This window comes from Hyperoodon ampullatus (assembly GCF_949752795.1).
Source record: "Hyperoodon ampullatus genome assembly, chromosome: 7".
In the NCBI taxonomy this organism is placed as follows: Eukaryota; Metazoa; Chordata; class Mammalia; order Artiodactyla; family Ziphiidae; genus Hyperoodon; species Hyperoodon ampullatus.
The window spans coordinates 38,794,141-38,938,319 of NC_136920.1; the positions used below are offsets into that span (position 1 = coordinate 38,794,141).

The following is a 144,179-nucleotide window of genomic DNA, read 5'->3' on the forward strand; positions in this document are numbered from 1 at the left end:
ACACATGAAAGAATGCTCAACATCATTAATCGTTAGAGAAATGCAAATCAAAACTACAATGAGATATCATCTCACACCAGTCAGAATGGCCATCATCAAGAAATCTAGAAACAATAAATGCTGGAGAGGGTGTGGAGAAAAGGGAACACTCTTGCACTGCTGGTGGGAATGTGAATTGGTACAGCCGCTATGGAGAACAGTATGGAGGTTCCTTAAAAAACTAAAAATAGAACTACCATATGACCCAGCAATCCCACTACTAGGCATATACCCTGAGAAAACCATAATTCAAAAAGAGACATGTACCAAAATGTTCATTGCAGCTCTATTCACAATAGCCCGGAGATGGAAACAACCTAAGTGTCCATCATCGGATGAATGGATAAAGAAGATGTGGCACATATATACAATGGAATATTACTCAGCCATAAAAAGAAACGAAACTGAGCTATTTGTAATGAGGTGGATAGACCTAGAGTCTGTCATACAGAGTGAAGTAAGTCAGAAAGAGAAAGACAAATACCGTATGCTAACACATATATATGGAATTTAAGAAAAAAAAATGTCATGAAGAACCTAGGGGTAAAACAGGAATAGAGACACAGACCTACTGGGGGTGGGCTTGGGGATATGGGGGGGGTGGGCTGTGACGGGGTGGGGGAGAGGCATGGACGTGTATACACTGCCGGGCGTGGCGTGGATGGATGGTGGGGGGTGGCCGCGTGGCGCGGGGGGATCGGCTCCGTGCTTTGTGGCCGCCTGGAGGGGTGGGATGGGGAGGGTGGGAGGGAGGGAGACACAGGAGGGAGGGGATGTGGGAACAGATGTATATGTATGACTGATTCACTTTGTTGTAAAGCAGAGACTAATAAAAAAAAATTAAAAAAAAATTTTAATGGTGGATTAACATCGATAACGGTGTATTTAACACTGATCAATGTTTGAAGTGTCAAAGAGCAAAAGAAAACAATCCTCTTAAATATGTATAAATATTTAAATATAGAAAACCCCCATCAATAGTTGAAGCAAAGTACATTTAATGGTTGCATTGAAAAGGAGAAGTGGGCGATTCACACCAGGGGGAGATTTAAAAATGAGACTTTTCAAACACTGCCTATGGGACAGCCTCATACTTTCATAACTTAAACCTCATCTTACTTAGATATACAGAAGTATGTAAAAAAATCACACCCACAAGTAAAAAATTGGTAATTTGTTTACAAAGTGCAATATCTCAGTACAGCAAATTCATCTCAAACAAAGAAACAGAGTATGTGTGGCTTCTTGGCCTTTAAAACTCCCCTGGTTTCCATTTAGATGGTTTAACATTTAGTTGTGATACGTAACACAAGAAGCCTGTGTAATGAAACTTGGGCCCCTTAATACCTGCTATTAATTAATTCCAACGTAAGAGTATGAGACCTGGAAAGTAAACTGTCAACATCTGATTGATGAGGTACGGATTATGTGAATAACATTTATGACCTGGTACCAGTCAGTAAACCCAACACAAACTCTTGTTCTGTAATGAATCCTGTATGGTTTGCAGGTCCTTCAATAACTGAAGATTTTTCCTGCTTTTTTCTCCAGGTCTCGGTTTGGCAAAGCCCTTCTTATTTGTGGTCCCTGTGGTTGCAGAAGAACGGCCGCTGCTGTTTCCTTCCTCATCAGGAGTCTTTTTGGTGGTTCTTAATTCCCTCTTCTGCTTCCCCAACTTCTGTTTCTCCAGCTATACCAAAAAGCCAAGGCACGGAAAAAAGGAGAAATTAATGAAAACATATTTTTCTGAAAACTGGTATTTCTAACTCTCATACTAACTAAAACGCATATAATATATTCTGTATTTATATTTTTAAAGGCTTCAAAAATCTATTGTACTAGTCATTTAACAGTGTTTAAAATATATAGTGACATAAACACCTGTAAACAAGAGTCAACACATCAATTCTGGTGCTGTATCAGAAGTTAAGAGTTGCCAAAGTACAGCACAGGGTGAGTGAGAAGCAAGGGAGTTCGGGGGAAGGTCTCAAGGAGGCGGCAAAAAAATCTGACATGGGAAATGGAAGACAGGATTCTAATACACTGAGAGAGGCATCCTAGAAACTAGTCTGCACAGACAAAGAAGCACGTTGCAGCTGGATGAAGGGATGTAATGGTAATGTATTAATACTATGAAAAGGATTTTTAATTTTATTATTTCACCTTTTAGAATAATTTATTTCAAATAGGGAGCTTTATTTTTACTTTAGCTGCTGGCTGAAATAAATCGCTGCTGGCACACTGGTGTTCCATTAGAATAAAGTTAAATCTAATGTACAGGAAACAAATTAGATCATTACTCCTATAGGAATCATTTGCTTGCATTTATTCTTTTATTTTTAGTATGTGAACTTTGGGAAAAAATGCTTAAAAAGCTAGGTTTTGGAGTTGCAAAGACCCTAGTCTGCCATCATACCTCTGCCATTTACCAGTGAGCCAGTATCCTTGGGCAAGTTAAATAATTTCATTTTAGGGTATGCCCACCTCCCAGGACCTTGGCTCCAGTTTCCTCATTTGTAAAATGCAATATATACTCACTTCATAAGCCTTCCATGAAAATTAAATAAGATGACATAGAGCACTCAGCATTGTGCCTATTACACAGCAACCAATTAATAAATGTCTGCCAACCTGTTCTGCTACCAGTCTTCTCCGTTTCAGTCAGCTGTACCACCGTCCTCTCCCTCCACATGATATCCAGCAGCAAGCAGCCCTGATAATTCTATTTCCAAGACTCACCTCAAATCTGTCTACTTCTCCCCAACTGCAGTCACCGGTAACCTCTGATCAAGCTTAAATGGCGTAGTTGGTCTCACAGCCTCTCTCCTGTCTCTACCCCCTCCCGGCAGTCACAGTCATCTCTTAAATACACCAATCATTACATTTCTCTCTGGATGGAAACCCTGGAATGTGACTTCCCATTGCACTTAGTAGGTACTTAAATACATGGTTGTTTTATTAATATAATTAGTAACATAAATGTAACTAAAGATCTTTTTCACATATTTACATCTGATTTATTCCTTTAGAAATTAAGAATTTCTAGGTGTTTTTAAAAAGACCTGGGTAAACTTTGAATCATTTAAACTCATCAGAGGTAAAGCTTGTTCATATAAGAATATTAAATATATTCAGTACTTGTAAGATGTATTTTAGATTATAAAATCTACTCAGAGACTTCAAGACAGTGTCTTCTTTCTTAGCCTGCTTAACACCAATTCTTAATAACTAATGCAATGAATTAATAAGTGTCTACAGTGAAAAATACTTCCTGTAGCTTTCTATCTATGATACACTTACAAGGGCATCAATTAACATATTTGAAGAAAAGGGGTTGTTTTGTTCTGTTTTACTCTTGTTTTTTAATCATTAGAAATGAGTTAAGGAAAACAGAGTTACTTGGGCTTGATATTTTCGAACTTGAGTTATTTGATTGGCCTTTGCCTCCATCCTGCCCACTAATGCCTCCAGTTCGCACTCTAGGTTGTCTTTCAGTTCAGTGGTTCGTGATTCTTGGATAAGTTTCACAAGCTGCTGGTGATCACTGTATAAAAAACAGAAGGAGAGCTTGGTTAAGTTTTCTGTGTTAGCTGGTTAAGTCCACTACATCTCACTCACCATGGGACCACTGCTCTGTGCATTAAAAAATGACTCAATTTTGGGACTTCCCTGGTGGTCCAGTGGTTAAGACTTCGCCTTCCAGTGTAGGGGTGCAGGTTCGATCCCTGGTCGGGGAGCTAAGATCCCAAATGCCTCAAGGCCAAAAAACCAAAACATAAAAAAAACAGAAGCAATTCTGTAACAAATTCAATAAAGACTTTAAAAATGGTCCACAAAAAAACCCCAAAAACAAACCTAAAAAAAAAAAAAGACTCAATTTTTTAAAACAGAGCAAAATTTTCCATATTATTAGTGATAGTGTAAAAGTTTAAAAAAGGTACTGGATGCAAATGCAAGAAAAGTTCTTAATTTCAAAGAGCTAATTATTTATATCTCTACCTCCCCCACAAGAGCAGTACATATGTGGAAAAGGAAAGTCTAGAGAAGGATCTTGTTCTTCAAACACTCACTTCCTAACTTATCAGTTACGTTTAGCCAAAGTTAATGTAGATCAAGCTCCCAAACAAGGAAATAAAACTTAAATGTAAACCTTGGTCGCCAAAACATTTAATAATTATAGAAAAAGGAGAAATTTCACCCAGAACAGTTGTATTGGTTAAAGTCCTAGTAACTTGTTCAGTGGTTGGTGCAAGGACTGTGTTCAACAAATATTTCTTAAAATATTGAAACATGAAAGACAGAATTAATAAAGTCACCAAGAAGTTAAATGAGGTTTTAGAACTAAATATAACTAAAAAACGAAAAAACTGAAACTCACAAGCTCATTTGCCCAAATTCATGTTGTAAAGTCTCTAAGACTTCTGCCAGCTCTTCATTAATGCTGCTAGAGGGGGGAGGCGTTGCTGACTTCTTGCTTTTCCCACTTCGTGAAGACACTTGCTTTGCCAAAGGAACACTGCTCACTACTCGATCATTGCACAAGACTTTACTGTGTTGCTTCAGTAGATGTAAGACATGCTGAACATTGGCTACCACAGCATGGCTAGGGCTGGTGGACTGAAGAAAAATGAAGAGAAGTAACTGAAGCCACATCCTCTAGAAAAATGTTTTCTCTTTCCCCCCTAAGCCTGGGTAAAAAGACCCTCTCCGCCTCCACAGAAAAGCCTGTGATACAAGCCTCCTGGTGTACAGTGCATCTCCAGTCTCTCCACCCTAGTGTTATCCACTTGGCTTACACACCCATCTCTATTAGCAATGGATGAACATCCCAACTGTCCCCTGCTCCCAGTCTCTTCAGTCTCTAACTCCATAGTTCTATCAGTTATCCTCCGAAAATATTATTCTGATCACGTTCTTCTACTTGACACCCTTTAATGTTAAGCTTGCTGACTCTAATGTCCAAACTCCTCAGCACAGAAATCAAGGCCCTATAACACTAAGCTGCAACTTCTACACCTTGGCCTCATGTCCCACTATCTCCTACCTGCTCTCCACTATTTGAATGAACTGTATTTGCACATGCCATTTCTTTTGTGTGCCAATTTTTATACCATTTTGAAAAACCCAGTTCAAATACATGATTTGTAGGCTTTCTTAAAACATCCAGGTAATTAGTTGGTCCATTCTCAGATCACCTGTGGCATTTATCTCGATCACAGGATTTATCACAATATATTGTAACTGTGTTTGCATGTCTTTTCCACCTATTAAGTAGTGTAAGCACTTCCAGGTGATAGGGACTATTACCGTATTCATTTCTCTGTCCTCTAGTAGGAAGCATTAAGTTCATGCTTGTCACATAAGCAACGGGAAAAACCTGGTAGCCCTCTCAAAATTTTTGTTTTTATTTTGAACACTGAACAAGTCTCAATGTGCAATTTCAATTTATAAACAGATGGTTGGGCCAACTTGGCTCCATAAGCAAGTTTAAAATGCAGATTCCTAGGTAGCATGCCAAACTCAATCAGTGTGTGGTCAAGGCTTAGAAATGTACATTTAAAAGTCTGCCAGTTGATTCTAAACAGCCAGGTTTGCAAACCACTCAGCTAAGCTAAACATGCTCTTTTTATCCTAGTTTTTGTTGTTAGGTAGCAAATTGAATTTAGTAATATATATACAAAGATGTATATACCACATCCAAGTGGGGTTTATTCCAGGAATGCAAGGCTAGTTCAATGTTTGAAAATGAATCTATGTAATCCAGCATATAAAAAAGGTAAAGAAGAAAAATCACATAACCATATCATTTGATGAAGAAAAGTATTTGAAAAAATCCAACACCCATTAAGGGTATAAACTTTCAGCAAAGCAGGAACAGACAGAAATTTCCTCAAGTTGACAAAGAGCACAAACAAAGAACCTACAGCTAATATCATACTTATCGGTGAAAGACTGAATCCTTTCCCCTGAAGATCAGCAAAAAGGCAAGGATATCCACTCTCATCACTCTTACTTACAACATGATACAGGAAATCCTAGCCAGTGTAGTAAGGCAAGAAAGGAAATAAAAGGCACACAAAGTAAAAAGGAAGAAATAAACTATCCTTATTTACAAATGACATGATTCTTCACATAGAAAAGCTTACGTAAATCCAAGAAATAATTCCTAGGACTAATAAGTGAATTCAGCAAGGTCACAGAATGTAAGATTAACATAAAAACTCAAATGTACTAACAATGATCATGTAGAAGCTGAAATTAAAACAACACAATTTACAATTGCTCAAAAAAAAGTTGTATATAAATCTGATAAAACAGGAATGGGACTAATATGATGAAAATCCTGATGAAAGAAATCAAAGATCTAAATAAGTAAGAGATGTACCATTCTCATGGGCTGAAAGACTCAAGAAGGATGTCAATCCTCCCAAATTAATACAGTTCCTATCAAAATTCCAGCAAGACCTTTTCTTTGGTAGAGATGTTTTTTCTAAAATTCACATGGAAAGGCAAAGGAACTAGAAGAGCTAAAAGAATCTTGAAGTTCTTTTTCCTGTTATTTTTCTATTAAGGAAATTTTATGTCTCGAATCTCGTAATCAGAAAAATTGTAACGTTTATTTTGTCTTTTAAATTTCATTTTTTCTAGTAATTCACCTTTATTTCACTTTACAAACGTACTGGTTTATGACAATGTATAAATAAAAATAAAAACTGGTCCTCCACAACAGATAAGTTTGGGAAACGCTCAGATGACAGCATTCTTAGCTGTTTGAATATTTCACAAAAAGTACAAATTACAACTTCAAAAGAAGACCTCAGGTTGAAAAGCCCTATCTTTGAACCTGTCCTGTTCAAGTATTAATGACTTCAGTGAGAATTACCAGAGATAGGCAAATTAAATTTGGGGATAACACATACATAATGGAAGAATGAACTAGATTCTAATCTAATGTGGGATAGGTGAATCAATTCCTATAGTACTGCATTTGATTAAAAATTCTGTATAAAAAAATCAACTCCACAAGTATAGGACCTAGAGAGGCTGATGCTAAGACTAAGTAGAAGACCTATTACTGCAGATGACTCTAGAATTAATGAGTGAAAGGGATGCTGTGGCTTCCCCATAACATTAATGTGATGCTAGCCTGAGTTAACAGACTATCCAGAACATGACCAAGACTCTCTATCCTGTGCTAGTCACACCACGTTTAGAGGACTATATTCGATTCAGGAAGGGAGTGAGGAGGTGGTTAAGAAACTCATAAAGCATATCTTATGATGAATAGCTGAAGAAAAAGAATTATTTATAACCTAGAATAAGGAGATGAGAATAAAGATACAGCTATCTGGGACTTCCCTGGTGGTCCAGTGGTAAAGAATCCGCCTTCCAATGCAAGGAACACGGGTTCAATCCCTGGTCTGGGAACAAAGATCCCACATGCTGTGGGGCAACTAAGCCTGTGCGTCACAACTACTGAGCCCAGGCGCCTCAACTAGAGAACCCACGGGCCGCAAACTACAGAGCCCACATGCTCTGGAGCCTGCGTGCTGCAACTAGAGAAGAGAAAACCGGCACACCACAACTAGAGAGAAGCCCGCACACTGCAATGAAGAGTCTTTGCGCCGCAACAAAAGATCCTGCATGCCTCAACAAAGATACCACATGCTGCAACTCAGACACGACACAGCCAAAAAATAGTTAATTAAAACAAAAAGAACCCTTAATCTATTATCAATATAAGATTTAAAAAAGATACAGCTATCTTCTAAAGTTTTAAAATTTTCCTATAGTTAAGGGTTCATTTGGTCTATGTGGATCCCCTGAGAGCAGAAAAAAAAATACCAATGAGTAGAATTTATAGTGACAGATTTCATCTCACTTAGGAACTTTCAAATAAAGCTGTCTAGAACTGTGAAGGGCTGTTTGAGGGTATAATGAGGTCTCATCAGTAGATGTATTTGGACAGAGTACATGACCATTATTCTGGATGTTTACATAACGAAAACATTGGACAGGGAACTGTACTAAGTGGATCCCAAATCTAAATGAACATTAGATTGAGACTCGGGAACAACTGACTATACTTTCTAGGTCCCACACCCAGAAAATTCTGATTTAGTAGAACTGTGGTGGGGCTTTGTAATCTGCTTTTTCAGATGCATAGTCAATGATTCTGATGCAGCTGGTCATCCTTTGAGAAACTTCCCAGCCCAACTCAAAGATTCTATGGCAAAGTAGAAGAACCTTGGTTAGGAACAAAGGTTCAGAGATGAACCTTTTGACCTTGGTAGGTCAAAAGATGGTCTGCAATCTAAGAAGAGGTTAAATTTAGGGTAAAGGACAGCCAACGACAAAACTTTTTAAAAGTGATCTGGCCGCACACATCTACAAAGGGCAAGTGGAAAAGCTAGGAAATAGTTCATTCCCTAAGCTTTCACTGAGGATTTACTATGGGGTTAAAATAAACAAATAAATACCTAAAATTAAAATTTACTCCTCAAGCTTCTCAAATTCACAGTCTAGTTGGATACTCAAGGCATCTATACATGAAACAACCAGCAACACAAACATTAATGAAAAAGTGGTATAAACTAACACAATGTTAAGCACTTCTTAGAAATCACCCAGTACTTGCTGATATTTGGTAAAATTATCATCTCCACATTTTTAAGCACTAAAGGAACTTAAGATTCAAGTCTATGTATGACTGCTTCTTGGAGAATAAATCCTATAAGTAATAAGCATGTGAGGACACAGAGGATGTGACTTCTTTTCATTTAAATATCTATATCTAAATACAAATCAACAGGGCTGATACTAAAAATCCAGTGCTACAAATATACTATTTCCTATCTGCAACCACACCTTCTGCAAACCAGAGTCTCTGCTTTTGCTCATAACTTCCCTTCTGCATAGACTCTACCTGCTTTAAAGTGTCCCCCCGGTCTCCTCCCTGCTCCCCCAGTCCCATAAAACTTTCCTTCATCTCATTCTCAAATCACTATGATCCAATTGGTAAAAAAGCAGAAAAAAATTTCCGCCGTTTATAGGTATACAGGCAGATAAGTGGATTTAATTCAAAGATCTAAGTTGTACAAAAAAAGCCACAGTTCGACCAACTCACCTTTCCAGCTACAAATGGCATATCACCCAAGCATAATCTATAATGTGGTTGTGCAGCAAAACAGTTCCTAGAACCTTTCTGCATGGAAAAGAAAAAAGAAGAGCAATTTTACTCACATGATGATAAAAGCTGGCTATATAGGACTAACCTGAAACTTCAGCTTACTGCTGGGCTACTGCTTGTTTTATCTCTATTGGCATTATGGTCTGGAGCTCCTAATAATACTTGTCAACACATATCCTAGCCTAGGAAAGGCTAGGAAAGAAAAAATAGTTCCTGACAAAACATCAGTTACAGTCTCAGTAGAGAAACTGTGTGTGTGTGTGCGCGGGCACGCGTGCATATGTATATACACAAACTTTTAAGTGCAAAAGATAATGTGATACTGAAATATAACTAACATTTGTGCAGTGCTATGTAGTTCTAACACTTTCATATATATTACCTCACTGTCAGGGTGAAAATTTAGAAGTAGATATTACTTATCCCCATTTTCCCAATGAAGAAACTGAGAATGAAAGAGATTCACTCATCCAAGGTTGAAGTACCACATGGTTTATCAGTGTTTTCACATAAACTACGCCAAGTAATAACCAGCATTATGACTTAATGGTTCTTTTTTCATACCTTTTCTGGTGGTTTTGACTTCTTTTTAATTCTTTTTGCATTGGGAACACATGAAGTTGCCTTATCTTCAAAGATAAGTCTATTTGTTTCTAGAGCAGTTTGCAACTAGGAAAAATATGAGAGCCTAAAGTTAATACTGTAGAAATAAAAGCTATGATTCAAATGTGAGATCTGCCACGTAAAGGCCTGTTAAAAAAACCTACAGTAGTATCGTATAGTATAGAATGAAAAACCCATCATAGCTGTGTAGCTATATCTGGAATCAATCCGTCAACATTTATCCAATATTTTAAATCAATACCACTCTCTCAATTTACTTAAAGTGCTGTCCTATAATTTGTCCTTTCACTTAGCCTGGAAACTTTTAGCTCCTTATTTGAGGTTGGTCCTTAAATTATGTCTAATGAGTTAAAGGCAGTATTTCCAACTCCAAACCAATGTTTCAACATTTTCTTCTTTTCACGCATGGCATATACAACAGCGCTGGACACAAAGCAGCTGGAGAACAAAGTACAATTTCTTCCTCTTTTAAAAACTCATACACTTAACAATGTAAGAAGAAGGAACTGGAAATCTATGTCCAAAAGAACTGGGAGGTATATCAGAGAATGTTATCAAGCCCTTTTCTCTAGAAGCTTAGTAACTACATTAATTTAATATGATAGAAATTCCACAATTACTAAGGATTTCAAACAAGGACTGCTGTTTTCAACTTTCCTTAAAAAATATAATTACAGGGCTCCCCTGGTGGCGCAGTGGTTGAGAGTCCACCTGCCAATGCAGGGGACACGGGTTCGTGCCCCGGTATGGGAAGATCCCACATGCCGCGGAGCGGCTGGGCCTGTGAGCCATGGCCGCTGAGCCTGGGCGTCCGGAGCCTGTGCTCCGCAACGGGAGAGGCCACGGCAATGAGAGGCCCGCGTACTGCCAAAATATATATATATATATATATATATATATATATATATATATATATATATATATATATATAATTACATACATATTCACAGGTGTGTCTGTGTGTGTGTCTGTGTGTGTATTTGTCTAAAATACTGGTTTTCAAACCTATGTATCAAAATTGTCTGGAGTTTATGAGAAAATTCAGATTGTCAGGTGCCTCTCCAGACATCATGATTTTAAACATTCCAGGCTGGGGAAATTTATATTTTAAAAGTTTTTTTTTTTATTAGTTCTGCTTTATAACAAAGTGAATCAGTCATACATATACATCTGTTCCCCCATCCCTTCCCTCTTGCGTCTCCCTCCCTCCCACCCTCCCTATCCCACCCCTCCAGGCGGCCACAAAGCACCAAGCTGATCTCCCTGTGCTATGTGGCTGCTTCCCACTATCTACCTTACGTTTGGTACTGTATATATGCCCAAGCCTCTCTTTCGCTTTGTCACAGCTTACCCTTCCCCCTCCCAATATCCTCAAGTCCATTCTCAAGTAGGTCTGTGTCTTTATTCCTGTTTTACCCCTAGGTTCTTCATGACATTTTTTTTTCTTAAATTCCATATATATGTGTTAGCATACGGTATTTGTCTTTCTCTTTCTGACTTACTTCACTCTGTATGACAGACTCTAGGTCTATCCACCTCATTACAAATAGCTCAGTTTCGTTTCTTTTTATGGCTGAGTAATATTCCATTGTATATATGTGCCACATCTTCTTTATCCATTCATCTGATGATGGACACTTAGGTTGTTTCCATCTCTGGGCTATTGTGAATAGAGCTGCAATGAACATTTTGGTACATGTCTCTTTTTGAATTATGGTTTTCTGAGGGTATATGCCTAGTAGTGGGATTGCTGGGTCATATGGTAGTTCTATTTTTAGTTTTTTAAGGAACCTCCATACTGTTCTCCATAGCGGCTGTACCAATTCACATTCCCACCAGCAGTGCAAGTGTTCCCTTTTCTCCACACCCTCTCCAGCATTTATTGTTTCTAGATTTCTTGATGATGGCCATTCTGACTGGTGTGAGATGATATCTCATTGTAGTTTTGATTTGCATTTCTCTAACGATTAATGATGTTGAGCATTCTTTCATGTGTTTGTTGGCAGTCTGTATATCTTCTTTGGAGAAATGCCTATTTAAGTCTTCTGCCCATTTTTGGATTGGCTTGTTTGTTTTTTTGCTATTGAGCTGCATGAGCTGCTTATAAATTTTGGAGATTAATCCTTTGTCAGTTGCTTCATTTGCAAATATTTTCTCCCATTCTGAGGGTTGTCTTTTGGTCTTGTTTATCGTTTCCTTTGCTGTGCAAAAGCTTTGAAGTTTCATTAGGTCCCATTTGTTTATCTTTGTTTTTATTTCCATTTCTCTAGGAGGTGGGTCCAAAAGGATCTTGCTGTGATTTATGTCATAGAGTGTTCTGCCTATGTTTTCCTCTAAGAGTTTGACAGTTTCTGGCCTTACATTTAGGTCTTTAATCCATTTTGAGCTTATTTTTGTGTATGGTGTTAGGGAATGATCTAATCTCATACTTTTACATGTCCCTGTCCAGTTTTCCCAGCACCACTTATTGAAGAGGCTGTCCTTTCTCCACTGTACATTCCTGCCTCCTTTATCAAAGACAAGTTGACCATATGTGCGTGGGTTTATCTCTGGGCTTTCTATCCTGTTCCATTGATCTATCTTTCTGTTTTTGTGCCAGTACCACACTGTCTTGATTACTGTAGCTTTGTAGTATAGTCTGAAGTCAGGGAGCCTGATTCCTCCAGCTCCGTTTTTCGTTCTCAAGATTGCTTTGGCTATTCGGGGTCTTTTGTTTTTCCAAACAAATTTTGAAACTTTCTGTTCTAGTTCTGTGAAAAATGCCAGTGGTAGTTTGATAGGGATTGCATTGAATCTGTAGATTGCTTTGGGTAGTAGAGTCATTTTCACAATATTGATTCTTCCAATCCAGGAGCATGGTATATCTCTCCATCTATTTGTATCATCTTTAATTTCTTTCAGCAGTGTCTTATAATTTTCTGCATACAGGTCTTTTGTCTCCTTAGGTAGGTTTATTCCTAGATATTTTATTCTTTTTGTTGCAATGGTAAATGGGAGTGTTTTCTTGATTTCATTTTCAGATTTTTCATCCTTAGTGTACAGGAATGCCAGAGATTTCTGTGCATTAATTTTGTATCCTGCTACTTTACCAAATTCATTGATTAGCTCTAGTAGTTTTCTGGTAGCATCTTTAGGATTCTCTATGTATAGTATCATGTCATCTGCAAACAGTGACAGCTTTACTTCTTCTTTTCCAATTTGGATTCCTTTTATTTCCTTTTCTTCTCTGATTGCTGTGGCTAAAACTTCCAAAACTAAGTTGAATAAGAGTGGTGAGAGTGGGCAGCCTTGTCTTGTTCCTGATCTTAGTGGAAATGCTTTCAGTTTTTCGCCATTGAGGACGATGTTGGCTGTGGGTTTGTCATATATGGCCTTTATTATGTTGAGGAAAGTTCCCTCTATGCCTACTTTCTGCAGGGTTTTTATCATAAATGGGTGTTGAATTTTGTCAAAAGCTTTCTCTGCATCTATTGAGATGATCATATGGTTTTCTTCTTCAATTTGTTAATATGGTGTATCACATTGATTGATTTGCGTATATTGAAGAATCCTTGCATTCCTGGAATAAACCCCACTTGATCATGGTGTATGATCCTTTTAATGTGCTGTTGGATTCTGTTTGCTAGTATTTTGTTGAGGATTTTTGCATCTATGTTCATCAGTGATATTGGCCTGTAGTTTTCTTTCTTTGTGACATTCTTGCCTGGTTTTGGTATCAAGGTGATGGTGGCCTCGTAGAATGAGTTTGGGAGTGTTCCTCCCTCTGCTATATTTTGGAAGAGTTTGAGGATAGGTGTTAGCTCTTCTCTAAATGTTTGATAGAATTGGCCTGTGAAGCCATCTGGTCCTATTCTTCAGGAAATTATGATGGAGCTCAAACACTCAGAACCAATGGATTAGTTAAAAGAAATCCTGAGATCATTACTAATGCTTCCCACAATGACTGCATTCTTTGGGGATAGAATTTATTCAGTGACAAAGGAACACAGGGATTCCTCTCTCAGGAGTGTCTACATTCCCACACACCTAACGATACTTTATACATAGTAAATTGAATGGACATAATTCCATGAACATGAAATTACTACTCTGGAAGACCTATGAAGCCAATGAGTTAGAAAAGTATACAAAAGAAAAAAAAAGTGAACTATTTTAACTTCCTAAGTTCTTCCCAGTAGCTGTCATATATTTGTGTGGCAGAGTTTTTAACATTTTTAAGTGCTTTCATTATATTTTCTCTTGTTCGATGTCTCCAACATTAAGAAGATGTAAAATAAAGACCAGTATCAGTGGTAAAATTCCAAGCTCTGAACGGTTACATATCTCGCCCAGGACTACACAAATTATGGTTAGACTTGGAACCACGTATCAACCCCGGCCCTTATTCTACCACAACAGTGTTCACTATCAGAACTCAAAACCTTTACTGATATATTATCAGTAATAACTGATTTGGTCCCAACTTTTTGCCTGCTAAATACAAAACAAAACTACCACAAAATAATTTTTTAAATTCATAAAATAATGAACTTGTTAATTCTGTATTTCATGTATAATAGAACTCACCACCACAATGTATATAAAGCATAACTTTAAAGTTTGCATGTTATGAGTCAGGAAACAGAGGCACAGTAAAGTGGCCTACCTACCCTAAAAAGTGGAATGGGGAGAGAAATCAAGTAATTTCAAAATTTGTTGGTGGTCAAAAATAAAGCCACAATGACTATATAACTCAGAAAGCACAGAGAGGTAAAAAATACATGCAAATTGATCAGAAGGTAAATATTTGAGAAAGAAAATATATCGGGTTCAATAGAAAGAGAATATGGTAAGTCAATGAATTCTGGGAAGCACTGGAAAAACAGACAAGATAACAAAGATGAGATAATAAATGTTTATAGTCCTGCGAGCACATTTATGAAGTGAGCCCAGGACACCGTTGGCATCTGGCCACAACCTGAACTGCAGAGCCTCCTCTCCTAATTGTTTTGGAATCAGGACCTGCTTCTTGTGTTAATATTATGAGAAAAGATACATGTAAATGTTTGGAAGGGGAGGGGCAATAAACGAGAGGTATTTGAATTAATAAGCTCACATGGGGAGAGTCTTCAGTTATAAACAGAAGTATTTTATTTAGCCTGTACGATTTGGTGGATATAGAAATGTTGCTATATCTTCTAGAAATGCAGTTCTAGTTGGTATATATAAACTCAATGATTCTGTAAATTCACACTGCCTCACCTATTCCACCTGGTGGCCCCTGCATGGGATAAAAATTCAAGGCTAGGAATGAGCAGAGCTCATTTTCCTTATATGGTGGCTTTTGTAAATTAGTATGGGTTACCACCTGTTGGGCAGTCCACTACCTAAGCTACTGTCCTGGTGTCTCGAGGCCACCAAAAAAGGGAAGCACCTACAAGCAGGATACTGAATGAGGCTTTCAAACATTTCCAATAGTGACTAATGTGGAAAGTTTTAGATGATTATGTATTATATTATGTATACAGTCACTGATATTTTTTAGTCTATTGATTTAAAAAAAAATAAAGCTGATCAAAAGCCCACAATTTAAAAAACCCTAAAGAATTGCTCAGGTTTTACTTTCTGTCTGTAAAAATATGTTTATAGTTTTCCGTATTAAGCTAAGTCTGCAAATTTATATACTGGACCAATCCAAATTATAAATAATCAAAGCAGTGCACATCTACATCTATTTATATATAAAGAGTAGCATGAAATGTGGAGCCTACCTGCTCACATTTCAACTTACCTGGGCTGCCTTAGCTTGCATACGTTTCCTTTCCTGTTCTTCTAGATGGAGTTTTGCTTCTAACTTTCGCACTTTTTTCTAGTGATAAAAATATTAAAAGTGATAATAGTGAAAAGAGTTTCAGTGTCTATTTGTAAAATTTTTATCCATGACTCTCCTTTGCAATTCCACAGAATTATGGGTAAAATTCACAGCCAAAGAACACAGCCTCTGTACGAAGCCACACAGGCTACATCAGCGGTCCCCAACCTTTTAGGCACCAGGGACCGGTTTCTCATGGAAGACAATTTTTCTATGGATGAGGTGGGGGGGGAATGGTTCAGGCAGTAATGTGAGCGATGCAGAGCGGCAGATGAAGCTTTGCTCGCTCACCCACCACTCACCTGCTGTGTGGCCCAGTTCCTAACCAGCTGGGGACCCCTGGGCTACATGGAAGCTGAATTTGAAACTTTATAGTCTCAGTGGTATTAAATACTTCCCAAATGAATCAACTGAGACTAAAATGAGGACTTCCCTGGCGGCGCAGTGGTTGGGAATATACCTGCCAAGGCAGGGGACACGGGTTTGATCCCCGGTCTGGGAAGATCCCACATGCTGCAGAGGAACTAGGCCCATGCGTCACAACTGCTGAGCCTGAGCTCTAGAGCCTGCGAGCCACAATTACTGAGCCCACATGCCACAACTACTGAAGCCCGTGTGCTCTAGGGCCCATGTGCTGCAACTACTGAGTCTGTGTGCTGCAGCTATTGAAGCCCGCGTGCCTAGCGCACATGCTCTGCAATAAGAGAAGACAATGCAATGAGAAGCCCACGCACCACAACGAAGAGTAGCCCCCACTCACCACAACTAGAGAAAGCCCGCGCACAGCAACAAAGACCCCATGCAGCCAAAAATAAATAAAAAATTTAAAAAAACAAACAAAAAACTAAAATTAGTTCAGAGAACAAAAACCAAGTGATACAAGCCTTAAGGATACTCAAAAACACTTCATCTTTCAACATTTTCAAAAAGAACTCCTTCCTTATGTACACTAAGATGGTAAAATGTGAACTTTCTCTCCAAATTTACATTTCTTCCTTTAAAAAAATTCCTATGTTTCTTTGCTACAAGGTCACTTTTTTTCCTATAAAATATCCAGTATATTATAAAATAACCAATTTTACATAAGAACCAATATTATGCATTGATGAGTAAAAAAGATTTTCACTGACTTCTGCAAGGGCCTGCATTGTGATAAGCTTGTTATACTCCTGTTCAAGAAGATCCAATTTTTCAAGTTGGTTTTGAACATGCGTTTGATCATGTTGTCGTTCTCTTTCTAGGGAAACCTGGGAAACAATATTAAATACAGCATAATAATTTGACAAAAAACTGAAAAACTAACACTGAGGGTACTATGTTGTATGCTACTTGTCTGGCTTTTCTTTTTTTTTATTATTCAAAGTTCTTATATTTTTAGTGCACTATTTTATACTTACATATATGTTATTATACTACTGGACTATAGAACACAATCACAGGGCTTCCCTGGTGGCGCGGTGGTTGAGAGTCCGCCTGCTGATGCAGGGAACATGGGTTTGTGCCCCGGTCCAGGAAGATCCCACATGCTGCAGAGCAGCTAGGCCCATGAGCCATGGCCGCTAAGCCTGTGCGTCCAGAGCCTGTGCTCCGCAACGGGAGAGGCCACAACAATGAGAGGCCTGTGTACCGCAAAAAAACAAACAAACAAAAAAAACCCCACAATCACAGTAGTCTCTGATTTTTGTGGTCTCCACTTGCCTAGTACAGTGGCTATAAATACTTGTTGGACAAGTGAAAATAATACTTTTAGAAAGGTGTTCCTATGAATAGTTTTTCATTCATGATGCTTCTATCCTAAGTATCTGATCTACAGGTCTTAATCAAAAGTAATCTAGGGCTTCCCTGGTGGCGCAGTGGTTGAGAGTCAGCCTGCCGATGCAGGGGACGCGGGTTCGTGCCCTGGTCCGGGAAGATCCCACATGCCGCGGAGCGGCTGGGCCCGTGAGCCATGGCCACTAAGCCTGCGCGTCCGGAGCCTGTGCTCTGCAATGGGAGAGGCCACAATAGTAAGAGGCCTGCGTAACGCAAAAAAAACCACCCAAAAACAAACAAACAAAAAAAGAAAAGTAATCTAAATTCCCTGAAAAAATTAAAAGGAATCTGAGATTCCTTCACCATATAAAACCTTGAAACATAACCAGGCAAAAACCCCACTAACCTAAAATGATTCTAACCAGCTTTACTTGAGAAAAGGTAGGCTATGACCTAGACAATTGTAAAACTGACTTTTACAAATCAGTCCTTTGAAAAATCAAAAAAATACTAAGTTTCTTCAGACTCACAGACTTAGAAAACAAACTTATGGTCACCAAAGGGGAAGGGTCGGGGGGGACGGATTAATTGGGAGTTTGGGATTGACATGTACACACTTCTATATTTAAAATTGATCACCAACAAGGACCTATGTATAGCATATGAAACTCTGCTGAATATTCTACAATAACCTAAATGGGAAAATAATTTGAAAAAGAATAGACACATGTATATGTATAACTGAATCACTCTGCTGTACACCTGAAACTAACACAACATTGTCAATCAACCACATTCCAATATAAAATAAAAATTAAAAAGTACAAACTTCCAGTTACAAGTAAAATAAGTACTAGGGATGTTGTCTGGCTTTTCATACAACTACTTAGGTACTACAGAGGAATTCCAGGAAAACAATATTAAGATGAAACCAGAGGAAAATTAACAAATACAAGAAATCTTGTTCTTACTATATACTATTATAACATTTGGTTCTCTAACTAAGACTTGTTAATACGCTGTGAATGAAGGTATTTACTAGACATATAGGCTACACACAAATAGTTGTAATTAGTCTGGTTCTCTTACATAGTTAATCTCTTAATTAAGGCAATAATCATGGTTTTGGTATGTAACATTTACACTTCCTCTGAATTCTATGCAAAACATCCATCATTTTTTTTTTTTCCAGGCTTAGGGTCAAGGATTTGAAAAGACTGCCACCTATCAGATTTAAGGACTGACAGCCACAGGATAAACCATTAAACTAGGATAAGAAGTGGAAGTCTGCTGAACTGAGGTCTACTGGTAAAAAGCAAAACATTAAGCACGTGAACTTGTAAACAGTGTACCTTCATATACAAGTCTATAGCAATAAGTATCACACTAACAGAAATTTGAATATGACAAAGTAATACAAACCAATAAATTTCTCAGGAATTTGTGTGAACTACTAATTTCCTCCTACCCACCTTAGTGGATAGTTACTGCCCTTGAAATAATACATTAAGTTAAATATTGGCACAAATCACACTTCACTTCCAGTATTGGAACCACTCTATTAAAATGGGCTAATCAAACTTTACTGATGAAAACAGGGCTTAATTCAAAGACATATATATATATATATATATATATATATATATATATCTAACAGCTATATCAATATTAGTCAAGACATCTCACTGTTGTCTTATAGATGCTTTCTAACCCGAGAACAGAAATATGCCAATGAAGAGAACTGCGTATTACTGTACATAATGTTTTGCCATTTCCAATCATGTGGCAGATTTAACTCACCATCCCTTTCCCAACCCCATCCATCACACAAAAGTGTCAGAGAAAACATAGAAATAATAATAATTGCATAGCAAGTTTGAAGAAAGGGAAGTCTTCAGATGCAAAAAAGATAAATCAAAAGCAAGTAATACTGAAGCCAAATATTACATGAGGCAAGCCTATAGCCTTGGTGTATAAGATACACAAGGAACGTGACATAAATCTCAGGCAACGTACCATCTGCACGATGCAAGAGCCCAAAGCCAACAAACTATCATAAATGCAGACCAGAACCAGGGAAACCCATCAAGCCCCAGCAAAGGCAAATCCACAACCATTTCATAAGGCTGCCTACACAACTTAGAAGTATGGAATTCCCAAGATAAACAACTCCAAAGAATAAGAGTTCATCATAAATATATATATATAGGTATACAGTTCTCATAAGAAAAAGAATGATTTTAAAAAGACTGGGAATTTTTATAGTGTTCAAAGAAATAAAATGAAGGAATAAAAAGCAAAGTAATGGTACATTAAAATAACAACAAAAATAGGTGGACTGAAGAGGACCCAACTGGAAACAAAAAAAATATGGTCACAAATAAATTCAATGGCATAGTAAAGAGACCTATAATACAAATGAAAATTTCTGAAACATCCTCTTAAATATTGCTGTGCAATCAAATATTTCTTTGATATCTCCAACTATGACCGAAAGCTGACTGAGGTGGAAAGCATTTAATTTCTTTCACACTGCAGAGTACCCAGCAAAATATTAAGCATATAAACATTCAACTTTTGCATAATAAAGTTAAGATGCCCAGAAACTGTGGTATTCATGATGAATTCAAATTCTATATTCATAATAGGAAAAGGAGGTATGTTTTAAAAAAATATATTCGAGACTGATGTTGCAGATGTCCTCTCGTAAATGCATAGGTTACTTAAATTAAAATACCTCTGGTGTAACAGAGCAAAATATTTTTGTTAAAATAACAACTGTAAAAAAGTTTTGCAAAGTATAAAGAACCTTGAAATGTGCTACCTGAGTTGAGTCTTTAAACAAAATTCAAGAGGCAGAGAGGTACAAATATGCTTATTTATACTTTTGATAATGTACAAAGGAGTTAACATGACTTGAAAACACAATTAAATGTATAGTATTTTTCCAATTTAAGTAAAACTCTACCAAATACAGCAATAACAATGAAGACCAATCAAATCTTCAGACACCAGTTATAACTGATCCCAAGTAATTTCAGTCCTGTGCTGTTGTACTGTTCCAAAGCAGAAGCTGTCAAAGCTGTGTGTAGAGGATATGGCAGTGTGTGTGAGGGTCATCCAAAAAGGAAACTCCTCTTTTTAGCTTTGCTGAAAAAACAAACCACATTTTTCTCAAAGCTTCCACTAGCAGTTTTTCAAAATGAACTACTGGTACTATTACCTTTTAAGATGGACAGAGAATTGATTATTTCTAACAGCACCATTAGTCCTCACTGAGAAAAAAGGTCTTTATATCAACTTAATTTTCTCTATAACTTTTCTTGAGTGACTCTATGAAGTAACATACCTGTTTCCCTAATACAGATGTCCTCTCCATTTCTGCATGCTTTATCATGTTACGCATGTATTCCAATTGTTTTCCTAAAAGATTACATTTATTTTCTGCAGCTAACAGCTGAGATGTCAGCTCTAAAAAGAATACATAAGAAAAGCAGAAATTAGCTCACTCGCAGAAGTTTTAGTTTTAAGAAGCTGCTTAACATGAATCTACAGTATATATAATAAACATTTTCCAGTAGCTCTAGAAGCCTTTTCAGATGACCTAAGTCATTCTCTTTCTGCATGTTAGTCTAATCTGCCTTGAATTCAGACAGTAAATATAATACAGGACATCAGCACTTGTTCCACAAAATGCTCCCAAATATAAATGTAATTTTGTAGTGCTCGAAGACACCAAGCACTAGAAAACACTAATGTGGAATTTCTTTTAGAGTGATTTTATAATACTTATTTTCATAGTGTTTCATTTCTTTCATAATTAAACAAACCTCGATTGTGCTTTGATTCCTCATTCTTTGAATTCTCCCTTTCTTGTATCTGTTCATCCAGTACTTTCTTATATTCAACTCTTTCTTTAGACAAGGTTTCTTCTGCCTGAATCCTTTCAAGTTCTAAACGTCGAATTTTATCTTGAAGATTCTTCAGAGCAGAAAATATAGCTGCCAAATACAAACATGGATACTATAATACTTATGGAAAAAGTTCACTGAAAAATAATAAACTCATCTAAATAAAAAATAAAATTGATGGAGGATCACTCTTTGGGAATTATCATCACATGGTAATTGTTTAAAAAACTCCATTTAAAGACATCTTTTGAGTCTCTGAAATGTGCTAGGTACTCAAGTAAAAAAGCATAATGCCATGGTAAAAACATTTCAAAGATTTTATAAAATGGTAAAAATATTTAGCTAATCATACAAAATCCATAAACTGTCCCAAGGCACATTATTAACTATAAATATTTTCTGGTTTACTAATAGGATCACATGCAGAATCCAATTATAGAGCTAAAAATAGTCAAGTACATAAAGAACTATTTCTTTTTGATCTCCAAAAAAACCCTAAGCACTCTGCCCCTCAAAAAGCTTTTGATTATAAAATAATACATATTCACTGTAGAAAGCACATGAAAATACAACAAAGAGAAGAACTGATAATCCTAAGAGATAATGACTATCAATTTTGGTCATTTCTTTAAATCTTTTCCTATATGTATAACATAAATTGAGGTCAAAACTGATCTAAGTGTTTTCACTTAGCATTATGGAACTGTGAGCATTCCCTCATATAATCAGATAGACTTAAAAGATTATTTTCTTGTGACCAATTAGTAGTTGAAAAACTAAGTTACTGGATCAAAGAATATTTTATTCATATTTTATTTATTTATTTATCTATTTATTTATATTTTAAACATATTTATTTATTTGGCCATAGCCGGTCTTAGCTGTGGCACACGGGATCTTCGTTGCGGCATGCAGGATCTTTACTTGTGGCATGTGGGCTCTTAGTTGTGGCATGCGGGATCTAGTTCCCTGACCAGGGATTGAACCTGGGCCCCCTGCATTGAGAGAGCAGAGTCTTAACCACTGGACCACCAGGGAAGTCCCAGAATATTCATATTTTAAAGACTCTTGAGCAAAGTACCTTCAAAAAGGGTTTTATCAATTTATACTTTCATCAGAAGTACATGTCTTTGCCAATACAGACCATCACTAATTACAATATCTCTACCATTCTGATTAAGAAACCCATGCTACTCTGGTTAGTTTATTTTGCGTTTCTATTAAAAGTTTAAGTATTTTGTTATATATTGTTGGCCATCTTTTATGAATTTCTATGCCCATTTTTCATTAGTCTCCCCGTTCCATTTTATTGTCTTTAATTCTAGTTTTGATACAAAGATGTTTTGATTTTTCATAGCTATATCTAACAATCTTTCCCATCAAGTTCTTTGTTAAGAGGTTCTTCTGTAACCTCAAGATTAGATAAACTTTGTATTTTCCTTTATTAGTTTCATACACTTTTACATTTAATTCTTTAAGTCAAATAAAAGTCAATACAAACATTTTTGTATTGAAGGAAGAACTTTAAATGGCAACTTTATCATATACCAAGTTCACACATATATCTATACATACAGATATAATTATTACTTACACATACCCAAGACAGTTTCAGGACTTTCTTTTACTCTGGTTTCATTAATATTATGCCAGTATTTTCATTACTAAAACTTTATAATATAAACTTCAATTCTGCCAGTCTCCCACAGTATATAAATCTTTAAAACATTTCAAAATTATTCTTACCAATTAAATATTCAGAATCATTTCGCCTAAACAATGATTTAAATAAAATTTCATGTAAACTATACGTAAAGTAGGAAGAACTACCATCTTTTAAAAATCGAGCTTTCTCACTCAAAACAAGGCACGCATTCCCATGTATTAACACAATTCATTAATTCACCTAGTTTTTCAGTGCCTAGGATGTGACAGGCCCCAAATAGGAGAATGATACATTTTATAATATAGCCAGCTTATTCTTGCTGGTATGCGATGAGACTACAATCTAATTAGAAAGAACACAGATATGAAACACGATTACACACACTCAGAAACCTGAAAAATCAACTGAGAAGACTACGAGAATAGGAAAAGAGCCCAAACATAAGACTAGTATTTAAAGGAACAATAATTCTTTGATATACCTGGAATAATCAGATAAAAAATGTAATAGAAAAAGAGAAAATACATGCCATTTGAGTTTTTTGCCTGTTTTGAACCACTGAGTATTTACTGAACTTTGTAATAGCAAACATTTCTTGCATTCCTTCATTAAACTGTACCTAACAGTAAATGATTTTGCTAGTATTTTATCTTTGCATTTACAGTTATTACTGTAATTGGCTGGAACACTCTATTGTAGTTTGATACATCAGCCACTATGATATTGCAGGGATATGCTGGATTAACAAAAAGACCCAAAAAGTATATGCTTTCCTTCACTGCTTTCTGAAATGGCTAATATATCATGGAGATTATTTAAACATTTCTCAATACTTATTCCCTAAAACTACTCGGGGCTAGAACCTTACCGAGACTTTGACAGTTTTAAACATTTTTTTTCTAGTCAACCCCCTCCCCCTCATATCTATGTTTAAAAATATTTTATTAAGACACGCAAATTTATTAATAGAGAACTGAACTTAATAGTCCTATAGTCATCTATCATATTCTCCTTATTTCTAACTTTGTGAATAATTGATTTATGTTCTTTCCTTAAAATCTTAGCATTTCTTTAGAATCTTTCTCAGAAGTTCCTTGGAATCTTCAGCGTTTGTATTTCAAAAAAAAACAAAACAAAAGCCAAACATTACTTCTTTCTCCCACTTTTCTTAGCTCTACTGGTTCTTTAACAAACTTGAATTAATGCTTAGGTTTTTTTTTCCAGTTTCACTGACAAATACTTGACATACATCAATGTATAAGTTTAAGGTGTCCAGCATGATGGGTTGATTTATATGTATTGTGAAATTAAAACAGTAGGTTTAGTTAACTTCTATATCTCATATTCATACAATAAAAAGAAAAAGAAATTTCTCCTTGTGATGAGAACTCTTAGGATCTACTATCTTGACAACTTTGCTATATATCATACAGCAGTGTTAACTACAATTATTTTCATTCTTTTCTTGCTCGATAATGAAAGTATTTAAGATTATATGAATTTCCTTCCAAGTACTGCAATCCGTAAGTTTAAGTATGTAATGTTTAACTGTTTTCTTTTGCAAAAAATCTGAATAAATGCACATTAAGCAGGATTTAGGGGAAAAAAACAGAAATGAAAAGGAAAACCAAGATACCCACAATCCTATCATCTCAGTATAATAATTATAAACATTTTGTTGAAATCCTTTTGGATTTTTCTATGCTTTTATAAGTTAGTGAAATTATCCCTTTGCTAGTTGATATCACATTATTCAAATATGAGTATTTCTCCATGTCAATCTATAGATACCTTTCTAGAATTCCATCCTTATACATACTTGTCCAGGAACTTTCCGTTCCACTAACGTCTAGTTCTGAACCGGCTCAAACCACACTTCCTATATTTATAGCTCTATAATCTGTTATTAGTTGACATGGTGAGGCCATTCTTTATATGAGTGAAGCCTTCTATTAAAAGAAAAAATGCAGCTCTCACACATCATTCTTTAAGTGCTATTCACAATATTAAGAGTTTCCACTGAGGAACATTGCATAGCTCCATTTATTCAAGTCTTCAAGTATTCTCCTCACAGGGCACACAGAACAGGCCTAGGCTGATTTACCTCAGGTGACTTTTCTACCATGGCCTCTTTCCCAGGCCAGGGGGCTGAGCGATTCCAGTTCCTTTTCTCCGATTTGCAAAGGAAGCATTATTCCAGAAGCCACTTCACCTGGGCCTAAAGCTTCTGTCTCCAGTTGCTACCTAGATTTAAAATCCCAACTTCTCCCCTACTGTACCCCAATACCTAAGGCCTATATCTAATACCAAGACTCCTCATTGTGTCCCTGAGGCTTTTGGCCTTAAATTCATTTTATTTCTGGCACCTAGGTATTTCCCTTTCTTAATTTAAAGCTGGGTTTTATTTGTAATTTATTATCATATGAAACTGCTATTTGTCTATGACAATTATTCTGACAGTAATATTGCCATCATCCTTTTTATTTGTTATGTTCCTAACATGTCTTTACCAGCTTTTTACTTTTAATCTGTGTCATTTTGTTTGGCTTAAAAAGCATATACTGACTCTTGAGTTTTTCTTTTCTTTCTTTTTAACATAATCAATGTCATCACATCTGATAAATGTCACCTTTTTTTCCACTGTATGATTTCTCATTTTGTTTCCTTGATTTTTCTTTATTATTATATTTTACTGTATGAAGTATAGCATACATCTCGGGAACTGTTTGTCTGGCTTATACATGTCTTTTCCTGGTAATTTCCTCTTACCTCAACATGGCTATAAATACAACTGATGTGTTCCTTTAGTACCCTCTCACAAATATGGCCACAGCTGACTGACTGACCCACAGGGATACCCAACTGAAGCCCAGACAATGGCTTTCTTCTTGGGATTTTTGGACTCTGGCCCCAAAAGCTGAAGCCAGAATTAGTTCAACTTAAAACTCAAGCTTTTAGTAGCCATGTTTTCTGATATGTGGAAAAGCTGTTCTGTGGCTAGAGAGAATGAAGCTAGCTAGAATAATTTAAAAAATAGATGGGGAGAAAGTGTTGGTCATGTTTGAGTCCCTGGCTTCTAATGTTCTTTTTTTTTTTTTTTGCGGTACACGGGCCTCTCACTGTTGTGGCCTCTCCCGTTGCGGAGCACAGGCTCCGGACGCGCAGGCTCAGCGGCCGTGGCTCACGGGCCCAGCCGCTCCGCAGCATGTGGGATCTTCCCGGACCGGGGCACGAACCCGTGTGTCCTGCATCGGCAGGCGGACTCTCAACCACTGCGCCACCAGGAAAGCCCCTCTAATGGTCTTGAAGTCCACCCGTATATCTGCCTTTTTGTTCTTGGTTGTTCAATCCTCCCTTGCATGTTTGTAAACCAAAAAGATTCTTTGCCAAAGCTAGTTCAGACTGGGAATGTCCATCACTTATAGCCAAGTTTTTATTAACTGCTCTTTGTTTTATAAGTTTTTATTAAATAAATCCAGTACCATAAAGATACAAAATGACTTTATTCTACCAAATGGCTAATATATATTTAAAAATATATAAACACGTAAGTACATATGCACAGATATCCCTGAATACATTTTCTATGTCAAAAATGAGATTTTGTATGAAAGGAAGTTCATGTACATTCTATCTTCACTTTAAGAGTTACATTTGGCATAGTTTTTCAGCTTTATATTTAGCTTTCATACAAACATTCCTGCTTTATTGAGTTAAAAAACATTCTAGGTGATGAAATGATGGATCTTAAGTTTTTTGTTTTTCCTTAGAAAAGTGAGTGAGCTCTTGCTTTTTTCTCCCTTCTACTGCCCTCACATCTATGAGGTCATGCACCACTGCATTTATGTTCAAATAACCACATTACCTAGAAATTCCCTTGAGTGAAAAATATTCTATGTAGAAATGAACAATGATTTTTTTTTTTTTTTTTTTTTTTGCGGTACGCGGGCCTCTCACTGTTGTGGTCTCTCCCGTTGCGGAGCACAGGCTCCGGACGCGCAGGCCCAGCGGTCATGGGCCCAGCCGCTCCGCGGCACGTGGGATCCTCCCGAACTGGGGCACAAACCCGCGTCCCCTGCATTGGCAGGCAGACCCTCAACCACTGCGCCACCAGGGAAGCCCCAACAATGAGAGATTTTTAACTTCATATATTGGGAAGGTATACAGTGGGAAATATATTTCTAGAACAAGAAGCAAATTTAAACACTGAATGATGGGAAAAAAGTGACATACTAAAATAATACTGTACATATGTTTTATTTTCACAAACAGACCTTCCACAGCAAACACTAGATTAAAAATTTTTATCCTCCTTACCCACAGTATCCCTGAACATACATTTCAAAATTAAATACATTTTGGTTATAGTTGAGTAGGAGAGTGCAAATTGCCTCTGGAAAACTTAGCGTCAAAGATAGATACCGAGTTTTCCTTAAGCTTTAATCATCTCTGAAATGTGAACTACGTAGAGGGAAGAGACAACCTATTATTCATAACTCAAATGCCAATGCTAAATACTATGTGTGGCACATAGTTGGTATGTAGATGTTTCAATAAACATATCTAGGAAAGTCTCCATGATGATTAATTTAAAGTATCAATTAGAAGACATGGCAGCAATCTCTTTCTAACTCTTTACCTAATAAAATTAAACCTCATCTTAGTAATTTATAATTCATTCTTTCCCTAAGACAATCAGTGATTCCCCACCTTCACTGCGTTTTCTGTACTACTTGGTGAGCTTTAAAAAATCCTAATGCCCAGAACATACCCCATACAAAAACAAAACAACAAAAAAAAAACCCCCAAACAAACAAGCAAAAACCACCACAGAATATTTGGAATGAAAGGCAGGAGTCCAAGAAGATCCTCAGGTGATTCTAATGTGAAAAGTGTGAAAACTTTCTAGTAACATCTAGAGCACGAAAAGAATGAAAGACTTTCTCCTCTTCTCTTCTCAATCCAGCTTGTCATTCATTCAGAATTTGGGGTACATTAAGCCTAGCAGACCTCAGTATCATCTCATTAACAACAAAGTGGGGTCTATCTGTTATCTGGAATATTACTATCACTAATTTATCAGCACAAATTTGCTGCAGATTAAGGGGGGGGACATGGGGGTACCCAAATCACTAGTACACATCTTCAATTTCCCTAGTATTTTTCTGTCTTCCTAGTTCTCTACCCTTCTGACTATTCCCACTAATTTTAGCTTACTATTTAAACGGCGCTATTTTCCAAAACCCTTTCCCCCTCTCTTTCCAGAGAAACCCCTCCACACACATATAGCTTCATTTACTACCGTATCCCTGTTCATGCCTGAGTTCATTAGTGCAGAGTTCTCTTTTACACTTCACTTTTATTTTCATTTGCTTACTATTTCATCTCCACCTACCTAACTCATAGGCATCTCAAATTTGATATAGCGAAAATTATATTCATTATCTTTCCTTGAAATGTTCTAGCTTTCCTGTAATTTGTCCTAATCACACTACCATTCTCCACAATAGAAATCTTGGACTTCTTCACTGCCACCAAAATATGCATAAATCTCTCCGTAATCTGTCTCCTGTTCTCTATCCCAACTGGCATTGCTTCAGTTTAGACTAATTTCTGACCTAAATTTCAGTTCAACATTTATAGAGCATATATGATGTGTAAGGCACTCTGCAAGATGAAGAAGAGAACATAAAAATAATTAAGACAGTCCTTGCTTTCAAGGAGCTATTGTCTAGTTTCTGGAAAGAGAAGCTACTATCTATTCTTCCCACACCTGGTGAAAAATATTTACATAAACAAAACATGACTCTGTATGTACTCAGAGTCTTTACTATGTTGGTTCTCAAAGCATGGGGCATGGCCCCATGGGGAGGTGGGGCTCATCACCAGGGTCTGTGAGATCAACACTATTTTTATTACACTACTAAGATTTTATTTACTCTTTTCACTGTGTTGACATTTGTAAAGATGATGCAAGAGCAGTGTTGAGTAGAACTACTAATTTTAGCACAAATCAAAGCACTGGCACTAAGCAGTAAATTTTGGCATTGTATTCGTCACAGCCACACACTCCCAGTAAGAAAAAACAAAGCCACTTGTTTGTTGTCCTCGATGAAGCAGTAAAAATCATTAAATCTCAAGCCTTGAGTACACATCTACTAAATACTGTGTGACAAAATGGGAAGGACACATCTGTAAAGTACGTAACAAAGTACAATGGTCTTGATGCACAAATGTTTGACTTGTGAACTGAACAAAAACCATTTCCTTCAAAGGAACACCCTTTTTATTTGAAAGAACTTTTGTTAGACTACGACTATTCAGACTTAAGGTATTTAGTCATTTTCCTAATGAGCTTGTTCTGAATTTCTCAAATGACATGGGCCTTCAAAGAGCTGACAGTAATTGCTGCCAATGATAAAATTCAAGTGAAAGTTAAAATTCTAAAAAAAAAAAAGTTATCTGTTCTGTGAGCTTTATAGTTTCCCAATATAAAGATTTTCTTCTATTAAGATCAAGTGATATTAACAAATGTAATCTTTTTGATATTGTATAAAGAAATGTCAAATTTTACAAGTGTGTATAAGTCAATACAATTAACAAGTCATGCATGGGTAAAAGAGCCATTCAAAGTTCAAAGCAAACCAATGAATTTCAGTGGAATAGCACTCAAAAAAAAAAAAAAAAAAAGGTTTACAGGCTTGAACCTTGACTAACTTCTGGGAATTGGCTTTGGGAATGTTCTCTATGTTACTAACCGATAAGGTTGTTTTTTATGACTAGGGCACTGAATCCTGCTACAGAAGTCTGCCTAGATTGTGTAAACAATATGTTTTATGGTGAATATCTTGACTGGCTAAGCAGGCACAAAGTGTCTGTGTGACCAATTCCAAATAAAAGCCCTTGTCTCTGAGCCTAGTTATGCAGTTTATTGCTGGAGGAAGAAGTTATGTGATCACAAGAAAAAACTTTGGAAGCCTGAATCTGGATTTCTCCAGATTCCACTGTAATAAACCACAGGTGTAATTACCACTGCTTCTGAATCTTAAATCCTTCTAGTTAATATGCAACCATGTAGGTGGTCCTGAGGTCCCAAAGTATGAAAAACTCAGTAATGTTTCCATAATCCACACTGCAGCTACATTTTAAGAAACTGTATTTGCCAAGTTGTGATGTAGTGTCAAAGAAGAATAGCCATAAATTGTTGGAAAGGCTATTAAAATTTACTCGTTTTCCAACTGCATATCTGTGTGAGGCCAGATTTTCTTTCCCACATACTTCAATCAGAACAATTTATCAACACAAGTGAAATGCAAAAGTAGATATGAGAGTTAAGCTGTCTTCTATTAAGCCAGAAATAAGAGATTTACACAGTGTAAAATAAAACAATGCCACTCTTTATAGTATGTTTTTTAAATTTGGAAAAATATTCTTCATTGAAATACTTATGTACAAATGTAATGGGTTTCCTGGACCAAAAAAAATTGAGAACCAATGCTCTAGAAGAACAGACGGGCAGTAAATTGTTATCAATACCTAACACAATAGCTATAACTTGACTATAACACTGGTCCCAATAACACTGAGTGTTCCAACACAAATTTGTAATAGATACGTCAAGATGTTTTTTCTCTCAGCTCTTAGGGGGATCAAGAGTAGCTTGGGACAGTAAAAGACCTCAGATTAGCTGCCACCAACCCCACCAGTTTATCTCAATGTGCTGTATATACATTACCATTTTATTGTCCATATGTGAAAGGTTGGAAAGCACTGGCCTAGTAGAACAATCTTGTAGCTACTTACCTTGCTTCAAACATCCAAGCCATTCTTCACATTACTATCATTTGAAATGTACTGAACAAGTGACATGAGCTATGGGTTATACTGAAAATCTTTGGAATGATGTTACCATTTTTTTAAAGGACCCTCTAAAAACATTAGTACATTTTTTGATGTCAGTAATAATTTCGAATTTCTTGTTCATTTCTTTTCTAATTAAAGTTCAAAATTAATATGAGAATTACAAGAAGCACAGTTTATCTCTTTCCATGGCATTAGTCAAATTATATTTTCAAAGTGATTTTCAGATAGTGAAGTGAAATGGTAATTTATCAATGAAAATGTTAAACCATAACTAAACTAAAAAATAACAAGTTTTCCCCCTAAAGTATTAGTGAGAAAGAAACATTTACTAAGTATAAAAGAAAAAGTTTATCACAGCAAGTATCTATTCAAAATAAGCTTTCATTCATTCAGTAAATATTTGAGGGTTCACTGAACAAATCAGGGAAAAAGTGGGAAGAGCAAATGGTTTTGATACTGCATATGTTAAAGTAATCATCTTTGAGATGTTTCTTCATCAGTTAATTTTGAATATACCTATCTTTTTTTTTTTTTTTTTTTTTTTTTTTTTTTTTTTTTTTGCGGTACGCGGGCCTCTCACTGTTGTGGCCTCTCCCGTTGCGGAGCACAGGCTCCGGACGCACAGGCTCAGCGGCCATGGCTCACGGGCCCAGCCGCTCCGCGGCATATGGGATCCTCCCGGATCGGGGCACGAACCCGTATCCCCTGCATCGGCAGGCGGACTCTCAACCACTGCGCCACCAGGGAGGCCCTGAATATACCTATCTTATACAGTTTTCCTGAGAGGATGAAATGAAATATATTTGCTATGTCTGAAACGTTACTGCATTTCATTCCTTTCATTTTTTTTAAAGTTGTGTTTAATCAGTAGTGTGGTAATTATATTTACTAATGATTTTCTAGATAAAAGAAGTGTTATATTTTAGCCACATATGGGTTAAACAGCTGTTTGTAAATTAGTTTAGGAACCCTTTTGTTTCAATTGGGAAATGCACTGCAAATATCTTAAAAATCAATCTCAGAATAACACTGGTTTGTAAACTGTGTACTGGTTGTATAATAAAATACTAGGTAGGTAACAATATCTAAGTATAATACTCAATTTACTAACTAGAAACATCTTATTCATAAGATACTGTATCTCAAAGATGATGATAAAGAAAATACTAATTAGTTTAACGGTTAAAACAATTGATAAAGTGCTACTCATCAGAATACAGCAGCTAAAGACTGGCAATTTAGAAAAATAACAAAAGTTGTGTAACTTTCAAACAACACAGGTTAAAAAAGCAAAACGCAAATAACTGAAGCCCACAGTGGAGCAAAAATCAGTTAAATTTTAGTAATAATTTCTTTTAAAAAAATAAGCACACACAAAAACATGCAAGAGTTCTAGCAGGAACATAAGGTCTAAGAATTAGATACTAATCTTATCACGATATTTCATCTAGTTTTGATCTTTACGTTGATCTTTTCGTCGATTTAAAGAAACTTTTTTTTTAAAGTTCAGAGAAAAGCAAATTACTAAAGAATCCATGAATAAGAAAAATTAAATGGGGCAGACTTATTCACAGAGCAAAGGTTAGCAAGTGTTTAACCTAGTGTGTTAGCGATAAAGCTAAATTCTGCCTGTGAGTAATTAGTGGCTTTCAGGAAAATGAGAGAGAAAGGGCAGAAAAAAGGAGAGGAAGAAAAAAGTAAATGAGAAAAAATAATGTGGAAGACAGTAAATAAGCTTCTTTTATTCCTTCAGAACACGGTGTTATGAACTGCGTAGCAATGCCCCATCATTATGATCCATTATACTTTTACAGCGTTTCTGGTATCAATCCAATGATACCTACTTTCAGTATAGGATGGATAGACACAGAAACCACCAGCCCTCGCCCCAGACAAAAAAGTAAAGGCTATGAGGTATGACCAAAGGACCAAGAGAGTTCAGGAGAGACATCTGAAGACAGCAGAGAGAGGTATGTGTTGAGGAAGCTGGTAGAGAAGAAGACTTCTATGAAGAAATAATATACAATCCAGGCTTTAGAGAAAAGAGTATAATTTTCACCATGGCTGGTGTGGTAGGCAAAACAGACACTCAAAGATGTCTATGTCCTAATCCTAGAATCCCTGAATACCAGTTATATGGTAAAAAGCATTTTGGAAGATGTAATTAAAGCTATGGACCTTACAGATAGGGAAATTATATCTGATTATTTGACTGGGCTCAATCTAACTAAAATACATGAACCCTTACAAGCTGACAATTTTCTCTGGCTGTAATTAGAAAGAAGGAGTGGGAGAAGTCAGAGAAACTTGACTTCCTTTTTTGTTCATGACCCACCATTCCTGTAGGGGACCATAAGAAAAGCACGAGAATGCAGACAGATTCTAGGAGCAAAGACTGGCGCTGACTGAAGGTCGGCAAGACAATGGAACCTCAGTTCTACAACCACAAGGAACTGAATTTGGCCAAGAATCTGAATGAGCTAGCAACAGGTTCTTCCCTAGACTCTCCAGTAAGGAACACAATCCAGTCAACACTGTGATTTCAGGAGCCTAAATAGAGTACCCTGCTAGTCCTACAGAAACTCTCAGATAATACATTTTGGTTATTTAAGATTAAGTTTGTAGTAATTTGTTAAGGCAGCAAGAAAACTAATACAGATGGCAAGTTTCAGGAACAACTATATTTCAAAGCAGCCAAAGCAAAGGATGTGTGGGTAAGGAAGAATGGAAGAGTGGCTAGGGATGAAGCTGGTAAAGCAGGTAGAGTCTAAGTTATAAAAAAATCTAAGACTTCATTATTTAAGCCATGGAGAGGTGCTGAAACTTTTCTTTACAGTGGGAGAGTAACAGCAAATGGCAGCAATGTTGTTAACTGGGGATGAGAGGGAGACCAAGGGCAGGGAAATTGGTTAAAAGTGTATTACAATTATCTATGCAATAAATGATGAGAGCCTGAACCAAACCAATGAGAATGAAGAGACTGAGAAAACCTGTAAGTTTTGGGGATATTTCAGAAGCAAAACACAAGTCTTGGTTCCTGAGTGATGCTAGAAATGACAGAGCAGTCCTAGATGACCCAAAGTAACATAGTCTTGATGATCAGGTGGATGATGATGTCTAATAATCAAGGAACAAAAGAAAGGCATTATATTTTGAGGAGGTTAAAAACAGGAAGGGGGAAGTATACTCTCCTCCTCTGATTTTACAATAAATGGAAGACACAATTAAGAGTTTTTAAGCAGTGATTAAACACACAAAAGAAACCTCCATTTTGTTAGGCTCTATTACCTCTGCTGTTGCTTTCTGGATAGGCAAATGTAGGCTTGTTTGGGGAATGTCGCAGATCACAATTAAGGAAAGGCTTATCAGGTGGATATATTACATATGGAGATGAGGAATCATGAACCATACTTCCATTAGACTTTGATGGTTCTGCTAAGATGTTCTGAAAAATAAAAATACAGAAATTACCTTTCAAAATTTTAAACCACAAATAGTACGTGTATATATACATATGTTCCACTGATGGAGGCAAAAACTAAAGTCCATTGATCAAACACAACAGAATTCAATCATTACTTGAAAATAATAAAACTTTTAAAGCATTTCATATGTCTAAATGTAGCCATATGCCAAATACTATAAAAAGGAAATAATGTTCACACAACTTGAATACAAATGCTGCAGAGATACTTAAATATGGTACTCACAATGAATATTGTGAGTATAGTTTAATTAATTAGTTTATTATAAAATAAATTAATTAGTTTAATTTATTAATATAGTTTATTTTAAAAATATGTACTGTAAGATATATATTCAGAAAAGTAAATATTATCTTTTTACAGTATCAGAAACCGCTAGAAAATGACTAAATTAATCCTTCCCCAATCAACTACACAATTCCTGAGTATCTATCAAATGTCCAAAACTCTGGGGTATATAGAAAGAAAATAAGGCATATTCCTTGTCTCAAAAATTTTACATTTAGTTAGGGGGAAAAAAGGGAGAAGCCATTAGAAAACATTAAAGCTTATCAAACACATAAATATAAAACTTTATTTCCACACATACACCATTCTGCATTTGTCATACTGTTCAACTTGGGACATTACATTCCACATGATAATTTTCAGTGCAGGGGATGCTAACTGTTTTGTTTTTTGTAGGTGACTTCCTTTTGGTAGAAAGACCTAGAGTGGGAAAAGGTCAGGTGGAAGATATGACTGCTAGCTGCTCAAAACTCTCAGACATCCATTTTTCTTATTCAAATAGCCACAGTAAACTAGGTTCTCAACTCTTAACTTTGGGGAACTCTAACTATAAAGTACCAGAATAACCTGTGTCCAGAAAAGTAAAAAGGAACAATGAATATTTGCAATACAGTAAACCGCCTCCTGGAATAAAAGGCCATCAAAAACCATATTGTATCTAAATCTTATTAAAAATTGAAGGCCATATTTCCATGTTAAAAACCATGCAATTTTCCAGTTGATTTAAGAAAGCAAATACAAAACATACACTATGGCTGTGAAAACTAAAAGAGAGGGCAAAGAGCTTGGAAATGGTGGGAGGTAAGTCTCAAAAGCAGTACTTAAATCCATGCTACTCTACTGTGAAACGTGTGTTCACATGCAACAAGGACTAATAGTTGGCATTTTTTCAACTTTTGGGCAAACTGACATCAAGTTTTGGAGGTGGCTAGAAAATAGGGTGTTTTTCAATTCTTAAAATATATAATACTGCCAAAGCTCTTGCAAAACACCATGCATAATCAATCACATAGCTTAACTTTAAATACTGTTCTTCACAGAGTACCTCATGTCTCCATACAACCTACTAGAATCCTATCATTTAACAACTACCATTCAAAGAACAATGGTTAGGGAGCATTTAACAACAATGGTTAGGGAGCATTTAACATGTCTATGAACATAAGCCATGAGCAAATTCACCTATGATTTTCGAAATGAATTGTATTAGTATTACCAAACATTGCACAGATATTAACAGAAGGATTATGCATAAATAATTTACCAAAACCCAAAAGGAAACAAAAACAAAACACCCAATCAAGAAATAAGAACAAACCATCTTTGCTAAATTCATTGCCTGCTAGCTCTTGTAAAATGAACAGTTCAATATTTGTCTTTCAACAAAATTTGTTACATATACATCATCAAAGTACTGCTTGGGTCAGTTGACAAATTAAGAAAAGTCTTAATATAAAAATGCAAATTATAATGACACTTTTTTTTTGAATAGTAATTCTAAATATATTCCATTTTCTAAGTCAGTCACCTAATTTTGAATGTCAGGGTTTAAGCAATGAAAGTCATTGTTAACTATGAATGTTTTGGATCAATGTCCTCATTTGCTGCCAGAAGTCTGAAGCAAAGAATAGGAAGAATACATAAATCAACCCAAAGCAAAAGGAAGGAAAAAAATGGCTTTATAAAAATCATTTACAAGAACTATTTTGAAATAAAATTAAACCAAGAAATAAGAAACTGATAACTCAATTACGTACACATAGTGTCTATTAAAAATTGTAGAAGATAAAATGTGGTAACTACATACAATATTATTCAGCCTTAACTTAAAAAGGAGGGAAATCCCATCACGTGCTACATAATGGATGAACTTTGAGGATATTATGCTTAGTGAAATAAGCCTGCCACAAAAAGACAAATATTTTATGATTCTACTTACATGAGGTAAAGTAGTTAAATTCATAGAAACAAAGTAGAAATATGGTGGTTACCAGGGGCTGGGGAGAGGTTGCAAAGGGGAGTTGTTTAATAGATACAGTTTCTGTTTTGCAAGATGAAAAAGTTCTGGAGATCTGTTTCACAACAATGTGAATATGTTTAATACTACTGAACTGTACATTTAAAAATGGTTAAGATGATAAAGTACTAGGTAAACAACTAAAGATAATAAGAAAATAGTGAGTTGTCACACCAACCTGACCTCCAGTAGAATCAGGGCAATCACATTCTATGTGATTAACTGAAAAATTTACTAGCTTTCAAAAGAGAACCCACAAACCTACTTGCATCTGTTCTCACACACATAACACAGGGAATGACCTTTGTATAACCACTTACCTGCTCAAAGTCTTGGTTGTCCTTTCTAAAGGACATGGTATCCCTCCAGATGCCATCTATTTCTCCCTCCCTACTAGACCTTGCACACTGCCATTTGGAAGGAAAGGAAGGGAGGGAAGGAAAGAAAGGGAGAGAAAGAGGGAGGGAGGAAGGGAGAAAGGAGAGAAAGGAAGGAGGAAAGGAAGGGAAGGAAGAGACAGCAGGGAACAGAGAAAGTGGAGGGAGGGGAGGAAGGAAGGAAAGACAGACTTCTGAACTTTAGGACTCCTCTCCAGCTCCTGTCTCATTTCTCAGCTTTTATAACAAAGTCCCTCAAAATACTTGTTTGAAACTACTGCTACTTCTTAATCACCTTCCCTTTTAATCCCCTCCAGACTTCAATCCTCACCAATTCAGAGAAACAGCTCTTTAAGTTCACCAGTGACTTTTTACAGTGCTGAACTCAGTGACCTCCCAGAAGCATGTGATACAGCAGATCACTTCATCCCAATACTTCCTTCAGTGGATGGAACACCACAATCGGATTTTCCTTCTAACACCCAGGCGTCTCCCTCAGAATCTCCTGGGCTCTCTCTCCTTCCTCTTTCTAAATGCTGGAGGTTCCCTAAAGCTTAGTCCTTCCTCCTCTTGTCTTCATCTACATGGATACCTTTGACGATCTCATCATCTCTCAGGGCTTTCAAAAAGCCACTATCTGCTGATAACTTTCAAGTTTAAATATGTTATATATAGCTCTCCCTCTTGAAACTCTATATTCAAATCAACCTTCTTACTCGCTGTCTCCACTTGGATGTCAATATGAGGACCCCAAACTTAACATGTCTATAACCAAATTCTTGAGTCTATTTCCCAAACCAACTCCTCAAAGCATACCACAATAATTGGCACCACCACCTACCCAGCTGCTCAGGCCGAAACCCTTGCACGAGTCATTTCTCATACACATCTCACATCCAATCTTTCAGTATATCTGGCTGGGTCTCTCTGTCTTTACCATATATACAGAAAGTCTTCAACTTCTCATCAATTCCACTACTAATTCCCTGCTTGACACCACTGTGATCTTTTTGTCTGGACTACCATAATAGCCTCCTAACCACTTTTGTCGAGGTCCCCCTAGTCTGTTCTCCAAATAGTAGGCATTATGATTCTTTAAGAAAATAACTCAAGTAATGCCCCTAATCAGAACCTTCCAATGGCTTTCCATCCCAGAATAAAATCCAAAATTCTTACCAAGACCCCACATTAACTGACCCCAGGCTAACCCTGACCTCATCCCTTACCAGTCTCTCTCCGCACCACCTATCCCATCCCACCCCACCCCCATATTTTCCAGCCATACTGACCAACTTTTGGATTTCTAAAATGCACAGTACACTGTTTTCATCTGCTACATTTACTTTGCCTGGAAAGCTCCCTTCCTCCCACTACTCAGTTATCTACTCAAAAGTTTGTCAGTGAGGTTTTCCCTGACTAAGCTATCTAAAGTAGCACCTTTTGTCACTCTATCTCCTTACCCTTTTAAGAAACACTATTTCTACCTGATATATTTATCATCTCTATGCCCTGTAGAAAAATAAAAAATACATTTAGTTTTTGTCCCTGAAAGAGATTTAAAAACTCTCAAAATTTTTAAGTGATAGGAGTGTCTTTGTTATGGTAATAGTGGGGGCCGTGGATAGCTTTAGGATGAGGGCAGATAGCCAGAAAAACCTACCAGGCGATTAGAGGGTTAGAAATTTCAGTCCCACCCCCTGCCCTCAAGAGAAGGAAGAGGGGCTAGAGATTGAGTTCACTCACCATTGGCTAATGATTTAGTCAATCCTACCCACATAATGAAACCTCCCTAAAAAACTCTTTGTTCAATGAGGTCCCAGGAGTGTCCAGATTGGTCATGGAAGTCCCTTTACATCTTACCCTGTGTGTTTCTTCCATCTGGTGGTTCTGGAGTTGTATTCTTTATAAGAAAAAGTTTTAAAAAAGTTTTAATTGTAAGTGTAGTGTTTTCCTGAGTTCTGTGAGTCACTGTAGCAAATTACTGAACGTGACAGGGGGAAGAGTCAGAACTCCTTAATCTACAGTTGGCTGTGCAGAAGTACAGGTTCCTTGGGGACATCTGGGACTTGCAGGTGGCAACTGAAATGGGGGCAGTCTTGTGGGACCTAGTGTCTTAACCTATGGTGTTTGCACTATCTCCAGGTAGTGTCAGAACTGAATTGTAGGACACCCAGTTGGGATAGAAAAATTGCATGTTGGAAAAATATAGTCACCCCATTAAGGGTTTAAGTTCCAAAAAGACACTCAATAAATATGTTTAATAAACCTGTTGAACGAATCAATTATATAAATATTTTACAAAACAGGAAAACTGCATAATGCTTATAAAACTGAAAAGCTTTTGTCTTCTAAGTTACTATAATCTCTTAGAAGACAAAAGCTTTTGGTTTCTTTTGTACCAAATAATAGCACAAATGTCATAGGGAGGCTGTGTAGAAAGAGTTAACATAGCAGACTCGAGGTCTGCCTGCAAGGTTAGTTCTTGGCTGGTATTTCGGAACTTGAATTTTGGGAAGGTTCCAAATATTGTCACCATTAGAGTCAGGGGTCCCCAAGACCAGCCCTGGGTTCAATGATTTGCTTGAAGAACTGACAAAACTCAATACAGAGTTATACTTACGGCTATGATTTCTTACAACAAAAGGATACAAAGCAAAATCAGAAAAGGGAGAAGCTACAAGAGATCAGGCACAAGCTTTGAAAATTCCTCTCCAGGTAGAGTCATACAGGATGTGCTTAATTCCTCGAGCAACTAATAGAGACAGCTGTGTCAAGTGGCACCTACTAAGGAAGCTCTTTAGACTCAGTGGCCAAGGTTTTTATTTGAGGCTGGTTATATTCCTGACTCCCAGAAGGAAAACAGGTGTTCAACATTGTGTGCATAAACAGTTTAAGCACAATAAGCCACTCTTTCCTGATTTAGGTTAAAGTTCTAGATCTGTGTAGGAAACTGTTTACCACTCAAGTTCACAGATGCCAATGAAGAGCTAACCTTGCAAACAGCCCTTTCTAAAAATAACAAGTCATCTGGAATTATGGAAGATTTCAAGAGAATTATTTTCTGTCTTCAATGCCATATGCATCCAATCATGGTACCTGAGAACTATGGAAGGGCAAAGGATCCTTTAAGCATACTGTTTATGCTATCTTCTCTCATATTAATACTAAAAACAACCCATAAACCTCAAACTCACCTTGCACTTTACAACCTACACTTTCATTATCTGGGTTGATCTTCACAACATTCCTGACAAGTAAGCAAGTAAGAAAATATCTCCACTTTACAGTTCAGGAAAATATACTTGGATTTATTTTCAGAACAATGAACATGGTATCTTAGATTTGTTAGCACACTGTTTTCTCTAAGCACACTCATATTCTCCTTTAATTATCACAAGAACCCTATGAAGCAAGCACAGCCAATATTACTGTCCCCATTTTGTAGGTGAAAAAAGAGGCTAAGAAAACATAAACTATTTGCTTCAGGTTTCACAGCTACTAAGGAGCCCAAGTCCAGCTCCTAATCCAGTCCTCTTTCCAAATATTTTTCCGACTAAAATGATGATTCTAGGAAAAACTTTCAGGGTTAAAGCCAAAATGTTTAACCTGACCACTTTCTTTCCTGGTAGCTTTAGCTGTTAGGTCAAACATCCTACTTAGGAACACTTATAACTCAAATATTCATTATTTATTTATTTATTTATATTTTAAAAAGACGACTGATTGATTGAGACATGCTAGCTCTATGTTGTGGTGCCTGGGCTTCTCTCTACCTGTGGCGTGCGGGTTTTCTCTTTTTGTCTCTCTAGTTTGGTGCACGGGCTCCAGGGTGTGTGGACTCCGCAGTTTGCGGCACGCAGGCTCTCTCCTTGAGGCACGTGAGCTCAGTAGTTGTGGCGCGTGGCTTCAGCTGCCCCACAGCATGTGGGATCTTAGTTCCCTGACCAGGGATCAAACCCGTGTCCCCTGCATTGGAAGGCAGATTCTTTACCACTGGACTACCAGGGAAGTCCCCTCAAATATTTATTAAACATCTCTGTGTATGACATTGTGTTAAGTGTGAAGGATGATAAAAAACGTTCTATTACTTGCCTTCTTTTCAAATGTAATGTGCAACACAGCTGGAAGAAATAAAAATCAGGTACATAAAAATTTAAATACCATTTAGCAGACCATATACAAATACATAGAAAAGATAAAGCAGTATGACCAAGGCGGGGTTATTCCAGGAATCTAAAACTGTGTGAACATTAGAACATCTTTTGATGCAATCCATCCCATTAAAGTGAAAATCCATATGAGCAACAAATGCAAGAGTAGTCGATAAAATTTAATATCTAGCCATTATTAAATAACTTTTTTCTTATGGTAATTAGAAAATTTACCAAAAAAATGGCAACATATTTAATGGTGCAAAATTCAAAACATCCCTTTTAAATTCAGGAACAAGGCAAAGATTATCTACAAGACAACTTCTAGTCAATGTTGTGCTGTTATTTCCTAGCCTGCATATTAAGATAATGAAAAGAAATAACAGATGTTAAAACTGTACAGGAAGAATCCAAACTTCACTGATTATGACTGTCTCAACAGAAAATACCAAGAACCCTCAATTATTAGAACTGGAGTTTAGGAAAGTTGCTGAGTAAAATTAATATGCAATAATCAATAATAATTCTATATACTAGTTAGAAAATGCAACTTATGAAAACAAATAAAAAATAAAGTAACTAGAAATGAATTTAATAAATATACAAGACCTGAAACTATAAAACTTCACTGAAAAATGTTCAAATAAATGTTACTCCACAAAACTGGAATAACATGTTCAGATAGACAGCTCAATATCCTAAAGACATCAGTTATTCCCAAAATGAACTAGAAATTCAATTCAATTTCAATCAAAATTCCAATACCAGACTCTAGAATTTCTACTGAAGAACAGCAGAGGACCAAGAATAGCTACCATTTCTTCTGAGGAACAAGGAAGATAGTTGGCCTCTCAGACAAAAAAAAAAAAAAAAAAGGAAATCATTAAGACAATGAGTATAGAAAAATACAACAGTGGAACAAAGAGCCCAGTAACACGTCCATACACATATGGAAATTAATATACTGACAGCTGGAATTGTAAACCACTGGGGAAAGGATGAGTTTAAACAAGTAATGCTGAAATGCGTATCATAAATAAAACATCCCTACCTCATAAGCACACAAATTAATTTCAAGCAAATAAAAGACAATAGGCCCCAACTTTAAAATCTGTAGAGAAAAATATAGAAGAATATCATTAAGGCCTTGGCTATAATGAAGAATTTAGCCAAAAAGCAATAATCATTAAAGAAAGAATAAATTTTACATTAAAATAAAGAACTCTTGCTAATCAAAACATATCATAAAAAGACGAGCCAAAGAGCATTAGAAGACTCCTAATAGTTGATTAACATCCAGAATACATAAAGAATGACTATAAATCAGTAAAAAAAAAAAAAAAAAAAACAATTGAAAACAGGCAAAAGGTACTAAGAGGCATTTCACAGAACCAGAACAAAACCCACAAAAGACTAGTAAAATTATGAAAAAAAAAAGTGTATCTTCATCAGTGATCAGAGAACACAAATAAGAATAAGAACAGGACACCACTTCACACTCATCTCTCAGCAAAAAAAAAAAAAAAAAAAAAATTGACACAACACCACCGGTTAAAGAGGATATAGATTAAAGGGGACTGTTGATGGGAATGTAAACTGGTACAATCACTTTGGGAAACAATTCAGCATTACCAAATAAAGCCAAAGATGCACACACTCTATGACCCAGCATTTCACTGAACTATTTCCTCTCTCTCCTAAAAAAAAAAAAAAAAAAAAGTCAGTCCTAAGTTTCTAAACATACACTACAACCCATTACTGTGTTGTAACCCACAGCCCAAACCTGCGTTTCAAAAATCGCTGCTCCTCAAACTTTTTGGTCTCAGGACGCCCTTACACTCTTAAAAATTACTGAAGACCCCAAAAAGCTTCTGCTTATGTGGGTTATAGCAATTGATATTTATCACATGAAAAATTAAAACAGAGAAAATTTAAAGATATTTACTAATTTAAAAATATTAAACCCATGATGTTATCATAAATATAATTTTTGAATGAAAAATAACTATATCATCCAAAAAATTTAGTGAAAAGAGCGGCACTGTTTTACATTTTTTGAAAATCTCTTTAACTCTTGGCTTAAAGAAGCCTGCTGGATTTTATTTGCTTCTGCATTCTCTCTGTTTTGGTTGATGTACATGAAGAATCTGGTCTCCCACAAAGTGGCTGGATAAGGAAGGACACTGTAGACCCCCAAAGGTCTTCAGACCACTCTCTGAGAACTGCCACGCTAGAGAAAAATTTGCACATGTGAAACATATAGAGATGATCACAACAGGACTGTTTACAATAGCTGGCAAACAAATGAACAAACCCTAAAAACCCCAAAGCCCATCAAGATACTATACTATACAGAAATATAAAAGAGGCTCTGCTATTTACTAGTTGTATAACCTTGACTTAACCTCTTTGTCCCTCATTTTGCTAATTCAAAAATGGAAATACTAATGCCAACCTCATAAGATTATTATGAGGATTAAATGAGTTAATACATAAAAAGTATTTAAAATGCCTGCCGGATAGTACTGTACTATTATTATATATTATTATAATCTCAAAATGTGTGTGTGTGTGTGTAAGAGAGTAAAAGAGAAGCAGAAAGATGCACTAAGGGGCATAAAGGTATTCATTTTATTATTCTCAAAAATAAATCCTTTATATATTTAATGTTATGAAATCTAAGATACACTCATAAATCACTTTTAAGAGAAATACAGAGCAGGTTTGTCAATGGGCCTGGCAAAAAAGCCAGGGAGACCAATTAGGAGATTAGCTTATTAATTAAATCCAAAGTGACCTAAGAGTGTTGATCATGGTTACCGGGGGAAAATTTAAAACAAAAACAGGAAAGATATTCTGTTTCAACACTAGGCTGCCTGTACTTTCATTATCATTATGCCTGATCATACTTATTTTCCTGAGGCTCTCCACTAGTGGGTTAATACACAGCAATCTTTCAATAAATGTTAGCTGCTAGTTGTTACTCTTCTTGCTGTTGTTGCAGAGAAAGAATGCTTACAAGAACAATTCAAAAGTATCACCTACTTCCATGTTGTTCACATTTGAGATTTACATTGCACCTGCTTCCCAAAGACTGTTATTTGTGAATCTACCTGATAAAAATCCCTGCCTCCTAAAAGCATTTCCATTTACTATACCTATGCTGGGTTTATCAATGTTAAATACAATAGAAATAGTTAATGTTCACAACCCTGAAATCTCATTATGAGTATCCTTCTGAGTTCATGTTGTAGTTTTAAAAGGTCTTCTTTCGTTGCCTTATTTTATGATCAGCTATCTGTTAAGCTGGAGTGCTTTTAAAATTCTGTTGGAAATGCCAGCCTTATTTCTGACAGGACAGTTAAAGTATCTAAGCAGGGCCATTTCTCATACACTGATAAGTTAAATTTAGTCATTTTTGTTTTGAGACATAGTGACTTCCAAATTAGACATTTTAATTTAGCAGATAAAGTTAAGAAAGTTATATTTTGATTTGTAAAGGGTCCTAGGTATTCTTAGTGTGCTCTGAGTATTTCGAATCCACTTAAAGCTGAGCTTAGCATATAAAAATATATATATGCTTACCTATTAAACACTCTATAGGATTTCTGTCCAGGGTATCTTAAAGACTAAGGGTTGACCACACCCCAGTAACCACTCTCAGCTAGGTAGCCTTGGCAGAGTTCAGCTCAAATCAACATTTATGGGAGTTTTCCTTGCTCAGTCTCCAAGTGCTGTTTTGAGAGTGGTGAAAAGCCCTCCTTTCCCAATTATGTTTAATTATTTTTTCTCCCGATTAAATTTAATTAATCACAACTCCTATATTATCTCATCCATCTACTTAATGACATTTCTTAATAGTCTAATAGATCGTTTTTATCTTCCCTTTCACTGATCTAATTCCTGGATAACTCCAATTGTTTCCTTCCTTCCTTCCTCTTAATCTTCCCTGACCTCTCTACAAATTTGCTACCCCCACTGTGCTGAAACCCTGAAGATCACTTCTGGCCTCATTAACACAAATTTTAACAACAGTCACCAAAACCTGAAACTGAGGAAGGTGTGTTTTCACCAAGGTGACACTGCTTTTACTGTCCCCCTAACCTTTTCCCCGTTAACTTCTTTGACAACCTTACCCTGATATTCTCCTCTCACTATCTCTCTTTTTTCATATTTTAACCTATTTTTACAATTCATCTAACCGAACTCTACCTCCACACTACCTCTGCTCAATTCAAATTTTTTACAAGTTTTCTGAAAACACCTCGTCTTGGCACATATTCCAAAATGCCTGTGGTGCGTTTTTCTCCTTCCTTTTCTGTTCCTGGGACAAGCATTTCCGATTCCTTCACCACCCAGCTAGCTCCACCTTCTCTACCCAAGCACTGCTAATCACTCTTGCCTAGGTTATTCTAGCAGGGTGGCATTTATCAAACTGTACTGTGTAATAATCTAATTACGTGTAGTTTCTCTTCAGTGCTTTGCTCCTTCAGAGCAGGGGTTCTCCCCTATTCATCCGTGTAATCCTAGAGCCTAAAAGTACGCCAGACACTCAGCATTTGCTAGATGAAGAGCTAATGGCTCCAACTTGAGCTGCTTCACATTCACATTTACTGCCCATCTATTCCCAATGCGGCAGGTCCCGCTCCAATTCCACAAAATACCAGTGACTGAATAGGCTGGTGGCTCTTGTAGAGGCCAATACAATATTTAAGATTGGCTCCCCTTGTCGCCTTTCTAAAAGGACATTTACTACACATTGAGGTCACCGTAATATACAGGGAGGTGGGAAGCACGCGCGCTCGAGGTAGGATGAGCACAGGTCGAAGTTACTGGGAGGATAGGAGAGGGAGGCACTGCAGGCAAAGGAATCAGCAGAAGCACTCGAGACTGCGTACAATTCAACAGCTGCCCATTAAGCCGACTAGAGCGCCCACCTGGTCTCGGAGAGTTTCCAAGAGGGGCCGTTACACCCATGAGACCCAGGAGCCCTGTTCTCGCAGGCCAAGGTGTAGTAGTCATCCCTGCGAGTCCAGGCAACGTTCGGCAACCTGGGCGGCTAGGCCGAAAGATGAAAGAGGCAGGGGGGGGGGGGAGTAACGGGCCCAGCCTGTCTCAATGGAAGGGTGCAACCTTGACATAGGAGCAGTGGGAGCCGAGGTAGCAAGGGGCGATCTAGGCGCCCCCCGCCGCTCCCCAAGATGGAGTGAGACTCTGGGCCGAGAGCGCTCTGAAGAGTGAGAAAAAGCAAAGGGGCGCCAGGACCGACCCGGGGCCTATTCGAACGTCAACCGCTTCTTACCGATAACTGAGAAGCCGAAGTCTCAGACGACGCTGCCGCCATCTTCCTGCCGACCTCTGCAGCCTCGGGAGGGTCCGGGTTCGCGTGCTGTTCTTCAAGATTCGAGAGCCGCCCGCCAGGGGCGACCCTAAGCCGAACCCCTGATGGCAGGGGGTGGTGTGTTCGTCCCGGGTCTGGAAACCCCTACCACACACCCCCACAGGGCCGCCCACACTTGGAGTGCACACCAAAAGCGCAACACGTCCTAACGGACGTCCTGGCTAGCCAATCAAAAAAACCAGACGACTTCCGGTGGTAGCAAAATCCGCCTCTTCCCTCATCACAAGGTAGAGGGCCGCGGGGACTGGGCTGGCTGGCTACCGGGCGGCTCCTGAAGGGGTTCTGCACAGGTGCGGGCATTCTCGAAGGGGAAGCATGGGCGAGGGGTTGTGTTGTCTCCATTGGCGGTTGAATGGGATGACTAATAAAAGAGAATGCGAAGCTCAAAATACTCCATGACTTCCCTTGCGTAAATCGCCGGAGAGAGCGTATGTTTGACTCGGGGACGCCCCTCCACGTGAGGTACTTATCTTTCAGCCAATAACAAATAGAAGGAGAGGGAGCGTAAAGATTTGGTCCAATAGAAGTCACGGGAGAAAAAACAGTAGGGGCAGAGAGTAAACCTCCGCAAACAACTGCCCAATTGGATTCGGAAGCTCCCACCCAAACCTGGGACCGGTTGCTAGGAAAAGCTGCGACCGGGACGTTTGGGCGGGGTGAGTTTAAAGCGGCTTTCGCGCTCTGAGAGCGTCGGGCCTTTATTGGCCAGCGACTTCCTCGCTTTGTGGGAGCTCCCAGCGTAGCGGGGCTTAGGGGTTGGGCGGAGCGACCGATGACGGAGTAGCCGCCCCAGCCAATCAGGGGTGGGGAAGGGAGGCCGAGGAGGAAGCGGATCCGTCGCCGCGCAACTAAACCGCAGCGAACTATCCGCTTCGTCTCCCTCCGCCGCTCTCGGGGCCTAAGCGGGAGCTGCTGGGACGGCGTCACTGGGTGGGCTGGGGCGGAAGTGGAGGCGGAGGGAGACGGCTGCGTCTGCAGTACCTTAGGCTCTCGCGTCAAGGCTCTGGTGGGCGCGGGGGAGGGGGAGGAGGAGGAGCCCGCGGCCCGGGCGGCGGCGGCGGTGGTGGCGGCGGCGACGGTGGTGGTGCCCGAGTTCCCGGTAGGGCCCCGCCTCGGAGCGGGCGGCGGTGGAGGAGGAGACTGAGGAGCAGGATGGCGGCCTCGGCCCTGTACGCCTGCACCAAGTGCACCCAGCGCTATCCCTTCGAGGAGCTCTCCCAGGGCCAGCAGCTTTGCAAGGTCCGTGGGCGCTGGGTGGTGGGCGGGCGGGGTTTCCTCGGCCATAGCCCGAGGGAGCTGGGTGCCCGCTGCACTGCAGCCCCTCTCTCTTCGCCGGCGCCTTGGGGGTTTGGAGCCCTCGCCTCCTCACTCAGAGACCCCGTTATCCGAGGACCTGGGCATCAGCTGGGAAAGCCCCTGAGAGGAAGACGGAACCCTGCCCTCTTCCAGGCGACCCAGGATGGGGCCGGGCCCCAGCAACGTTGAGGGGTCTCAGGGGTGGGGCTGCGTGAGGCAGCCACCTGTCTATGCCGCAGAGACCCCGGGATGGAGATGTTTTCATCTCGGTTTTCTGTCTAGTCTGTCCTCTCCTTCCACCGGGAGGCAGAGGACGGTGTTTGCACTTTCTTGCTAGGAACCTGAAGCCGCAAAGCTGGTGGCATCCTTCTTCCCTGTCCAGGAAAGCGAAGCGTCTGGCTTGGGAACAGAATGCTCTATGATTTGGAGCTCCTCCCATCCCATTAAAGCCGGGATGCTGTCTGTGAGCAACGGTGCAAAATAATAAGTAGTTTCACATTTAACCAATCCTTGGAATCGGCCCTGACAGCTTTTTAAAATTTATCTGTTGCGTACCCCCGCCCCCATCTAATAAAGACAAAGACACCTAAGCCTTCTCTAAGGAATTACGCTGTAATTGGCTACTTATTTGATAAATCACTCAATTTTCTACGTTGGGGGACAGATTTTATTGATGTTTTAGGCATTTGACTAGGTTGGGTAATAATTTTCCACCAGAAACGTGAAATTTTGGGGGCCTTGAGATAGATAATGACTAACATATTGTCTTATTACAGGAATGTCGGATTGCGCATCCCATTGTAAAATGTACTTACTGCAGATCAGAATTTCAACAAGAGAGGTTTGTATATTGAACAGTTTTTGATTGTTAAAGACGAAGTATTGTCTTTAAGGAATACTTGTAATCCCATATTTATGTTACAGTTTTTTTTAAATAAAATGGTTTAGTTTCTAAGCTTTAAGTTGTAAGCCCTTTCTGCATGGTAGGAGAGAGAATGCTGACCAAAAATTAATGGGTATTTTACAGCTAGACTTTATACCTGAGGAGATAAAAAATAAATTATTGCATGGAAAATGTACAACCTTGCTAACGAAAAGTGCAAATATAAACTGTTACTGTTAAACTATTAAAAAATGGCAGAACGTTAGTGCTGACATGGACCTGAGGAAAGGTCTATAGTGTTACCAGCTACCTTCCAAGGGTGAGATCTAGTAACTTGTTACCAGTGGAAGAACAGCACATATTTCTTAATGGAGTGATTCCTGTTAGAGCCTCAGTGCATGCACAAGAGCTTAAGAGAACAAATAATTTCTTCACAAGTAGGTGTGAGCATCATAATAGTGGAGAGCACCCAGTGGAAGGTTAGATAGGCACTGGTGCTGTGCATAAATAGTGGCAAGTGTGAGGATTTTGGAACTAGATAGAAAACAATAGGATTTTTTGATTTGTTTCCGTTTAAAGTACACAATAAAAATGTATGAAAACATTTATCTTAATTAAGGGGAGCATATTTGCATAATATACAGCCCTAAAAAGATCCTTACACTTGCATTTTTAAAAAATTCTTACTCTGTGTTAGAGTAAGTTTTAAGTACTACTAAAGCACATGGTACACTTCTACTAATAGAACGCTTTGACTGCTTGCTTTAGTTCAGCATCGTGCTGCATAAGTTTCATCATCTATATACAATTTCCTTTTCAGCAAAACTAACACGATTTGTAAGAAGTGTGCTCAAAATGTGAAGCAATTTGGCACCGTAAGTATATCTTATATTTTCATCTCATTTTATTGCTGCTGGTCAATTAATGTTTTCACAAAGATGGACCTTTTAAAAAATATGTATTGCTATGTTCTTAAATATTTCAAGTACCAAAATATTTCAGGAAAGAAACTTTCTATAGAGAGTCTTATGGGAAGATAAAATTTTAAAACAGTCATATTATGTGCATGTTTATATATATTGAATTTCAGTGGGGAAGTTATGATTTTATTCTTTAAAGAGTCAAATATAGCAAACAAACTCCTGGTTGTAGAGAACCTACTTATAAGCTTTGCATAACTGTACTTTACCTCTTCCTCAGAACCTCTGACAATTTTTGTATAGTGGCACAGTTCAGGCATTTAGTCACAAAAGTCAAGAAGTTATCCTAGTATAAGTTCTTTTCTTATATGTATATTACAGTTATTATTGGTATATTACAGTCATGATTAGTCAAATTTCTGGCCTTAAGGGATTCTAAAATCTTCAGTTGTCTTTTGAATATCAAAGAGAATCAAGGTATGTTTGTTATAGTTATGTGGAATATGCTTGTGCCAGTTTTTTTTAGTTGAAAACTCACCTACTTCTTGCATCAGCTGTACCTACATATGATAAAAATTTGTTAAATGTATTTTGAATAAATGATATAGTAATTAAGCTAACAGGATATTAAGTTAGTAGAAGTTCACTCCCCCAAATACTGGATACATGAAACTTTTCTGTCAGTGTGTACCTTTGTTTTCATTTATTGAAACGTCTTTACATGTAGCTTTTGTATTATATAATATACTATGCAGGTCATAAGTACATTTCTCACGATCTTATTTAACTATTTAACGAAAAGTTTAATGAGTCTAGAAATAAATGTTAGCAAATGAATAGAAACATAATAAATGTCTTTGACTATGATAGGGCAACATACTTCACAGAAAACTTTTTGCCTATTAGTTTCCTTAATTAATTCCTAAAATATGTCCTGTTCACTGGGTATATTTTATGCAGCAAAATTTTAGTATTTTAAAATGTCTCAATTAAAGAAAATATATATCTGTTTTTCAGCCTAAGCCTTGTCAATACTGTAACATAATTGCAGCATTTATTGGTACCAAGTGTCAGCGTTGCACAAATTCAGAAAAAAAATATGGACCACCTCAGACTTGTGAACAGTGCAAACAACAATGTGCTTTTGATCGGAAGGAGGAAGGAAGAAGAAAGGTATGTTTAATGTATTTTATGACATCTTCTGGAAATTAAACACAAACAAGTTGGAAGTTATTATACTTAATATATTACTGAAGCTTGATGTATTCTTTGGGTCCCTGAAAGCAGGTGGTTAGATGAAAGTGCAGGAACAGTGCATTTTCTCCTTGCTGGCATGATATGTAGATTCATGTTGATCAGTTGAGATTACTATACTTTAAAAAACATTCTATAGTGATAGCTATTCTGTACTATTTGGTTATCCAGTATTTTGTGTGGGAGAATTACTAACTGCTTTTAAATCTTTTCAGCTACTTACCTTTTTGCTGGTTACTTGAAGTTGCTGGTGTGAAAATATACCTGATGGCAGTTTAACACATGATTCAAAGTTAGTCATGTGCCTTTTGACTTGGGGCTCATATTTTATACCATTGTTTGTTTTTCTCTACCTACAGTGACTTAAAAGGTATCTATATGTGTGTGACATTTCTCTGCTGAGCATTCACACAGGCCTCCTGATGACTATCAGTTTCAGTTGATTTGGAGGATGACTGTCTCTTTGAGGGGCTCTGCCATGTTCCTCCACAGCAATATATGTACCCTAGTTGTAAGACATGTTCCTCCAGCACTTCTCATTTGAACAAATAGAGGATAGGAACTTAGTTTTAGTCTTAATTTTGGAAAGAAGTCTCTTTTCCTCCCTGTTGACACACAGACACTGGCCTCCCATTGTCTGTGAGAGTTGTGTTCTATAAAGTTGCTGCAAACACTGAGTTAGTGAATAGAACTGTTGCTCCTACGGACAGTACAGGATAGGTCCCTGCCTCTGGTCACAACGTGGTAATCAGTAGATCGGTACCTAATCTTGTTTTGTTTTGTGTATGTTTCTGTTTAAAGACACCTTAATATATATTGTTGATTGATTAAATCGAACTCATAGCAAACAGCACTATAACTAGGCCTGAATGAATCTTATCTAACGGGTATTTTCCACATAAAGTACATCACAGCCGCCTTATGCTTAGGAACACTGTACATCACTTTAGCACTACCTTTGGGGACCATTTTAACAGTGAAATCACCAATAAAAAGCACAAATGTGAAAAACGTGATAGTAGGTAGATTGTGAAAAGGATACTTGTTTACAATATGAGAGCTGAAGAAAGGCAGTAAAGCGTCACCTTGTTAACCTCATCTGGGAACATTTGCGGTCTAGCTACACAAATTTTTTTGCTGTTCTGTGCATGTGGGTGAATGATCACAGAAGTGCTACAAATTGATTTAGGGGTGACAGATAAATTTTTGCTAATAGGTGGTGAATTTGCCAATACAAAATCTGCAAATGAGAGTCGATTCTATGTCATTCAGTCTCATTTTTTCTATAAATTAACAGTTTTGCTTTCATGGGAAATACTTTGTCATTTTAGTAGTTACACAGTAATTTAAGAATTTATGATAGTGCTTAGATAAGGTTTCTTTGAAGTATATCATCACGTTATGCTTATTTTCTAGTAATAAGAAAATAAGTTTTCCTCTCCAAATTTAAAAATGCCTCAAAACTAATGGAAGTCCATATATCATCCTTTCTAATTTTATGATCCTCTAAATAAGCATTTCCCCAAGTTTCAGAAAAGTCTACTTTTACTTCCATTTTGCAACAGTGTGTATGTGTGTGGGGTGTGTGTGTGTGTGTGTGTGTGGTGTGTGAGTATGTGTGAGAGAGAGAGAGCGCGCACATGCACACCAGCAGTTGAGCAGTTTATCTTACCTGGTTTCACTTACAGCCAGTTACACGTACATTTAATCTAATATAAGTATTTTCTTTTAAAAGGTTGATGGGAAGTTATTATGCTGGCTCTGTACTTTATCGTACAAGAGAGTTTTACAGAAAACAAAAGAACAAAGGAAGAGCCTGGGATCGTCACACTCAAATTCATCTTCTTCATCTCTTACTGAGAAAGACCAGCATCATTCAAAACATCATCACCACCATCATCACCATCACCATCGTCACAGCAGTAGCCATCACAAGTAAGTACTTTGAAATTGTGTTTTCCAAAGTCCTCACTGGCATTTTAATGCCAGATTTTGGTGTTTAACTTTTTGTAAATGCTAGCTATGTGCTTGTCTGGTTTCCATTGTACATGGTAAGCTTCTTGTGTGTTACCATGACAGCTTCTAGGGCTGTTCCCCACTTTATTCAGTGTATAGAATTACACATAATGAGTGTATTTAGTTGTTTACCATAAATATAAAGATAGGACTTTTAGAGAATTACAATATAAAGTTATGATCATATAATGAAGTCAAAATACAAGTACATCAGGGTTAATTGATGCTTCATTGATTCATGTTATCAAAAGCCTCAATATTCTTCTTTTGTTCAAAGAATTGTTAGGATTTTACTTGTAAAAATTTTATTTACCTCAGTTACTATTAACTTTTTTTAGTTAAAACAAATTTAAACCAGTGACTAGGAAATGTATTTTGTATTTTTGGAGAACAGATTGTAACACTGTCATTTGTGACCATGATGGAAGCATTCTAAACCTTGAAGGTTCACAAAGTGTGAGAAGTAATCTTTTTTACTAATGGTACTTTGCTTTTTTAAAAAACAGACAGGAACTCTTCAAATATTAACAACTACTTGATTTTTAAATTGCCTTAGGGAGAAAAGTTACATAGTAGTAGTATCTTAACCTTTTATGTGTGTAAAGTTTTTTTAAAGTGTAGCTTTAGTCTTCATGGACAAATCAAGAATATTAAAATGCAAAATAAACAAAAAAATTAAAACGGAGAAGAAGGGGACATGATACACACTGATTTTCAGGAGAATTTATTTTTTTTCACAAATTTCTCTGAGCCTTTTTAAAGTTCTAGACAGTTTAAACAGTTTCATTTACAGAAAACTGATGCCTGCCACAGTTAGGAACACATGAAGGTATTTGTGGAATGTAATGTAGTTCTGTCTAATTAACAACATTTGATTCTGAATTATAGGCAAGCACATATTAGATTATGGGGCACTGAGATATTGATATTGAGGCACTGAGATTGTTTGCTTCTCTAGCAATTTTTCCATTTGTCTCACAGTGTTGTAGTGCTTTCTGGATGTAACAGTGGTAGACTGCATAATAACTTCTAATCTGGCTACTTTGAAGAAATCTTGTGGCCTCTATATCAGTGTATCCCAAGGAACAAAGGAATGTAAACCTTCCTTGTTTTTGCTTCTTGCTTTAGGAAAAAATATGAGGAAATAACTACCATGACGATAACTGCCAGACCTAAGACTCAGCTGAAATGTCCCTTTCCCTTGCCCTTTACAGATAAATTTGTTTTAGCATGATGTGAAAGGACACACTCAGATTATGTTTATAAAGATCAAATTTTGTGACAGTAACTTAATCTTTTGAAATTAAGGTTTCAGAAGTAAAGGGAAAGAGAATGGATTGACTTTTTATTTTCCTTTTGATTATTTAAGATATGCAAATACTCTTTTGTATTTGATGAGTAGGCAACCAGTTTGTGGAGCCCTATCTTAAGTTCATTGGATAAGGATGATTATGAAGAGCTTACATATTGTGATATATAGTGATGAGGGAAGGAAGAAACTCAGGTTAATATGGATGCAAGAAATAGCCCACCTCAGAAAGCTGAGATTCTGTTTCTGTTAAGTCATTATTAATGTGATTTTTCTCATTTTGAGGTCTGGATAGTTCTATTAATTCATGTGTGATTATATACCTTGCTAATGCTTTTAATGAAATTTGTAAAAGAAACAAAATGGCAACTGAATTCCTCAGTAGGGTTGCTGTTCATTGCCACAAGTAGAGAATAACTCAGGTTGAGAGAATTACAGCTGCTGTTTCCCCAGCTTGTTATTTATAGCTGATTCTTAAGAACATGGTTAAAAAGCTTCTACAGCTAAAAGAATAGTAAATTTTATATACACACACAAACATACGTACATATTTCTATTTTGTGTATGCTAACACTGTACTAAGTGTCTTTATATAAGTAACTCATTTAATCCTCATTTTCCCTATAAGGTATGTTTTATATCCATTTGACAGATGAGGTAACTGAGGCTCAGGGATTTTAAGAACTTACAAAAGGTCACACAGCCCAGGTCTTTTTAACATCTCTTATATTGTATATACAGTGGACCCTTGAACAACAACGTGTTTGAACTGCATAGATCCACTTATATACTCAGATTTTTTTTATTTTTTACTAAATATTTACTACAGTTCTACATGATCTGTGGTTGATTGAGTCTGTGGATGCAGAATCTCCTATATGGAGGGCTGACTGTAAAGTTAAGTGCAGATTTTCAACTGCACAGAGGATCAGCACCCCCAAACCCCCATGTTGTTCAAGGGTCAGCAGTTTACGTGGTGTGCAGTACATAGGAGATGCTCTGCACGTGTTGAATGAATAAGCTAGAGGTTAATGAAGGATTGGCCGATGTGAAAGTACAGAAAAAAAGTATGGACAATTCATAGTGAGTTATAAAGTGGTTACTAGTATTGCGGCATAGTGGAAAAGAAGTAGTACTGTAGTAGTAATTATAAGTAAAAGTAAAATCAGTAGTTACTATGAGATTTCCCAGTATTTTCAGCATGACTGCTCCAGAGTACAGCCTAATGAAAGATGAGACTCTGGAAAAGAGTCTTAGGAAAACTAGGAAAGAAAGAAAAATTCAGATATTTCCTGGTTCAACTTGACACACTATTGTGAGCAACTTGAGTTACTCCAAAGGAATCTCTACGTAGGATTATTAGGAAGGCTTTAACTTTAAGATAAAACATCTGTCTGAAATAGTAAGGGTAGCCTAAGAATGATTTTCAGACTTTGTCATTATAGAACCCTGTTGTGGTGGTTTTCATGCTCATATACCCTAACCCTTAATATGATATTAAATTGAATTATTGAAAGTCCTGATTAAAAAGAAACTCCAGTCCCCATCATCTTACCTTTCTTAAACAACTTAAGATGGCTAGTAGTCATTTGATTAGAATTTATCTTATTGGAATGTGAATTATTCAATATATATTAGCTTAGTCTGAAAACTTAGTTGAATATGCCTTTCTCAGAACAAAAGAATATAAACATATATAATTTGATTCCACTGGGAAGAATGCTGTTAAAATGTTGATGGGTTAAATAAATGTTATTAGATATCATCTGTGTATTTTTCAGAATCAGCAATCTGAGTCCAGAACAAGAGCAGGGACTGTGGAAACAGAGGTAAATATGTTAACATATTTTCTGAAGTATTTTGACATGTATTTTTTAAGATGTGATATTCCTTTAATTTTGTTACTTAGGCTTTAAAAAAACTGATGTTCAGTAAAACTTTAGGGGAAGAAGAATAACTTTTCATTTGATGCCTCTGCCCTTTTTACTCTAATTATTTTTATTAATGTTTGGTTTCAGCCATAAATCCTCTGCAGCAATTCAGAATGAAACTCCAAAGAAAAAGCCCAAATTGGAATCTAAGCCATCTAATGGAGATAGGTAAAAATGAATTCCTTTAGTGCTGTGAAAATTCAACTTAGTTGAACAGTTATGGCTGATTGCCAATTATTACTAGGTAAAAGAATAGAACATGTATCTTCTACATTGACTTCTTTGAGTCACCGAGAAGAGTGAACATAATCAGTTAAAATTTTTAACTTAATTTTAGCAATAAGAAAGTGGCACTGAACGATGTTCTATTTGGGGCATAAATTTGGGTTTTGAAAAAAAGTCTGAAGAGAGAATATTATCTTAATTATTCTTCAGTGAAACACAAAACTAATTGTGATATTTGAAATTGACCTGCTTGGAAAATGTTTTTAGATTTAAAGTATTTTGAGAGTGACTTTGTTTTAGTTCATTAGCCACAAGTTTGCTGATGTTACTGTACAAATTGGCTGCCTATTGCTTTACACTAGAAGTATTGACCCCCTAAAAGCTAATACTGAATTATATTTCTGCAGGTGTATGTAATGTGTGCCATTAGTAAGGTAATTTGCCAGTTGCATCCATTTCTGTCAGGTACATATTTTTTTGCATTAGCCTTAAGGATGTTTGTGGAATTGTCTAATTTATGCAATTTGAACACCTGCTAATTTTCCTTCTACTTTATTTAACTGTGTTTTACTTTTTTTCTTTTTAGTAGCTCTATAAATCAGTCAGCAGATAGTGGGGGAACAGACAATTTTGTCCTTATAAGTCAACTGAAAGAAGAAGTGATGTCACTTAAACGTCTCTTACAACAGAGAGACCAGACCATTTTAGAAAAAGATAAAAAGGTAAGTACATGGTTCACTGAAGCCTGATAAGGTTTACATCTTGACTCTTGCTTGATAATTGCAAATTTTGTTAGACTTTCTTCAATAACTTGGTCATGTTTGTGGTACATGATTCTTATAAGACACAGAAGCCCAAATTGGAACGTAGGCCATCTAATTACGATATGTAAAAGTGGTACTTCAGAATTTTAGTTCTAAGAATCAATTGAGAGCTGATTAGAATTCTAATAATTTCTGAACATTAGTTTTCAGTAAGCCTGTAATCTAAAATTAGATCTAATGTCTTAATTTGAAAATGAGATGTAAATGGAATATTATGTCAATTCTTTTGGTATAAGAAAGTAACTGAATATAGTCTAATATACCAATTATATATTTATTTCAATCAAGATCAAATAAGTGGAGAAAATTAATGCTGTGGGAATTTCCTATGTGGTAATGATTAACAATAGGTATCTAAGATAGGAAGTAAGTGTACTTATTGGGACTTTATCAGTTAGATAAAGAGGAATATCGAATATGTTGTCTGTTTAGTGAAAAGTTCTAATACTTTCTGTGTGCACTTGAGCAGAATTTTACCTGTTTGGGCCTCAGTTTTCTCATTTTAAAAATGAGAGTATTAACACCATCTCATGGGAGGATGGTTGTGATTAAATGAGAATGTAAAGTGTTTACTTACAGCTTCTGGCATGTATAAGTGCTCATAGCTGCTATTACTGGGGTTTGGTCTTCTTTGAGGGTAGAACCTACTTCTGTACTTGTCTTATGATCCTAGACTGTCTGGCTTGACCTATTTCAAACATATCATTGCAATAGGAAAACATTAAAAACGTTCTTTTAAAATTATGAACAAGATGTGTTTATGAATATGTAGTATGTAGCTATCTCTGAGATTCCATAGTAGTGCTTGAGTCTGAGTTGGCTTTTACTTCTGGCTTTCATGTAAAAAATGTAACTTTTATGTTAACATTTTCCCACGCCTTGATGGTTAATGGATTTAAATTTATTTTAATACATTTGTACCTTACCTTAAGCAAATTCGATGTATGAAATTTAGGATTGACATAAGGATAGTTACGAGTATTTTATTTTTTAATGGTTCTTTTAGCTTAACAACAGAATATTTTAACTTAGCTTTAATGGAAATTTGTTTTACACACAAAATATTAGAAACATTTCTGTTACACAAACAGGCCTATCTGTACTAACCTAGATAAAAGTTGAATAAAATGGGAAGTTTACTATAAAATAGCAGTGATTCCAAAACTACGTAGTAATGAATTGTGGAATTTTGGCTTTTTTAGATTTTTTTTTCAAGTATCACTATTCTGTTAGTGCAGTTAGTGAAAAGTTTTCTTGTTTTGTTAGTGTTCCTTTTTTCTTAAACACTAATGGGGATGGAAATTAGCAGTACTATGAGGAAAATAACTGTAAGCCTAAAATAGCTACATACTTACAGCTTTTTTAAATAATGTAAATGTAAGACAACCACATTATTTTCTAGAATTTATTTCACTTTATTCAGTGACTTCTAGAGCCAGCCATGTACTAGATCATGAGGATAAAAAAGTGAAATAAGACATGATTCTTATCTTCCAGAAATTCATAATCTGGAGGCAACTCACAGTGTAGTGATGAAGATATCATAGCTTATCTGATGTGAACTGACATTTCAGAACAGGAATTCCTTTGTAATGTAGAAAGCAGGATTCAGTTATTCTTTGAATTGGACAAAAAGTGAGAGCTTTTATTCAGAAAATCAGAATATAGGGCACTGTGACTTCCTTTCTCTCTTTCTGGTGTACTTCCTTGTTTACTGGCTACCGGGTAATTACAGAAAAGAACCTGCAAACCTTTAAAGCTTACGTAATGAAAACCAATTAAAATTAACCAGAAGCTTTCTTCTGCCTGGTTCTTATGTTGAAATTATATAATACCAACTTATTTTTTAGTATGAAGTCATGAGATTTTGTATCTTTATGTATGACATTTATATTTATGGAAAAAATTGTCATATAGCTGTCTTTCCTTCCTCAAATCACCATCTTTTTTCTTACGTTGTCTAATTTAGGCCAAATTTTAAAGTAACCCCCTTTCCTTTCTTATTCCATGTTAGTTGTATTTCTGTGCTTTTTTCTCCATTTTTACCTCAAATCTTAAGTAGTATTGGATATGGAATTCTGCACATAAATTTAAAAATAAAAGCAATATAGCTTTTGGTTGATAAGACTGTTCCTTTATGTACTTGCCCAGTGTGAAACTTTTTTCTTTTTTCATTGAAAGATTATTTTAACCTGAAACCAGTTTTACTGTTTACTTTGTTTATATATAATGTGAAGTATGTTTTAACTGAAGCATTTTCCAAGGTATTAACTATTAAGCTTTTCTGTTGGCATACCAGTTGCCAAACTGCGTCCAGTGAAACCACATTTAAAAAGAAACAAAAAAGACAACTTCTCAAAAGTTATACTGATGTTTCAATATTATCTTGACATTAAAATTGTATTAGTGTTAAAGTAGTAAATTAGATAGAATTCATCATTTCACAAAACAGAAATTCGAGATAAGTTACAAAACTCAGTAAACTGCTGTTAACATTCTCCACTTTTATAATGAATTGTGAGTTTATTGTGAAAAATATTTAACAATGTTGTGTTTGTGCATATGCATATATATATATACATGTATATACATATATATCTATATTTTTTTTTTCTTTAATCTTTCAGTTAACTGAACTTAAGGCAGACTTTCAGTACCAAGAGTCAAACTTGAGAACAAAGATGAACAGTATGGAAAAAGCTCACAAAGAAACTGTGGAACAACTCCAGGTAAATGAGATTATTTATGTAAACTGTTAGGCAAGGAGGGGTAAACTTGGTTAATAGTATTCTTTCTCTTAGACTGGTATTGGTATCCCTACTTTATGCATATCTAGAGCATTTTCAGCTTTGATTTTGACTTAAAATACCTTTTAATCCTGCTCCCATTAAAAGTTATTGCCTGAAATCACTTGATAAGGGGATTCAGTAGATTAGTTCTGAAACCTTTTGCCTAAAGTTCAAATGGGGTTCTCAGAGGAGGATATCACTGAAGTACGTTCAGTTGATCCTCAGGTGAAAAGCAAAAATTAAAAATCAGATTCATGAAACTAAGGTGAAAGTAAGGTCCTCAGTACATTGTGTAGTTCTTCCTGTTTCCTCCCAGATAACGGGAGGAGAGGTGGGGCTACAAAACCAATTTACGGGACCTCGAGTGGAGGAAATTCATGCTGCATGCAGAGATGCAAGGCCAAAGAGTGCACTTTAACCTCTGTACTGTGATTTTTAAAGTGCCAAATAGGGTTCTGCTGTATCCACAGCAGGGAGCCTCTAAGGATGTAGGCCATCCTCGGAGTACTGCAGAGGATACTCAGTAGGGTGTCCATATACAAAACAACTGAATGGTGATGCCGAGAGTCACCACAGTGACAAGGAGGGTGGTTTCTGAGGTCTGGAGTGCAGAGATGGAGAGCATCAAACAGAGATTTAGGTTATTCCCTTATTTAAGCCTTTTTTCACCTAGGTTTCATAAATTTAGAAATCAGACTACACTAAGTTAATCATATGTTTTATCGATTTATACATTCTGACATTTGTAGAATTAAGTCTTAAAAGCATAGAAGATGGCAGCACACAGACTTTAGGCTCTTGATGGGAGAGTGTAGCTTGGGAAGGAAGGAATTAATATTGCCCTGCTTTTTTTTTTTTTTTTTTTTTTAAGATTGTAATACCAAGGGATATTTGCTATTTCCTATCTTTTGGTTTTGTGTTCTTCATACTTTGAAAATAGCTTAAATTGAGTAAGATTGTAAAGTGGATTTAGGAACCTGTTGAAATTCAAGGTAGAGATTGCCTAGTCGTAATGCTGATCTTACTATTACAGAGAATTCTGAAGAGAAACTTTCGTAGAACCTGACACATAGTAGGAATTCAAATAATTTTTGAATGAGTGATGATTTATGGAAATGCCCATCTGCCCTCTGTTCCAAGAGATTGCCCATTTTATATATTAGGCTTCTTATACATTATTGTTTCTCATCCACCAGCAAGCAGTAGTTTTATGTTATTTTACTCATTCAGTTATTAGTGCTGAATGATTACTGGAAACAAAATCTTCTGCATGGTGATCTCTGGTTTAATGTGATTTAGCCAAGACATGAATAAATCCAGAATGACATGACAGAAAACCTGTGAGCAGTACTTAAATACGATAAAACTTAGTACTTCTCACTGTTCAGAAGAGCAATTCGTTGTTTCATTTTTGTAGTTGTAAGCACAAGGGAACTTCGCTTTGACATCTTAGTCTGATGGGTATCTTAAGCCTACCTCTTCTTGGTTGGTAGCTGAAGTTTCATATAATTTAATAATAACTAATAATTATATAGAAGTGTACATTTTCAGCATAATTTTACATAGGCTGTCTTATTTACTCCCTACAGTAACTTTAAGTTATGTGGTGTCCAGATGAAACTGTGGTCACAGAGTCAGAAGTGACATAGAAACCTATATCTTCTGACTCAGATATAACTATACTTTTCTGCTGTTCTGCACTGACTCCCACCTCAGGTTACTCAGGTTTTCTACTTCATCCTTATTGTCAGACCACTTCCCTTTATCATTTGTATATTACTGGTGACATTCTGTCACAGTTACGTATCCTCTTTTAACCCCACTCCCTTTTAGCAACCATGTATGTACTAGTAAGGTTCTCCACCTAAGTGAATAAACATAGTGAAATGTTTTTCTTTTTGTCATAAGAAACTGAATGCTGAAGCAGAAAATTTATCTTGTTCTAATAACTCTCAAAACATTTGAAACTACCAAACTTGAAAAATAAGCACTGAGCATCACAAGAAAAAAATTGTCCAAAATACCAAAAAAAAAAACCCCAAAAAACAAAAACCCCACAACAAATCCCAACCAACCAAACAAAAACCAAATTGTCTAAAATATCAAGAAAGCCAAATAAAAAATATACTTTCATTGAGGAGGTAAGTTGATAAAAGGGGAAACGGAATTAACATTTGAGTGCCTACCATATACCAGCCACTGTGTTAGGCTAAGTGTTTTGTATATTTGATTAGTTCTTTCAACTCTTGTTGAGGTAGATGGTGAAGTTGCTGTTTTACATATGAGAAAATAGACTCCCAAGTTACATAGCAGATAAGTGGCAGAGCCAGGATTCAAAGCAGGATCTGTGATTCGTAATCCACATATTCTTTTCTTGAGGCCACATTTCTGAACATTTTTAGCTTAACTTGCTTAAGAGTTCTTAAATAATTGATTTTTGCATGGTGCATAATAAAGAAGTAATATTAGTATAAAAATTTTAATGCATATATATTAAATATTACTATAAAAAATATATATATATAGATAGATAGATTTTTTTTTTTTTTGCGGTACACGGGCCTCTCACTGTTGTGGCCTCTCCCGTTGTGGAGCACAGGCTCCGGACGCGCAGGCTCAGTGGCCATGGCTCACGGGCCCAGCCGCTCCGTGGCATGTGGGATCTTCCTGGACCGGGGCATGAACCCGTGTCCCCTGCATCGGCAGGCGGACTCTCAACCACTGCGCCACCAGGGAAGCCCCTATAAAATATATTTGAAATGTACCAAAATAAGAATAAGACAGGTTTGGACTTGTCCCCATTTAACAACTGACTTACTGTTTATTTTTCTTAAAGGCTTTTTTCTTACATAATTTATCAGCAAATAAATTTACTAGTGACGTGATTAGGAGACTGAATATATACATGCAGATTGAAAATTAGCTGCTAAAGAATTAAAAGGAAAAACTTCTTTCAATACCTAAGGTTTGAGTTCTTGTATTTCATACTTAGAATATGAAAATTATAAACTCATTGATTTTTTGTTTTTTTCTTGATGAATGAGAAAAGATAGTTTGAAAATTAACTCTTCAATGCTTTGCTGTGTCAGTGTAAACACTTTTGTATAACTTACAAATCTGACAGAGATCTCTTTGAGGCAAGTTTGCAGACATTTTCCTTTTTTTTATGCCCTTCATTAATTTGTATTTTAAAATTTCTGTTTCTTAAGATTCCTTTTTTTAACCAGTGAGTCTATAATAGTTATATATTGAATAATATGTAGCAAACAATGAAAAGAAAACAACTTATAACTACCATGTTTACTAGGACTGGTCAGCTGAGTAATACACCAATTGATAATGGTCGCGTGCACTTGACTTCCACTAACTGCCAGGCATTCTCACTGATTTGTCATCTGAGTTTCTCAAACTCTTTCTTTTTAAAGGGAAAATAAAAATCCTTCTAAATTCTTGATGATTTTCCAAATTTGAAATTGAAGCCCTTAATTATTTAATAATCATGGAATAGAGAAATGCTATTAATCATACAGTCGATCATTAAAAAATGATTTGACTTGCAAATGTAAGATAGCTAAGATATTTGCATTTTGGAGGTCATGGGTATTAATTAGGGAGAATTTGATTGGTGAAGGGTTGGGGAGTGGACGTACAAAGCCTGGGAAAAGTTTATATTCTATGAAACTGCTTTAAGATGGTATACTGAAAAGGCAGAGTGCCATACAAAGGCTAAAATTAGAGTAGAAGATAAAGCACTGAGGTTAAAAAAGTGTAGATAATAAAAAATCTTGAGACCTGTGAAGGAAAGTGGTTTTCAAACATAAACCAGAGGATATCTTCTGAAATTTTGTCAGTGCTCAGATTCCAGACTGTTGTCACCATTCTCCCTGTTTCGGCTCAAAAACTCCAAAAGCATTTGTGCATTAACATATTTGTATATATGGAGGGTCCTTTATTATCTACATTGCCACAGTTAAGAGATTACACAGGGAGATGGATGTAGTCAAAATTTGAAAATATTCACTGAAGGCCCCCATTTATACCTTCCTCCTCACTAAACACTAGTGACTGTCATAGCACATTGGCTTGAGGACAGTGTGTTTGCCAGTGGTGGATGGAACATTTGAATGACTTGCAGATTCACTTCAGATTGATGGCAAAGTGAAATCTTGAATCTTTGAAAAGAAATTTCAGCCTTTCATGAAAATGAAAACAGTGATGATGTGTAACTGCTCAAATTATATCACAGCCAATACCAAATAACTGTATGCCAATTAAAGGAACAACAACAAAAAGACCACAAAGGGTGGTTGTGATGGGTGCTTCAAAAAGTTTTCTTTTGAATATCATTAAGTTAAGAGAGTAGTCCCTTTGGGAAAGTGATAAAGTCTGAATATTTTTGCAAAAAGGGCCTCTTATGCTTGCTCGATAAATAGGTAAACATCAAAATGAAAGACTTTGTAGAGTTTGTCTGAAAATAGCCCTCTCAAGTTATCACTTGTTATTTGATCTTACTAATTATACAACAGTACTTATATTCATAGTTTTTGTTTCATGTTTTTCAGATAAAACAAAAATATTTTTCCCCTATTTAAAATTTTGACCCTCTTTTAAAGGGATTCACTTTAAGTTGCCTTTTGTGTAACCAATTATATTTTTGGACAACAATTACTTTAATATTGCCATTACAAAGGGGGCTGATAAACGAATCTAGGATTTTCCTTCTACATATCCAACATTAAAGAGATGAACCTAAATATATCAACTCTTTCATTTATTCTGTTAGTGTTTCAGTAAAATATTTGAAATAGTATTCTTCATCATAACTTAATGTTTGAAACATTTTTACTCATAAATGTTTTTGTCTTCCACAGGCCAAAAACAGAGAACTACTCAAACAGGTTGCAGCATTGTCAAAGGGTAAAAAGTTTGACAAAAGTGGAAGCATATTAACATCCCCTTGAGAAGTGGTTATTCATTAGTGTTTCTGCTGAAAATGTAAAATTTGAAAAAAATTCTGTGAAGCCCTTAAATTCTGTGTAGTGGAAAAATATTTTTGCACACCAAATGGATTGGCATGTTTCCTATTCACTTTTGTAAAGGATATACAGCATTTTTTAAGTTGTATAACATTCAAATAAAACTTCAACTGGTTTGAAGCAACTTTTTAATTATTTGATATCCAGGAACTTTTTTGCCAGCAATAGTATTAAACAGTTGTAAGGGAGTGCATGAGTAGTGCTCTTTATAAAATACAACATGCAATAATAGAGTAGGTATGGTTTTCAGAAGTTAGAGCAGCAGGGCTTTTTGTTTTGTTTTTTGTTTTACACTATGCTAATTTCATATAAACAGTTTTCAATTTAGAAATACAAAAACTTTTAAACAAGAAAAATTGTGAACACTGGTTTTTTGGTAATTGTGTTTTTACTTTTCATGAACATGACTTTAGGAGAGAATCATGGTGCTTTTATTAAATGGACTTCAGAGTATATGTAAATATGTTTTTTAAAGTTACATCGTTACCATTAGTTAGTAAACTAGTATTTTCATTATTGGTATAGGAATTAATGTTTATTGTACAGTATCCAAGGTAAATGTGTGTGTTTTGTAAAAACTACTGTAGATTTTTACTTACAAGTGCCTTTTTGCCACCTAATGTTTTTATTTATAGGAATGCTGATCTTTTGTACATACAGTTTGTTTTAAAATCATGTTTAATAAATGTTTGTATATAAATGCATATGTACAGAAGCCTATTTCAAAAGGAAATCAAAGTTGCTAGTAAAATGTTTGCGGTTGCATTAAGAACTGTTAATGCATCTAGACTTTAGATGATTTTGTGGTTTGTTTCTGTGTGATATGGGAAGCTGTTGGTCATTTAATTCATTGAATTATGTCAGAATACTTCCCAAAAGATTTAATTTTAAATCACTTCTGATAGAATAATTTTATTTTTATGTCATATGGCTTCATGTTCATATTTTGTGTTACATGTTTTATTTTTCTTTTATTAAAATTTTTAAAAATTAATAATTTTTCTGCAGTGGTCCATATATCTGCTTTCCCTATACTATGTGGTTATCTAAGTTAATATTTATGTACACCATACTTAATTTGTAAGTTTAAAGCAAATCTGGAAAAAAATATCTTTTAAATCAATCTGTGATTATCTTTAAATAAATTGGAATCTACTGCAAGATTCAGGCACTATTTATAAGAAAATTATATCAGAGTCTTTAAAATTGTCTATAAAAGGTTAAGGTAGGGTGGGATAGGTTAGGAGAAGTTATTGACTAATTTTGTTCTAATCCAGTGGTTTTCAGCCTGTAATAGAATTGATCTCCTACTTAGTAAATGCCAGTTCAGAGTTTCAGTTCAATTTTAAAGCGTCAAGCGTCGCTAGATATACTGTATAGAGTAGAAGGCTCCTTCTCCTGGGAATTTATGGGCAAAGTAAATTTGTTTCAAGTAAACTGTTATTAAATTTATCAGTCTTGAAGCATTGATTATGAGTGTCCTATCAAAGATCCTCTTCCCGCAGAACACAGGATGATTGTAATAATTGTTTTTAACATGATTCATGTTTCAGTAGATTATTCCTTTAGTGATTCATTATAAACAGATATCAAATAATTCTTTGTCCAATTTGAAAACATATAACCTAGGGTAATTTTCAAGTGATAGTAAAATATTGAATCAGTCAGACTTGGAAGAATTAAACCAGTTTATTTTTACGAAATCTTCATGCAATAATCTTCCTAAACTTAGTATTCTCAACAATGATAGGTAATGCCTCCTTAACACAGATTTTAATGTTTTCAGGATTTGCTAAATTCATAATACTGTCATTACCTTTCTTTAAAATTTATAATGTTTGTATTCTGGTTTCATAGCCGTTTGTCAATCCACAGTGGTCATTATGGTTTTAAACTGTGTAATAGTTCTTAAACCTTGTTGGAGCTGCTACAAAAGAAAGGTGCCCCTTCCCCGTTTTTTAGGTAAGAGATTAAAAATTGAAATGAGTAAAGGCTAAAACCTTTTAGGGGCTTCACAGTATTTAGTCCTAATTAAATGCCCTCTCTTTATTCCATGACCTGGTTTTATAACCTGATTATTTTGCAGCTGTATAAACTAGTAATTGAGTCCCAGTCCTGAATCTGTAGTGTATTGACATAATGACCTGATATCCTCTCAATGTGGACCTGTAAGGAGATACTATGGTGTGCCGTATTGTGCTTTCTAGCCTGTTTTCAGCTATCGATTAGCATTTACCAGTGAGGGTCATTTTGGCTCCAGTTATTTATGTATTAATAGCCTGTGAATATTGCAGTCCTTTTTAGATTGTATTGGTCTAAATATGCATTCTGCAGTGAACCTGTTAAGCTGTTCACATGTATAGACTATTGAAATACTGTACCTGTACACATCTGACTGTTGACATTTTGTACTTTTTTTCTAAATCCAATATTTCACAATAAAAACTTGTCAAAAGCTTTGTATTGGTTTCCTATTGCTGCTGTAACAACTTACCACAAATTTAGTGGCTTAAAATAGCACAGATCAATTCTCTTACAGTTCTGGAGGCCAGAAGTCCAAAATCAGTTTCACAGGGCTAAAGTCAGGGTGTTGGCAGGTCTGGTTCCTTTTGGAGGCTCTAGGGAAGTAAGTGTTTTCTTGCCTTTTCTAGCTTCTGGAGCTGTGTTCCTTGCATTCTGTGGCTCTTTGCCCCCTCCTCCATCTTCAGAGCCGAAAGTACAGCATCTTCAAGTGTCTCTGCGTCTGTCGTCATATGATCTCTCTTTCGTCATAGTGTCTCTCTCTGTTCCCCCTTATAAGGACATTGTCGGGCACACCTGGGTGATCAGGATACTCTCCCTATCTCAGGTCCTTAATTACATCTGCATACTCCCTTTTGTCACGTAAGGTAACATAGTATTTATATATTTATATGTTCCAGGGATTAGGACTTGGACATCTCGGGAGACCATTATTGAGCCTACAGTAAGTTTCACCTACATTTTTCTAAAATGATGGATTTGAAGGAGTTGACTCAGGCCAAACAAATTTAATTTTCCTATCTGTTAAGACTGCTCTCATGAAATAGTTATTTTCCTGGAAAGAAATTATATAAATTTTTATTGTGCTATTTCAAAGCAACAATAGGTGAATCAAGCTATATGTAGTTGAGGTTTTTGCAAACGTTGGAACATGACTAGAACCATGCTAGATTGTTGGATAGGATAAGAGTTGAAGACATGACTTTAATTTCTAGCCTAGCTGGGGAGACAATACATGAAAAAATACCTGGAACTTAATTAAAATGCAATAGAAGCTAATAGCTTTTAGCAAGGGCATTCGCAGAATTGTGGGAAAGGTTAGTCTATATCATTGTTTTCTCAAACTTGAGCGTGCGTCAGGAGTCGGGGTGTGGGGCTTGTTAAGCATGTGTTGCTGGGCCTCAGCCCCAGTTTCTTGAGTCCATAGCTCTGGGATGGGGCCCCCAAATTTGCACTTAAAACTCCCAGGTAATGCTGATGCTTCTGGCCCAAGAAGTATACAAATTAAAAAAAAAAAAAAAAAGAAGAAGTTTAAGAGACAGTGAAAGACATTTGGGGAAGAATAAACTTGGAAAGTTTTTGGAGATGTATTTTAAAAGCAGTTTGGGTAGTCTCCAGTAGATTTTTGAAAAGGAAGGGATGTAAGACCAGATAATTTGACACTTTAAGAAGACCAACTGCTTTATTTCATAGCCAAAGAAATGGAGCAAGAAAGGGCAAATGACTTAAGTATTGACTTTTATTAGTGTCCTGACATTTTCTAAAAAGAATTTAAGGTAGCTTGGTTTAAGTGATTTGTACCTAGCCAGTTTGCCACACAAATGAATTTTTAAGGAGGGATGTGTATAGTCATATCAGACATAGCTAAGAAGTTGAGGATAGTGAGAAAAGTCAATTAGATGCAACAAGCTTATGCCTTGACATATAAGGCACAGAATTTGTTTTTTTAATTGACAAGGAGATGGTAGATGATTCAAGCCCAGTGTTCTTTCTCTCATGTTTAATGTGATATGATTGCATTTGGAATATGTAGTGCTAGTCACCACTTTTCAAGAAACACACAGTCTGAAAAGTTATATGATTAGAGGGTTGGAAACTATCTTGACTAAAATGATTTGACTTGTTTCCAAAATAGAGAAGAAAGAGACCAACAACCCTATAGCAAACTAGGCAAGAGAAATGAATAGACAGTTCATAGGAAAAATGCACATGGTTCTTAACCATGTGAAAAGATGCTCAACTTCACCCATAATAAGAAAAATGAAAATCAAAAGTATATGGAGTTACAATTTCTCACCTGTAGGTTTGCAATATTCCAAATCTGACAACATACTTTGTTGACAAAGTTGTGGGGAAGCACTTTCCTATATTCCTATTGATCATTGCAAAAACAGTCCCTATGGAGGTAAATTTTAGTAACCAGCAAAATTACATATGCAGTTGTACTTTGACCTAGCAATCCAATTTCTAAAATTCTATCCCGAATACACACTTAGAAAAAAAAATTTAAAAAAAAATAGTTTCAAGGGATTGGTTAAAAAACTATGATATGTCCATGTAATGGATACTATGTAGCTGTAAAACTAACTCAGCTACTTCTCTAGGATACATTTTAATTGAGAGAAGCAAACTAGAGGAAAGTGTGTTGTAACCTGTTAATATTTAAGAAGGGTAGGGCTCTATACCCGCACACATACACACAAGTATATGATTATATTTTTTAAAAATTGAAGGTTTAACCGTAATTTATAAAAAATGGTTACCAATAAGGGGGTGGGGGGAGGAATATGTTGGAAGGGACAATGTTGGAAGCTAGAATTCTTGGAATATAACATATTTTGTTGATTTGACTTTGGAGTCACTTAAATATTTTTACAATGTTATAATCAAAAAAAAGAGAGAGACACCAAATGTACCTAAATATATAACCAGTTGGTGCCACAACCACACAGATAACTATGCTAATTGCTATAAAATGCAATAATTTGTACCTCCCTAGTGGGATATGTCCTAAAGTAAAAAAGAACTGCAAAATCATCTTATACTGTTGACAATCATATTGGTGACAGTGTCAGCATTCTGAGATTATTGTGTGGAATAAAATATTGTGAATAAGGCAAGTGAATAATTATGTGATTTTCTAATTCTATCATTCCATTCATTTGTTTAGGACTAGGATTCTTGGCTAAAGAGAAAGGAGATATAAGTTTAGGAAAATCTGTAGAGCCCTGTTTTTAATTAGAATTATCAGTGTAAACTCAAGTTACTTTAAGAAGAAATAGATATATTCAGTAGGAAAAAGTATAAAATGAGCCTGCATATCTTGTCAGGTCAGAAAGCAAGGAAGCTATCAAGGATGATTTAGTACACTCTCAAAAGACTCACGAGCCAGTTGGCAGATAGCACAATTTGAACATCAATATAGAAAATAATATCTGTAGTGGGTGGAAACACTGAATATGTTTAAATACATGAGTTCAAAATGAAACTAAATAAAGAGACCATACAAAAACCAAAGCACTAATTGATCACCATTGGAGGATACTAGCAAGCTGACTCAATATTTTGAAAACTGGTAAATAAACAGAAAAGAATTCAATATTTCCTACAGTTCCCATACACACTGTACCTCTGGATAGGCAAGTAGTAAATGAAGGCTACTTTTCCTTAAAAAAAAAGAAGTTCCATTTAATGAGTGAAAAAGGAATGATGGAATTACAGTATCATCACTTTGTAACTTCCAATGAATTAATGGAGATAATAAGCATTGGCCATGCTATTGTTCAGCTGCTAAAAGTAAACAAAGAGACTCACTCTTAGCATCACGTGCTTTCTGAGGGAGGAGCACACTATGACCCATAGAGTTTTGCCAAAAAGAGTCATACCTAAATCTGATCAAGTATCTACCAATGTACAGGAAAGAGAACAGCATATTATGTTGAATGACACTGAAGGGATACAGTTGGCACAATTGTTTCTTCAATAATTTGCAAGGAGAAAAAAGTGATGGAGGGGAGTTGGAGGGAAACATACAAGGTGAGAAGTACTTAGAAGATATCAACCAATCACAATATGTGGACCTGATTTGGATCTTGAATCAAAAAAACTTAAAAATTGAAAAAAAATTATTTTAGCATTTATGACACAACTGGAAATTTGAATATTGACTGGTTATTTAATAATAGCAAGGAATTACTTTTAGGTGTGATAATGGCTTTATTGCAGCTATGTTTAAGACACCTACTCAAATACAGTGAAATGACATGATGTTTGGTTTTTAACTCAGAATAATATAGGGAGGGATGTGGATGGGAATATAAACAAAACAGGATTGACTGTAGTTGTTAATTATCGGAAATGAGTTCCAGAATTGGTATATGGCAGTTTATTATACTCTTCAGTTCAACTTTAGTGTAAGTTAAGGGGTTTTTTCATAATAAAAAATACCACCACCAACCCCGCTGAATTATGGCTCACCTTAAACAATATACCTTCTTTGAAAAAATTAAGGATAATACCAATAAAGAGTAGAAATAAGGGGAAAAAACCCCACCCACAGTTCTACCACTTGGGGACATTCATGTTTCTGTTTCGTACATTTTCTTCTAACATTATCTGTGAAGTAAGGGCTATAATCATGTTACAATGTAATTTTTATTCCTGTTTTCATCCTTCCCTTCTCCCCTCACCTCCAGAACAAAAGCAACTCCTACATTATAAAAAAACATTTGTAGTAATTTCATAGCCTTTCTTTCATAGCCATACATGTAAGGCAGTAGAGCCTAGTATTTAAGACCACTATTTTTGGAGTCAAATCTAGTTTCAAAGCCAGCTCTGCCATTTATTAACTGGAAGTTTTGGGGGTATATTTATTAATATCCCCGAGTCTCAGTTTCCGCATCTGTGTCACAATTTATAGGGTTGTTATTGACAGTTAAATAAGATAAAGTATTAATATACAAAGCACTTTACATAATCTCTGACACACTGTAGACATACAATATGACTAGGCAATTGTTTACTTAATCAACTAAATTTTTTTTTTTTTTTTTTTTTTGCAGTACACGGGCCTCTCACTGTTGTGGCCTCTCCCGTTGTGGAGCACAGGCTCCAGACGCGCAGGCTCAGCGGCCATGGCTCACGGGCCCAGCCGCTCCGCGGCATGTGGGATCTTCCCGGACCGGGGCATGAACCTGTGTCCCCTGCATCAGCAGGCGGACTCTCAACCACTGCGCCACCAGGGAAGCCCTCAACTAAATATTTTTAAAGATAACATGAAGGCTAACTGTGCCTTTTCAGTTTTCAAGCATGTCTTTTGATGAGCCTGATGACAACAGACTATTAGTGTTGATTAATGTCTTCATAGTTTTTAACCATGGAACTGATTTTCTTTTATCAAATAAAATCTTATCAGGAGCACCAATATGTAAAACAAATAAAAGCTGAGACACTTTGGTAGAAGTCAAGGCAAGGATGGGGTCCCTTTCATTGTAGGATTCAGTACAGCAGATGTTGGTGGCTGAGTCCTTGATGATGCCACATAATCTAAATATCTTAGTTATTTTAATTATGTCTGAGTTATTGCTGATTTTGAATTAACTGTGAATCTCAATGACTGTCACCTTATTGTACAGGTGATTTCATTTCAGAGGAGTGAATTTCCTATTAAACTATAAGCATCTATTATGTACTACGTGCCAGTCACTGCCAGTTGCTACAAAGATGCAAAGTTAGATCTTCATTCTCAGGAGCTCACAATCTAGAAGAAACAGCCAGGTAATTAAGTTATTTCAGAAAGTATAATGAATTAAAGATATTCACGAATGATAACATTAAGAAGGGAGTTACTAAGATAAAACCATTTTTTTAAAGAAAAAAAATACCTAGGAATTCCCTGGTGGTGCAGTGGTTAAGAATCTGCCTGCCAATGCAGGGGACATGGGTTTGATCCCTGCTCCGGGAAGATCCCACATGCTGCAAAGCAACGAAGTCCATGCACCACAACTACTGAGCCTGCACTCTAGAGCCCATGAGCCTCAACTACTGAAGCCCGTGCACCTAGAGCCTGTGCTCTGCAACAAGAGAAGCCACCACAGTGAGAAGCCCGCGCACCGCAATGAACAGTAGCCACTACTCGCCACAACCAGAGAAAGCCCACATGCAGCAACAAAGACACAATGCAGCCAAAAAAAAAAAAAAAATACATGCAAAGACACATGACTTCCAGAGCATAACACTTGCCTGTTTAACTTTTCTTGCTGCTTCTGTTTCTTTTGCTGGTTCTTTCATATACCCTTACATCGAATGGTTAGAGTTGCTCAGGGCCCAGTCCTTGTATCTGTCTATATATCTACTTTTTAATAAATATATAATATATATACATATTTTTTTTCATTTCTTAAGCTCATTAAATATTATCTATAATATTATCTGTAAGCTAATGACTCCCAAACTTATGGCAGCAGTCTGGACCTCTCTCCTAATTTCCAGACAGTCTATCATCTCCATTTGAGTGTCTAAAATGACTCTCAAACCTAACATCCACAATTGTGTGTTCCTGATCTAGACCCTCAAGTCCAAACAACTCCAGAGCCAGCTCCTCATGCTGTTTTCCCATCTTAGTTAACGGCAACTCAATTCTAGTTGTTCAGGCCAAAATCTTTGGTGGCAGCATTGACTCTTTTTCCCTCTCACTCCATATTTGTCCTTCCAAAATTTCTGTCAGCTCTAACTTCAAAATATATCCAGGATTTGACTACTTTTCACCATCTCCACTCCTAACTGGTCTCTCTGTTGCCTGCTGGCTATTCTCAACAGAGAAGCAGAGAGTGATTTTATTAAATGATATCATATCATGTCATCCCTCTACTCCAGTGGTTCTCAACTGTGAGTTATTTATAGCGCTGCCAGGGATATTTGGCATTGTGTGTGCATGTGTGGTACAGCGCTACAAACATCAGCCTGTTAGAGGTGAGGGATGCTGCTAACCATCTTACAATGCACAGTACAACCCTACACAACAAAACACTGTCAAGCCCAAAATGTCAATAGTGCCAAGATTGAGAGACCCTGCCCCATTCCAAACCCTAAAATGGCTTTACATCTCAACCCTCACTATGGCCTCAAAAGCCTTGACTTTAACATAAATCTTTCTACCAGGGCTTCCCTGGTGACGCAGTGGTTAAGAATCCGCCTGCCAACGCAGGGGACACAGGTTCAAGCCCTGGTCTGGGAAGATCCCACATGCCGCGGAGCAACTAAGCCCGTGTACCACAACTACTGAGCCCACGCACCTAGAGCTCGTGCTCCGCAACAGGACAAGCCACCGCGATGAGAAGCCCGTGCACCGCAATGAGGAGTAGCCCCCGCTCGCCACAACTAGAGAAAGCTTGCGCACAGCAACGAAGACTCAACACAGCCAAAAATAAATAAATTAAATAAATAAATGTATATTAAAACACACACACACACACAAATCTTTCTACCATATTACAGCTTTTATGGCCCACCAGTGAAGCAGCTATCCCCGTTTCATTTTCAATTCTATGATTTAAACGTTAAAGAGGAATGAAATATATTTAAAAGGTTTTACTGATTTTAAATTTCTACTCATGTCCACCAGGGGGTGGGCTTTACTGCTAAATAATACTACACAAGCTTCGTTGGCTGTGCAGCTATGGTGAAGTCACCCTGGTAGGAGCAAGCATTCTCACAGCTACTCTTTGTGACAAAGTTTTGTCATATATAGGATACATATTGTTACAAGTGGGATAACCCATTTGCAGAAGCAAATTGCAGAAGAACTGGTTTTGCACAATTCCAAAATACACCTTTTCAATTCACTCAACCGATTAACTCACAAAAGATGAGGTTTAAAATGTTTGTCTTGGGCTTCCCTGGTGGCGCAGTGGTTGAGAATCTGCCTGCCGATGCAGGGGACACGGGTTCGTGCCCCGGTCCGGGAAGATCCCACATGCTGCGGAGCGGCTGGGCCCGTGAGCCATGGCCGCTGAGCCTGCGCGTCCGGAGCCTGTGCTCCACAACGGGAGAGGCCACAGCAGTGAGAGGCCCGCGTACCGCAAAAAAAAAAAAAAAAAAAGTTTGTCTTGGCACAAATTGTTTTTGAATTCAGAAGTGCTATTTTAAAAAGAGTTGCTTTAAAGATTTCTGTCTTGACGTTTTGTGCACATGTCTTTCTCTTAAGCCAGTCCTGCTGATGCACTAGGGACATTTGTTTAGGCCTTCCTCCTCCTACCTGTGAGGGAGCTCCTGCACCCAAGACACTTAGGGGTGACATAATGGGTCAGGGAATCAGAAGTCCTAAGTCAGAGGCCCTCCATCCCCAACTAAGTTATGTCTCCCAGAGAGGGTTGACATGACCACTGCACTGTTGAACTGGTCTATGTCAAAAGTAACGCCAGAGTCCTGGGTTGTATGACACACAGCTTGTGTAGCCGTCTACAGTGGCCTGAGACTGGGCGTACCCACGGGGCTGGAATGATATGGTTTGAGTAAAGCTATGAATGTATTGAACAGCTCCTAAATGACATTTCTTTGTAGCGTTTTGCTCATCTTTGCACATTTCATGTGACATGGATTTTTGTTTGAGAGGGTTATTAGGTCTCCCTTATTCCTTAGTAATGGGACAGGTTTGTCAGGGTATCAGGAACTCATATGGACTGGGTCATTCAGCTTCTGTTGAAAACCCCTCTTTTTAATAGTCTTAATTGTCAATGCAGCTAGAAAAATCGTTTCTCCCCTGTCCATATAACAACCAACCAAACTGCTAGCTACTTCTAACCAGGAGAGGGCTTGTGAATTTTCTTAGTGGGATAAAATCACTAATTTTTTTTTGAGGCTCTAGGCCAAATATATTACATGCATTACCATTCTGAATAATAAACTTGGCATGTGGCAAGTTATTTCCAAGTATAGTTTTAGAGATTCCCTGAAAATGAATGAGTGGACCTGGCAATAATAATGGGGTAGAACAGGCATGAGGAGGTAATCTGAGAAGCCTAGAGTGTAGCTGGAAGGAAAGTGGAGCATTAGGAAAAGTGGAGTTCAGGTAGAAATCAACAAACACCATAGGCCAGCATAACTGCTGCATCCAACTTTTGTTTATGTTAAAATGACTTTATACAAGTCTGACTTAGTCTGGGGTTATGGCATAACCATCCTACAGCTGGGTACCTTTATAGTCAAACTAAAAGCCAAAACTAACAATTGGTTTTAAAAGAATGTATTTATATATTTTATATAAGATAAAAAATAGATATATTTGAATCTGCATTCTTATTACTTTACATCATTTTCAAATTGTCAAGTTCTTTTCTACTGTAAATTTTATTAATGCAAGCCGAAGGTTTAAAAATGGCTGCAGGGATTCAGATACTTCTTTTAGAAATCATTCCCAAGTACCTCTCAAAAGGAATGAAAGGCTTTTCATATAATGTTTTTCTTGCCTCACCTTGTGATTTCCTTCAACATAGCAGCACTAAGCAAACAGAAGCCACGACGTAGGCTTCTGATGTCATTGCCTGCCTGCTCCTATGGTTACCAAGATGGGCCCTGGATTCCTGATCATCTATGTCAGTGAAGTGGCCTGGTTCCTAGACTATGAATATCTGTGTAGCTGTACAGAGTAGAAGAAGAAAAGGGAACTTGTCAGTATTTAGTCTCTCCTTCAGGTAAAGAAATTTGAGGATGTTGTGATATAACTTATTTTTGAAATATAAAGCACTATGCATTCTCCATGTTCTCTAAATAACTTCTCAATCCACTCGTCTCAAGGTACTACTGAAGGAAGAAAACCTTTTGGGAACATTTGAATGGAAGTGCAAAACAAACATTTGAATTAGGAATCGGGCTATGAATTCAGCTTACACATAGAGATCATTTGTATGAGGATATGAGATTAAAAGTCATGACTGAGATGCCAAGATACAATAGATAGTAGATAACCAAAGTGAGATGAGCCATCTTTGGGAACTTGGGAAAAGGAGATAACTGAAAACCCAGAACACAATTCTTTTTTTGTTTTTTAATTGAAGTATAGTTGATTTACAATGTTGTGTTAATTTCTGCTGTACAGCAAAGTGATCCAGTTATGCATATATATATATATATATATATATATATATATATACATTATTTTTCATATTCTTTTCCATTATGGTTTATCACAGGATATTGAATATAGTTCCCTGTCTTATACATCAGGACCTTGTTGTTGATCCATTCTATATATAATAGTCTGCATGTGCTAATCCCAAACTCCCAATCCATCCCTCCCCCACTCCCTGGTCCCTTGGCAACCACAAGTCTGTTTTCTATGCAGGACACAATTCTTAAGCCCCTCCAACACTGAGGGTCTAAATGGTTGAGAGCAGTACCTAGGAGAAGATTCATTTGTAGAGAGCAGATCTGTAAGCCCTTCTCTCCACCCAAGGAGGTAGGTTTGGGGTGTGAACCCCATGAAAAGAGAGGATCTTCAGTGAATTTACTTGAAGAGCTTGATATGTTCCCTGACACTGGGGTGATAAAATGGGCTTCTCCCTGGAAAATCTAAAATCTGGGAAAGATGGCTGACTTAGCTAGCTTCTCTGATGGTGCCAACTAAGGACATGTTCCTGCATCCAGACTGGTTTCCATTCTCAGAGATTACTGAGTCAAGGGTTCCAGCTGTGGGAAATGTGATCTAGTCAACTTGGAGGTGGTCTGAGTTTTGTCCAAGAGGACTGCTTTAGGTGAGTAGGAGATGGGTAAAGAGGGGATCCCAGCAAAGGGTCTTCATTGAAGAGTCAGAAGACAAACCTGAGCTTTAAGGGCCCAGTGAGTCACAGGAAAGTATCTTTGCTGTGGAAAGTACAGTACAAAGTTCTCCGCGGCCTGAAGGGAGATCTCAAAAGAACTCATGAAACACCAACTCTGCCCCAGCAGAGTAGATGAATTAATTTAGCCCCATGAATCACACCTTCCAGTATTCACACCCTGGTGTAGCCCCCTCCTCCAATGATTCTGGGATGACCCTATGTCTCCCTTTAACCAACATAATGCAAAGGAAGTGATGTTGTGCCAGTTCTGGGCCTCAGCCTTTACGAAGGTCTGGCAACTTCTAATTTTGTGCTTTCGGGGTCATTCATCCAAGAAGGCCAGATCTGCTGCTAAAGAGACCACATGGAAAGACCACATGGAGAGGAAAAGTCCAAGACTAGATAGAAAGGAAAAGGAGCTGTTCCACTCTCCCCTGATTCTCTTCAAGCAAATCCTAATCATCATATAATCGCACCCATAAATATTTTTATATGTATCTCTACATGAAAATGATTCTTTCTAAAAACCTAACATTTAATTCTATTATCTCATTTGATAATGAGATAATGATCAGTGTTCAAATTTTCTTCATAGATCAAAATAGGATCTGTACAGGGTTAAAATTAAGATCTATATAAGGTCCATATGTTGCACTGATTATGTCTCTTAAATCTTTCTTCATCTCAAATTTCTCCTTTTATTTCCCCTCCCCCACCCCACACCTCGGGGATGAGAATTTTTTTCTTTTTTAAACTTTTTATATTGGAGTATAGTTATTTAACAATGTTGTGTTAGTTTCAGGTGTACAGCAAAGTGACTCAGTTATACATATATATGTATCCTTTTTCAAAAATTTTTTTAATGGAGTATAATTGCTTTACAATATTGTGTTAGTTTCTGCTGTACAATGAAGTGAATCAGCTATATATATACCTCTATCCCCTCCCTCTGGGACCTCCCTCCCACCCCGCCCCCCCAATCCTACCCATCTAGATCGCAGAGTGCTGATCTGAGCTTCCTGTGCTTCACAGCATATTCCCACTAGCTATCTATTTGACACATGGTAGTGTATATATGTCAATCCTAACCTCCCAATTCTTCCCACCCTCCCCTTCCCACCCTGTGTCCACATGTCTGTTCTCTATGTCTATGTCTCTATTCCTGCCCTGCAAATAGGTTCATCTATACCATCTTTCTAGATTCCACATATGTGTGTTAATATACGATATTTGTTTTTCTCTTTCTGGCTTACTTCACTCTGTATGACAGACTCTAGGTCCATCCACATCTCTACAAATGACCCAATTTTGCTCCTTTTTATGGCTGAGTAATATTCCATTGTATATATGTACCACATCTTCTTTATCCATTCATCTGTCATTGGACATTTAGGTTGTTTCCATGTCCTGGCTATTGTAAATAGTGCTGCAGTGAACACTGGGGTACATGTGTCCATTTGAATTATGGTTTTCTCAGGATATATGCCCAGTAGTGGGATTGCTGGGTCATATGGTAGTTCTATTTGCAGTTTTTTAAGGAACCTCCATACTGTTCTCCACAGTGGCTGTACCAATTCACATTCCCACCAGCAGTGCAAGAGTGTTCCCTTTTCTCCACACCCTCTTCAGCATTTATTGTTTGTAGATTTTTTGATGATGGGCATTCTGACTGGTGTGAGGTGATACCTCATTGTAGTTTTGATTTGCATTTCTCTAATAATTAGTGATGCTGAGCCTCTTTTCATGTGACTTTTGGCCATCTGTATGTCTTCTTTGAAGAAATGTCTATTTAGGTCTCCCCCCCATTTTTTTTAACATCTTTATTGGAGTGTAATTGCTTTACGATGGTGTGTTAGGTTCTGCTTTATAACAAAGTGAATCAGTTACACATACACATATGTCCCCATATCTCTTCCCTCTTGCATCTCCCTCCCTTCCACCCTCTGTATTCCCCCCATTTTTTAACTGGGTTGTTTGTTTTCTTGATATTGAGCTCCATGGGCTATTTGTATATTTTGAGAATTAATCCTTTGTCCATTGCTTCAGTTGCAAATATTTTTTCCCGTTCTGAGGGTTGTCTTTTTGTCTTGTTTATGGTTTCCTTTGCTGTGCAAAAGCTTTTAAGTTTAATTAGGTCCCATTTGTTTATTTTTGGTTTTATTTTCATTACTTTAGGAGGTGGGTCAAAAAAGATCTTACTGTGATTTATGTCAAAGAGTGTTTTCCTATGTTTTCCTCTAAGAATTTTACAGTGTCCAGTCTTACATTTAGGTCTTTAATCTATTTTGAGTTTATTTTTGTATATGGTGTTAGGGAGTGCTCTAATTTCATTCTTTTATATGTAGTTGTCCAGTTTTCCCAGCACCACTTATTGAAGAGGCTGTCTTTTCTCCATTGTATGTTCTTGCCTTCTTTGTCATAAATTAGGTGACCATATATGCGTGGGTTTATCTCTGGGCTTTCTACCCTGTACCATTGATCTATATTTCTGTTTTTGTGCCAGTACCATACTGTCTTGATTACTGTAGCTTTGTAGTATAGTCTGAAGTCAGAGAGCCTGATTCCTCCAGCTCTGTTTTTCTTTCTCAAGGTTGCTTTGGCAAAGTGACTCAGTTATACATATACATGTATCTATTCTTTTTCAAACTTTTTTTCCCCAATTAGGTGGTTACATAATATTGAGCAGAGTTCCCTGTGCTATACAGTATGTCCTTGTTGGTTATCCATTTTAAATATAGCAGTGTGTACATGTTGATCCCAAACTCCCTAACTATTCCTTCCCAGACCCTTCTTTCCAGGATGATAATCTTAAAGCAGTGGATTATGAGAGGATTCAGTGAGCCAGCCACTGCTTAGGAGCCCCCAGTAACCCAACTGAGCTCCTGGGAGCTAACAAAGGACTTGCTCCCAGAGAACAGGGCCCAGCATTTAGATGGGGAAGATCAGCCAGAACAAATAACAGCATAATGAACTAGAGCTGCAGATGGGGAGAGACAAATAGTTGAACAGAAAAACAATAAAAATACACTTGAAGAACAGCCAGCATGTGAGGGGAAAGAGACTTCCTCCACCTAAAAAGATGATTTTCCAACCAAACTTTTGCTAAGATTGGATTAGTGGCCTAGAAGAATAATGACAAGAAATATACCCAAAATGCACAGTAGAAACGATGAGAAAAGATCACTTTTTGGTAAGATAGATTTAGGAGTTCTGACATGCTAAATAGTAATAATTTTAAAGGACTTCTAGAAGAAAAAACTTACAAGAGACAGGAGTAGAACATTTATTAAGTTATAATAGAAAACTTCCCAGAACTATGAAAGACTTGAGTCTGCATATTGGAAAGAATCAATGAGTTTCTAGTAGTATTGATTATTTTTTTTAAAGACATGTCTTGGTAAAATTTCTGAATTCTAAGGCTAAAGAGAAAATCTTACAGACTTCCAGACAGGAAAAAAACAGGTTTTCTGCAAAGGACAAGGAATCAGACTTCTCATCTGTTGTAACACTAGAAGCAACAGAGAACTAACAAACATCCCACAAAGTACTTACAAAAAAATAAAAGCCTGCAACCTAGGAATCCTACATTAACCAAGGATCATTCTCCTGTCAAGATGAAAGAAATTTAACTATGGTTGTGCTAGTAATCAGAGACTCTATCATCTGTGTTCTCCATATGATGAAACTATTCTAGAAAAGACACCAAACAAAAGAACAAAAAAAAAATTCAGTATGGAGATGTCAAGGAGAGGAAACAGTGGTGAGCAATGAAGCTTGCAAGATATATTTACTTTTAATCTAAATAGATAATATTAACCTGGCATGTTTTAATATTAGGAAGTGATAAATATGAACTCTCAAAAAGAGAAACCAATGATTTTAACTATCTCAGCAAAGTCTAACAATCGGAGATAGGAAAAAGGACTAAACAATTCCATTCCCAAAGTTTCGTGGTGAGCAAGGCAGGGAGTAGAGAACAGCAAGAGAAGGGGGAATGAGCATATTTTAAAAGTTTAATCTTATTAGAATCAGGAGAAAATGAAATAATAGAACTCCTGGGGTAGGGGAGAAACTGATGGCAGCTTTTCTTTAAATAAAGTAGGAAAACATGAGCATGATTGTGAGCACAGGAAAGGGAAGGCAGCCATTAAAGAAATGAAAGGGAGGTAGAACTTGCAAAATATCAGGAGAAAAACTGGACTGAAAGCAGCTTGATCACACCAGTAAAAATAATGAAAAGGCAAAAAAGAAATATCATTAAAAACATAACTACAGGGAGAAGTGACAAGAAATGTGGAATTGTTCAAAAGAAGAGGAAGCCCCAAAGAATAGGATTGTGCTGTAAGAGTGTAGCATGAAGAGAATCACATTTATTCATTTATTCATATACAAAAAATTAGGTGGGTATGTATTTTTAAAAATGAACTACTGCTCAAGAGATTTTTTATTTTTAGAAAAAATCCTTCTCCTTTATGTAAATAAAGATAATAGTGCAATCAAAATAATAATAATAAAGATAAACTTGGGCAACGATATACAAAGTAAAAGTGGAATAACAACTCATGTGTCCTGAACTGCAAGGAAAAATGTAATTCAGGAAAGTAATTTCTCCTGACCACTAAAGTTTACTTAAGTCAAAAAATTTAAAATAGATTTTGATCCTCCCCTGTACCCTCCTCTCCTGCTCACTGGCTAATATATATATAACACTTGTGGCATTCTTAGGTGTTGATTTACCTTTTCCTTAACTCAAAGACACCTCACCAGAGACTTAGCACAGTGTTGCTTACCCAGGCCACAAGGTGTGGTGGTTAAGAACCAAGCAAAGCTTTAGAGTTAGATACTGGTTCAAACTCAGGCTCTGTCATTATCTGGCTGTGCAACACGGGGTGAGTTACTTAACCTCTCTGAGACTCAGTTTTGTCATTAAAATGAAGGTCAATCACATAGATGTTGTCAAGTTTAAATAAAGCATCTAAGATGCTGATCCCATTAAGTGTTCAGTAAATGGGCTCTTATTGTTCCTTATAAAGGCAAATGTAGGACTGAATAGGTTAAGATACTAGAACTTGCTCACTTGAAAAAGTCCTTGATAGCCACTTGCTTTTCAATTATTTGTCTCTTCTGAATAAAGGGGAGTGATATCTCTGCCATGGCATAACTTCCAGAGCTGAGTTTCTATTCAATTAATTATTGAATCAAAGTCTGTTGTGACGTATAGAAAGAAACGTGAGGTGGGGAGTCAGGAGACCTTGAGAAAATAACCTTTTCTTTTTTTCATTTTAGTTTCCTCACTTCTAAAGTGTTGCAATAATACTGCTGTACTTGTCAATTCCCAGAGCCATGAGGATCAAATAAGATCATGATTATGAAAATTCCTATAAATTCCATAAACTGCCATAAATGTTGTTGTTATTAATGATCAAGTAGCAAATGCTCCCCTGGCAGCTGAACTGAGCTGAGCCCACTGGGGTACCTTACATTTGGCACTGCCTGAGTTCTGCTGTGCTCTACTTATGGAGCTGCCAAGGTTAGTAAGTTAGCTGCCCTTTCACTGAACATCCCTCTAAACCACAAGTTCTCAGTAAGGTCCAAAGATATCTGTTTTCTTTCTTTCTTTTTTTAAGAAATTTATTTAATTAATTTATTTATTTTTGGCTGCATTTGGTCTTTGCTGCTGCGTGCAGGCTTTCTCTAGTTGCAGGGAGGAGGGGCAACTCTTTGTTGTGGTGCGCAGGCTTCTCATTGCGGTGGTTTCTCTTGTTGTGGAACACGGGCTCTAGGTGCATGGGCTCCAGTAGTTCTGGCATGTGGGCTCAGTAGTTGTGGCTCACAGGCTCTAGAGTGCAGGCTCAGTAGTTGTGGTGCACGGGCTTAGTTGCTCCTAGGCATGTGGGATCTTCCCAGACCAGGGCTTGAACCCATGTCCCCTGCATTGGCAGGTGGATTCTTAACCACTGCGCCACCAGGGAAGCCTGATATCTGGTTTCTTTGGTTGCCAGCATTTGCTACTTTCTGACCCTTCTTCGGTCTTTCGATTTTCTCCCTCTTTTCTTTCTCCCTAGTATTTTCTGTTCTGTTATTTTTGCTTGCTTTGTTTTGTTTTAATTTTGCTATGCTAGTGAGTTGCCTGACTTTCCTGGCCATCAAAGACCAAAGAAAGTGCTTTTTGCACTTTTAATATCCCAACCAGCCAGCCAACAGATCCAACTCAATAAATGGAGCATTGAGAAAAGTTGATCATGAATATGACTGGAAAATCTCAGATTTAGGAAGAACCACTATGTACCAGATTATTTTATTGAGGCCGCAAACCGCATGACACCTTGTAATGAGGAGAGGATTTCCCCTGAAGGGAATGGATATTCCCATTGTCATGACCTGAGATAAGCCAGGACCATGGTCTAGGGGGGAAGGGCTTTGACTCCTCTCTGGTGCTCTGTGTCAGTTTGTTACTGAAAGTAGGGTTCAGCTGCTAGTCCCTCAAAACCCAGTACTCAAGAGGCAAGGTTGGTGGAAAGGAAAGTTTGCTTCATTTTGGAGGCCGGCAGCCAAAGGCTGATTCCCCCCTGACAATCAGTGGGCAAGAGCTTTTAAAGGGGAGTCTCAGGGGTGTCTAGGGAGAGGGAGGGGGCTACATGCAGAAACAGCACAGTCAGCTCTGACAGTCATCTTGAAATTGGTCATGTGGTTGTTTGATCATCATCATGTTGATTGTTTTAAGTACAGTTAATCTTCAGTTCCAGGGTCAGTTTGTTCCCATTTCTTTGAGGCCAGTTCTCGGAATTGTGGCAGCTTATGTCATGGCTACAGTCTGGTTGTCATGTGGTTAACTTCTTCCACCTGGTGGGGTTTCAGTATCTGCAAAACAGCTCACAGGATATGGCTCAGAATATTATCTATAGCCCTTGAGAAGGAACTAACGGTCCTTGGCTTTGTTTAATGGCTAAACTATTATTATTTGGTCTTGTTTGATTGCTTTCCTTTGCTTCTGCATTTTCTCACTTCTTTTTTTTTTTTTTTTTTTTTTTTTTTTTGCAGTGTGTGGGCCTCTCACTGTTGTGGCCTCTCCCGTTGCGGAGCACAGGCCCCGACGCGCAGGCTCAGCGGCCATGTCTCACGGGCCCAGCCGTTCTGCAGCATGTGGGATCTTCCCGGACCGGGGCACGAACCCGTGTCCCCTGCATCGGCAGGCGGACTCTCAACCACTGCGCCACCAGGGAAGCCCCCTTTCTCACTTCTTTGATTAAACTTATTCTTTGGCTAAAGTTTTTCTACAGAAAAAAGGCAGGTGGAGGACACAGAATGGGGTCTGTCCTGGGAAGGCCCCATAGAGTCCTACTCTGTTTCAAGCTGAGCCTTGTCTCTGAGGAGTGGGAGGCCTGGAGCAGAATGAGCTGCACCAGCAACAAGAACAAGTAAGGAGAGACCAGTGCAAACAAATAACTGCTTTCCCACGGCAGAGGCAGGAAGAGCAGCAACAATAAGTGCAGAGGCTACAGCCTCAGGCAGCAGGGAGGGCCTTTGAATCTCCAGGGCTCCTGTTTGTTTTCCACTGGGCCCAAAGCAATAAGAGATAACCCAACAGATACAAGAAAGCATCTTCAGCAAGACTAGACTTCTTACTAATCTGATCGAGAGGCAGCTTAGTTTTTACATCTTGCCAGTGGTGTGATGTTTGCACTTCCAGCTGGCCAAAGTCTTCATTCTGGTTGCAGACTGTTCAGCAGCTTTAGATGAGAGGTTTCCATGCTGTGCATGCCACAGAAGTAGCAGGAGTTGCAAACATAGGAAAAATTCATTTAAGACATTTTGAATACTTCAAAAACCCATAAAAAGTAAAAAGCATACCCATGGGCTGATACTAAATTTTAACCCATGATACTAAATTTTTTTTTTTTTGCGGTACGCGGGCCTTTCACACGAACCCATGTCCCCTGCATCGGCAGGTGGACTCTCAACCACTGCACCACCAGGGAAGCCCCAGGATACTAAATTTTAATCCTATAAGTTAGGATTATGATTTAAAGTAATATAAACCAACCCTAACTAGCTCAAGCCAAAATGGAGTATTTTACTTGAAGGACTCAGGACTTTGTCCTAGACCAAGGTTTGGAAGGCAGCCAGGTCTCACAAAGGAACCTAAGCCAGGTACCAGAGGTCAACAGGGCTGTTTCTCATCTCTGTGTGTTTCTTCATTCTTTTCTCTCAAGACATGCTTCCTGTGCTCCTCAGGCCTTGTAGCCAAAAATATCGCCACTACACACCCTCTGCATCTGTGTATCTACAGACACTGACTCAATTTGCAGTACCAATTCCAAATGCTTATGAGAGAGGATCCAGCTGGCTAACTTGACCCAGGTATCAACTGTAGAGCCAATCAACCATGGCCAAGGGCACAGAATCATGCAGTATAAATACGGTTGCCAGGAGCCTCTTCCTGTGTGTGCTGACCCTAGGACACTTCTGCAAAGTCTACTATATGGGCCACAAATTACGTGTTGACTTGTGATACCTAGTTTAACTAGCTTTTGTGCAAACTTTGGAATAAAATTTTTCTGACAGCTTTTGTACTTGTACTTTAAAAAATGCATTCTATAGGAGATTTGTCATCCTACCCCAGTGTTTTTTTGAATTCAGCTTGCTGTATGTGCCTCCTCACAAAGTTCTATAGAAAAGTACATTATAACGAGCTACTGTATGCTGTGCTCAATTAAATCTTTGGCAACACTTAAATGCTTCCATTGGATGCATGGCATTTTCATGGAGAAACAGCTGGTTTTAAAAGATATGTGAATGGGTAATTTGTGATCCAATTATATGACAGCTTTAGCATTTGTGAGTTTTTGGTGCTTTCTGTCTGACTTTTAATAAATTGAATAAGCTCAATTTTACAGTGCAGTCTCTCAGTATTTTCTAGCTTAAGCAAATACAGATGAAATATCATCAATAAAAGTGAACCTTAAAGTTTGAATTCTACATGCAAAACAAAATGAATATAGCCGTTTGGAAACAGCCTCTGTCTGGCAAAGCAGTTACAAGATTCTGGAGTTAACTGCCCGAGTCCCACATGTAGCTTTACCACTTATTACCTGAGGACCCTTGGGCATAATATTAACTTTTCTGTGCCGCAGTTTCTTCATCTGGATATGGTACAGATTTAATAAGGTTGTTGCCAGGATTAAATGGGACAATACCTAGTAAGGTGCTTAAAAATACATTGTTTGGGGCTTCCCTGGTGGCGCAGTAGTTGAGAGTTCACCTGCTGATGCAGGGGACACGGGTTCGTGCCCTGGTCCGGGAAGATCCCACATGCCGCGGAGCGGCTGGGCCCGTGAGCCATGGCCACTGAGCCTGCGCATCCAGAGTCTGTGCTCTGCAGCAGGAGAGGCCACAACAGTGAGAGGCCCGCATACCACAAAAACAAAAACAAAAACAAAAAACATTGTTTGGCATGTAGTAAGTGCTCAACAAAACTCAGCTATGATAATTATCAACTCCTGACTCTGGTGTGTATCACTACTAAAGTTGACCAGCCCTCTGCCTCAGCTCAGAGGGACATGCTCAGAGCTGGAGTGCCATCTACTTTTGCTCCTCCATAGGAATCACATCACCTAGGTTCTGTCTTATGGAAATTTACCAATGCCTTTTGGTAAATTACATTGATATCCCCCTTTGCAATTCCAGCTCTTACAGGAATTTCTCCTCTTCTTTGCTTATTTTCACTCCAGTTGGTTTTCAAGAACAAGGGGAGGGAAGTGTGTGCTTCATTTACAACCTTGAACAGAAATCTTTCTGAGATTTTTAAAGACATTATTGGATATCTCATTATGTTCCCAATTATGTGCTGTTCAAAAAATTGTCCCACCAACGCACTCCAAACTGAATACTTACCGATGACAAAATGTGAAAAATGTGAGGTATTGTTAGTGCATCAACTTTAAAAAAAGATATCTTTAAAAAAAAATTTATTGGAATGTAGTTAATTTACAATGTTGTGTTAGTTTCAGGTGTATAGCAAAATGAATCAGTTATACTATACATATATCCACTTTTTTTTTTTAGATTCTTTTCCCATATAGGTCATTACAGAGTATTGAGTAGAGTTCCCTGTGCTATATAGCAGGTTCTTATTAGTTATCTATTTTATATATAGTAGTGTGTATATGTCAATCCCGATCTCCTACTTTACCCCTCCTTCCCTTATCCCCTGGTAACCATAAGTTTGTTTTCTACATCCGTGACTCTACTTCTGTTTTGTAAATAAGTTCATTTGTACCCTTTTTTTAAAGATTCCACATATAAGCAATATTATATGATATTTGTCTTTCTGTGTCTGACTTACTTCACTCAGTATGACAATCTCTAGGTCCATCCATGTTGCTGCAAATGGCATTATTATTTTTTATGGCTGAGTAATATTCCATTGTATATATGTACCACATCTTCTTTATCCATTCCTCTGTCGATGGACATTTAGGTTGTTTCCATGTTCTGGCTATTGTAAATAGTTCTGCAATGAACTTGGGGTGCATGTATCTTTTCAAATTATGGTTTTCTCTGGGTATATGCCCAGGAGTGGGATTGCTGGGTCATATGGTAGTTCTACTTTTAGTTTTTTAAGGAACCTCCATACTGTTCTCCATGGTGGCTATACCAATTTATATTCCCACCAACGGTGTAGGAGTGTTCCCTTTTCTCCACACCTCCTCCAGCATTTATTGTTTGTAGATAAAACATATCTTGCAGCTCCTCTTTCAAGCTTTTGGATCAGTTATATTGAGTATCAGAAGACTTCTGGGCAATCTGGTAAAAACATTATTGTTTGCAACTACTTTTCTCTATGAAATAGAAGTCTCTCAATATTCTGCAACCCAATAAAAAGAAGGAAGTACATTAGACAGTGGGTATGATATAAAATAGCAACTACTATATGATTTCTGATTTTTGTCTTAGCAAACCTTCATTATTCATTGGTGACTTTCTAAGTAAATATTGACAATTTTCAATTTATTAAACTTAGTATATTGGCCACATAGGTTTATATCCTCTTCCTTCTAAGACCTAAAGAAATTTAAAAGCTATAGACCGAGGAAGAAAATGGTACTTCAGGGGGGAATAATATATTTTTGAGAAACAGAAAGTGACAGAGAAGTGATGACTGACATAGTGGCATCTGAAAAGGGGGAAACTTACATGTGGTGAGCTTGTCCACTCCACAGAGACCATACGAGGCTCAGAACTTGGAGGTGTCAGGTACTGTGGAAGTTGGGAACAAGGCACAGGACTGAGAATAAGAAGATTGTTTGAGAGTCTGCAACACACAGAAGAAAGCTTGAGCTTAGAACTCAGCAGTATTGGGCATCGTGTTTGGCTAGGGTGAGAGGCAGGCCAGAAAGCAGGGACTGAGTAAGAGTCCACATCCAGAAAACATGGCCAGCCCTCCAGCCACTTTCCCTGATCTGATTCTAGGAGATCAGAAGCCTGAGGATGAATAAAACAAGATACAAATACACAAGGACAGAGAAAAGAGGGTGGGAAACCACAGCAGATGTGTTATGCCAACAAATACTGTAGAAGAGAGAATGCTGGTGGAGTCCAACTTAGCCAAGTGAAAACAGCGGAAATGTAAGTGCCTCTGGAGAAGATGCCAACAGTGAAGCTTGACTCTGCAAGACCCAGGAAAGACGGAAGGATTGGAGGCAGGTTGAGGATGGGCTTAATGTAGGAAGACTGATTGAAATTCAGACTATTTAAACCCTTCTCCCACAACCATAAAGCCAGGCATCTGGATATTTATTCTCCAGAAAAATGGAACCAGCACACTCTGGACTTAACGATGACAGATACAGCCTGGGGTCAGAGTGAGTCACTTTACTAGAAATGGGGATTACATTAAATTCTGCAGAGTGAATGGTAAGATTTCTTAGTCCATTTCTTTAGCTGGTCTCCCAAATCATGGCAATTCAGTGGATTGAACTGAGGCAGAAGTTTGGGGGGATTTAGTGCTCCAAGGAAACAGACATGCAGGAACTAGGGTGGTTATTAATGTTGTATGTAACAAATTACCACGAAATTTAGTGGCAAAAACATTAGCCATTTTATTATGCTGAATCCATTATTCTGTGGGTAAGGATTTCAGATGGGTCAGTCTCTAATAAAACTTAAGTGGCGATGGCATGTCTCTGCTTTATAATACCTCAAGTCTCAGTTGGGAAGATTCAGATGTTTAGAATGACTCAAATAATAATGGACTGAAATCAGCTAGAAACTTCTTCAACCACAGGTATGGTGTCTGGTGGGGTGGTGAAAAGACTGGGTTCAGTTGGGATTCTCAACTGGAAGGCCCACATGTGATGTCTCCATGTGGGTTGTGCTTCCTCACAGTATGGTGAACTGGTGCAGCAAAAAAGACAGGAGCTCCCTGGCCATTTATGACTCAGCCTTGTAAGTCACACTGTATCACTTTTGCTATACTCTGTTGATCAAAGCAGTTAAAACTCATCCCAGGGCTTCCCTGGTAGCGCAGTGGTTGAGAGTCTGCCAGCTGATGCAGGGGAGACAGGTTCGTGCCCCGGTCCGGGAAGATCCCACATGCTGCGGAGTGGCTAGGCCCGTGAGCCATGGCCCCTGAGCCTGCGTGTCCGGAGCCTGTGATCCACAACGGGAGAGGTCACAACAGTGAGAGGCCCACATACCGCAAAAACAAAAAACAAAAAACTCATCCCAGTTCAACTGGGGCATAGACATCACTTCTCAGTAGAAGGGGTGTCGAAGAATTTGTAGCCAGATTTTAAAACCACCACAGATAGTCATGAGTGCAGTAGTCAAATGGTCAGAAACTTATCAGGGGAATAAAGCAGAAGCACAAAGGAAAATTAGGCTCAACAATAGTTGATAAATGCTATGGCAAGAAAGATAATTTCCTGATCCACCTGCTGGTGGTTAACACTGCTGCAGCAATCCTGGCCTGATCAGCTCAGGCTCAGGAGATGCAGGGGAAGGAAACTGAGAACTCTAACTAGGAGGGTTTGGACAGGTCAGTATGGAGTAAACTTCTGGAGCCCTCTCAACCCAAAGGCTTAGGGTGGACTTTGGACTCTTACTCAGGGAAATTTGTACACTGATGGTACTGAGTATTTACTGTCATTTTGGGGGTGTAATAATGATATTGCTGCTATGTTAAAAATGGTAATGTCATTTTGTTTTTAATAGTCCAGTGAGAAAAGGGGGTATAGGTGAAACAAGATTGGCTATCTATTGATAATTATGGATACTAGTACATGGGCGGTTACTATACAATTTTGTCTCCTTTTGTGTTACTTTCCCTTGCATTTCTTACAATGTACCCAGTTCAAAACTGCCTCAATTCTGAAAGGTTCAGATATATTGACCATAGTCTACTACTGAAATGATACCCCCTCTGGGTTGCTCTTCCCAGGCATGGAGAATTACTCCTTTTTCTGTGCTCCTCTAGCTCTCTGAGCATATCTCCATAAAATGAGTTCACTATATTATAATGATCCAGTTACACATCTTGAGGAGACTCTGAGAATCTTGGGAAGAGCCACCATCTCCAGCCACCACTAGGGAATGGCTAGGACAAAGCATGACACATAGTAAGAGTGAAGTAAATGTTTCTGAATTAATAAATAAATAAAAATACCATTTAACAAATTACTTTAAAGAGCAAAAACAAAACAACAACAAACACCTGGCCTGTAAATACTTGCCGGGTATAATTGTATCATTCATTGGAGATCAATTAAGGAGGAATCGTTTTGAATGCTTCCTTTGATTGCTCTTCTGCATACTGGAAGGAGAGGAACATATTTTGGTTAAACGTCATTGAAAGTTCTCTTGTTTTATTAACTGCCCGCCTGGAGACATTTAAATACCTGATCTAATTAAAATGTTCACTTCCAATGACTGGCCAAGAGGTCTTTGTTCTTCCTGGATTGATTAAATGTACTCTTTTGGGTTAAACAACAAAGGCAGAACTGTTTCTCCAGAAGCGGTCTGCTGATAATAACAGATATTACCTTGGTCAAAGGCAATAAACCCTGAGTTAGTCTCCCACCACCACTGAAGTGTGGCCCACATGTATGGTCCCTGTATGGGGAGCTGGACTCTGAGCAGATGGATAATTAGGCAGAAAATTCTGTTGAGAGACATTTTGAAAAAAGTGAGGAGCATGGTGTACTACATGGGGAATCCAGAACCGAGAATGTAAATGAAGAAAAGTGGTGAGGCAGAGGTTTGTTGCTAAGTGAAGTGGGTACATACCCTTTTTAAATGGAAATCCTGACAACATAACCATTTTAGGATTTCTTTGACCATTTGTTCTTTTCTCTTCCTCAAATTTTGTCGATGATGAAAAGGGATTACTGTGATCTTTGATGGGGAAGGTTAAGTCTTTTGTAGATTAACATGAACTTTACTTAAATCAGAAAACCATTTTTGCCTAAAGTATAACAGCAATCAAAACACAGCATTTGACTTCCACTTCCAGATATGATGATGTAAGAGATTGGGCTTGCTCTCCCACCAAAAACACTAGAAAATTAGACAAAAATATATTAAATAACTGTCTTCAGACTTTGGACAACTGGCAGTGCAGGACTCTGACCCTTAAGAGATGATAAAAAAAGCAGTGTGGGGTCATTCTTTCAATGACCCCAGCTTGTAGAGTGAGAGCCTAAGCAGAATGCAGTGGTCCTACTGCATTGAGGACACAGAAACCAGTGGTTGAGAAGGCTGAGGAAGACGCAGTTTGTAGGTCAGGGAATTGGACAATAGGGAACCATGCAGAGAAAGAGCACCAGAAACCTGCACAGAGGTCCACTTGAGTCTGTTGATGAATTGTAAGCTATGCAAGCAGAGGATGAAAACTCCTCAAAGCCAACCAAGGAATAATTAGGGAGGTGTAAAATAAGCAATTTCCAGAGATCTTACTTGACTGGAAGATATTTGAGTTCCAACTAGCCAAAATAGTGAGACCTCAATGAATGATAAATGGGGACCCAGAAGGTTCACACTTTAGTACTAGATCTAGACTAAGCCTAGAGTAAAGGCTACTCTAGACATTCCTAAAAACTTGAAAACAAACCTCAAAAAGATCAAGCTGATCACAAATAATTTAATTGCCTGTCAAAACAAACTTAAACACACTTTAATGGAAAACAACAAAATCTAGGCATTCAAAGTATAACAATCACAATTCCCAGGATCCAATAAAAATTACTAGCTGTGTAAAGAAGCTGGAAAATGTGACCCATAACCAGGAAAAAGTAAATCAGTAAACCTAGAAATGACAAAGATGATGGAATTAACATAAAACAGCTTTAAAATTGCTATGACAAATATGCTCAAGGATTTAAAGAGAAACATGAAGTCAGTGAGGAGAGAACTATATTTCAAAAAAAGCAAATGGAACTTCTAGGAATAAAAAAATCAATATCTAACATAAACATGTTACAGGATGGACATAACAGAAGATTAGATGGTGTAGAAGAACAGATCAGTTAAGTTGAAGATGTAGGAATAGAAACTATCCAAATGGAAGCAGAGAAAGAAAAAAGACTAAAATAAATGAATGGTGCCTCAGTGATCTTTGCAAGAATTTCAAGTACTCTATATACATATAATTGGAATCCAAGAAGAAAGGAAAGGGGTAGAAAAAGTAGAAAAATTCCAAATTTGATAGAAACCATAAAATTTTACACTCAAGAAATTCAACAAGCTCCAACCAAAATGAACAATCACATAAACAAACAAAAAACACCCACCAAGGCATATCTTAATCAAATTGCTGAATATCATTGATAAAGAGAAGATCTTAAAACAGCCAGAGGGGGACTTCCCAGGTGGCCCAGTGGTTAAGAATCCACCTTCCAATGCAGGGGACATGGGTTCAATCCCTGGTTGGGGAACTAAGATCCCACATGCTGCAGGGCAACTAAGCCCGTGTGCTGCAACTACTGAGCCCGCGAGCTCTAGAGCCTGTGTGCCACAACGAAAAATCCCGCATGCCGCAACAAAGATCCCGCATGCTGCAACTGACCTATTAAAAAAAAACAACCAGAGGATATGAGAATATCGTATTATATAAAAGAGAACAAAGATAACAATGATGTCAGACTTGCTGTCAGAAACAGTACAAGCCAATACATAATGGAAAAACAGATTTAAAGCACTGAAAAAAGTAAAAAAATAAAACCAAACAAAAAACACCCTGTTAACCTAAAATTCTATATTAAGCAAAAATATGCTTCAGAAATAAATGAGAAAAAGATTTATTCAGACAAACATAAACAGCACATGGCAAGATTATGGATTTAAACTCAACTATATCAATAATTCATGAAATGTAAATGGACTAAAGGCCCTAAATAAAAGACCAAGATTGTCAAATTGGATTAACAAAAGCAATACTCAACTCTATGATACCTGTAAGAAACCTATTTTTAAGTATCAAAACCTAGGTTAAAAGTAAAAGAAGGAAAAAAAACCAAGGAGAAACTAATCAGAAGAAAGAATGGCTGTATTAATAGTAGATAAAGTAGACTCAGAGCAAGGAATATTATCAGGATAAAGAAGGGCATTATAATCTAGGCTTCCACTTTAAGAATATGCATATTGTACACTATAGAGGAAATGAAACCCAAAATAAGCAGAAGGAAGGGAATAATAAAGACAAGAGCAAAAGTAATTATATAGAAAGTGGGTTAACTGAGAAAATAAATAAAACCAAAAGCTGATGCTTTGAAATAAATCAATAAAATAAATAAGCCTTTAGCCAGACTGATCAGGAAAAAAAAAAGCTACAACTTACAAATATCAAGAATAAAAAGATTTATCACTATAGATCCTGCAGCATTAAAAGGAAAATAAGGAAATATTATGAACAAATTTATGTCAAAAAATTGACAACTAAGATGAAATAAACATTTCTTGAAAAGCACAAATTATCAAAACCGACATAGGTAAAAATAGAATATCTATATAGTCCTATATCTATAGAAGATATTGCATTCAAAATGAAAAGATTTGCTACAAAAAAAAAAAAACTACAGATTTGCTACATTGCTTCATTGGTGAATTCCATCAGACATTTATGGAAGAAATAACAAATCCTACACAAACTTTTTTGAAAAACAGAGGAAGAAGAAATACATCCTAACTTGTTTCATGAGGCTAGCCTTACCCTGAAACAAAACCAGACTAAGACATTACAAGAAAACTGTTGACCCATGTCCCTCATGAATATTGAAAAAAAAATTACTCTACAAATTATCAGCAAATGGAATCCAGCAATACATGAAAGAAATAATACAAAATTAACAAATAACATTTATCTGAGGAATGCAAAGTTGGTTTATATTAAAAGAATCAATATCAATCACCATGTCAACAGTAAAGAAGAAAAACAATATAAGCATCATTAGATGTAGAAAAAGCATTGGACAAAATTCAACACATATTCATGGTAAAATATCTCAGCAAATTAGGAATAGAAGGAAACTTTCCAATCTGATAAAGAATATCTATAAAAAACAACAACAAAAAAATCACAGCTAACATCATACTTAATGGTGAAAGACTCAATGTAAAATTGGGAGCATAAAAAGGAGGTCTGTTTTTATCAATTCTATTCAACACTGAATTTGTCCTTGTATATGGTCCTACTCTGTGCAATAAAGCCAGACCAAAAAAAAAAAAAAAAGCATATAAATTAGAATGGAAGAAGTAAAGCTGCCTTTATTCACATATGACATGATCTTACATATATAAAAGCCCTAAAGAATCTACAAGAAAGCTACTACAATTAACAAGTGGATTTAGCAAGTCATAAGATAAAAGGTAGCATGCAAAAAACAATTGCATTTTTATATACTAGCAATGAACCACTGGAGCATTCAACAAAAAAGTGATTCCATTTAGAACAGAATAAAATACATAAAATAATAAAGGATAAATTTAACAAGAGATATTAAGACTGTACACTATGAGAGTTGAAAACTATAAAACCTTGCTGAGAGAAATGAAGGAACACCTAAATAAATGGTAAGATATAACATGTTTAGGAATTGGAAGACTCCTTATTGTTAAGATATCAATTCTCCTTGCATAGAATTTTACCTCAATCATAGCATGACTTTTTTTGTGGGGGAGGGGGGAGAAATTATCTAGTTGATTCTACAATTTATATGTAAGTACAAAGGACTTAGAAGGTCAAAACAATTTTGGAGAAGAACAAGAGTGGAGAACTTACACTACCTGCTTTCAAGATTAACAAAAATGACGATAATCAAGATAACATGGTACTGATGTAAGGATAGACACACTGATCAACAGAACAGAAGATAGTGTGTGTGTGTGTGTGTGTGTGTGTGTGTGTGTGTGTGTGTACTGAATTCACTTTGCAGCAAATCTTTTTCACAAATGATGCTGGAACAACTGGGTGTCCACTTAGAAAAAAATGAACATTGTACTTTACTTCACATCATTCTCATGTAGTACCCTGAAATGATTCATAGACCTAAATGTAAATGCCAAAACTATTAAATTGTTAAAGGAAAAATATAAGAAAATCTTTGCGAACTTGTGTTGGCATAAAGATTTCTTAGGAACACAAAAAGCATGAAATGTGAAGAAAAAAATTGAAAATTTTAACTTTACCATAATCAAAATTTTCTGATCTTCATAAGACACCATTAAGAAAATGAAAAAGTAAACATAGGAAAAAGTATTTCAAAATATATATCTGGCAAAACACTTATATCCTGAACATATAAAGAACTCTTAGATTTCAGTAATAAGAAGACAAAAGAAACCCAAGTAGAAAATGGGTAAAAGAGTTGAACAGATACTCTACCAAAGAAGATATACAAATGGCCAGTAAGCACGATGCCAAACATCACTAATCATTAGGGAATGAAAATTAAAACACAATAAGATATAATCGCATATCTACTAGAATTACTAAAAATTAAAAAGGTTGATAATATCAAGAATTGACAAGAATGTGGAGTAACTGTAACACTTGTAAACTACTTATGGGAACATAAAATGGTAAAACACTTTGGAAAACAATCTGGCAGATTCTTATAAAGTTAAACACACAACTGCCACAGGACTAGCAATCAGGCAATCACACCTAGGGATCTACACAAGAGAAATAAAAGTGTATGCCACACCAAAAATTGTACATGAATGTTCATAAAAGCTTTATTTGTAACAGTCAAAAACTGCACATAATTCAAATATCCATCAACAGGTGAATAAAACAAATTATAATATATCCATACACTGGAATACTACTTAGCAATAAAAAGAAGCAAGCTACTGAAATATGTAACAACATGAATAACTCTCGAAAACATGTTGAATAAAAGAGAATACACGAAAGTGAATTTATATGAAATTCTAGCAAAGGCAAAACTCATCAGTAGTGGTAAATGAGTGCTTGCTTGGGGATTGGTGTGGGGATAGTTGACTACCAAGTGGTACAAGGGAAATTTGGGGAGGGGGAGGGAAATGTATCGATGATGGTAGTAGTTACACAGGTGTATATATTTATCAAATCTCATTAAACTGAACACTTAAAATGGGCACATTTTATTACATATAATTTATACCTCAATTAAGTTGATTTTTAAAAAAGCACTTTTCATTGAGAAAAAGGAAGGCGACTATGAAGCATGGGTCCCTGAGATGACCACTGGTCAGCCAGCGACAGTCATCCTACTGGTTGTATGAATTCATGTAACACTGACTCAATATCCAAGCTAGGATGTGAATACAGTTTTTCTGGTGAGACTGGGAGTTTTGCATGGCTAGAATTTATTACGGTCTCTGGGGGTAGAAGGTGTGAATGAGAGACCCCCAGGATAGAGAAAAGGTAAGGCCAAAGGGCACAAGTCTACCATGTGGTAGATAGTGTCCTTGACTAGATGTCACTTCTACTAGAGAGATCTGACTAAAGGGCAAGGCCAGACAAATATATACATGCTGTTCCTTGCTAGGTTCTTGGCCCCTGATGCTGCCTCCACCTTGTGAGAAGTGAATTCTGAGAGATGCAGAAAAGGGAACAGCGTGTTAAGAGAGAGCACTTGACGTGGGAACAAGGGTCCATAAACTCATTACTGCTCTACTCCTAGTCCTTCAGGCTTACATAGTGTTTACCACGTACCAGACATTCTACAATATAGATAGGCAGATAGGTAGATATAGATATTATATAGACTATATTTACTCCTCATGTTATCATCCCTATCTGAGAGTTTAGAAACTAAGACAAAGAGAGGCTAAATAACTCCCCCAAAGTCACACAGCTACTAAGAGACATCCAAAAAATTTAACCCACATAGTACGGTGTAGCCCGCTTTTAGTTGTTACATTATTCTACCAGTTTTACTCTGAAGTTATCAGTACAGAATTTCAGATTCACAGGTAGAATCAAGCAAAGAGAGCCTTCACCTCTGCCTTCAGACAGAGAAGTGTAAAAACAAAAAAGCCATTCTCTCTTCCCTCACTCCTTCCTTCCTTTCTTCCTTCCTAATTCCTTCCCCTTCCTTCCCTTCCTTTCCTTTCCTTTTCTTTCCTTTCCTTTCTTTTCCTCTCCTCTCCTCTCCTCTCCTCTCCTCCCCTCCCCTCCCCTTTCCTTTCCTTCCCCTTCCTTTCCTTCCCCTCCCCTTTCCTTCCCCTCCCTTCCCTTTCTTCTTTTTTTCTTTCCCCTCCTCTTTTCTAAGGGTAAATGACTGTCACTTATTTGAGTTTTCATTTAACAAATGTATTTCGTGTGACCTCTATGTGCCTGATACTATGCCCACCACTGGCGATTCAGAAATAAATAATATGTAATCCTTGCTTTCAAAGGACTGGGTGTTCCTCCAAGATGAGTTGGTGAAAGACATACAGTGCAAATGACAGTTTGGAACACCTGCCACCCTAGTGTAAAGCAGGTATGGAGGCCGCAAGACTTGCATCCACATTATCAGGAGACTGTCTGCACTTGACTAACTGAAGGTCACACCTGGGTGTCCCTGGGGGGTCGTCTCAGCTTTACCATTAAGCAATCTGAAGCCATAAAACGATTAGGGTTGGCACGCTTTTAGAGGATTAATGTTCTAACAAATTGGGTGATTTTGCTCAGCATGGCTATTGAGGCTAACATATTGTGAATTTACTGAGCTCATCTGTGACCAGATTCCTCTGCAGGGTAATTGAAAGTGAATGGAAATGGCTATTTATGTATTCTCAGCCATTAGATGTTGCTTTCATCTCTGATTTCGTGGGATGATGAGTCAAAATAGACACTGAGATCGTTGCCTGCGGGCGGCACTTTGCATGTTCAATTAACTAAGGCCTGTGCATAGCACTGGTCATGAAAAGGCAGATGGTGAGGGAAGCTGCACGCTGTTTGACCTCAGAGATGCCTCAGCAGCCAAATGGGGGTATATGTCTGAATTTTTTTAGGGCTTGATGGCCACTAGGGGTGTTTGTGGCCCTTAGCTATATTCACATCCTATGGCAGTGTTGCATAAAGTTTTTGCATGGATGTTAAGAAAAAAATTTAAAGCCACAAAAAAAGAGTTCATGGTGAAATACACTTAGGAAGTCAAGGCATATTGCAGGGTATTTCAGAACCCTGAGTGTACTTCTGCCAATTGTGAATCTCTAACAGAGGGAGGTAATAAATTTATCAAATGTATGCAAGGAAGCCAGCATTTACTGAACACCTCTGTACTGTTTACCACATTAAATGCTTTTCATAGGTTACCTCATTTAATCCATATAACTATTGTATGACATGTCCTTAGTTTTTGGAATGATGGTCCTGAGGCCTGGAATGCTTCAATAACTGCCTAGGACATTATGAGCGAGTGGCTTTGTTGCGATTTGAACCCAAGCGTTTGGCAGCAGAACCCACAGTCTTGACCACAATACTCTATTTTCTTCCTTTTTTATTTTTCCAAAGAGTATCTTGCTCAAGCAGAATCCCACAGAACACACTTTTAGAAGGGCATTCCCAGGGTAAAGACATCAGGTATTGCTGGGACCGGCCCCAGCTCAGACTCAAGACATTAATGATATAATAATAAGGAAACACAGAGCCAAGCCGTTGCTCAGCACAGGCTCTGAACGCGCAGGCTCAGCGGCCATGGCTCACAGGCCCAGCCGCTCCGCGGCATGTGGGATCTTCCCGGACCGGGGCACGAACCCGTGTTCCCTGCATCGGCAGGCAGACTCTCAACCACTGCACCACCAGGGAAGCCCAAGGTTAGACATTTTTTACCTCACCCTAGCCTGCTCCTATTCCTCTAAGTACCAAATAAATGAATGAGTCCTGGACTTTGGAATCAGAGCTGACTCTCCATTTTCCTGAGCATTGGAGTTGCCTTGTGCTTATCTAGCTCATCCTTCACATTTCTAGACAAGCATCACAAAGACCCCGACAATATTATTTCATTAAACTCTCTGATTTTTGAGTGCATATGATGAGCCAGGCCCAGTGTCAGCTGTGGTATTCAGAGGATTCAGGCATAGCTGCGGGAATTTAACAGAAATATAAAACTGTCTTTGTTGGTAAGGCTATAGAGACCATGGTTTAGAAATGGCATCCCCAGTTGGCCACCTAAGACTTAACTCCTGGATTAAGCCAGCTTACTCACCCAGGCCTGGAAGAACAGTACCACCCCCTCACTCTCCAGTTTACCCCATATGTTACTCCATGGCCGTGACAGAGAATATGGATGTTCTGAGGGCAGGTCAACCCAAAAGGGGAGGTAGATGGGGCTGAGTCGAGCAAGTGTGATTTCTTCCCCTACATTTCCTGATGAAGTGAGCAGCCTGGACAGGAGTGAGGGAGGGCTGGGAGAGACATTAGAAGATCCCTTTGCATTTTTCTCTTCTGAGAAGGAAGACAGACATTCCTGCTCCTCTCTGGCTGGAAACCAGTAGTGGGGAAAGAAGTGTTCTTCCATCCTGGATATTGCTGACAGGAGATAAAACAGCTAAACATGTAGAATCTCTCAAGGAGCTCCGAGTAAAGTGGAAGAGACAGGCAGACAAACAAGCAAGTGAAGCATTATGAAATAAAAGTATGTATGAGTAGGGGATAAAGCAGAAGATTATAGGAGAGATGTGGTCCTGATTTCAACCACTTAAACAAAATTCACATTGTTCCTTCCCTCTGACAGGATTACATTTTCATGTATTGGTGTTAATCATTCATTCATTCATTCATCAAACATACATTGAGTACTAACATGCATTGAGCCCTGGAGATACAAGGCTGAATAAGATGAGGCCAAAAACCCCTCCCCACTTCAAAACAATTTTTACTTTACTTGGATTAAGTAAGTCTGAATTAACTTATTACCAACCACTGGTGTACAGGTTAAGTGGAAAGTCCTCAGGGAAGTGCCACAAAGGGGGTAAACTTGGGTGCGTGGTGGGTGAGATTTGTAGTGCAGGGTGGGGCTGCCATCAGAGCACTATACTTTGGAAGGGAGGGGGAGAAGGAAAGTACAGTAATAAATGGGTGAAGAGCCTCAGAAATGAGTTGTGGAGGGTCTCCCTTTCAGTTTCCACTTGCTCCACAATTTTGCCACATAATAAAAGTATGTCTTTTATTAAGATGGGCTTGTACCCATGGAAGTTCAAATGAGGTCCCGGGAAAGGCTTAGAATTGAATTGGTAAAACACTGACTGATTGGACTATTCTGACCTCAAAAGACGTGAACTGGTAATTATTCTATTTGTGAAGGGAAGATGGAAAGTTGAGGACTTGGAGATGGAGAAGCTAAATTAGCCCTAATGAAATATAATGGATGTAGAAAATAGGGTATCCTAATATGTCATTCCATAAAAATCAGATGTGGCAATTAAAAGAGTGAAAACAACTATGTGAAATTTCCATTATTTGCTTGAACTGAAAGGGAACAAAGCTATTACTTGCCAGTATGAAACGCTGTTCCAGAAGAAAGGCTGTGTGTCTTTACGGAATCCTCACTCTTTAAATGCTAACAGTTGAGAGGATGGGGGTAACTTTCTGCCCCTCTCCCCAAACCCAACTCAGCAGTTTTGATCCTGCTGACTTTGCTCTACCCTTCATAACACTTATCACCTAATGTGTTTTCACCTAACACATTATACAGCTTACTTCTTTATTATATTTCTTATTGTCTGTCTACCGTACTAGAATATAAGCTCTACAAGGGCATGGACCTTTGTTTATTCCTTAATGTATCCCAAGAGCCTAGATGAGTGCATGGCAACTGTAGGTCTTTAACTATTTGTTGTATGATGAATTCTTTGCCAAATTTCTCCAAGGGACTAAACTGGAGGTAATTTTATGAAAAAAAAGAAAAAGTACTTTTATGAAAAAAAAAGATCGTTTGAAAAGAAGAGTGAGTGGGTGGTAATAGATCATTCTCAGGGTCTGAACTAGAGAGGAAGACAAAGCAATGAAGTGGAAACCAATTTGGTGATTTGGTTAGACAAACTGCTTCCCAGGAGGTATTTAAATAAGAAAATTGCTGCAAGATACTTGGACTTACAAAAGAAAATTTTTCCTACTACATGTCAGTTATTTTAAGACAAAGATGTCCAGGTGATCTTCATTTCTTCTTCTGATTACTTAGTCCACCGTTTTGTGGGAAATCATTGGTTAACTTGTTTCATGGCTTACCAGACCCAGGCGAGCCCTGCACATCTGGACTATTTAGGGCTGTAAAGATTCAGTAAAATAGATGGGGGCCATCAGTGAGCTTGAAGGTCTTCATTTAGCTGCTGCAGTGGAGAAGGCATAGAAAATTGTCTGTGTTTTTCCTTCTCTAATCCTGTAATTGTTTTCTCTTCTGGAGACTAGGTTAATTATATAGTGGCTATTTTAGGTTGCTCCTGACTACATAATGTTTGTGTTCTGTGTTTTTTCATGCGGTAAAAGGAAGGCTTATTCTTGGGTCCCTGAAATAAAAAGGAAAACAACAGTAGCCAACATTTGTGCAATAATGGTCAGCAACTTTATTTCTTTAAATCATCACCATGACCCTAAGTGGCGCCATGAGTGTACTATTATTTGCAATGACCCAAGGCTCAGAGTTGTCAAATTCTTTGTCTAAAAATACACAGCTAGGAAGGTACTCCAGGTGACACTCAGACCCATGTGTTGGAACTCAAATCCCTGGGCATCCTCTACATAACTAAGTTATCATAGTCTTCATGCAATAATGGCCTGATTGTTAGTCTTCTCATAACATTCTGCCTGGCAAATTATAGATTATGGACCCTTGAACTTTATGGCACAATCTTTTTTCAGACAAATATTTTTTTAATCATTGAAATAACTTTACAACATCAAGAAGAAGAAAAAGGAACTTAAATCTTCAAATATTATTTACTAGTTTCACTTCCCTAAAAATACAAACCTTTGAGGTTAATATCAAGATAAGATCTGAACCACTACTGTTTTGTTTTGTTTTTCCTATGCTGAAACTGGAGTAGCCAGAAATAACATGGAAACTTCTAACCTTCTCTTATGCCATAAAGACCAAGATAATAGGATTATTGTGTGCTGGAATCCAACAGGAACCCATTTTCAAGCTTTGCTTGAGTATTTATCTATTCTAATAATGCTTTTTTAAAAAACATTTATTTATTTATTTTTGGCTGCATTGGGTCTTTGTTGCTGCATGCGGGCTTTCACTAGCTGTGGCGAGTGGGGTCTACAGTGCAGACACAGTAGTTGTGGCACATGGGCTTAGTTTCTCCATGGCATGTGGAGCCCAGACCAGAGCTCGAACCTGTGTCCCCAACCAGTGTCTCCTGCATTGGCAGGAGGATTCTTAACCACTGCGCCACCAGGGAAGTCCCTATTCTAATCATGTTTTACCATTAGGTAGTTTTTCTTTCTTTCCTTCCTTCCTTCCTTTCTTTTTTTTTTTTTTTTTTTTTTGAAACTAAGGGAGCATAAACCATTTACTCTTATGTTAAAACATGCATTTTGAAATGTTCTTAAATAGCATGTACTCCGATAGGAATTATTGAACATTTTTCAAATTCTGCTATATGTATGTATGTATGTATGTATGTATTTATTTATTTATTTTTGCAGTACGTGGGCCTCTCACTGCTGTGGCCTCTCCCGTTGCGGGGCACAGGCTCTGGACGCGCAGGCTCAGCGGCCACAGCTCATGGGCCCAGCCGCTCCGCGGCATGTGGGATCCTCCCGGACCGGGGCACGAACCCTCGTCCCCTGCATCGGCAGGCGGACCCTCAACCACTGCGCCACCAGGGAAGCCCTGCTGTATGTATTTATTCTAGCTTTGGTGCAGTGCTGATTGTTGCCCTCAGATCTAATCTTTGCCCTGCCCCTGCTTGAGTGGACTGATCCCTCTAGGCTGTTTCCCAGGTTCATGTGTCACCTGGCTTCTGGCTCAGTGTGGTAGATGGGAAGCCCTGCAGGAAATGGGAGGGTGAGAGAAATGGAGATGTCAGGGTGTAATAGGGAAGAACAAATCTAACTTCACATTAGATCTGTTCATTTTACTTTTACCTTTGTGCTCTGTTGCCTGTGCTTAGTCATGCTGGTTCTGTACCCGTTTGTAAAAGAATGTGGCCTATAGCCTGAAATATTCAAGATAACCTATTCTCAAGGCTCTGCCCTTTAAGAGTCCATTTATATAGAGATAAAATTTGTGGAACAGGGAATAACATTTGTCTTGTTGGAGGTTTACAGGAACATCATGACCTGATGTACGTGGACAGCTGTAAGAACAAAGGATTCCGACACCAAGAGGTTTGCAGCAACCAACTTTGCCCCTCCCTCATCTTGCCTTTAAAAGTGCTTTAAAAGGAGTTTGGGGTCTTTTGGGCATGAGCTAGCCATTTCCCTGCATGGACTTGCAATAAACTTTTCTCTGCTCCAAACTCATGTTTCGGTTTGTTTGGCCGCACTGTGCGTCAGGCACACGAACTTGCATTTGGTAACAAGGGTATTTCTCTTTGTTCATCTCTTTCTGGTGGGTGTCTCAGGCAGGGCTATATATTTTCCTTGGCACTAGCTCCTGTCTGCCAGGCTTGCCATGAAGCCAGCCTCTGCTGAGTGACCCTGGCACCTGGGTTCTGGTAACTTTGCTTCCTCCCTTTGTCTTTCCAGCCTAGGGATAGTAGTGGTTCCCTGATGTTGCTAATATCTAGATTCCCTCTCACCATTTCACTGGGCTTCTCGATTTTTTCATTATCTGTGGAACCAACTTTCAACATTATGTATCTTCTGTTGTAAATACTTTAAGTGAATTGTGTTTTTCTGGTTGCACCCTGACCAAAATAGGCATTGATAATCACTTTAAGATTACTGAGACAAACAACTTTGTTATATTGTAATATTAATAAATAATAAACATTAAATAAAAATAATTAATGAATAATAATATTAATAAACATTGAGGGAATTTGCTTAAAGTCTGAATGAGTTCACATTCACTTTACTGAACTAACAGGAAGATGAATGGGCAGTGATTTTTACATAAATCCACTGTTATTTGTAAGGCAGAGCTATACTTTTATTTTTAATTAATAAGCTTAATTTTTTGAGAAGTTTTAGGTTCACAGTGAAATTAAGCAGAAAGTACAGTGAGTTCCCATAACCCCCATCCCCATACATGCCCATCATTTCATTTTTTATTTTCTCAAATGAAGAAGATGTAATAAATGAAGAGCAATCCTAGTCCTGATGTTCTATTTGTGAGGGCTGATACTGAGAGGGCAAAACAAATGTAGCTTTCTAGAATTTCCCACCAGGTAATGTAGCAGATAATAGCTACTTGTATGTATGAGTGCTCTGAAGAGAAATACAAACCAGGAGTCTCTTCAGCTGAAGACATTCTGGGCATGGAGTGTATGAGTGCCTTCTGGGTTGGAGGAAATGGAGGAGGGGGTGGGGCTGAGCTTGGGTGCTGCTTATGGAAGAGGGGAAAGAAGTCGGAGACTCCCCTCACAATTAGGTGGGTATGCTGGGGGGTGGGGGGCGAGGACGGAGAACGCATAGATACATCAAGACTCAGCAAGGGGGAAGCCAAGCAGGTTAACGTCTGATGAGTAAAACATTTTAGCAACTCCATCTCAAGATGTAGAGGCTTTTTGCATAAGTGAACACCTGGCATGTGCTGAAGAGAAAGATTGGGAAGTCCCTGAAGAGGGCAGATGGGACAGAGTCCCATGACCGAAATTCCCTGGGGACAATGGGGCGCTGCATCAGCAGCTTGGGGGACCTGGGGAGTCACATAGAATAGAGATGACTTGGTATTTTGAGAGACACCTTAGACATTGTCCTCTTGCTTCTGACATCTTCCTTCTTTCCTTGCTTCCATTTAACAATTAGTTATAAGTGTCTACTTAAGTGTTAGGCACTATTCTAGGCAGTGGTGATACATTAATAAATAAAACAGACAACACCGCCCCACCCCGCCTTCAAAAGAAAACAGTCAATAAATATAACAAAAAAGTCATTTAAAAAATTCAACATTTACAATTTGCAGTTCAGAAGCATGCTTCTATGTTATTATTTTTATGGAGGTAAAATTGATAGAGAACATTATATGAGTTTCAGGTGTACAACAATATAATTTGGCATCTGTGTACACTACCACCAAAATCTAGTTACCATCCATCACCATAAGATCGATCCTTTTTACTTATCTTGCTCACCCCCATCCTCCTTCCATCTGGTAACCATGTATCTGTTCTTGGTATCTATGAGTTTGTTTTTGTTTTATTTTATTTGTTCATTCGTTTTAACTTTTTATTATTACATTTTTAAGATTCCACATATGAGTAAAATCATATGGTATTTGTCTTTCTCTGTATGACTTATTTCAGTTAGCATAATACCCTCAAGGTCCATCCATGTTATCACAAATGTCAAGATTGCATTCTTATATAGGGTTGAGTAGTATTCCATTGCATATATATATACCGCATCTTTTTTTCTTTTAACTGAAGTATAGTTGATTTATCATATTGTGTTAGTTTCAGGGGTACAGCAAAGTGATTCAGTGATATATATATATATATACACATATATATGTATAAATATATATATGTGTATATATATTTCAGATTATTTTCCATTATAGTTATTATAAGATATTTGAATATAGTTCCCTGTGCTATACAGTAAATGCTTGTTGCTTATCTATTTTATGTATAGAAATTTATATCTATTAATCCCATACTCCTAATTTATCCCTCCGTTCCTTCCTTCCTTTCCCTTTTGCAACCACAAGTTTGTTTCCTATGTCTGTGAGTCTGTTTCTGTTTTGTATATAGATTCATTTATACTATTTTTTAGATTCCACATATAAGTGATACAATATAATATTTGTCTTTGTCTGACTTACTTCAGTTAGTATGCTATTCTCTAAGCCCATCCATGCTGCTGCAAATGGTAATATCTTATTTTTTTATGGCTGAGTAATATTCCATTGTATATGTGTACCACATCTTTATCCATTCATCTGCTGATGGGCACTTGGGTTGTTTCTATGTCTTGGCTATTGTAAATAGTGCAGCAATGAACATTGGGGTGCATGTATCTTTTCAAATTAGAGTTTTCATCTTTTCCAGATACCACATCTTCTCTATTCATTCATCCATTCAATTAAGAAAAAAGTATGTGCCTGGAGTGTTTGTTGAAGACAAGCAGGTGTGCAGTGAGCAAGGAGGAATGTGGCTGAATATGAGTCCAAAGGCATAATAGGGGATGAAGTGAATCATGAAAGGCCGGGTAGGCTGTCGTAAAGCCTCTGGCTTTTATTCTGGATGAAATAGGGACTCTTTGCAGGATTTTGAACAGAGGTGTGAAATGATTTGATATACTTAAAAAAATTTTTTTTATTTAAGTGTAGTTGATTTACAATGCTGTGTTAATTTCTGCTGTACTGCAAAGTGACTCAGATCATTTTGAGTCACAGATTTATACATATGTATATATATAAATATATATTTATATATACATATATATATATTCTTTTTCATACTCTTTTCCATTATGGTTTATCACAGGATATTGAATATAGTTCCCTGTGCTATACAGTAGGACCTTGTTGTTTATCCATCCTATATATACTAGTTTGCATCTGCTAATCCCAAACTCCCAATCCTTCCACCAGCCCCCCTTGGCAACCACAAGTCTGTTCTCTATGTCTGTGAGTCTGTTTCTGTTTCATAGATATGTTCATTTGTGTCATATTTAATATTCCACATATGTGATATGATCTGATATACGTTTTAACAAGATTGCTCTGGTTGCTGTTGAGAAAGACTGTGGAAAGCAAGGCAGATACATTACAAGTCAATTGCAATAATCTGGGTGAGAGCCAGTGATGACTGGGATGAGGATGGCAGCATGGAAGGTGGCAAGAGGAGTTTGGATTCTGGATATAATTTTGAAGGAGAGATGATGGAATTTGTGGAAAGATTGAATGTGGCGTAAGAGAAGAAGAAAGGAATAAAAGTGACTCCAAATTTTGGCTTGTGCAACTAGAAAGATGGAGTTGCTGTGCACTGAGATGGGGAGATGGCAGGTGGAGCAGGCTTTGTGGGCATGTTCAGTTCGAGATGCCTACTGAGCATCCAAGTAGAGATGAGGATCAGGCAGTTGGATGTTGGGAGTTTTTAGTTTATAGAAGTTATTAAAATCTACCAGACTGGGTGAGATCACCAATGAAACAAGTGTGAATAAATAAAAGGGGAGGTCCAAGGGTATTTGAATGTTAGCCATACTGAATGGATTTCTGGCCTGCCCATGTAAGGCAGAAAAGGAGAATCCACCAACAGGAAGAAGATGGAAACCTCTTGATGAGCAGGATCAGAATAGGAGGCTTGGTCTCTTGTCCCTTTCCCTCCTCCCTACCTCAGTTTCGGAGGAGGACAGGAAGCAGGAAGATGAGGGGGGAAAAGGGGAGAAGTCAACAAATGTGCTCCTCATTCTCCTCCAAGTTTCTAGAGTCATGAGTTTAGTCTGTGCAGGGCAGAGAGAAAGAGGACCTAGAATCAAATTTGAGATTAAAGTCAAATGAGCAGCACTTGATTTTAAAGATCCAAAATGTGACGGTTTTAATAACTGAAAATGGCTACAAAGTTATGTAACCAGAATGAGATACCTGAAGGGAGCCTGCTCCCCAGCCTGGAAAATGGTGTGGGGCTATGACCAAACCAAATTTGGGTCCACTTGCCTTCACGCAGTAAAGTTAATCTACTGACACCGGCTTGTGGGGAAGGAAAGTGCGGCATTTATTTCAGGGTGCAAAGCAAGGAGTCCAGGTAGCTAGTGCTTAAAAGGCCTGAACTCCCTGAAGGCTTTCAGGGTAAGGTTTTTAAAGACAGGGTGAGGGAGGGGTTGTGTGGGGTGTGTGATCATCTCGTGGATAGTCTTCTGATCGGTTGGTGGTGAGCTAATCGGGAATCAACATCATCAACCTTCTGGGGTCCATGTACTTGTGGGCAGCATGCAGTTAACTTCTTTCACCTGGTGGGGTTTTCAGTGTCTGCAAAACAGCTTGAAGGATATGGCTCATAATATTATCTATAGCCTTCAAGGAAGAACTAAATATCCTTGACTTTTTTAATGGCTAAACTATTATTATCTTGTCTTGCTTGACTGTTTTCCTTTCTTTTTGCATTTTCTCTCTTCTCTGATTAAATTTACTCTCTGGAACTCGGGGAAGGCCTAGGAGGGTAAAGTTTTTCTACAGCCAAGAGGCAGGTGGAGAACATTGGGGGGGTCTGTTATGGAAAGTTCCCATGGGGTCCTGCTCAGTTACAGGGTGAGAACACAGCTAGTGCCACTTATTAGGGAAAAAACCTTTTAATGTTCACAACCTGTGAGAGACTACTCACAAAACTGGGGCATGTCAGTGTCTGATGCTATGAGATCTACAAGAGAGAGTGATGGGTTTTAATTCACTCACCTATAAAAGAAGTAGGTTGGAAAATATGATAATATCCAAGGTCATTTCCAAATCTCAAATTCTATCCTTTGATTTGAAGCACCTGAGGTCAGTGGTAGCACATTGACTAGTGTGAATCCAATATTTTTCTAACAGTGATTTTTTTTCTTTGAAACTATGTTTGTGATAACAGGATTTGACCACTCAAGTAAGAATGAAACTAAAGAGTTTTTCAATCCAGTTACTAAAATACTCTTAAGATTCTGCTTTTAAGGCAAACATTACCAATAATAAGGAGCAATGTAATTTCTATCCATATGCATAGCAAGCGTATCAATGAAATTTCAGTTTACGCAGGCACTTGCTTTACTGGGTTTAATAAGAATCTAAAAATAAGAACTAATGTCCTTTGTGGAGGTAAACACACTGACAGATTTGTTTGACACAAAGTGTTCCCAACATAGAGGAACATACTCTTCCAACTCATGTTTTGGCCTCTTTAAGCCCACAAACAGCTATCTTCTAGCAAAGTTAATGACAGATGTGTTCCAGAAATGATTCCTGTAATTCTACCACATTAGTGTAGAAATCAGCTAAGGTAATAGAATGCAAATCAGTGATTTTACCATATAAAATTTATTCTAATTTTCCTCTTGGGAAAAGCCTTGCAATTGAAACACATTGGTTTTTGAGCATATTTGAAACCCATTTTGCAACTGCAAATATACAAATATTGAAATGAGCAGCAACTAATGGTCATGGTATCTGAGTGACTGTATTATAAAACATATAAAATATGGCATCTGGGTGACTATGTTATAAAAGAAGAAAAGCCATCTGAAATTTACTCTTGGATTCATTGCTATTTTGAGCAAACTTTTTCCTAAAATTTAGAGGATAGATAAAATTACTAAAAATAAGATTTTGGGGAAGCTGGGTGTATCATTTTAGTGGGAAAAAAGGTGCTTAATTAATATCTGATCTGATATGCTCCGTACAGTCTTGTGTCCTTGTCAGGTATGGACTGATCACTTGATTGAGATGTTCATAGAGATGGAGAGATCCAATGAAGGAAAAGTGCATCTCAATCATTAATTTTTTCATTTAGTAGGAACTGAGGTGAAAATTTCAATTTTATCTAAGTAGTAATAAAAAGTAGGCTAAGATGCTAATTTCAGTAAAATTAGAAATGGTTAAAAATTATAAATTTAATTATGCAGAATATTGGGGAGTTGTGATGGCTTGCCTGTCTTGCATAGTTTTTAAACTTTTATTACTGTAAATATAATTTAAAAATTCTAGAAATGCTATTTTCTTTGGAAACAAAAATATGGCTATTATATATATTATATATGTATAGATATGTATTATATATGTATAGATTTTTATATATGTATATATATGTATATGTGTGTGTGTATATATATATATATATATATATATATATATATGGAGAGAGAGAGAGATATAAAACATGCCACATATAACTATATGATCATCTACTATGAACAAGTTCCTTACATGGTTCCTCACAGTAAGTTGTGAGATTAATAATAGCTTTACTTACAGATGAGAAAACTGAGGCTCAACAAATCTTAGAAACTTGTTTACGGTCATGCAACTAGTTAATGGCAGATAAAGATTGATTTTTGGCCTATTTGATTTTAATCCCATGCTCCTTTCACTCTGCTGTGCCATCCCCTTTCTGCAATCCTACTATGGAGGCAAGACACATCTACAAAAGAAATGAATGTGAGGTGATTATTTCCTTTACAAATGAATTCACTCTAGATTTTTTTTCAATGATCAGTGTTTAAAATACCATTTGCTTTTTTTTTAATAACTAGATTTTTTTTATTTCGAGAAGCAATTCATTTATAAGGATAAATTACAAAACTAAAAAAAAAAAGGTTGGAAAAAAAGGGTACCAGATCTTAAGTATATTTTAAAAGAAACAATTATCAGAATATGTTACATTGATACGTTATTCAGACAATGAATACAAAAGAACTGAATTTCCCAAAATTGTTTCATTTGGATATGTATAGGAGTATGACATTGAAGAGATACAGTCACCTTCTATTTAACATCATTAATCCATATCTGAAAATCAGATATTCTGTGCAAAAGACCTAACCAAGAATATTTAACTTCAATATTGGAAATAACTGCAATATTTCCAGTTCTTTAAAAGGGAAAAAATTATAGTGCAATATACTTTACCAAAAACCCTCAACCAATTTCCTAAAATAAAACTACTACACAGGGCTTCCCTGGTGGCACAGTGGTTAAGAGTCCACCTGCCAATGCAGGGGACACGGGTTCGTGTCCCAGTCCGGGAAGATACCACATGCCACAGAGCAGCTAGGCCCATGAGCCATGGCCACTGAGCCTGCGCGTCTGGAGCCTGTGCTCCGCAACGGGAGAGGCCACAACAGTGAGAGACCTGAGTACTGCAAAAAAAAAAAAAGAAAAAAACCCAAAAAACTACTACACAGTAAAACTATCATATTATGATATAAACTGTTTAAAACATTGATTCCTAATCACCAGAAAAATTTTCATGATTGATAACAAACCACTGCATTTTTAAATTTAATTTAATTTATTTTTTTATATAGCAGGTTCATATTAGTTATCCATTTTATACATATTAGTGTATACATGTCAATCCCAATCTCCCAATTCATAACATCCCCCCACCACGTTTTCCCCTTGGTGTCCATATGTTTGTTCTCTACATCTGTGTCTCTATTTCTGCCCTGCAAACCAGTTCATCTCTACCATTTTTCTAGGTTCCACATATATCCATTTATATATGATATCTGTTTTTCTCTTTCCTACTTACTTCACTCCGTATGACAGTCTATAGATCCATCCACATCTCTACAAATGACACAGTTTTGTTCCTTTTTATAGCTGAGTAATATTCCATTGTATATATATATATATACCGCATCTTCTTTATCCATTCATCTGTTGATGGGCATTTAAGTTACTTCCATGACCTGGCTATTGTAAATAGTGCTGCAATGAACATCCGAGTGCATGTGTCTTTTTGAATTATGGTTTTCTGGGGTATATGCCCAGTAGTGGGATTGCTGGGTCATATGGTAATTCTAATTTTAGGGTTTTTTTGTGTGTGTGGTATGCGGGCCTCTCACTGTTGTGGCCGCTCCCATTGTGGAGGACAGGCTCCGGACACGCAGGCTCAGTGGCCATGGCCCACGGGCCTAGCCGCTCCGTGGCATGTGGGATCCTCCCGGACCGGGGCACGAACCTGTGTCTCCTGCATCGGCAGGCCACTGCGCCACCAGGAAAGCCCTATTTTTAGTTTTTTAAGGAACCGCCATACCTTCTCCATAGTGGCTATATCAATTTACGTTCCCGCCAACAGTGCAACAAGGTTCCCTTTTCTACACACCCTCTCCAACATTTGTTGTTTGTAGATTTTCTGATGATGCCCATTCTAACTGGTGTGAGGTGATACCTCATTGTAGTTTTGATTTGCATTTCTCTAATAATTAGTAATATTGGGCAGCTTTTCATGTCCTTCTTGGCCATCTTTATGTCTCATTTGGAGAAATGTCTAGTTAGGTCTCATTTTTTTTGATTGGGTAGTTTGTTTTTTTAATATTGAGCTGCATGAGCTGTTTATATATTTTGGAGATGAATCATTTGTCTGTTGATTCATTTATAAATATTTTCTCCCATTCTGAGGGTTATCTTTTCATCTTGTTTATGGCTTTCTTTGTTTTTCAAACGCTTTTAAGTTTCATTAGGTCCCATTTGTTTATTTTTGTTTTTATTTCCATTACTCTAGGAGGTGGATCAAAAAGGATCTTTCTGTGATTTATGTCAAACAGTGCTCTTCCTATGTTTTCCTCTAAGGGTTTTAGAGTGTCCAGTCTTACATTTGGATCTCTAATCCATTTTGAGTTTATTTTTGTGCATGGTGTTAGGGAGTGTTCTAATTTCATTCTTTTACATGTAGCTGTCCACTTTTCCCAGCACCACTTACTGAAGAGGCTGTCTTTTCTTCATTGTATATCATTGCCTCCTTTGTCATAGATAAGTTGACCATAGATACGTGGGTTTATCTCTGGCCTTTCTATTCTGTTCCACTGATCTATATTTCTGTTTTTGTGACAGTACCATATTGTCTTGACTACTGTAGCTTTGTAATAGAGTCTGAAGTCAAGGAGTCTGATTCCTCCAGCTCCGTTTTTTTCCCTCAAGATTGCTTTGGCTATTCAGGGTCTTTTTTGTCCCTATACAAATTTTAAGATTTTTTGTTCTAGTTCTGCAGAAAATGCCATTGGTTATTTGATAGGGATTGCATTGAATCTGTAGATTGCTTTGAGTAGTACAGTCATTTTCATAATATTGATTCTTCCAATCCAAGAACATGGTATGTCTCTCCATCTGTTTATATCATCTTTAACTTCTTTCATCAGTGTCTTATAGTTTTCTGCATACAGGTCTTTTATCTCCCTAGGTAGGTTTATTCCTAGGTATTTTATTCTTTTTGTTGCAGTGGTAAATGGGAGTGTTTCCTTAATTTCTCTTTCAGATTTTTCATCCTTAGTGTATAGGAATGCAAGAGACTTCTGTGCATTAATTTTGTATCCTGAAACTTTACTAAATTCATTCATTAGCTCTAGTAGTTTTCTGGTGGCATCCTTAGGATTGTCTAAGTATAGTATCATGTCCTCTGCAAACAGTGACAGTTATACTTCTTCTTTTCCAATTTGTATTTCTTTTATTTCTTTTTCTTCTCTGATTGCTGTGGCTAGGGCTTCCAAAACTATGTTGAATAACAGTGGTGAGAGTGGACATCCTTGCCTTGTTCCTGATCTTAGAGGAAATGCTTTCAGTTTTTCACCATTGAGAATGATGTTGGCTGTGGGTTTGTCGTATATGGCCTTTATTATGTTGAGGTAGGTTCCCTCTATGCCCACCTTCTTTAGAGTTTTTGTCATAAATGGGTGTTGAATTTTGTCACAAGCTTTTTCTGCATCTATTGAGTTGATCATATGGTTTTTATTCTTCAATTTGTTAATATGGTGTATCACATTCATTGATTTGCGTATATTGAAGAATCCTTGCGTCCCTGGGATAAATCCCACTTGATCATGGTGTATGATCCTTTTAATGTGTTGTTGGATTCTGTTTGCTAGTATTTTGTTTAGGATTTTTGCATCTATATTCATTAGTGATATTGGTCTGTAATTTTCTTTTTTTGTCGTATCTTTGTCTGGTTTTGGTATCAGGGTGATGGTGGCCTCATAGAATGATTTTGGGAACGTTCCTTCCTCTGCAATTTTTTGGAAGAGTTTGAGAAGGATGGGTGTTAGCTCTTCTCTAAATGTTTGATAGAATTCACCTGTATATCCATCTGGTCCTGGAGTTTTGTTTGTTGGAAGATTTTTAACCACAGTTTCAATTTCATTACTTGTGGTTAGTCTGCTCATACTTTCTATTTCTTCCTGGTTCATTTTTTGAATGCTACACCTTTCTAAGAATTTGTCAATTTTTTCCAGGTTGTCCATTTTATTAGCATAGAGTTGCTTGTAGTAGTCTCTTAGGATGCCTTATATTTCTGCAGTGTCTGTTGTAAGTTCTCCTTTTTCATATTATTTTTATTGATTTGAGTCTTCCTCTTTTTCTTGATGAGTCTGGCTAATGGGTTAAAATTTTATCTTTTCAAAGAACCAGATATTAGTTTTATTGATCTTTTCTATTGTTTTCTTTGTTTTTATTTCATTTATTTCTGCTCTGATCTTTTTGACTTCTTTCCTTCTACTAACCTTGGGTTTTGTTTGTTCTTCTTTCTCTAGTTCCTTTAGGTGTAATGTTAGTTTGTTTATTTGAGGTTTTTCTTGTTTCTTGTGGTGGGCTTGTATTGCTATAAACTTCCCTCTTATAACTGCTTTTGCTGCATCCCATAGGTTTTGGATTGTTGTGTTTTTGTTTTAATTTGTCTCTAGGTATTTTTTCATTTCCTCTTTGATTTCTTCAGTGATCTCTTTGTTATTTAGTAATGTATTGTTTAGCCTGCATGTGTTTGTGTTTTTTACATTTTTTCCCTGTAATTGATTTCTAATCTCATAGCATTATTGTTAGAAAAGATGCTTGATATGATTTCAATTTTTGTAAATTTACTGAGGCTTGATTTGTGACCCAAGATGTGATCTATTCTGGAGAATGTTCCATGTGTACTTGAGAAGAAAGTGTAATCTGCTGTTTTTGGATGGAATGTCCTATAAATATCAATTAAATCTATCTGGTCTATTGTGTCATGTAAAGCTTGAGTTTCCTTACTAATTTTCTGCTTGGATGATCTGTCCATTGGTGTTAATGAGGTGTTAAAATCCCCCACTATTACTGTGTTACTGTGATTTCCTCTTTTATAGCTGTTAGCAGTTGCCTTATGTATTGAGGTACTCCTATGTTGGGTGCATATATATTTATAATTGTTATATCTTCTTCTTGGTTTGATCCCTTGATCATTATGTAACATCCTTCCTTATCTCCTGTAATAGTCTTTATTTTAAAGTCTATTTTTTCTGTTATGAGAATTGCTACTCTAGCTTTCTTTCAATTTCCATTTACATGGAATATCTTTTTCTATACCCTCACTTTCAGTCTGTATGTGTCCCTAGATCTGAAGTGGGTCTCTTGTAGACAGCATATATATGGGTCTTGTTTTTGTATCCATTCAGCAAGCCTGTGTGTTTTGGTTGGAGCATTTAATCCATTCACGTTTAAGGTAATTATCGATATGTATGTTCCTATTACCATTTTCTTAATTGTTATGGGTTTGTTTCTGTAGGTCATTTTCGTCTCTTGTGTTTCCTACTTAGAGAAGTTCCTTTAGCATTTGTTGTAGAGCTGGTTTGGTGGTGCTGAATTCTCTTAGCTTTTGCTTGTCTGTAAAGTTTTTGATTTCTCTGTGAATCTGAATGAGATCCTTGCTGGGTAGAGTAATCTTGGTTGTAGGTTCTTCCCTTTCATCACTTTATATATATCATGCCACTCCCTTCTGGCTTGTAGAGTTTCTGCTGAAAAATCAGCTGTTAACCTTATGTGAGTTCCCTTGTATGTTATTTGTCATTTTCCCCTTGCTGCTTTCAAAAATTTTTCTTTGTCTTTAAGTTTTGCCAGTTTGATTACTATGTGTCTTGGCGTGTTCCTCCTTGGGTGTATCCTGTATAGGACTCTCTGCATTTCCTGGGGTTGATTGGCTATTTCCCTTCCCGTGTTAGGGAAGTTTTCGACTATAATCTCTTCAGATATTTTCTCGGGTCCTTCTCTCTCTCTTCTCCTTCTGGGACCCCTGTATGCAAATGTTTTTGCATTTAATGTTGTCCCAGAGGTCTCTTAGGCTGTCTTCATTTCTTTTCATTCTTTTTTCTTTATTCTGTTCCATGGCTGTGAATTCCACCATTCTGTCTTCCAGGTCACTTATCCGTTCTTCTGCCTCAGTTATTCTGCTATTGAATCCTTCTAGTGTATTTTTCATTTCAGTTATTGTATTGTTCATCTCTGTTTTTTTGTTCTTTAATTCTTCTAGGTGTTTGTTCTTTTATTCTTCTTGGTCTTTCTTAAAAATTTCTTGTACCTTCTCGATCTTTGCTTCCATTCTTTTTCCGAGGCCCTGGATCATCTTCACTATCATTATTCTGAATTATTTCTCTGGAAAGTTTCCTATCTCCACGTCATTTAGTTGTTTTTGTAGGGTTTATCTTATTACTTCATCTGGTACATAGCGCTCTGCCTTTTCATCTTGTCTATTTTTCTGTGAATGTGGTTTTTGTTCCACAGGCTGCAGGATTGTGGTTCTTATTTATTCTGCTGTCTGCCCCCTGGTGGATGAGGCTATCTACACCATTTGCTTTCATATGCAATTCACTGCAAAGGGTTTTCAGGAATGTAAGTATTACATATTATGAGACATGTCCTTTAAAATGAATGTAGTAGATACGTTCTGGGTTTTAAAAAAAACTTTGTTGCCATATTCCATATGTTTTATTTCCTGACATCTTGGCTAATATCATGGGTAGAATCCTTTTCAGAGAATAGAAGTGTCACTGAAATGAGCCCATATATTTGAGGCATCAGGATTGTCATAAACGGCAGTGGTTTATTAAGTCCCTACAGTGTGTCAGATAGTGTTCAGGCAAGGGCAGACAAATGTACAAAACAACTTTTCTACCATCAAGTCCCTTGAAGTAGTATGGTTCCAAGGTAATAATGAGAGATTTCTATAGATATAGAGTGATAGAGTCACATATTTCTAGTGACGTATTATACACCATGTTTCCTAAGCCACACTAAGTAAGAGGTAAAAATAAGAGGATCAGAATAACAGTACAAGTATATTATTTCTTTGGCTCTGCCTCATTCACTCGACTCCTTTGAAACTGTTACTGATTACTTTTGAGTCATCCTTAGAGAGTGTTTCACCATAGCAGACAGGCTCAAGCCCAATCATTTTATTTTTTTCCAGCCACAGTTTTGCTGCCTAGGGTAGGGTCTGCTGCCAATATCCAAGGGCCAAAGAGCAGATGCCACTGCCAAGGGTTCTTGCCTTGGCTCCCTCCTACCTCCTGCCCCCCACTTTTTTCAGTACTGAAGCTATTTCATTGTGCCAAAGCCACTGATGGGGAGAGCTTCGGTGCAGAAATCTCATGTTGTTTTCTCCACTGGTCTGTGGAGAATCCCTCTCTCCCTCTTCTGTGTCACACTCCTGGTATGTGTGTAACTCATGTCCTCAGGCTTCTCCTCTGTGAGTAGAAATAAAGCTACATTAACATAATGTCCAGAATGTGTTCGCTCCTTTGCCCTCATTTATTAAACTGCAGTAACTTACTAGTCCCCACCTGTGCCTGAGTCTCTTAAGTGTGGGAATCCGAGAACATCTATGTATACACAGAAACAAGTCTGCTCAGATGTTTCTACCCACTGAGTCCTCTCTAGACTTGATTTTCTATACTCCAGTCTCTTCCCTCCATGCAAAGAATGCTTAAAAATAGAGCCTTGGGAATCACGAGCCCCAGACACATGATCTTGGATTCTGATGCAGCACCATCTCCTTGTAATAAAAACGTCCATGTTTAAAGAAAAAAAATGTCCATGTTTTGCTTAAGCAGGATTAAGTTAATATCTCTTACTTTCAACAAAAAGAATCTCAACTGAAACAAGTGTGGAAGGAAGGTGTGGTCTGTTTGTCTCTGAACATGGTTACTTTTTCTGTTTTGAATCCTTCCAGTTCTTCAGAATTCCCAAGATTATCCCCAAACTCTCCATTACTAGTTATATCCTACAAGGTGAGGCTCTCTCAGATTAATTAATGTTGAGGGCTTCACTCATTTTTCTGATGTGATTTGTTGTCAGTATCCATGAACAGAACAGATTGTTGGGTAATTTCATTCTCCTCTGATATTACAAAGTTTAACATTCTCAACCTCATTAATATATTTATGTTTTGCAAACAGTTAAATTGGAAAATGTTCTTTTGATTAAAAACTCTCAGTGCAGCAGTATTGAAAATTGTATAAACTTATGAAGGTATTGTAAAGTCTTGGCTATAAGCTGGGAGACCTGTAATTTGGTCCTGGGTCCATCATTTACTTGCTATATGACTTTAATTCAGGCATTTAGTATCCCTGAAATTATTTCATCATCTTTAAAACAGACAGATGACAGATGTTATGAAAAGGACATTGTTGTGAAAAGGCAAAGTGTAGTGTATTAATAATAGAAATAGTAAACAAAAGACATTGAGAGTGGTTTCTCAGTAATTTTGTAGATGTGTACAACTTTTCCTATTTGAATGTTTTTCATAATACTTTTGGAAGTACTAAAAGAAAAATATTTCAAATAGAATTCAAGCTAAAATTTGCAGAGAAATAATGATGATGTATTTGAAAAAATAAATATTTTTGGCAGTACTCAATGTATATTTATGAATTCATTAGACAGAGATAAAAATATGTATTTCTGTCAGAAGCTTTTTGTAGTCTTTTTAGTGTTTGATATAGGTGGTATCTTCTTCTCTAGATGTATTATAATGAACCTACCTAAACAGTTGCTAACTCAGTCAGATTTTAGGATAGGGAAAAGGGAGGCAGGGATAAAGTTTAATCCTGTGTTTGCTTCAGGGCTGATGAAGATATAAATGTACCCACTTCTTCAGTAGGTGCTGGACATCATCCCCTGAATTAGATTAAAAATGAATATTAGCCAGGCAATGGATTTGGGACTTCTGATGATTGTTCACCCAAGAATATCCTCTTATTTGAAGTTCCAGCTATTGCTTTCTTCTTTCACTCCCTAACAACACCCTTTTCAGCATTATTTTACACACAGCTATTGTATGTTTCTTGAGGTTCAGTTTCAGCATCCTTGGAATTACTAACAAAATATAACATCACATATCCATAATGATTGTGACTAAATTATCTAATACATAAAAAAATTACTAAAAAAGTGTGCTCCTATACCATTAATATAATTTAACATGGGTTTGTTTCTATCAAGTCAATTAATTTAAATAGAATATACTACTAAACATATTGCCCTGTAGCTGCTAGCCTTTATTTTTATCCAATAGAAACACATGGATTCTTTTAATTATCAAAAATTCTGAATTAGTGGCATATAAATTAATGAGATAACTTCTCCTAGATTTTAAGTGCAATTGTATTTCTAGTTTTTTCTCTTTCTCTGTAACATATTCCCTGCTTCTAGAAATAAATTGGATGAAGCTTCCTTTCACCCTCTGCAAGATAAATTGTTTCCTTGTGTGAAAGCAAAGCAACTAGAAAAATAATTTTTTCCATTTTGGGCAGCTCTGTTGAGTTATAGTGTCATTGCACAGCAGGCTTTTATAGATAAGGCAGTCAGGTGTGGAGGAACAAGCGTTCTCAAGGAGAAAGAGGCATATTTGGGAGAAAGGGGAAACCACTCCTTGCAAGCCTGTGGTTTGTGAGAGAAGGGAAGATAGCAAGTTGGGACAGAACATGGTCTGGACTAAGGGAGCAGACTTGTGTGAGGTTTTAGCTGAGCCCCCGAAAGTAGACATTAAGTGTACCTGGCTGCATTTACAATCACATTTAATCTTCATACCAACTCTGAAATGTAGGTATTATTATCTAAATTTTGTTGGTGAAGAAATTGTAGCTCAGGGAATTGAAATGACTGGTAAGGGACAGGATGAGGAATTTGATTCCAGGTCTTCTGATTCTAATGGATCCATTCATATCCTGCCTACCCCCACCTTCCATAGAGTCTTCTTTGTCATCAACAGAAAGAGCTTGGTGGCTGGGCTCAAAGTCAGCCTGTGGCTGTGGGGCCAGAGTATGATGCTTCCCCCTTTGGGATCAGTCTCAGGACATCTTTACAGAACTATAGTCATTAGACTTTATAAAATCTTCACAGCATAGTCTCGCTCTCTCTCTCTACTTGAGTATTTGCTGAATGTCATTGCCTCAAATTAAACCATAAGTTCCTGAGGGCGTGGAGCAGGTTTGTTTTGCTCACAGCTTTATAGGCAGTGCAGCCCAGTACAATGCAGGAACATAGCAACATTTGGATAAATTTAAAATTATCCAATTATGGATAATTTTAAAAATAAACTTTCTTTTTAGAACAGTTTCAGATGTACAGAATTATTGTGAAGGTGGTACAGCCTTCCCAAATACCCCACATTCAGTTTCCCCTATTATTAATGTCTTATATTAGTGTGGAATATTTGTCACAATCAGTGAACCAATATTGGTACCTTATTATTAACTAAACTCCATAATTTATTCAGATATCCTGTGAATTCTTTAGTTTTTTATCTAATGTCATTTTTCATTTCCAGAATCCCATCTAGGATACAACATTACACTTAGTAGTCATGTCTCTCTTTGGTTGTGAAAATTTCTCAGACGTCCTTGTTTTGAGGACCTGACAGTTTTGTGGAGCACTAGCCATATATTTTGTTGAATGTCCCTCAGTTGGGATTTGTCTGATTTTTTTTCTCATGATTAGACTGGATAATGTGTTTTGGGGAGGATGACCACAGAGGTAGAGTGTCATTCTCACTACATCATATCAAGAGTACATACTATCAATATAACTAGTCACTGTTAATCACCTGGCTTGAGGTAGTGTTTGTCAGATTTCTCCACTCTAAAGTTACTCTTTTTTCCTCCCCTTCCATTGTACTCTTTGGAAGAAAGTCACTGTGTGCAGCCCACACTTAAGTAGTGGGGATTATATTCCATCTTATTTAAGGTGGAGTATCTACATAAATTTTTTGGAACTTTTCTGCACAGGGAATTTGTTTCTTCTTCTCCATTTATTTATTTATACTATCATTTACATCAGAGTGAACTCGTGGAACTTCATGCTTTGGGTTAGAATCCAATGCTACATCATTTTGTTTTCTATAATTATTTCAAATTTTACCATTGGGAACTCTTCAGTAGGCTACCCCCTATCAGTGCAGGGTTTTGTTTTGTTTTGAGCACTTTCTTATTTTCTGGCACTACAAGATGCTCCAAGCTCATTTTGTATATTTTATGTCCAAGTCCTAGAATCAACTATTTCTCCAAGGAGTTCTAGTTCCTTTTATTGGAGAATGGTATTAGAAACCAAGATCTTGGCACTAGATATGCTCATTGCTACCAGTGTGCCATTGCTTCTAAGTCCTTTCAGATGACAAAGCAAGGAGATATATGTGTATATTTTTACCAGTATTTATACACATATCTATAAACACTTCTATATGCAACCATCTGTATCTATATTAAGCTAAACATTAATTTATACTGATGCCTCCAACTCTAACTCATTACTGCATGGACCATTCTAGACTCTTCCCATTGCTTATCTGTAAACTCCCATTCCAATAGTGAGAAACCTGGTTTCTACCATCTGCTATCCATTTACTTACTGGTTCAATTCCAATATCCATTAGTGGTTTTAGAATTGTTAACCCATAATTCATGGGAAACAACTTTATCAACTAGAGAACATGCAGAGTCCCTTTTGCCTTTAGACTGACAGACTCCACTGATTTCCAAAGTTATTTGGGTCAGCACCCTAATTCCCTACCCCATTCATTGAGATTGCTTCATACATCTGTAATATATTTGTATTCCTTTGTCACATTCTGAATTCAATCCTGAGATCCTCAGACCTCCAAAATGATTTTTTAAATATTTGCATACATTAAGGTTTCACTTTGTGTTGCAATGTTCTGTGGGCCTTGACAAATGTGTAGTGTCATGTATCCACTATTACAGTATCATACAGAATAGTTTCATCACCCTAAAAGTCTCCTGCACTTCACCTATTCAACCCTACCTACTCACCTCCCACCTGAACATCTGGCAAGCACTGATCTGTTTACCATCTCCATATTTTTGCCTTTTCTAGAATGCCACATAATTGGAAGTACACAGTAATTTTTTTTAACCACTAAATGATATTTCATTGTGTGAATGTAGCAAGGTTTGTTTACCCATTGGTCTATTGAAGGGTATTTTGCTTGCTTCCAGTTTTTGGCAGTTACGAATAGAGCTGCTATAAACATTTGTGTGCAGGTTTTTGTGTGAACATATATTTTCAATTCAGTTGGGTAAACACCTGCGAGCACAACTGCTGGTAAAACAACTGTCTTCCAAAGTGGATGTACCATTTTGCATTCTCACCAGCAATGAATGAGAGTTCCTATTGCTTCATGTACTTGTCTGCACTTAATATTGTCAGTATGTTGGATTTTAGCCATTTGAATAGGTGTGTAGTTGTATCTCTTTGCTGTTAAATTGATGGATTTTTCACAGGAAAGGGTACCATTCACTCATGTTTCCTGTACATGTACAATTTACAGATTATCTTCTGGACCAAACCCTTGTTTTACAACTCAGCAAATTGAGGACCAGCTACTTTGCAAAGTCCCAGTGGCATTTGGTAGAACAGAAATCACAACAAGGCCATTAGTGGGACCATTTTCAAAAAACAAACAAAATAAAACAAAAAAAACCCCAAAAGACACCATTGCTCTTTTACAATAACAGATCTAGGTTTGTTGGGTAGAATTTGGAGAAGTCACAATGGCAAGAGATGTTTATAAGGAAATTATGAGACTTCAGAAACAGACAAAGGAACTGTGAGCATGAGCAGATCCCTGGTACCAGACATTATGGGAGCTCAGATGATATGGAACCATTTTCTGAGGCTGAGGTGGAAAATCATTGAATATCTAATCCTTTTAGCTTTGAACTAAGAACAATTCTACTTGCTGACTCTGAGACTGCATCTTTTTAAAAACCTACAAGGATTAGAGCAAATCTGTGCGACACTGGAAGGGGAAATATATACTGCCATCCCTTATATTTGCTGTTGTAAAACAAAAAGATGGAATAAGAACATATGCTGCTTACCTAGAATTTTTGTGTGGATATGAGAATCTTTTTTTTTTTTTTTTAATATACTTCCCATTGTTTTACTGGACAGAAGGCACACTGAGGTGAAGAACACAGTGCCATCAGAGCAGACTAGAGACAAGGATACTTTATTTGTCTGCCTTCTAGCTATGAGAAGTTGGATAAATACTCAGTTTTTCTAGTCCCATTCCCTTATTTTTTTAATTAATTAATTAATTTTTTTATTTGCTGTATGCGGGTCTCTCACAGTTGTGGCCTCTTCTGTTGCGGAGCACAGGCTCTGGACGTGCAGGCTCAGTGGCCATGGCTCACAGGCCCAGCCACTCCGCGGCATGTGGGATCTTCCCGGACCAGGGCACGAACCCGTGTCCCCTGCATCGGCAGGTGGGCTCTCAACCACTGCACCACCAGGGAAGCCCTGGATATGAGAATCTTGAATGCAAAATTCAGTGAAGTTTCATTCCAGTCCAGAAATATTGACATAACAATATTTGAAGAAATTCTTTATCTTAAATTTTATTAAGAAAATAAAAGAATTAATGCATGGTTATTGAGTCTATATTATGAAATGAAAATTATGAACTTTACTATACAGTTAATATGAGCAAAATAATAATATATCACAAACTAAAAATCCTGTTCTGGCAGTAATTCTGGTTCCTTCATCCCAAGGAACTGGTGAAACCCTCTGCCAGACATGACCAAGGAAAACATTTCTGTCTTAGTTTATCATCCAGGGCCTACCTTGATATTCTGCTGTGCCTCATACTCATATCCCAGACTCTATGTGCAGATAGATTACTTTCGTCATGGGTTTTACATCTAATTGCACAGAATTTTCTGTATTTCTATTTGCAATTGCCCCAAGTTCAGATGCACTGTTTGGAGTGCAAAGGCATTTATTATCTCTAGGCATCTTTTTCATGTAGTTGCTTAGCTACAATCAAAGCTCTGCAAGATACTGGATTCAGCTTTCCATATTGCTCTGCACATGCATGTTCTGATCTGTGCTGTTGTGATGACCAAGGTATGGATTTTTGCTTTGTGGAGGGAAAGAGAGCTGCTGCTCAAGTAGGGATGACCTGAAATGTTCCCCAAAGGCAGAGAATTTGTGGATTCTTTAGAGTGACCAAGTGGACATTAGTAATTTCCTGGTGTGGCAGTTGGAAAGGGGGTTCCCAGTGTCATTTCTCTCTACCCAGAACTGGCTGGGGGGTGGGGTGGCCCTGTGTGCCAGCCTCCTCTTAAGGGTGACACTTCTTAGAGGCAAAGTATGCCAACTGTGTTGAATCACTTTGGGATCTGTAATTTCTGTGTACTTGACTGACCTGAAGACATGAGATGGATCTCAGAAGCTTGGCCACAAGATTTTCTGATTTTATTCTATTCTCTTTCAACAGATGGAGGATTGGAGTAGTAGGAGCCTCAAGAGTCTCGCCTCTAAAAACCTCACTCTGCTTCAAGATTCCCAGGTCCTTTCTCTTCAGCTTCCTTTTCTCTTTTATCTCCCTAGAGATCTTCAGACCCAGGCAATTTAGGGTCACATTGATACTGCCACACACCAGCAGTGGTGTGAGAGCTGAAGTAGGGTTGGTAGAGAGTGCCAAGAAGAAAGTTCCTGAAGGAGGAGGAAGTGCTTACTTATAAGGTGTGGTTTCAGAGGCTCTAAAAACGCTTTTTGACTCCTTTGCTCAAGCATTTCCCTTTCTGATTCTGCCAGAGTTCTTGGAATTTTCCCAAATCATCTAATTCCCTGGGTTTGGGTGCTAGAGTCTTTTGTAAAGTACAGGTGCTATGTAGGTGCAGGAACCATGAAAAATTTAACTCGGTTTAACTTATCAGTTAAGCCATAGTAATTTAGTAAGGGAACAGGATATTCCTGAGGGAATAGGATGTGAGACAGGTGAGATTTGATATGGGAAGAGCAGTGATTCTCAACTTAGGTGGTTTTGGATTCCATAGAGAGTATTTCAAGCTCCATAGACCTTCTCCCCAGAAAAAAGTACATACAGTGGAAGTGACTTTTGCAGCTGAGCATGTTCAAAAGTCCAAACTAGAGACAAAATTTTGCTTGAAAAGCCCTGAACTAATCTATGATGTATGGTATAAATGGTTTTGAGGTATTTTGATTTTCAGTAATTCTTATGCATATTGAAATTCGCTTACCATTGATCTAGACTAAGGATGGAATAAAAAGAATACACATATTCTGATATCTGACCCTTCACAACATTCTGCCTCTGAAGTACCTATTAACTCTCTGGAGGAGAATAGGAGATAAGTGTCAACTCTAAAGCTTGACTGCAGGCTATATTCCATTTTGGTTTTTACTATTGAGCCACTATAACCTTAATACATGCTAATAGGTTTGTTGTGGTTGAAGATTAAAAATAATTAGTTGCAAGTCTAGGTTCTAAAGCCAGAATAGAAGTTAAATTTGGACAATATGAGGCTCCGCTGCACACACAAAGCTAACTCCTGATTTGGAGCATTTGTTGTTTCAGGTGGTTGAGGGGATGGAAAGCAGAGCAGCTGGGAAGGGAATGGGAACGGAAGGCGATCAGAACAGGGCAGAGAACAGAGAGAGAGAGAGAGAGAGAGAGAGAGAGAGAGAGGATTGTGTTAAAGCTCCTCTGCTGACCTTCGATTTTTCCTTGGACCAGTCCCAGCTGGAGAATTTTCTCCTTTGTAAAACTCCCTCTGCTCCCTCGTCTCTTTGGTCCTCCCCCTTCTCCTTTCTCTCTCCATGTGCCCAGCATTCTCCCCTGGCCTCTTAGCACTCAGCAAGTGAGGCCCAAAGGAAGTTCCCAGTTGAATAAAGGAAAAGCATCAAGCAGCCTTATCACTACTTCCCTGATTCCTCTGGGTTTTATTGTTATTAATTTTCTTATGCAGTGTTTCTGTGAGACAGCTGTGTTTTCAGCTGGAGAAAAGCCTGTGACCTTAAGGACAGAAAAAAAAATGCCATTAAGAAAGGGAGTGGACAAAAAAAAAAAAAAAAGAAAGGGAGTGGAGAATTTTAAAAGTCAGGATTTCTTTAAATAGCATCAACTGTAGCCAGTTTCCATCTTTTCTACAAAATCTTGCCTGGCTGAATAGAAAGTAGATGGCCATTCTCTCTGGTCTGATGATTTCCAATTTCTTTTTTGGCACAGAGTCATGAACAACACATTTTCTTAGTATCTGGTGAGACCATTGATTTATTCACTCTTTAGGCAAGTCTATAAATCTGTTAGTTGGGAAGTTAATAAGTGATTTAGGAGCTCTGGCCATTGCAAAATCAATAATCTCTCTATTGATACGTAAAGTCACAGCTCTACTTTTGACCCTATTTCCTCATTTGATAGGAAATAAAAAGGAGCCCATATGATTTAATTTATTGTTTGTTTATTGTCCAGATTAAATGAGATAATGCAGTATGTGAAATGTCGATCATAACTTAACCCCTGCAAACAGCTTGGTACATGTTAGTTTCAACTTCCTTTTCTGGATGAATATTCCCACACTCCACAAGTTTCTATTCCCATCAGAACCTAGAGCCCTTTACTTAGAACCCTGATAGGTGGCAGGAAACAATAGGACATGTGTATTCATGCTAAAGCCACTTCTAATGTTACATACGGAAGGGTGGTCATGACTGGCTTTGATATGTCCATTACAATAGATTTCTACACATTTAAGTTATGTTTCTCAAGTTAAAACTCTACTGGTTTTATGGAGATATATCCCCACCTGATCAAGACAGAAAATTTGTGAGATCCTTTGCCATCTATGCAATCTGAAAACTAAAGGATTTTGTAGTCAAATAGCTGGATTTTTAAATTTCTTCCTCAAATGTAGTTATGTTGACATGCGAGTTCCATGGGGACAAAGTTTTTGTCTCTTTTCTTCTTTTCATTGTAGAAACCCAGTCACTCAGCACAGTGCCTGACACATAGAATGAACTCGAAAATATTTGTTGTATAAATGAATGAATGAATGATCTTGCCCAAGCAGCCTAACAAAAGAGCCAATCCAGCTTCTGCTTCTCTGGAATATCTGAGAATATCTAAAGATATTCTCAGGAGTGCCGAGAAAAAACGTTTTTGAGCACCTACTATGTGTCTGGCATTGTGTTAGGTCCTTGGGATTTTATGGTTAATAGGCAGTCATGCCCCTTGCCATAAAATGAGCATATAGCTTAGCAGAGAAGAGAAATTGTATTAAAAAGTGAATACTAGAGGGCTGGTTTTTGTGAAGAAGAAGGTACAGAGTGTTATGGGAGCACTGCAGGGGGTCACAGTATGTGAACAAAGGCAAAGTTTATAAAGCAAGTGTTAGAGAACATGAAAATATCTTGAAAACTAAAAAAAGCATTTCAAATGAAAGGTACTATTATCCAAGTCCTTGTGATTAACTAGCTGTCTCTCTCCTGGTGTTCTGCTTTTTCTTGGGATACAGAGGGAGGAGCATAGTTGTTCCGATGTGTATATGACCCTGAGACAGAACTAAAGAACCAAGCCTGAATAGGACCCCAAGCCACTTGTTCTAAAATTCTTCTTTTGAGGAAACATCTATCTCTCTTTCAGGATGCCAGCCATCACACTGGCCTTCCAGCATTAGCATCTTTTTCAGCCATCCGCAACGTTTGCCTCCTCCACACATAGGCTTCATCACGGAGCACAGACACACACCTTTGCCCAAACTTCAGTACCAGGCTTTACTATGACAGGCTATGCAAAATCTCCTTGAAAACATCTTAAAGCTTCATAGTCCATGCTTCTTTTCCCAGGAGCACTGCACAACTACTTTATTTGCAATATATTTATCACTTTTCAGCTCATGTGAACACAAGGGAAAATGCAGGAGAAAGACATTATTGTTTGTAGATGTTTTTGTTTTCTGATTGTCATTGTTTTCCTTTAGAGTCAGAGGATGGAAGAAAGCCTGAGATGTCATCTGGTTTCATCTCCTATTAGGCAATCACATAGGCCCACTTTTAAATGAAACCTCTCATTTTCACGTCACTTAGAGAGGATGAAATTCTGTAGTTTCCTTTGGTATATTATTCCAGATTAAATAAACTTGTTTTAAAAAATGCCTTTTGAGATCAGCTCGGTGCTTTGTGTCCACCTAGAGGGGTGGGATAGGGAGGGTGGGAGGGAGACACAAGAGGGAGGAGATATGGGGATATATGTATATGTATAGCTGATTCACTTTGTTATACAGCAGAAACTAACACACCATTGTAAAGCAATTATACTCCAATAAAGATGTTTTAAAAAATGCCTTTTACATTTAGCTCAAGTATCTCCTATTGCCTCTGAGGATAAGTGTTAAGTTTCAGTGGTAGCATAGCTTATGATGTAGTTAAGAGCTAAGGTCTTGGAATCAGGCAGATCTTAGCTTAAATATGACCTCTACTTCAGATGAATTGTGTGATTTGAGACAATTACATGACCATTTTGTATCCTGGTTTTCCCGGCTGTAAACTGAAGAAAATAATACTCAGATCAAGAAGATAATGAAAAGAAAGAAAGAAAAAAAGAAAGAGAGAAAGAAAGAAAGAAAGTAAGAAAGAAAGAAGAAAGAAAGAAAGAAAGTAAGAAAGAAAGAAGAAAGAAAGAAATATCTGTGACCTTGAGGTTGACCTAGTTTCTCTCACATGATGAATATTTGATAAATAGTGGTTACCATTTTGCTCTGTGTCAAGTATTTAATTATAATATATTTGGAAGTAGGAAGCATGACTTGTTTGGGTTTGTATCCTGCACAGCACTTATACAGCAGTTGTAGATATAATAGATACTCAGGAATTCTGCATAAATAATGAACAGAAAAGTAAGATAGTAAGTGTAGGAAACACCTAGCTCTTCTATTAATTAGGTCCATGACAGGACAAATCATTTGCACTTCCTGACTCTTAGTTTCTTCATTTGTAAAATGGTTGCTTTATAAATGACCCTTTGCAATTGAATATTTATGACAAGCGTTTATTCTGCTTTATCAGAACTCCAGAGAAGGAAGCTGTTTAGGCAAAATTTCTGAGCCTAAGAATGATTTTTTTTATTGCTAATCTGATTTTTAGAAACTCTCATATATCTTATTTAGCTACATTTTAAAACATCTTTTAGGGGAAGTGTTAGAAACTTTGTCATATTTTCTTGATTAGATTTCGGATGAAAGGAGGTGAATGTTGAGTTTCTGTTCCCTTTGGTATTATTTCATGAACAGTGTAGAACCAGTATTTAATACTGGCTACCAAAGTGAAAGTGGAGGTGGGGGAAGGAGGTGAAGGAGCGAACTGTAGAACAATCCACTTTATTTGTTGTTCTGGTGACAAATGGCTTCAGCTTTCTCCCTGGAGTGTTTCCAAATCTGTTTGCTAGACGTTCACCTTGACTTTGCCCAATATTCTCAACTTCAGCTAAATGAAATTGCAGCTTATGACAGCACGGAAGCTACAGAAATGCAGCTTGTAAAGCCTGGGCCCAATTCTTTTTAGAGAGACAATAATAAACTCACACATATTCATTTAACTTTATTGATTTCTCAGAATTTTAGGTGGATTGAGGTTAGAGGTTTGTGATGGGGAGGAAGGGGAAAATTCCTCTTCATAACTTCTTAAATACTCTTTTTGAAGTTCCTTTCTACACTTGACTCTTTTCTGGAATGCTGAAGGTTCCAACATGAATATTAACTACATCACAGAATTCTAAGAAAATGAATTATTTTGTCAGTTTCACCAAGAACACTTACAGATTCCCAACAAGTTTAGTATCCTTCAGTTAAGTGGATAAACCATTAGGTGGAGAAAGGAGCATGTCAGCCTTAGCATAATCTTCTCATCTGATCCACCAAACTGCAAATCTTATGGAGTTACCAGTATATACACCAATGTTGACTGAGATACATATTAGTAATACATAAATATTAGTGATACGTAAATAGAAACAGGTAAATAAGACTTTATCCTTAAGTGTGTAGACTTACAGAAGCCTAGTTATGTGGTGGTATTCTACAATGGAATTATGTCATATTTATTTCTTTATTTCAATAAGTGGGTGGCATTCCTTAGTTTTTGGATAGACTAACTTGTAATCTGGGAAAATTATTTGTCCAATTTCACATTAATTGATAACACCAATGAGAATAAAATTTAGGTTAGTTGATAGCATTTCACAGCTTTGTTCCATAAACACTAGATTCATATCTTCATATTCAGCAATTTGAATTTATGCCAGTGATATCAACAAAAAGATATCCAAACTTAAGGAAATTTCCATGTTGAATCAAATAATTGTAAACAAGTTATTTTTTCTTAACTTTCTAAATACTATGCCAGTGATTTCATCGGATATAGAGCAAAGAGTCTTTCCTTTGAGAACTTCCTTTCCCACAAACTGATTAAAAATATACAATCCAGGAAATCCTTTTAGTACAAACTGGGGAAAATTGATATAAATGAAAATAAGGTAAAATGAAAACAGTGGGTAGAATCTGACATATTTATTTGATAAACTATAATAGATAGTTATGAATGGCACGATATAATTCACAGTCCACTAATATTTATTTAATATCATTATCACATATATTATCTTATTTAATGTTTACATTAAACTGGTAAGGTAGCTCTTACTATCCCCCAACACCCTTTTTGAAGACAAGGAAACAGATGCAGGGAGAAGTTAAATAATAAGTACCCAAACAAGTATTTAGTATGTGTGGGAACCCAAATTTAATTCTTGTTCCATCTGACTCTAGACCAGTGGTTTCCTCATTTTGCTGATGACTCCCAACCTTTTCTCAGTCAACAAACCTGATGATTCCTGTCCATCAGTAGCAGTTTTGCTCTATGGGCTGGGAAGGTAAGAGTTTTCCCTTCAGATCCCATCAGAATCTACGTGTGGGTAGATGTGTGTAGTTTGGAAAAGATGCCAGAGATAATTCTACTTCCCTACCACACACCTCGATTGACACTCTCTGCATTGTTTCATGCTCTATACCATAATGATTTGATTTTAGTCTATTGACTTTAGAATAGAACCTCTTCCAGACCTCTTGTTTGGTAACCCTGTATTAATTTTTCTTCGCACAAATTTACCAGGCAATAAGTTTCATGGAATACTTCTGGGTTAACATATTTCCTTCTCCCAGAAGTATATATTGGAATATATGGGGCAAGAAACTCTTAACATACAGTTATATTAAATTTTAATTAGGAAAAAACCCATCAATTCAGAGGTTACTATATGAAGCTGGAAATCTCTGCTTTGTCACATCTGTATATTTCTCATCTAGTGTGAGTCTTTGACCTTGCCTATGATGCCTTAATGTAAGAGGGATCATTCCATCTAAGCTCACTCTGATGCTCACGGCTCAAATGTTCCCTAACATGCTTCCAGGATTGGGGTTTAATTCCTTTCACTATCCCCCTACCCACAGGGCCCTTTCTTTCTCTAGGCTCCCTTGAGGTTCTCGATCCCAGCCATGCACTGCATCGCACACAATCCCCTCCCTTCCTCTATGGTACTCTGCTATGTTGGCCAAGTTACATCCATACTTAATATTCTGTTGTGTTTTTTACTGGTTGCCTTGGGCTTTCTTCACACTTTCCTCCAGACATTAATTTTTTTCAATTTATTAGCAAAATAAAGTGGGGAGTTTTGTGATGTTGAACTGGACATAGGGACAATACATTAGAGGGTTGGGGCCATGGAGCTCATTGAATTTAGGTGTCCCAAGCTCTCTGGAAGTAATGTCAAGTAGGTTGAATTCTACAGCATTATCTTCAGTCTTTATGACTCATAATGCCTGCTAAAAAGAGCATTTCTACTTTCTCTCCATGTTGGTGGTTTCAGTATCAAGATGATATTCTTTCAAAATCTTTGGATTTCACAGAGAGCACAGCCATTTCAGGTTTTACCTGAGGGAAAGGAGCTGTTACTTTTCATAGAAAAGCTGCTGTCTGTCAGGAGCCCAACCAGGAGAGGATTTTTCACAGCTGAGCGTGATTGTTCTAAAACTCTTCTTGGAGAAGCTGTGAGCCGATGACTGCTTCTAACCTCAGAAATCAAATGAAGGAAGAGAGCCTTATATTTTGCATATTCATCTCTACCTTTTTTATTGCTTACTGTCTGCTCTGTCGGGGCTCTAACATTAGTGGACGATGGAGTGACTGAGCCTACAAATGATGTAATTTCAGGAACAGATGTAATTTTCAACCTTTGTCAAGATATCTGAAATCTTACAGTGAGAGAGACATTCTTTTGGGACTCTCTTCAAGAGTTCCATATAAAAGCGTAAATACCATTGTGAGGTATTGTTTTTTGAGCCTTATACATTTTTGCACTTAAAACACCTTAAGGCAATGTCGGGCTACACCTGAGGGATACTCATTGACAACTAGCCAAAAGCAAAATAACAGGAAAAACAGTGAATCTCACAGTTTGCCAGGAAATGGTGCTAAAACAAACCAAGGACAAAGTTTGTCAAGTTCACACATTTTTGGTCCTCCACCTGTGTGTAATAATCATCCTACTGCAAGAGGTTTTGGCACATCACATTTACAGGACACATATTTATAGGTTATTGTAAAAATTAACAATGGTAAGCATTAGTCTCTAACAGTGGACAGGCTAATGTACAATGTTAAAATGTGGAATATGTTATTTTCCTGCAACCAGTCAAAATATGATCAAAAAATTGAGAGTGTATTCATCTTTCAAGTAGATGACTGATATTTTTGCTTTTGTTAGTTATTCATTTGGATAATTGTGGCACATCTCCCTCCCTTGATGAGATCAGAAGGGATTCCCTGGAAGGATGGAAGCAGAAACAACCTTTACTGAGTAGAGAGTATGTGGACCCAGACTATGCTGCTCAACTGGGTCTAAGAGCACATGGGTCATATTACAGGGGGATGTCCCACTGGGTCATCAGCACAGAAGGGGCCAGAAGTAGAAATTGGGAGAAGAGTTCAGAGATTCACAGAAGATGAGAGCAGAAAGAGAAGACTGCAATTAATGAACTGCTTGAACAAGTGTTGGATGCTGATAATGGGGCTGAGAGTGAATCTTTACAGATTTGTACCACCCAGTGCTTGATCAGGCTAGATCTGTTCATAGCATCTGGAATAGAATGAATCTATTCTTCTCTACTCTATTTTACTTTAACACGTGCGTGTGTGTGTGTGTGTGTGTGTGTGTGTGTGTGTGTGGTGTGTTGAGTACTTCCTGTGGGCCAGGCTCTTGCTAGGCCTTGTGAATATAAACACCACCGCCACCACTTACTATTAGACACTGCAATAAGTGGTTTATGCATATTGCTCATTTAATTCTCATAAAAATCCCATTAGGTGAATGTTATCTTCTTTTACATATGGGGAGAGCAAGTTCAATGGTATTAGGAAATATGTCCAAGGCTACATAGGATACAATGGATAGAGTTAGAAATTGAACTCAGTTTACTGTCTTTTTCTAAAATTTATGATCTTAGCTACTATGCTTTATAGCAGGCTATATGCATTAACCTGTTTCTAAATATTAATGAAAACAAGGATTTCAAGAATCTCCATAGCATGGCTGGGTAATTAACATTAAGCCCCTTGACTTATTGGGTTGTGAGGATCCCTTAGAAGCAAAGAAAAATTATTCACTCTTCAGCTTTCCTGGTACTTTCCACTTTTGCCCATCCTTACCCCATCCTTTTGCCTGCTGTGTTGTGAAGATAAGAGAGTACAGGGTACATGGTTAACAACTGAATTCAGAGCTCTCTCACAGAGATAAGCTCCTGTGAGGAATTACGCAGGGCACAATGAAAGATGTTCTGAAGAAGAAGTGATGAGATCAAAAGGAAGGGCCTGTCATGTCCAAGGCCCTGTTCTGGGTGCTGTGTGACATGAGTTAATATCTCACAACACCTCTGCCTTCCAGGAGCTTAAAAACCTGTCAAGATGTTACCCTAAAGCACATGAATACATAGAGAACCGGGCAAAAATTAAATAACAAAACCTCCAAGAGATGTCACTATGCAGTTTAATTGTTAAATAATTGTTCTTGACTGTGTGTGGTATGAAGACTCATGAAGGCTGGAAAGAAAGCTTGCATGAAATAAAAAAAAAAATTCTTCACTAATAATGGAAAGATATGGAGGTTTTGACTCAGTGGTGAGGCTGAGGCAATGGGAATGGAATGAACAAAATCATGAGAAACAATATAAGAGATGGTGAGGAGTCCAGTTTGGTGTAGACTTGGATCAAAGGACTGGTGGCAGATAAGGCCGAGAAAGTGGGCTCGTGTCGAGTGGGTAAGACCAGGTGTCTGGGTGCTAAGAAGAAATCTAAAATCCTCCTTCCAAAGCTCCTCCTTTTTCCAAGCTTTAGAGCTGGCCCTTACCTTCCTCTTTCTTTATCCCACAGTCCAAGACATGTATGTCCAATTGATGCTTATAAATATTAGTGTTGGCCCTGAGTTTTCAAAGCCTTGGACATTTGGGATGCGTGGAGCTGACCAAGGAACTTTGTGAGAAGTGTAGTGGGGCAGATACACTAGGTGGTGCTCTCCAACCAAGGCAGGAAGAGCCCACACTGACTAGCCAAAGTCTGACTGAGGCTCTACCCTCCCCTAAATCTGAAATGAGTCGCTGTCCTACTCAGTAAACGAATTACCATTCCTTGCTTAGTGTATCCCTCATCACTTTAGTTTTAACTATTTAGCTCTTTCACGATATTTTGAGGTGTGGGGGGCAGGGGAATTTATCTCTTAAAGACATTATTAAAGCTCATTTTGGCAACTGGAATTGAGAGCTGCATTAAGGGCAGTTGGTATTCTGCCCAGATGTCGGGTAGATGATGATCTTTTAAACTAAAACAACTTGCTTGCCCGCTAAGGGTCTATTTTGTTTCTTTCCTTGTGCTTAATTTTTGCACATTATTGTTAAGCTTTATGGCAATAAAGAAATAATCAATCATTACAGCCCTTTCTCAGAAGTGTGAAGAAAAGTCTATTTCTGCTTGAGATAAACCTTGGAAATATTTAGAATAGAAAGCTCAGTATAAGTGGGGCATGAGGTGTCTTCGCTGGCGTGTCGCTATGGGAACAGGCACTCTACCGCCCGGTCCTTGGCCCAGTGGAAGGAGAGCTGGGATCAGGGCTTGGCATAGAGTAGGGACTTGGGAAACAGTGAATTGAGCACTCACTCTATCCATATTTTATGTTCAAGAAAGTAGGATATCTTACCTTTGTCCACTTTTCTTTTACTTCTTTTCCTGAAGACTACAGCAAAAAACTTGAGGGCTAAGTGAAAACATTAGGGCCACCCAGGGCAGCCTTGTGACATTTTGTTTTTCAGAACCAGCTAATTCTCATTCTTTTACTGTCTTCCCATTCCTCTTGTGTATGCTGTGATGCTCTCTAACACTGATGGTCCCACACTCTTCCATTCCACCTGGCTCTACTGCCCTGTCCTCTCCCTAGATTAAAATGACCCTGTTTCATGCCTGTGATAACTTAATAGCTCAGTTCTTCTAGTACTGCTGTGATTTCAAAAATGTTTAAAGTTCATAATTACATTTTTACTTTTGCAACCACTTGACCCAGTTTTAGATTTGTAAAATATGCTTACTGTATTTGAGACCCCTTGCTAGTTAATCTGAAGAAATGGCCTTAGTAATGCCTGAGTAGAAGCTAAGCATGTCAATCACCCCTTTCCCTCAACTGCATGTTAACATCATGCTTGCTTTAACAAAGGGAGTGAAGAATTTCAGGCACGTGTCAGGCTGAAGAAGGAGATGGTTTGGGGGTAGGCAGGTCATTAAGTTCTGTCAAATCAGATCCTCTATGAGAAGAGTTATATATCATAACCAAATCACTTGGAACCCTTCTTCTGCAGCCTTGTGCCTTACCAGTATGTGGTGTGGCATATCCAGATAGGAATAATCCTGCTGGAGCAATGTTTTGGAAGGGTTGTTGCTAATGTTTGCTTACACTAATCACCAGAATCTGATTATGATTGTCCATTGGGCATATCCAGTCCAGGTAATTATTCATCATGATATTTGCTGGGGAGTTCCACATTGGGTCTTATAATTAAATAAGGATAATTAAACCCATACCCAAGAATATACTAGGTCCAACTTACTAAGTAGTTAACAAGCAAATATACATACACAACATGTACACATGAGACTACCAATCTTATACATTCAAGCAATCACAAGATTTCCCATCTTAACTCATTAGAGAACTGGTAAAAGGTTTGGTCAGGAATGCCTAAAGGAAATGTCTATGCCCAGTCCATGTATAGGTCTTCACCTCCCCTCCCCATTTTCATCTAATTCTAGGATGTGATTTTGTTATCTGCTATGTGCCATGTTATTCCTTATCCCTCATACGTCTGTGTTGGAGTGATTATTTCTTGAATCAGAGCCCTTATACTACTATAGAATTCTGAGGCTCTCTGTCTGCAACTGCTCATAATCTACACTTTGAGTTTCTATCTGCTGTGTTTCTTGAGATCTAATGACTCCTCTTCCAAAGTACTACTGCCTGGGTCTGTGTAATGCTGGAACTTCTTGAGATTTTCCTTTTTTTCCCCAACAACGTACTGTGCTAGTCACCTGGATATGACTTAACTCTCTCCTATGCCTCACTTTTTGTTTTTTCCAGCCCTCTTATCTAGTGAAGGAGGTGTGAGTAGTTGTAGAAATAACTGGCTTTTAATTGAAAAGAGAACAGCTTCCAAGCCAGCTACTACCTAAAAGTCTTGACTATTATAAAAATGTCATTAACTTTAGGCTGCTTCCCCCATCAATTTGGTACATATGGAAGTCTTTAACCATTTTTTTGCCCATTCAGTTATGAAAACCTAGAAAGGATCTTTTTTGGTACTTAGGTTCTCATCCTCATCCTTGTCTTGAGGCCAAGACAGCAAGCAGTGCAGCCTGTGGCACTCTTTGCTGAATGTCTGCAGCCTTCTTCCACAGGGAAACCAATACAAAGAAAACAGGCCATGTTACTAAAAGCAACAAGCTGTGAATGGTGGGGCAGGTCATAGGAAGGAGGACAGCTTTGGGTTTCCTTCACTCCCACAGAAAAAAATGCAAGTCCTAAGGCTCTCCTATCCTTTTAAACCTTTCACTACCTTAATGGCTGGTTGCTGGGTGCCCTGATTGTAGAACCTGGTGAGCTTTCAGTAGCCAAGCTGCACCCAGGTTTCCTGTGTTCTCTCTCTCAAGACAGTGGCAGAAACCTAAGTGATCAGTACTGTACGGTTTGGAGGTTAAATTCTGGACTGAATTGGGGATCACAGAGACTGAAAAGGATTGAGGACAGGCGATAGACTTTAAGTTTTTTTAAAATTTATTTTATTGAAGTATAGTTGTGTTAATTTCTGCTGTATACCAAAATGATTCAATTATACATATTTTCATATTCTTTTCAATTATGTTTTATCACAGGATACTGAATATAGTTCCCTGTGCTGTACAGTGGGACCCTCTTCTTTATCCATTCCCCATATATAATAGTTTGTAGCTACTAATCCCAGACTCCCACTTCATTCCTCCCCCACCTCCCCTCTACCTGGGCAATCACATGTCTGTTCTCAATGGATAGACTTTAAGTTTTTGTTGAACTGTAACATGCATTTATCATTTGAGCACCAGTGTTTAGAAAATGCTACGACTTAAGCTGATGTGAAAGTTGAAAATTGTGTGTGTGCATGTGTGCGTGTGTGTGTGTGTATTCACATGGCTCCTTTCCCAACTTTTAAAGCCTTACCATGACTCACTGCTTTCTTTCCCCCAACAAATAATCATCATTATGGATTGAATTAACTGGAAATGACAGATAACAATGTTTGATTTTATGATTACTATAAATCAGTAGTACCAGAAAAATGTTGGCTTAATAGATCTGGACTCTTTAGTCTGAGTTCCTTGAAGGTCAGAGGTTCTTCAACATCAGAAGGGTATGGATCCTGAGTCCTCTAATTGCTTTTCTCTTTGGGAGCAGCATAGACAAGGGAGAATACTTTTAAAAGCCCTCTTATAAAAATGCTTCTCCTGGTTGAATGAGTGGCTTAAACATTTGGATTCTTTTTATGGGGAAGTGTTTCTTTATAGGAGTGAAGGAAGTTAACATGCTTTGAGAACTGAGGCTGCTTTATGCAGCTCTCAACACAGTAGTAAGAAGGTACTCAGGATGCATTTGTTGATTAAGTGATTGTAAAGTCAACTCTAATCTGCTGCTCGACTCCTCTCTCTATTAATGAAAACAAATGTAATATTGGCACACGAACTGTAATCTGGAAATGGCTTTTAGAAATCCACTCTACTGAATAAATGGTCCATTAAAGCCCATCATTATCAACGTTAAGAAGGTACGTTAGACTAGATGGAGGTGGGAGCCGAAGGGGGAGGGGAAGTATATTTAACTATTTCAAGACATTGATAGAGAAAAAATTAGCATCTAAATTTTTACCTGCTTTCTATTCTTACCGACAGCCTAAAATATCATATAAAGTCTGAAGATTATTAAGAACTATAAAGGGTTGAGGTTTTACCCTACCTGTAATTTAAAACATGAGTCTGCTACAGTTTCATAGATACTGGCAGAAGACACAAGACTCCTGGGTCAGAGACAAAAGGCTTTATTACTCAGAGACACGGCAGTAGACAGGGTCTCAGAATTTTCTTGTGGCAATGCCTTGAGTCCTAACTCCCAAAGGGTGATGCAAAGAGGTCCAGGTGACACCTGCACATGCAGTGGATTGCATGACAGGAGCTCAACCCTCAGCTGGGGAACCCAAATCCATTACAATGATCAGTGAGTAGGCCTGCCCTTTGCTCCGGAGGGAAATGCTTTATCTTCCATGGCTGCTTTTCATTCAAGCATCCTTGAAAAGCTACTCCAAAACAAAGGAAGTTGGTGCCTCTGCTCATGAGATGTGCAGAAAAATGAGAGTCCAGTGCAGAAACTGTCTTGAAAAAATGTGGTGTCTATGCCCATTGTGGGCTCTCCATCCCTTTCCCACTGCTATCTTTAGGCCACCATCTTACCCAGAATGCAGTGGTTCTCACTGCCTCCAGTTTCTGCTGTCAAACTGGGCTTGGAAGTATGCTGGGTATTTTTATTTTCGCTGACTCTGAACACTTGAGGTTTCCCAGGGATCTTTGCAATCAAGAAAGATGACAAATCAACTAGGTCTCTGGCAGGAGGAAGGAACTTCTTCTGGGACCAGTGCTGACACCTGCTTGGCCTAGGCATGGGGAAGGAGAAGAAAATGAATAGGAGAGGAGAAAACACAGTGAGGGGGAGAAGGGACAAATGAAGGATAAGAGAGAAAGAAGGAGGAGGACTAAAGACTCCCTCCACACCATCCCAATAAAAGGGTTATGAATTTTGAGGAATGAGAAATAAAGAGAGTAGAATTATCTGACAGAGATTAAAAACCACTGTTTATGACAAGCAGGCTGGTGAGCAGAAACACAAGAGAAAGAGAAGGAGAGGAAAGAGAAGAGAGGGAGGGGGTCTGTTGTGTACTTCAAATCTAACTGCATTAATTAAGCTTTTTCCTTGAGTATTTTTATCTGCCATTTCCAATAGAATCAGGGACAGTATTTAGCATCTATTTATGAAAAGTAAAGCTGTGAGTCATAGAATGATGACTTAGCCTTACCGGCTAAGGCCCCAGAGGAAACTGTGTGGGTAGCAAAGAAATCAAGCTTTCATATATTGAACTTGCTGCGAAAGATAAAGATACTTTTTTAGAAAGTCCCTCTCTCTGGTAGAGTGAAAAATCTAAGGGAAACTTGAAGAAAACATGTTATGTAAGTTAAAGGTGAATATTTGATGGTTATAACTTACAGAGAAACTTAAATTAATCCAGAGTTCTCTAAAGGTGGGAATGTGGACTCCACCAGCACCAACAGACTTTGATTTTGAAGGGTGCCTATGTCTGTAAGGTACCATTTTGACTGAGCTTCTTAATCTTCTCAACAGCCATCCATGGCTTTGCTAAATCTCTTTAACATCAGAAGAAACACTGGCACAAAGGTTAAATAACTTGCCCATCAGTGGACCAAAAACATGAACTGAGTCACCTGTCTCCAAGCCCAGATTTCGACCCACAGTGTTAAACTGTAATGGAAACTAATAAAATAGAAAAACAAGGGAGAAAACATGTAATTTCTTTCTCTTTCTTTTTGTTTAAAGTTGATCCTCCTGTCTAAGATAGTGGAGAAAATATGGCAGGGAGATGCTCCAGGCAAGGAATAGCAACAGAGGCAAACAGAGATGTCTGAGTGAAGGGGATGTGCTGGTCCAATGGTCCAGAGACGAGCAGCCAACTCTCGGAACCTTTCATGCAGAAGGGCCTCAGTCTGTAAAAGGCAGAGAAGGAGAGCTTGCCAAAAGACCTGCCCTTAACAACAATGTTTTTGGGTTCTTACATTCTGATATTTTTAGAAAATAGCTGAATTTCCTCATGAAATACTGTGGTCTTTCTCATCATCCTTAAAGTGGTTCAACCTGCTGGGCTGGAAGCTTGTTGAGTTTGAGACCCAGCTTCCTGTGGAAGAGATGGTCTTGCACAAGCCCTGGAATCCATGGAGAGGAGGAAATAATGGGTACAAAGCATTAATGAAAATAATGATTATTATCATCTAAAGTGTCATCTAAAGCAGCATCCTAAATCCATCTTCATTCCCTGAGGAGATGATGACTTACATTAGCCTTGTCCAGAAAATAAATTCTAGCCGTTTTTTTTTTTTTTTTTTCTTGCGGTACGAGGGCCTCTCACTGCTGTGGCCTCTCCCGTTGTGGAGCACAGGCTCCGGACGCGCAGGCTCAGCGGCCATGGCTCACGGGCCCAGCCACTCCGTGGCATGTGGGATCTTCCCGGACCGGGGCACGAACCCTTGTCCTCTGCATCGGCAGGCGGACTCTCAACCACTGTGCCACCAGGGAAGCCCCGGTTTTCTTTTTTACCTCCCCACCAGTTTCCCACCTGGTTTTATCTAGCTCAGTGCCCTTCCTCTTCCCTTATTTCCTCCTGAGGAGCATAAATACAATACTACTTTTAATCTTACGTAGGTATTGTTCAGTGATTATTATTCTACCCTGTGTGTTCTCTATGTATTGATCCTATCAACATTGGCTGTCATAGAGTGGAAGTGTCTCAAGGGCATGGAATCTGTTATTGTGAATTGTGTCTACAAAAGTGACAAACACAGTAGGTGTTGAATAACACTTTGTGTTAACTTGAAGACAAAGTTGATGATGATAATGATGACAAACTTCTTCACAGTTTACTAAAAGTAAAGGAAGTGGTAAATTTATTCCCAAAAGTCTTTGGAAAAAGAGCCTCAGATACACTTAAAATCATGGAGACTGAACAAAAACAGGAAGAAGAAGAAGAAGAAGAAAAGGAGGAGGAGGAGGAAGAGGAAGAAGAAGAAGAAGAAGAAGAAGAAGAAGAAGAAGAAGAAGAAGAAGAAGAAGAAGAAGAAGAAGAAGAAGAAGAAGAAGAAGAAGAAGAAGAAGAAGAAGAAGAAGAAGAAGAAGAAGAAGAAGAAGAAGAAGGAGGAGGAGGAGGAGGAGAAGAAGACGATGAAAAAGAAGAAGAAGGGGAAGGGAAGGAAGAAGGGGAAAAGAAAAGGAAGTATGCCCTAGTCTCGCCCTTTTAAATCTATGGAGAGCATTTCCACTTACACATTCCATCATGAACACGCCTTAACCCAAACTCTCTGTCTTCCCTCTCAAAGCAGCCCTCCTGATTAGCGTCTCCATTTCAGATTTATTCTCATAGCTCCCTTAGCTCAAAATCCCTGAGTCATTTATTATTACTGCCTCTCTCATACACTCATATCCAATCAGTAATCAAGTCCTGTTGTTCCTGCCTTCAAAGTAATTTCCATATCTTTCCCTTTCTGTTACCATGGATACCATCGAATCTCCCTTTTTGCTTCATGCCTGGACAACTACAGTAACTTCCTGAGTCTCTTGGCTCCAATCTACCCTGCATGCAGCTGCTGTGGAATAAATTTTTTGTCATATCACACCGCTGTCCAAAAACCTTCAGAGGCTCCTCACTGTTCTTCCTTAAAATCCAAATTCTTTAAAGTAGCTTGCATGGTCTTCCATAATCTGACCATATTTAAAGGATCCCTGCTCATTTACATGACACCTTTGTGCAAAATTGAGAAGGCACCCCCTGGAGGCACAGAAAGCCTGGTGATACAGGGCTTACAGAGAGAAGCAAGCCTTTGCGTGGACATTGGATGAAGGGTGGTCACATCCTCGGGGAGCATGCCCTCTTGTGTGGGGTACACGGTGAACTTGGAGAGTAGAGCACACGCTGTTTTCAACCCCAAGCTCTCCAAGGTCCTTGCAGGTCACAACCTCCACAACCATTGACAGAACCGCCTGGCCGTTTACCTGTTCAACCTGATTTCCCTTTGCTCCTGAGCTCAGACAACTTTGCTTTCCTTGAACATGCTGTACTTAGTTTGACCAGAGTATCCTGACTCATGTTTTTTGCATTTCCTGAAATATACTTCTCCCTCCTCATAGCTGGATAATTCCTGCTTGCCCTTCAAAATTCACCTTAAATGTTATTCTTCTGGGAATCGTTTTTTAATTTCACAGTCTGAAAACATTGACCTCCTAGGTTTCCATAGCACGATGCATACTCAATCATAGTACAGAGGGGTCAGAAGTGATGACCCACGACTCAGATGGGCCAAAGTATACACTTTTTAATTTTGTGGTAACTGACTTTATCTTGCTCAAGAGTTCTCATTTCTGGAATGTCAGAATCTTTAAACTTGCTCATTGCAAAGTAACTCTGTCTCTTTTGG

General features: G+C 37.6%; 2 protein-coding genes across 4 annotated transcripts; one reads left to right on the forward strand and one right to left on the reverse strand.

Moving 5' to 3' along the window:
* Window positions 1–1,347: 1,347 nt before the first annotated feature.
* Window positions 1,348–46,558, reverse strand: CEP57 (centrosomal protein 57; the record flags this gene model as incomplete). 2 transcript variants are annotated; one of them, XM_079709195.1, is made up of 11 exons in its annotated part: window positions 1,348–1,729; window positions 3,439–3,583; window positions 4,418–4,656; window positions 9,167–9,244; window positions 9,794–9,898; window positions 15,624–15,701; window positions 16,835–16,951; window positions 20,806–20,927; window positions 21,287–21,457; window positions 34,185–34,341; window positions 46,517–46,558. In XM_079709195.1, 11 exons carry the CDS (start codon window positions 46,556–46,558, stop codon window positions 1,496–1,498), a joined length of 1,488 nt encoding a protein of 495 aa, XP_079565321.1. In that variant the 3' UTR covers window positions 1,348–1,495. The 2 variants fall into 2 exon arrangements, with proteins under 2 accessions (XP_079565321.1, XP_079565322.1); XM_079709196.1 differs by lacking the exon at window positions 9,167–9,244.
* A 1,209-nt stretch (window positions 46,559–47,767) lies between these two features.
* Window positions 47,768–65,023, forward strand: FAM76B (family with sequence similarity 76 member B; the record flags this gene model as incomplete). Of its 2 annotated transcripts, none has more annotated exons than XM_079708590.1 (10): window positions 47,768–47,854; window positions 48,688–48,752; window positions 49,615–49,669; window positions 50,732–50,887; window positions 52,704–52,903; window positions 56,075–56,122; window positions 56,312–56,392; window positions 57,036–57,171; window positions 59,901–60,002; window positions 64,934–65,023. In XM_079708590.1, the coding sequence occupies 10 exons, from the start codon at window positions 47,768–47,770 to the stop codon at window positions 65,021–65,023; spliced, it is 1,020 nt and encodes a 339-aa protein (XP_079564716.1). The 2 variants fall into 2 exon arrangements, with proteins under 2 accessions (XP_079564716.1, XP_079564717.1); XM_079708591.1 differs by having other exon boundaries at window positions 57,039–57,171.
* Between the last annotated feature and the right edge of the window lie 79,156 nt (window positions 65,024–144,179).